This window comes from Lactuca sativa, chromosome 2, assembly GCF_002870075.4.
Source record: "Lactuca sativa cultivar Salinas chromosome 2, Lsat_Salinas_v11, whole genome shotgun sequence".
NCBI classification, from domain to species: Eukaryota; Viridiplantae; Streptophyta; class Magnoliopsida; order Asterales; family Asteraceae; genus Lactuca; species Lactuca sativa.
The window spans coordinates 54,711,909-54,856,087 of NC_056624.2; the positions used below are offsets into that span (position 1 = coordinate 54,711,909).

General features: G+C 36.7%; 5 protein-coding genes, 1 long non-coding RNA gene and 1 other non-coding gene across 8 annotated transcripts; 5 read left to right on the forward strand and 2 right to left on the reverse strand.

Moving 5' to 3' along the window:
• Nucleotides 1-25,236: 25,236 nt before the first annotated feature.
• Nucleotides 25,237-25,344, reverse strand: LOC111907193 (small nucleolar RNA R71). Its single transcript, XR_002855445.1, has one exon. It is a non-coding gene; the product is annotated as a small nucleolar RNA R71 (small nucleolar RNA).
• Nucleotides 25,345-57,515: 32,171 nt separating this feature from the next.
• LOC111907149 (uncharacterized) lies at nucleotides 57,516-68,159 on the forward strand. 2 transcript variants are annotated; one of them, XR_002855432.3, is made up of 6 exons: nucleotides 57,516-57,733; nucleotides 59,132-61,380; nucleotides 61,547-62,107; nucleotides 67,233-67,286; nucleotides 67,383-67,493; nucleotides 67,748-68,159. It is a non-coding gene; the product is annotated as an uncharacterized LOC111907149 (long non-coding RNA). The 2 variants fall into 2 exon arrangements; XR_002855431.3 differs by lacking the exons at nucleotides 67,233-67,286; nucleotides 67,383-67,493; nucleotides 67,748-68,159 and adding an exon at nucleotides 64,410-67,226 and having other exon boundaries at nucleotides 57,518-57,733.
• Nucleotides 68,160-69,440: 1,281 nt separating this feature from the next.
• Nucleotides 69,441-72,381, forward strand: LOC111907181 (uncharacterized). The gene has a single exon (XM_042899833.2). The coding sequence runs from the start codon at nucleotides 69,882-69,884 to the stop codon at nucleotides 70,596-70,598; it is 717 nt and encodes a 238-aa protein (XP_042755767.1). The 5' UTR covers nucleotides 69,441-69,881; the 3' UTR covers nucleotides 70,599-72,381.
• LOC122196581 (disease resistance protein At4g27190-like) lies at nucleotides 70,713-71,246 on the forward strand. The gene has a single exon (XM_042899677.1). It carries the CDS (start codon nucleotides 70,713-70,715, stop codon nucleotides 71,244-71,246), a length of 534 nt encoding a protein of 177 aa, XP_042755611.1.
• A 2,768-nt stretch (nucleotides 72,382-75,149) lies between the features above and the next one.
• On the reverse strand, nucleotides 75,150-87,544 carry LOC111907150 (uncharacterized). The gene is made up of 7 exons (XM_023902950.2): nucleotides 87,409-87,544; nucleotides 83,312-86,037; nucleotides 82,602-83,141; nucleotides 81,510-82,103; nucleotides 79,942-80,628; nucleotides 77,009-77,767; nucleotides 75,150-76,909 (listed from the first exon to the last, which is right to left on the reverse strand). The coding sequence occupies exons 2-7, from the start codon at nucleotides 86,006-86,008 to the stop codon at nucleotides 76,895-76,897; spliced, it is 5,292 nt and encodes a 1,763-aa protein (XP_023758718.1). The 5' UTR covers nucleotides 86,009-86,037; nucleotides 87,409-87,544; the 3' UTR covers nucleotides 75,150-76,894.
• A 2,861-nt stretch (nucleotides 87,545-90,405) lies between these two features.
• On the forward strand, nucleotides 90,406-91,851 carry LOC111907182 (replication protein A 70 kDa DNA-binding subunit A). Its single transcript, XM_052768826.1, has 6 exons — nucleotides 90,406-90,498; nucleotides 90,614-90,884; nucleotides 91,041-91,134; nucleotides 91,244-91,366; nucleotides 91,608-91,742; nucleotides 91,848-91,851. Exons 1-6 carry the CDS (start codon nucleotides 90,406-90,408, stop codon nucleotides 91,849-91,851), a joined length of 720 nt encoding a protein of 239 aa, XP_052624786.1.
• A 332-nt stretch (nucleotides 91,852-92,183) lies between these two features.
• On the forward strand, nucleotides 92,184-101,809 carry LOC111907183 (uncharacterized). Its single transcript, XM_042899678.2, has 15 exons — nucleotides 92,184-92,240; nucleotides 92,320-92,501; nucleotides 92,582-92,598; nucleotides 95,932-96,057; nucleotides 96,148-96,270; nucleotides 96,406-96,555; nucleotides 96,669-96,836; nucleotides 96,925-96,966; nucleotides 97,126-97,182; nucleotides 97,272-97,653; nucleotides 97,799-98,739; nucleotides 98,866-99,208; nucleotides 99,428-100,083; nucleotides 100,209-100,904; nucleotides 101,070-101,809. Exons 1-15 carry the CDS (start codon nucleotides 92,184-92,186, stop codon nucleotides 101,807-101,809), a joined length of 4,680 nt encoding a protein of 1,559 aa, XP_042755612.2.
• The last annotated feature ends 42,370 nt before the right edge of the window (nucleotides 101,810-144,179 follow it).

The window sequence follows — 144,179 nt, forward strand, 5'->3', positions numbered from 1 at the left end:
TGGCCAGAGCGAGCGGACCATCCAGACTCTGGAGGACATACTGTAGGCATCTGTGTTAGACTTCGGAGGTAGCTGGGATACCTACCTTCCGTTGGCGGAGTTCTCATATAATAATAGTTATCATGCGAGCATCGACCGTCCTCCCTTCGAGATGTCGTATGGGAAGAGGTGCAGGACCCCGATATGTTGGGGCGAGATTGGCAAGAGAGTCATGGAGAGCACCGATGTAGTGCTCAAGACGACAGAGAAGATTTAGCAGGTCCGGACCAGGCTTCAGACTGCTCAGAGTCGGCAGAAAAGTTACGCCGATAAGCATCGATCAGACTTGGAGTTCCAAGTCGGAGACATGGTCGTCCTGAAAGTGTCGCCTTGGAAAAGCGTCATTCGATTCAGGAAGCGGGGAAAGTTGGGCCCAAGGTATATTGGACCGTTCAGGGTTATAGCCCGGGTGGGAAAGGTGGCATATAGGCTGGATTTTCCAGCCAAACTCAGTCAGATCCATAGCACTTTCCACGTCTCTTGGCTGCAGAAGTGCCTAGTGGACGATACAGCGGTGGTACCCTTGGAGGACATTCAGGTTGATGGCAGCCTGAATTACATTGAGCGGCCTGTTGCGATCCTTGACCGAAAGTCGAAGGATCTGAGGAACAAAAGAGTAAAACTCGTGAAGGTGCGATGGCAGCACCGGAAGGGGTCGGAGTATACTTGGGAGCCGGTGGATGAGATGATGGAGCACTACCCCAAGTTGTTTCAGGATCGAGCGGCAGACTTTGAGGAAGAAGTCTAAAATAAGTGGGGGAGATTTGTAGCACCTGGTTCTTGGTACGTATTCTGTTATTAAATCCTCATTTATTTTTGCATTTTAGCCTTGGAATCGGTGAGTCGAAGGACTGACTCGCCGAGTAGAAGCGGGATGAGATGCAGAGTTTAAATGGCGGACTCGGCGAGTAGCCGCTGTTTGGATAAAAACCCTAATCCAGGGGTTCGCACCCTATTTAAAAGACCTTATGAAGCCTCTTTTCCCCCTTTATGCTCCCAAACACTTCTCATAGCAAACCCTATCCGTTTTTGAGGAAATCCAAGGCTTTTTAGTGATTCTTGTGAGTTTTGACCTCAAGGAAGAAGGATGAGCATAGGAGGATTAAGAGGAGACTGAAGGATTTGAGTTTGGTTCACCATTTGCAGTCTACAGAAGGTATAAAGTCTGAACCTTGCTCATTCATTTGTTAGATCCCTCTTTGGGGTGATTTAGGGCTTTTATAATCCAATTTTGGTGGCCAACCATGTTTGCAAACATGGTTGGGGGTTTGAGCTTCTGGGTCATGTCATTATTGGAGTCACAAGTCAGATTTTGGATGCTTTTGCACTCAAGGAAGACCCCATGCAACAAAAGAACCATTTTAGAGCCTTTTAAGCTCAAAAGTCCCAAGCATGCACATAAAGTTTGTAACTTTACATGCTAGATCGAGTTTAGGGTCCTGGATCTATCCTTTGGTTAAGTGTTGTACATCAGAAATCAAAGTTTTTAGGAGGGGATGTGACAAACTCGACGAGTCCATTCCTGGACTCAGCGAGTCTAAGGGTTTTGGTCCCATATCAATGAGGGTCATAAGGACCAGATGAGTGTGAAAGGGTTTCAGGGAGTCCCGGGGAGTGACCCAACGTTCTGGGCTAAGCAAATTGTTCTGGAAATTCATGTTACCTGGCGAGTGCATGAACGGTCTCGGCGAGTCCAAGACAATCTTCATAGAACTCGACAAGTTGTTCATCAACTCGGCGAGTCGATGACATAACGTGTTCATAGGATGAAGAGTAACTCGACGTGTTGTTCATACAACTCAGTGATTCAAGGCAGGACATGAGTATCAGTTGATGATGAACTCGACGAGTTGTTCATACAACTCGGCGAGTCGGATGAGGATTCAGTCGGTGTTCTTTTAGAAGGAAAACTCGTCGAGTCATCGCCTAACTTGACGAGTAGAGATGGGTATGAGGTCTAATGGAAGGATAGGGACTCGGCGAGTTGGCGAGCCAACTCGGCGAGTCAGGTCAACTAGAAGTTGACTTTGACTTTGACTTGACATGGTTGAGGGTAAAATGGTCATTTTACCATAGGTATAGAGATCAGTTTCTAACTGAGTGGTTGTGGGGTTTGTAGCCGGAGGATTACCGGAGCAGCAGCGGATGGAGGTTTACCACACTGATTATCAGCAGCTACTTGTATGAGGAGAGTTACCTTCCAGTAGGGGTGCGACTAAGGCCACAATACCGGCCCACCAATGAGGAGTATCTAGAAGATAATTTTATTTGTGATAATTTATCTTGGTCTGGTATGCGTTTGGTTGTGAGTTATATCTGTATGATATGTTACTTGATAGGGATAGTTTCCCTGATGGTGGTCCTTAGGACCAAGGGGTAGGTTAGTACCCGGATATGCCTGACTGTGTGCTTATATCTTGCTATTGTATGCTAGTGGTAGGGGGTGGAATAGTCCCCAGTTACCGGTTGGAAGATATCGATGATGATTACCCGTTGAAAGATACCGATGACGATTACCGGTTGAAAGATACTGATGGCGATTACCGGTTGAAAGATACCGATGGTATTGTATGGTATGTGGTATGATGGGGGAACTCACTAAGCTTTGTGGTTACGGTTTTAGTTTTGGTTTCAGGTACCTCTTCATCTAAGGGGAATGAGTCGGCGGCGTAGCATGACATCACACACACATCTGATTTTCCGCATGGTGTTTTCTGGGATTGTACTCTGACATGTTATTTGCTTATGTTGTGGGTTTGAAACATGATACTTGATTTTATGAGATGATGTGTTGATTCAACATTTTCTAGTGAATGTTTTATGAACAACTTAATTAAAAATGAAATCTTTGGACTTAAATTTTGGGATGTTATAGTGGCAGCACTAAACATGTTCATCTCAAGATCCTCAGAAGGATGCAAGCCTTTCCACAACATCTTGAAAAAGAACAAGAGATTCGAATGGACCCATGAACATGAAGATGCTTTCCAAGAGCTTAAAAAATACTTAAGGTCACCACCCCTATTAGTGAAACCACTTCTTCTTTATCACTTAGTATCCTCGAACCCGGTAAGCATCGTGCTTGCCAACGATCTTGGTGGGAAGCGACATCCCATATACTACGTAAGTAAAAGCCTCCTGGATCCTGAGACCAGGTACTCTCATCATGAAAAGATTATACTTGCATTGGCAACAACTTCTACTAAGCTAAGACATTATTTTGAAATACACCTTGTAACTGTAAAGCTAACTACCCAATTAAGAATGTTATGAGAAAACCAGAAATGTCAGGAATAATGGCGAAATGGTCTATGAAGTTAAGCACATATGACTTAAAGTATGAATCAAGATCCGCCATAAAGTCCCAAGCATTAGCAGATTTTGTGGCTGACTTCAGTGATGATATAAAAGTGAAGTTAAAATAGAAACCAAACAGCTTCGAGAAGAGCAAAGCATCGAGCCAAAGAAGAACTGGCTTGGGGATCATACTATAATTTCCACAAGCGAACATCCTACCTCAGGCAGTCAGTTGTGAATTTAATGCAACCAAAAACAAACCAGAATATTAGGTGTTAATCATGGGCCTACTGTTATCCAAGGATCTTCAAATCAAGGATCTTCAGGTATTCGTTGATTCTGTACTACTAACTATTAATTTCAATAGATCCTACACAGCGAAAGTAGAAAAGCTATCTCTATATCTCCAAGTCCTCAAAAATCTGGCCTTAGAATTCAGAACATTCAACCTAGACCAGGTTCCTAGAGAAGACAATGTTGAAGCGGATGCCTTATCCAATCTAGGATCTTCCTAAAGAATCCTGTCAGAAACCAGTATTGTAACATCCAGATTCCTAGGTATCTCATTTTAAGTATTTATATTGAATATTAGAGATGAACTCAGTGAGTAGGCGCTCAAACTTGCCGAGTGGGATCACGTATGAGTTGGTCTGATTTAATGATGGACTTGGTGAGTCCATACGTGGACTCGGCGAGTCTGCGCTGTTTAATGAAACCCTAATCTCCCGGGTTTGGGGCCTATTTAAGGACCCTTATAGCCACCATTTGCGGCTACCATACCCTTGAGAGAAACCCTAGTAGTGCTTGAGCGTTTGAAAGAGAGAAGAAGCCATTTTTAGACCTTTGTGGGTTTGTTTTGCAAGAAGAAGTTGGTTCCAGCTTAAAGGAGGCCAAGAAGGTTGCTTATTCATGGATTGCAATCAAAGGACATCATCCTTGAGGTATCACATCGATCCTTTCTTTGTTTTATTAAATTATCCATGGGTCTAGGGTTTTATATACCCTTTATTTAGATAATGTATTGAGAATATGGTCCCTTATCACGTTTGGGTATCAGATCTGGACCCATAGTGGTCCAGAGGACTTACTCCATCTTGCTTTATGTGGAGTCATGGAAGAAATGGACTTAGGATGTTGTATTTGGGGCTAAATCATCAAGTAGTGTCATTTGGACGTTGCATGAGTATCAAGTTTGAACCTTTACGTGTTTATTGAGCTTAGGAAGGTTTGATCCACGAATTAGAGGAACAGATCTGACCTCAAAAGGTCAGTTGAGTGTGTGCATGGAATGAACTCGCCGAGTTCATAAGTGGACTCGACGAGTCGAGTCAGGGTTGCCCGCGATTTGTAGCAGGTGTAACTCATTGAGTGGAGGAAAGACTCGACGAGCCAAGAGAGGCTCAAAGGATTCAGAGGACCCGCATGTACTCGCCGAGTCACCTTTGTGCACTCGACGAGTCGGGTCAAAGTTGACTGTTGACTTTCATCGACTTTTAGGGTTTGGTCAACATTTGGACTTTTGGGATAAGGAGGTGTAAGATGGTCTTTTACCCATCCGTGGACTTGTAGGAAGGAATGTAGTCTAGCCTTGAAAGTCGTTAATGATTTGAAATACTTAATTTATGTGATTAGGTGGGGCTAGGTCGTTGTTACGAGATTCAGGGATATCGAGCACGTGAGTTACTAGACATCATACGAGGTGAGTCTTCTCACTATACTTTACCTTGAGTAGGTAACTAGAGTTATGTGATAGAGTATCTTGTATGCTATCTATGTGATGTGTTGCACTGCATTATTTCTATGTGATTTATGTTGTGTGTATATCAAAGTTAGGACCGGAAGGTCCACAGAGCTAGGACCAAAGGGTCCACAGAGTTAGGGCCCAAGGGCCCACATAGTTATAGCCTCGAGTGGCTAATATGTGTTATATGTGGTATTTTGGGGAAGTCACTAAGCATTTATGCATATAGTGTTTTGTGTTATGTGTTTCAGGTACTAGTGACAATCGCGGGAAGGCGTCGGCATGATTCGTACACACATGTGGAGTTTTATATGTTCTTTTGATCTTGGGATATGTTTTTTATGAATTGAGATGTGATACATTGAGATTTTTATAATAATTATGAATGGGAATGTGTTTTGAAAATGTGAAAAATTGTTTAAATTTTTACGGTGTTACAAGTTGGTATCAGAGCCTTTGTTTGAGGGACTCGGATGCACCTTCGGACGTATCTGAACTCAAACTGAGGATTTGAGGAAAATTTTTGATAATAAAATAATTTTAAAGAGTAAAAAAATTTTGAAACAAACAAAGCAGAGTCGTGTGTACGATCAGCCAGCGCCTGAACGGTGATTTCCCAAAATACCCTTACAATAAGTGTTATGAGATATGTTATGCTATGATATATGATGAGTTATGTTGTGCATGCTAGAGTAGACTGGGTAATCTTATTAGGACTAGAGTGGCCTTATTTGTGATGCCTTAATCTAGGAGTCTTGCTGCTAGGGAAGCTTGAGAGTGATTAGATAGCAGCGAAGAGTTTATGAGAGATCTGATAGAGAATAGCCTATGATTATTAAGAATAGAGTACTTGGGATTTGGGACCCTAGGAGGAGGACTTGGGGTGAATGCTGATGTGGTGTGGTTAGTAGTATTGGGCCCGTACTACTGGAGACACCGGATCAGTGTGCAGTACAAGTAAGAATCTTCGGGGTACCAGAGGTCAAGTATGGTTGAGTTATCGAGTGTGAGTATACTCGAGCGAGTCCCTGATATTTCTTATGTTATATTTCAGAGACATCATGGTTGGGACACGCCACACACCAGAAAGCAGTGGTGCTAGTGATGAGGAGATCTGTAGGATCATTCACAAGGAAGTGGTTGCGGCCATCAGGGCAGAGATACCAGAGATGTTTGGGTCTATCAAGACCACGCTGATAGAGACTTTTGATGAACGATATTCTGCTCTTTTTGATGTTGCTATTACTGCGGCCACCGTAGCTGTAGCTGCGGCTAGATCGTAGGGTGGTGATGCATTACTGTTCCAGGAGTTCAGCAACACAAAATCGCCAGAGTTTGATGGGACGCGGGATCCGGTTGCGGCGATGAGGTGGATTTCGGACATTGAGGGGTGTTTCTTCACATGCTCGTGTCCAAAGCATTTGAGGGTTCGGTTTGCGCTGAACCAGCTTCGCTTGGGAGCAAAGGACTAGTGGAAGTTTTTGACGGAGCACTATTCGCCTGTTGAGCTTGCTGCAGTGACCTGGGAGAGGTTCACCACTATGTTCCGAGAGGAGTATGTTCCCCAGGTGGAGAGGGAGCGATTGACCCAGGAGTTTCTGACCCTCAAGCAGGGTACTGAGTCTGTTACAATGATTACCAGGATGTTCCATGAGAGGGCGATGTTTTGTCCAGAGCATGTGTCTTCCGAGCAGGCACGTATGAGCCGATATTTGAGAATTTTGAGGAGGGATATACGAGAGTTCGCGGCGAACTCGTCATACCGGACATTTTCCGAGCTTCAGGCAAATGCATGGAAAAGAGAGATAGACCTGGAGACTCAGGCTAGGGAGAAGGCGAAGTATCAGGGGTGGGATAGGTGACCGGCACAGTCTCAGCCGGCAGCCAAGCGGTCTAAGCCCGCCAATTCGAGGACAAGGAGTCAGAAGGGTCGCACTTGTGGCAAGTGCGGAAAGAGTGATGATGGGGTGTGTAGAGCAGGTTCTTGCTACAAATGTGGCAAGGAGGGGCATATGTCCAAGGATTGACCCAAAGGGTTTGCAGTCTGTTTCCACTACAACCAGAACGGACACCGAAAGGCAAAGTGTCCGCAGTTAAGAGGGTCAGCACATGGATCATCTCCTGGATCCGCCCCTGCTGCAGGGAGAGTTACTAATAGTCGGCCAGTGAAGGCCGAGGCACCGAAGGCACGAGGGAGAGCCTTCCAGTTGACTGCGGAGGAGGTCCGCGCAGCGCCCGATGTTGTGGCTGGTATGTGTTCTTTCATCTATTTATTTTGAGTATGAGATATTGTGCTTATATTATGATAAGTGTTGGTACTTTTCTTGTGATTTATGTACCTGCCTTGGTGTTGTTTGACTCGGGTGCGAGTCAGTCTTTTGTATCTTTGGCTTTTAGTCAGCACATCAGTATTAGTCGAGAGGTGTTGAGTGGACCTCTGAGGGGTTCCATAGCTAACGAGAGGGCGGTTTATGCCACAGAGGTGATCCGAGGATGTGTACTCTAGATCTTCGGTGTTGAGTTCCCGATTGATCTAATCCCTATTGCGATGGGAGATGTCTGTGTCATCGTGGGCATGGACTGGTTGAGTAGATTTGGAGCGGTTATTGACTGCGAGCGACAGCTGGTGACCATACGATACCCTAGTAGGGGAGTTCTTATGGTATATGGTGAGGGTACGCGTTCTGGGTCGGCATTTTGTCCGGCCGCTAGAGCGAGGCAGAGTCTACAACGGGGTTGCAGTTGGTTTGTGGTGTATGTGATGGATACGAGGGTTGATTCAGGGAGACCGATATCAGCTGATGAGGTTCCGATAGTGCGAGAGTTCCCAGATGTTTTTCCTCAGCAGTTGTCGGGTGTGCCTCCCGAGAGGCAAGTAGAGTTCCGTATCGATTTGGTTCCAGGGGCAACGCCTATCGCCAAGGCGACCTATCGCCTTGCACCTCCAGAGATGCAGGAGTTATCCTCGCAACTTTAGGAGCTGTTGGGGAAGGGGTTTATTCGGCCAACCAGTTCACCGTGGGGAGCGCCTATCCTTTTTTTCAAGAAAAAGGATGGTTCACGCCGAATGTGCATTGATTACCGGGAATTGAACAAGTTGACGGTCAAGAACCATTATCTGTTACCGAGGATCGACGATCTGTTTGATCAGTTGTAGGGAGCCTCTTGGTTCTCCAAGATAGACTTGAGGTCGGGGTATCATCAGACGAGGGTTTGGGATGAAGATATCCAGAAGACGACGTTCAGAACTCGGTATGGGCATTACGAGTTCGTGGTGATGCCTTTTGGGCTCACCAATGCACCGGCAGCATTCATGGATCTCATGAACAGAGTGTGCATGCCGATGTTGGATCGTTCGGTGATCATGTTCATCGATGATATATTAGTGTATTCGTGATCTAGAGAGCAACATGAGGAGCATTTGAAGGAGATCCTCGGAGTTCTGAGATCGGAGAGGCTTTATGCCAAATTCTCCAAGTGTGATTTCTGGTTACGAGAGGTCCAATTCCTGGGGCACCTCGTTAACCAGAATGGGATATTGGTCGATCCGACCAAGATTGAAGCAGTGATGAGTTGGGAGGTGCCGAGATCACCCACCGAGATCAGGAGTTTCTTAGGGTTGGCTATTATCGGAGATTTATCAGGGATTTCTCCAAGATCGTCGTGCCACTCACCAGGTTGACCCGGAAGGGTGTTGCTTTTTCATGGGGCCCAGAGCAGCAAGCCTCCTTCGAGACACCTCGCCAAAGACTATGTGAAGCCCCGGTGTTAGCCCTCCTGGAGGGGATGGAGGACTTTGTGGTGTATTGTGACGCGTCAATATCGGGGCTGGGAGCGGTGCTGATACAGAGAGGGCATGTTATAGCATACGCATCGAGGCAGCTGAAGCCTCATGAGGTGAGGTATCCCACCCACGAACTAGAGCTGGGAACAGTAGTGTTCGCCCTCAAGATATGGTGACACTATCTGTATGGAGTTCGGTGTACCATATACACGGACCACAAGAGCTTGAAGTATTTGATGGATCAGCGCAACTTAAACATGTGCCAGAGGAGATGGTTGGATGTGGTAAAGGATTACGATTGTGAGATCCTGTACCACCCGGGCAAGGCTAAAATTGTAGCTGATGCCCAGAGTCATAGGGCGGAGAGTGCCCCGATACGAGACGTTTGTATGAGATTGATAGTGATGACTCCGGTGTTGGACACCATTTGAGGGGCCCAAGCTGAGGCCGTGAGACCGGAGAACGGCAAGAGAGAGCGGGTTATCGGACAAGTATCGGAGTTCGTCACCTAGCCGAGGACTTATGACCTTCCAGGATCGGATTTACGTGTCATTTGTGGGAGGGGCACGTACCATTCTGATGGAGGAGCCACACCGATCAAGGTTTTCGATCCATCCCGGGGCCACTAAGATGTATTTAGACCTGAAGAGAGAGTATTGGTGGCCCTGTATGAAGAGGGATGTCGTATTCTTTGACCTGTGGCAGGGTTAAGGCCGAGCACCAGCGTCCGCATGGTAAGTTGCAGCCTTTGGAGATTCCCAAATGGAAGTGGGAACAGATTATCGTGGACTTTATCACCAAATTGCCAACAACTGAAAGAGGTGTCGATGCAATTTGGGTGATTGTGGACAGATTAACAAAGAGCGCTCACTTTCTTGCTATCAGTGAGAGCTCTTCTGCTGAGAGGCTGGCAGAGTTGTACGTGAGAGAGGTGGTATCACGGCATGGAGTACCGATCTCGATCGTCTCAGATCGAGATGTGCGTTTCACTTCCAGGTTTTGGAAGAAATTTCATGAGGAGTTGGGGACAAGGCTGCATTTTAGCACCGCATACCACCCACAGACTGATGGGCAGAGCGAGCGGACGATTCAGACGCTCGAGGACATGCTTCGGGCATGTATATTGGACTTCGGAGGGAGTTAGGACACGTATTTACCCCTGGCTGAGTCTTCCTATAACAACAGCCATCATTCGAGCATTTGTATGCCACCCTTTGAGTTGCTGTATGGGAGGAGGTGTCGGACTCCCATCTGCTGGGGCGAAGTAGGGCAGCGGGTGATGGCAGCACAAAGATAGTGCTCCAGACGATAGAGCAGATACAACAGGTCAGGTAGAGGTTGTTGACCGCTCAGAGTCGCCAGAAGAATTATGCGGATAGGCGACGATCCGAGCTCGAGTTTCAGGTTGGAGATTTTGTACTCCTGAAGGTATCTCCTTGGAAAGGAGTGATTCGTTTTAGGAAGAGGGGCAAGCTAGGGCCTCGGTATATTGGGCCGTTTAGGGTGGTTGCGAGGGTGGGCAGAGTAGGATATTGTTTGGAGCTACCTACGGAGTTGGACCAGATTCATGATACCTTCCACGTATCGCAGTTGAGGAAGTGTATCGCCGACGAGTCGACAGTGGTACCGTTAGAGGATATTCAGGTGGATGCGAGCCTGAATTATGCTGAGAGACCAATCGCGATCCGGGATCGGAAGATCAAGGTTCTAAGGAACAAGGAAGTGCCTCTGGTGCAGGTCCAGTGGCAACATCGGAAGGGGTCCGAGCTGACCTGGGAGCCAAAGTTGGAGATTTGGAAGCAGCATCTAGAGTTGTTTGCCGAGCAGGACTTCAGGGGCGAAGTCTGATTCTAGAGGGGGAGAATTGTAACATCCGGATTCCCAGGTATCTTATTTTAAGTATTTATATTGAATATTAGAGATGAACATGGCGAGTAGGCGCTCAAACTCGCCGAGTGGGATCGCATATGAGTTGGTCTGATTTAATGATGGACTCGGCGAGTCCATACGTGGACTCGGCAAGTCCACGCTGTTTAATGAAACCCTAATCTCCCGGGTTTAGGGCCTATTTAAGGACCCTTATAGCCACCATTTGCGGCTACCATACCCTTGAGAGAAACCCTAGCAGTGCTTGAGCGTTTGAAAGAGAGAAGAAGCCATTTTTAGACCTTTGTGGGTTTGTTTTGCAAGAAGAAGTTGGTTCCAGCTTAAAGGAGGCCAAGAAGGTTGCTTATTCGTGGATTGCAATCAGAGGACATCATCCTTGAGGTATCACATCGATCCTTTCTTTGTTTTATTAAATTATCCATGGATCTAGGGTTTTATATACCCTTTATTGAGATGATGTATTGAGAATATGGTCCCTTATCACGTTTGGGTATCAGATCTGGACCCATAGTGGTCCAGAGGACTTACTCCATCTTGCTTTATGTGGATTCATGGAAGAAATGGACTTAGGATGTTGTATTTGGGGCTAAATCGTCAAGTAGTGTCATTTGGACGTTGCATGAGTATCAAGTTCGAACCTTTACGTGTTTATTGAGCTTAGGAAGGTTAGATCCACGGATTAGAGGAACAGATCTGACCTCAAAATGTCAGTTGATTGTGAGCATGGAATGAACTCATCGAGATCATAAGTGGACTCGACGAGTCGAGTCGGGGTTGCCCGCGATTTGTAGCAGGTGTAACTCATTGAGTGGAGGAAAGACTCGACGAGCCAAAAGAGGCTCAAAGGATTCAGAGGACCCGCATGTACTCGCCAAGTCACCTTTGTGCACTCGACGAGTCGGGTCAAAGTTGACTGTTGACTTTCATCGACTTTTAGGGTTTGGTCAACATTTGGACTTTTGGGATAAGGAGGTGTAAGATGGTCTTTTACCCATCCGTGGACTTGTAGGAAGGAATGTAGTCTAGCCTTGAGAGCCGTTAATGATTTGAAAAACTTACTTTATGTGATTAGGTGGGGCTAGGTCGTTGTTACGAGATTCAGGGATATCGAGCACATGAGTTACTAGACATCATATGAGGTGAGTCTTCTCACTATACTTTACCTTGAATAGGTAAATAGAGTTATGTGATAGAGTATCTTGTATGCTATCTATGTGATGTGTTGCACTGCATTATTTCTATGTGATTTATGCTGTGTGTATATCAGAGTTAGGACCGGAAGGTCCACAGAGCTAGGACCAAAGGGTCCACGGAGTTAGGGCCCAAGGGCCCACATAGTTATAGCCTCGAGTGGCTAATATGTGTTATATGTGGTATTTTGGGGAAGTCACTAAGCATTTATGCTTATAGTATTTTGTGTTATGTGTTTCAGGTACTAGTGACGATCGCGGGAAGGCGTCGGCATGATTCGTACACACACGCGGAGTTTTATATGTTCTTTTGATCTTGGGATATGTTTTTATGAATTGAGATGTGATACATTGAGACTTTTATAATAATTATGAATGGGAATGTTTTTTGAAAATGTGAAAAATTGTTTAAATTTTTACAATGTTACAACTATCCTTATAATCCACATATTAGCCCTGGTAATCGAGGATCCCACCAAGTAACATAAATGCTTTCACGATCTTACTCAGACTACCAATGTGGTAGTAATCGAAGATCTCAACTCAATGGTCCTTTTGAATTAGGTGTCTAAGCCCATAACTATTATTGGTATGTACTTGACCCGAGAGTAGCATGGTCCATTTGGGTTGCATGACATCGGAACAATTTGGATAGACTTCTGTAAGAAAAGGATATTTATGATTTCTTAATATGTTATAAGTTCTAATATATTAATATGAAATCATATTATTTAATTTTTTTATCAAGAATTAATATGGAATTAATTTTGTGATCAAAATAAACTAATTAAATAAATGGGGATTGATTTGGTAAATCATTCATTCTTATATAGTGGGCTTATGATCCATAGTTCTTCATGTTGGGCTAAATCCATGTGGTGACCCATGGATACTTCATGAAGGTTAAAACTAATGTATCATGAGGAGTATGGAAAGTCATGAGTTACATGGTGTAACCGTAATGTGAACACTATATAAGAAGCCTCATAGCTCATGAAATTGGCACTAAGGAGTGACTTGTAACACACACATGAGGGCTAGCCGATTTTGAGTGTATATAATCTTCTCAAGTTATTTCAATTGTTGGTGGTGTTTTGTGAACCATTTGAGGTGAAAAACTTGGGGCACTAATCTCTTTAAGGTGCAAGGAATCAAGCTACAACAAAAGGTATGTCATTCAACTATATTTCATATTATATATACTCCATAATATGCTAGTTTGGATGATACCTTGGAAAATTGATATTTGCATGTATAATAGAGAAAACATAGATCCAAGGTATTTAGGGTTTCATGTACACCATAGGAGTGTTAGAATGCTCAAAACCCAACAATTGTATCAGAGCCTAGGCTTGTTTTCAATTATACTTGATGTTGCTTGCTTGAAAATGCCTTAAAAATCGATTTTCTGTTGTTCTGGATAGTGGACTCGCCGAGTCCACTGGGGGACTCACTGAGTCCAAGTACAAATTCATCCAACTTGCCGAGTTGGTTCATACACTCGACGAGTTGGTGCCCGTGACAACAGATTTTTGATATTTTTGGCTGGAATTGGACTAGAATCATTACCCTAAGCTGTTTTTGAACTTATAAACCTATTTTTGATGTGGTAATGATCACGTTTATCCAATTTAAAAGATAATTGTCAAAGCTTCATGTCTTGTATTAGTTTATATGGTTAGGCTAATTACATGAAATTTGTTTGATATGAATTGTCTTGTGCTTATGAGTTTAATTTAGATCATAGACAATTTGATTGTTTTTGTATGTTACAATTTTGGTCTAAATGTTTTTGATTAAATCCATAACTTGTCCTCAAGTTATGGAAAAGTGAAAACTATTTCTTTTAAAAGTCATTAAAACTCATAGGTTATAGAAAATGAAGATTCCTTTTCATAAAGGGTTTTATGAACTTCATAACTTGTCCTCAAGTTATGGATTTTAAAGAGTCTTTTTATTTAATCCTATATTAAACTCATAAGTTATGGATACCAAAAGTTTTTGAATAGTTCAAAACCTGCCCTCAAGTTTTGGAATTTGTAAAGACACTTTAGAATACTTTAATCCCAAGCCCTAGATATTTTAAAAGTTTAAAATTCAATCCTTATACTATTATAATACTATAGGTTTAATATATATATATATATATATATATATATATATATATATATATAAGAGTAAAGTCAGTTTTACCGTTAGTAGGCCTCATTCTCGAAGTCGGACTATAAGGGGTTATAAGGTTACTGCCTATAAAATGACAGTTTAATGGGTGTCTACTCTCACCCACCGCTTCCTTTACTAGTGGAGGGTCGTTAGTCGAATGGGTAGGATAGGATTCTAATTCTTCCTTTAATAAAAGTATAATGATAAATATAAAGTAACTAAACACTTATTAATTCCCAATCTTAGTTACTTAAGAAAATGTGAATATGGTGCTAACCCATGAAATTACACTTTGCACCTTGTTAAGTCGTTAGTGGAGCGTGTGTTGTTAACCGGCACACTAATCGGGACTGACAGTGCGTGGCAAAGGGTAGCTTGATGTCAATTATAGATCAATGGAGTGTGGGTGGTTAACTGGCACATTGAATAGGTGGTTGTAACATTGGGTGTACCACGCTAATTTGCATGGTTATTCACACCTTGTTTGTGATCCCCGGCATCCCAGTCACAAAATTGAAGGGCACAATCGAGATTTAAACAGATCATTGAATTGTTCAATGAATCTCAAAGGATCTAGGAGTTTCAATCCACCTAAGACCTAAAATCATTTTTCGTTTTTTGTGGTGGAAATTGGTAAATTGTCATTTACCTACCTTTAAATATTTTGCAGTTTGGATTACGGCATCCCTCTTCCAAATTGTAAAACATTGTGTGGGGTCCTAGCCTTAATATTTCATTTGGATGTTATATTAAGGACTAAAATCAACTAAACTTGAATTTCTCCCTTTTGTAGATGTCTAGTTTATACAACTATGGTCTTCCCAAATCTTTTAAGAACAAGCTTTCCTCTTAAAGATGATTTTCCACAAGGCGATCAAGGTGAAAAATTAATCCCTTCTTCGTCCTATAGTGGAACTTCACTTCCTTCCACCTCATCGAATAATTATCCCTAACCCACAAGTTTTAGGTCACTCAAATGCCTATTGGCAAGAAGGAAAGTTTGTATGTGCTCATGTCTTGGAGATGCAGTTACATACTGACAAGCTGAGAGAGTTGGGTGTCGTGTTCCCAAGGAAGTTGGCTGGGTTCTTCAATCACTTCCCGAGTCATAGAGTGAGTTCATTAAGGACTACTATGTGACAGACCACAACATGACCCTTATTGATCTTACTTATTTTCTTGTTGTTGTTGAATCAACAATGATTTGGCACATTAGAAAAGCAAGTTTGATTGGAAGATCTACTCCTTAAACTTCCATGGACATTGGCAATGGCAGCATTGGAAGTCCAGAAAAGCTTTCTCTTCCCAATGGAAAGGGATCGGCCATAGTCAACCCGGTTGACCAAATGGTAAAGAGAAGGGCTAAGTCTGAGATTGTCCCATGTGCTATTCCCAAAGAGTCCATATGTTTTTACTGCCAAGAGAAGGGCCGTTGGTTGCGAAACTGCCCTGACTACCTGAAAGATCTGAGAAAAGGTAGAATCGAAAGGTTTGACTCTGCTTCAGGTAAGTAAACTATCCAACTCTATTAATTTCCTAATTTTTGATTCTTAATAAATGATGTGACTAGGTCGCATCTTCATGTTTTGTAGAATCGAAGAATAGAGAGGAAACTTAAGAGTAAGAGCATGATGAGTCTGATCGCGAAGAAATGGATTTCGATCACATGATTCGAGGATCAGATTCTTGAGCTGCTTCTTAAGAGTTATGATAGATTGCTTAGGAATAGATAAGAACATTTTTCCACTTGTATTTGCATTGTAAGGATAAGTTTTCTGCAATTTTACAAATAAAGAAATTTTTTTGAGATTTATCTTATTATAAAATTTCCTTACAATGGCATTTGTGAAAAATTGTTGCTTGTATGGAATATTGGAAATATGATTTTGATTCTTTCCTTTGTGGTAGTGTCAAAATTTACCAAATAAGGAAAGATTCTCATCACCCAAGTTTCAGTTGGACAGAAACTTGGAATCATGCAAGTTGTATTATATGATGAATGAGAATTTTCATCTTTGGTAAATTAAGACTAATCCTTGTTCACATGTATATGTGAGTCAAGTGAAGGATTAGAGGATCGGGCACAATAAGTGTGCGCTGGTCAAGACCCGCCATAAAGATCAATAAGACTATTCGTCATGATGTACTAAAGTTTAGTAAACATGGTTCTGCTTACAAGTTTAAGTATGATTCTGAAACATTGGAAAAAGGTTCAATATATGACAGATGGAATGAGAAAAATCAAATTAGGTAGAAAGATACAAGTTTCTCCAATCTGAAGAGATGGGAGAGTACTTTAGTATCGTGTTTTATGACCATCCTAATGATTATGAAATAACCATGTCACAGTTGATCCTCTAAGGATATCTTACTACATTTGTATGGCTAAGAAAAGCAAAAAAGCAATCGTGAATTGTTGAAATGGTTAAATCAAGAAGATGAGTCATACTTCGTTTCCAAAACAAGTCTTAGAGTCATACTCTAAGATTGTGCCTTGAGTGACATTAAATTAAGAAGGTTTATAGCACTCATCAAATGTCGAGTAATATGTTTCTTACTCTTGTACATTTGAAATTGGTAAGTTGTGATGTTTTGGTTAAAACAAAGACCAACTAAGACCAAATTGTCTGAAGTGTTTTTCTTGATAAGAATCCGCACTAACTCTTGAATATTTGTTTGTCAAGGAATGGTTCTTGACAAGAGAGTCTTATATGTCAAGAGGTCAGTGGGAGTCTTAAAGATCTTGACAAGTTTCAAGAAGTAATCAAGAATAAACCTATTGTTTATCACTAGCACACGACTTGAGGTTTGTAACCTATCGTGTTGACATATTCTTGTCTCTGTGCCCAGTCCAGTAAGTTGACCGTGCATATGAGTTCTCAGTTGTTTGCATAACAACCTTGGAAGCAATGGCATGCCCTTGTGCTGCCAGGTGGCAATAAATTTAGATTGAACAAGTTCAGTCCATATGAGTTTGGATTTCTCACTAACATTGTCTTTTGATTATGGTTATGACAAATTCACATGTATAGGAACACATACACCATAAAATCTAAGTGTCATAAGGTTTCTCTCCGATTCATGAATATGATGGTGAGGAAACGCTTTCACTAAGTAGATATTAAGATAGAAATTGTGATATTTGCATTCTCAAATTCGATTATGATTATGGCATCCCTCTTCATAATTCGAATTGTGAGAAATCGAAAAAAGGTCTAAACATTGGAGACTTATTGCTATAAGTTCTTAAATAGTTTAGACACACATGTGAGTTATCTAAGGAAAGGTGTATAAGTTTGAGAAGCCTAGATAAAGTCTTATCAAAGCATCTCATATCAGAAATCTGAACTTTGGTAAGAAAGTCAACAAAGTGTTGATTTATAGAAGTCCAGTTGATTTTGGGTACATGTCAAAGCTAGTGGGAGCATAAGTGCTATGCTAGAAAGATAATAATTATAATGCTAGTGGGAGTATAATTATTATTGAAAGTGTTGCAAGTTAGCAAAGTTAATTATAGAAAATAAAAGTTTCAATTTGCAAAGTTGTAGGGTTTGAAAAGTTTTTTTTGCTATAATTAAGGGAGAGGAATTCATACTTCAATTCAAATCTAAAAGCTTAGATTGAGATTTTAATCAATTTTAGTCAAATATATATGAATGTTATGTTGGAATGGTTTAACATAAAAAAATTATATATATGGAAAGGTTAATTGCGTTCTCAAATTTTGTTTATGATTACGGCATACCTCTTCATAATCAACATTTTGAGAACATGGCAAATATAAATATTATAGCAAAAGGCTGATTAAGTATCATGTCTTTATGTTAGACATTATGAATCGTATCCAATATGCTTCGGGTATAGGATCGATTGCATATGCAATAGTATTCTCGTGTTCTAATTTTCCAAATGCCTTGGGCGTTAAGAGGGAAAAAGGAATAGAACCGGATTTGACTAAAGTGGTTAAACAACTGTTAAGGACAATCTAAGGTTTGCTAAAGATTGGTCGCTTAAGGACAGTTGGTAGTATAAAATGGATGGACCATATTAACATTTTCTAAAGAGAGGCAACTCTTCTTCAGAAGTGATAGTCAAAATGGGAATATGGAATGTTTCCATATTGAGAGGTGAAGAATAGATGAGAAAGTTAGAAACTTTTATGCAAGAAGGATGTTCATAGGAATGTACTTTGAATTTGAGACGTCATTTCCATGGGATTGTCTTGTAATAATCTCCAAAGGAATAGTTTTGTAATATCATTGGTCAAGTCTCTGTGACTTTTAGCACCTGGACATTACAATCGAATCATTGCATGATAGTTTAGAATCTAACACATTCTGGTAGTGACAAGAATTTGGAATTCTTACACTAGCAGTAAGGATTTGGAATTGTGAAATGAGCATCATTGAATGTTTTCAATTGATCTATTTCACAAATTAAGGACCATAGACAAACATAGTGTGCATGGTTGGTGCATGACATAACAATCGTTTAGACAAACATAGTGTGCATGCTCGGAGCATGGCATAACTATTGTTTTACTTCAAGTATTAAGTTGATTATTCGAAACATTATATAATAAATTATGAGTAATCAATATGGCTCAAAAATTTTAGGGCCATATAGGATTAGTAATATTCTTGTGTTTCACTTTGCATGTTTTGACTTCCCGAATAACTAGGTTATTCATACCATCCACACTCGATCATACTTTGGAAGTAGGTATTGAGGCAAGACTGTCATGAATGGGTCTGTAGATTGTCTAGGATAAAGTGGCTACAGTGTTCATGAGTACTCTTGGAATAGGATTCGAGTATTTGATTCAACCCACACTCATTTGAATCACTTCATGGATTTTATCACGAGTGATCATGAGACGATAATATCTTATATTCTTCAAACGGAGACGTGTGAGTTGTAGTTGCGATTCGTTTGCACATTGACATATGTAAACGCACCAGTAACTTGGTTGTTATAAAACATATTGTTGTGTGTAATTTCATGAGTTAGTACAAGTGATCATTTGGGTCGAAGTTTATCCGTTCCTTTTACCCCATGTGGATAAAAGCAATATATGTGGTCCCCTTGATGATTTAGTGATGACACTCCTAAGTGCTTGGCCAAGCCTGGACTGATTTGATTTGTTCAATTGGTCGGTCGTCATAAATCGAAAATTAGGAAACAACAGATGGACAGAGAGAATGATTATAATCCATGTCTCAGTCCGTATGATATCTTGAATGGAGGAATATATGATCCCTTATCTAATGGACACGTCATTGACTAGATTAGAGTTCGACAGCGACTTTTAAGAGCTATGATTGCTAGTCGGGTTGGAGTCATGCTTGCAATAATAGTTATTAGACTTATCCAAGTGAGAGACTGTTGGATTAGGTGTCTAAGCCCATAACTATTATTGGTATGTACTTGACCCGAGAGTAGCATGGTCCATTTGGGTTGCATGACATCAGAACAATTTGGATAGACTTCTGTGAGAAGAGGATATTTATGATTTATTAATATATTATAAGTTCTAATATATTAATATGAAATCATATTATTTAATTAGTTTTGATCAAGAATTAATATGGAATTAATTTTGTGATCAAAAGAGACTAAATAAATAAATGGGGATTGTTTTGGTAAATCATTCATTCTTATATAGTGGGTTTATGATCCATAGTTCTTCATGTTGGGCTAAATCCATGTGGTGACCCATGGATACTCCATGCTGGTTAAAACCCATGGATCATGAGGAGTATGGAAAGTCATGAGTTACATGGTGTAACCCTAATGTGAACACTATATAAGAAGCCTCATAGCTCATGAAATTAGCACTAAGGAGTGACTAGTGACAGACATATGGGGGCTAGCCGATTTTGAGTGTATGTAATCCTCTCTCAAGTTATTCCAATTGTTGGTGGTGTTGTGTGAACCATTTGAGGTGCAACACTTAGGGCAGTAAGCTCTTTAAGGTCCAAGGAATCAAGCTACAACAAAAGGTATGCCATTCAACTATATTTCATATTGTATATAATCCATAATATGCTAGTTAGGATGATACCTTGGAAATTTGATATTTGCATGTACAATAGAGAAAACATAGATCCAAGGTATCTAGGGTTGTATGTACACCATAGGAGTGTTAGAATGCTCAAAACCCAACAGCTCCAACGTCAGGATCCCAACATTCAAGATCCTTCCTTGACTTCAAGATCCTGGATCCAACCCATCATGGAGTCCCTTCAAAATGGCATGATCACTAACGAAGAGAAAAAGCAAAAGAGAATTCAAAACAAGGATCTCAAGGTTTGTTCTAATCCAAGGTTAGTTGTATAAAAATTTTGTGGAAGGACCATACCTCAGGTGTTTAGAAGATCACGAAGTTGTAGAGGTCTTAAAGGACATCCACGAAGGGGATTGCGGAAACCACACTGGGGGCAGATCCTTCTATTTTAAAGCATTAAAGACAGGATACTACTAGTGTCACACCCCAAAACCAGAACGGTGGAAACGTTCGGTGCGGAGGACGTCATGCGTAGTATCACAATAATTGTAAAATAGTAACCCAAGTAAACATAACCATTATATTATAATATGATTATTTACATCAGTTTGAAAACATAGTTTGTCCATAACAGTATATAACAAAAGCAAAAGACGTTACTCCAAAATGCTCCGTCTTCTTCTAAAGTTAGCATGAGTACCTGTCTATGGTTGACCTGAGAATACAAGCAGTTTGAAAGAATATCAACATAAAGCTTGTGAGTTCATAAGTATTTAGTTTAGTGGAAAATGTTCTTTGATTCTTTAGAAAAATGTTCCTCAAGAAAATCCCATATTTTCTTATGAAAAGTAGTGTGGAGAGAGTATCTAATAGTAGAAAACAAACCATCAGTTTTAGAAATACCAGTGTTATCCTGGGAAAATCCCATATTTTCCCTTAAAACAGGTTATCCATATAGAGGTAGAGATGCAAGTTTAGAATTCCCTGAAAACTATCGGTGTATTTATGAAAGTAATTTTATTATTCAAAATAAAACAATGAAGAGTAGAGTTCGTAATCCAAAATTGTGAGTCGTACAACCATACTTGATATGACCGAGAGACCATTATAACGTTCTTCAGGCGTTATGATAAATGGCATTTGTTCACCCCAGGCATGCCTGCCTAATTGTAGCTAGCAGTTCAGGTGTGGGATTTTCAATCTCGAATAGATCTATTCACAAATCTCACGCTCTCCCTCCAGGAGACTATGGTTATACTAAAAGGATTTATCTCTGTACACCTAAGGGTACAGTTTTGAAGTAGTGCCTCACAATTATTTATAATCTAGTTCACTAGCAAGAAACAGTAATTATCCCTGAATAAATGTACTTTATACTCCTGAGAAAATATGTAACATGAAGTAAATCTGCCATAGTTTATACATATTCATTTATGAAGTCTAATTTGGTAGAAACTGCCTAGAGTGTTATCCCAAACTATACCCATTATAGTTTATTAGAGTTGATATAGAAAATGCTTTGTAAAACCTTTCTGAAAGTTGTGTAGTTAGATTTCCAAATTTAGGTTTCCCTTGTGCTCAACATTTTACAAAAAGGGATAAGATATCTGAATATATTATTAAACATGGAAATCGTTGGACTGTATTAATAAGTTTAAAACTTAATAAAATACTTTGAATTTGACTTGTATTCCCCTGAAAACATTAAAAACACGGAAAATGTAGGGGTATGAACAAACAGTTTAACGTAGGATTTGGGTGTAAGGTTGGCGTGGATGTTGAGTGTCAATTGATGTTTCGTACGTAAGTGGATCCTATTAACATTTGATAACGCATACATGTATTAGATTAGGGTATTTCATGACTAATCATGACGTAAAACCACCCTAACGACCTGGAAATGCTTGAACTAAGTGTCGGAACCATAAATGATCAATGAGGGAAGTGTATGGCTATTCTAAGGGTGTGTACGGTCATGGGTGTACAGCCCATGAGTGTACAGCCGTACACTCATGATGCGGAGTGTTTTTGAGTTGTTTCCAATGTTCTACAAGCACCCAAGGAGAGTTCTAGGTCCCATACTAAGTGTTATTGCAAGTTTAAAGTCAAATATGAGCTTTAAAGTGAGTGTACGGACATAAGAGTGTGTGTGCGGCCAGAGTGTGCGTGTGTGTGCAGTCGTACAGAGGGTGTGTGCGGCCGTACACAGGAGTGTACAGCCGTACACTCCTTATTTATGCTCCAAAAGTTGATTTTTAAGTGCTTTAAGGCTCAAACCAAGTCCATGTAGAAGATAGGGGGTCAAACTCTCACTTTGGAGGGTCTTTAAGGTGTGTACGACCAATTTATGAAGGTGTGCGGCCGTACACCTTCAAAGGATGAAGAACATGAAAGGTTTAGGCTTTGATTTAAGGTGTCTTACCAGTATAACAAGCTAAATGATGGAGTACTTCACGTTTTTGGGGCCTTTGGAGTGTTCTTTGATGAAGATTCTAGAGAGAGAAACTAGAGAGGGAAAGTAGAGTAGCAGCCAAAATAAAGGAATGAATGAAGGGGGTCACCCTATATATGTAGGGGTGTGCGGCAGCACACCCGTGTGTACGGCCGTACACACCTCCCAAGAGGGTGTATTGCCCGGTTTTGTCCCTATACGACTTGTTGACTCATTCCTAATCTCATTCCCAGCTGTACTCAGGCTTAGAACACTTAAGCGAACCCTTAAACGGCGTTAAAAGGCAACGAAATCGAGTTAAATATTGATATAATTGATCAATCGTACAAGATGGAAGTTCTGGGGTGTTTGATATTTGCATACTTAGCCCTATAATAAGCATAGATTTTTATCATTTATTAGCTAATTTATTGCATATCATGGACAAAAGATACTTAAAAGTGTTTGAATTGTGTTTTCAGTCCAAAAGTGAAGCTCGGGAGTAAAAGGAAGTAGAAGAAGCGGTTGGGAGCTCGGGAGTTGAACAAAGAAGAAAAAAACGCCAAAAATGCAAGGTACTCGACGAGTAGGGTCGACTACTCGGCGAGTCTCATCGAAGATTCGAGAAGATAAAGACTCCATGACTTACCATGTATGGGAATTAAGGGGTGGACTCGACGAGTCGGGTCGAATCTATAAAAATAACTTCTTAGATCGACACAAGTAATTCTGGAACCCTTGGGGAGAGGCAAGCTGCGAACTAAAGTCATGAGAGATCTGGAGAACGAAGATACAACCCTAAAACCAATCCCGAAGGAGATTTGAGGCAAATTTACATCATTCTTACTTTAATCTATTGTTTGTCATCATGGTTAGACTTTTAGATTTCGTTTTTGTGTTGTTAATTACCTCAATCATAAGCTAAAACCATTAAACTTCTGTTTGGGGAGACAATATTGATACTAGGGTTTGATTTATGGTAGGATTAATTTAATATTGGTGATTTTGTTGATTCTAGCTTGTTAAAGAACCTTATGTGTGAATGATAACTATTTTTCTGTTAATAGGAAGATAATTAAGCTGCATGAACATCTCTTAGTTGTTAACCTCATATGTTTATGTGACCACTTTATCATATGTCTAGGATTAATGAACATGAAACTAGAATTAATAAGAAAAATAGGTAAATTCATGTGTGAGCTTGTGTGATGATCATCAACAAGAGGTTAACTAAAGGACCAAATTAGTTAACTATTACAAGTCTAAATTAACCCGAATAAATAACCTAGTGAATTGAATTAAATTAGACAACTGGCCACTGTTTGAGTTAGTTTGTTCTTTAAGGATTAGTGCAGCGAACGTGAATCTAATCACTTAAATCGGTAGCCAATAGAAGAATTAATCCATTGCACTATTACCATAATATCAGCCATAGGATCAATTGAGTTGAACTAAACAGAAGTTCCCTTCGTTATTGAATTTAGTTGAATCTTTACTTGTCTAGTTTTTGGTTAATTAGTTTAGTTGATAAGTTTCTAGTCTTGTAAAACTAGAGAAAACCCTTTTTTATTACTTAATTTTAGATAAAATTAGTTTTAGTTTTAATTTACCGTTCTCTGTGTTCGATACCCTACTTATTTAGCTTTACCACAATTGATAGGTCCACTGCCTTTGTGTGTTTATTTTATAATTAAAAGTAGGTTTAAAACTAGTTGGTTTTACACACATCAAGTTTTTGGCGCCGTTGCCGGGGAACGGTTCTAAATTAGCACTAATTTCTAGTTTTATCGATCCTTTGTGTGGGATTTATCTTACACAAAGTTAATTCTTAGGAAATTTAGTAGTTAGTATAGGTTTTGATAAATTTATGTTTTAATAAGTTAATTAGGAATTTTACTGTTTTTGCCTTGAACTCGCCGAGTGCACTCGAGTCAACTCGGTGAGTCCATCGCTGTTCACAGTTTTAGTTTTTATTTTATTTTTGTTCTTTTTACGCGTTTTTCTTGTTTTATTTGCAGTTGTTTCATGACCCGAGGATCTGATACACCTTTGGTCCCTCCACTAGAAGACCCGGAGTCCGCCCTAAGGAAGAACAAGGGAAAATCCGTTGGAGAATCCGTTTCTTCAAAGAACTCGCCACTAAAGAATCTAAAGTCCGTTTTCAGCAAGAAGAAGAACATCAAATCAGGAGCTTCCAGCGCCTCTATAGCAATAGAAGACCCGATCAAAGAAGACACCGAGTACGAATCCGAAGGAGAAGAAGACCCCACTTTTGGGCACGAATCCGACTTTGACGACGAGCCAACTATTCCCATGGAGAACATCGATGAAGTCCCCATGGGGGAATGGAAGAAGAAGATGCGTGACGATACCGGCCTGGGACTTGTGCAACCCGCAATTCCCGCTACTGCTACTTTCGAATTAAAGGGCCACATACTCGCTCAACTAAAGGAGATTCCCTTCCATGGAAAAGATCACGAAGATGCATATAAACATTTGGATGAAGTAAATGATGTAGCTGATTACTTCAATGTTCCAAATGTGCCTCGCGAGACCCAGCTGCTACGTATACTCCCAGTCACATTCAAGGGTGCTGCAAAAGATTGCCTCAAGTCACTCCCTCCCAGATCCATCACCACATGGGCTAAGATGAAAGAAGAATTCATTGACCATTTTTGCCCACCTTCTAAAATAGCCAAGTTGAAGAAGGCCATTGCTAACTTTGAACAACAACCCCGGAGAGTCCCTTTATGATGCGTGGGAGAGGTACAAAAGTTTGCTAAGAAATTGCCCACACCATGACCTTAATAGCCAACAAGAAGTCTCCATCTTTTACGACGGAGTCAATGTCACAACAAGGCAACTACTTGACTCGCAAGGCCCACTCACAAAAAAGCAACCCCCGGTGATAAAAGAATTGATTGGAGAGTTCTCTAAACATTCTAGAGAATACCACAACCCATGAAATGAAGTAAGTAGGGGGTGGTGAACACGGTCAACGATAGCATGGCAGCAATGATGGCTAAACTAGAAAATTTAGATAGAAGAATGACGAAGATGGATCAAACAATCCATGCTATCCGGGTGGGATGTGAAAATTGTAGGGGACCTCACCTAACTAAAGATTGTGACTTGGATGAGAATGGGAACAAAAAGGCACAAGTTTTCTATTCAAGTGAAGACAGATACGATGAAACTTGGCGGAAACCCAAGAAGGAATGGCTCTCATATGAAGAATACAAAAGGGAAAAGGAAGAGAAATACAAGCAACATCCCTCTAATGGAATCGACGAGTCCATGACCTAATGACAAATCTACTGTTTCTTTAAATCCTTACAGGCCTCCTTTTCCATTTCCAATTCGAGCCATACCTGATGAAAAGGTCAAAGCCTACAGAGCTTTCATGGAACATGTTAAAGCCCTTCAAGTCAACATCCCATTTGTTGAAATGAAGCTTCAAACACCCAAGTATTTAAACTTGATTAAGGGTCTCTTTGCTGCTAGAAAAGATATGGCTGAAGTGGCAGAGTTAGTATTAAATGAACTACCAGAAAAGAAGGGCGATTCGGGAAGCATCTCATTTCCTTGTCAATTTGGAAATATACTTGCTACTCAAGCATTGACCGATTCAGGTGCAAGTATTAACTTAATGCCTTTTTCTTTCTTCAAGAAGCTGAATTTACCGGAGCCAAGGTCTATAAATATGAAGATCGATTTGGCAGACAGGACAATCATTCGTCCAAGAGGTGTTTGTGAAGATCTTCTCATAAAGGTGGACAAATTTGTATTCCCCGTGGACTTTGTAGTGCTTGACATGAAAGAAGACCCCAAAATTCCAATTATTTTGGGGAGACCATTTTTGAATACCGCATGTGCATTGATAGATGTATGCGAGTCCACACTAACATTGAGGGTAGGAGATGAGTCAGCAGTGTTTAAAGCTATACCAAAGATTAAGCAAGAAGACACAAGAAAATAAGAAGTTTCCTCCATTGATTTGGATGATGAAATACTACAAAAAGAACTTGCACTCCTACAAGAAGAAGATCCAAGTAAATTTCTACTATCTTTTGGAGGAAATGGTGATGTTGAAAAAGACTTAGAGGAGATAGAGAAGCTGCTGAAGGGAACTGATTCAGAAAAATCGATGGAAACTGGGGAATTCGCATCGACTCACTGAGTCGATTCGACAGACTCGACGAGTCCAGTCGAAAATTTCAGCAACTTGGATTATCTTGATCTGCTTGTTACCAGTCCCTTGCCTGATTTTGACATGAAGATTTTTCCTAATTCTTTAGAGGATCGAGCAGCAGAAGGCGAAATTGTTAAGGCATATGGTGACTTCTAACACGTTCAAGTGGCTTACCTCGATACAATGGTGCAAGAAGATGAAGATATTCGACTTGACGAGGAGGCAAGTTTTGGAGAAGAGGAAAGTGAAAAGGTTAGGAAAGATGATGCTGATAACCCATTCATTGAGTCACGTGTAACCAAACCTTGAGCCCGAGTTTTTACCAATTATGAAGTAATTAAATTTAAAGAAGGAGAGGTACAAAAGAGGGTTCAAGAGAGTGGGGTGAAGAAGAAGAAGGTGGGGAAAAGGATCAAGCATGGAAGTGAAGAAGAGGCCACAAGGAAAAAGAGAGAAGAATTGAGATGGGCATATAAGAGGAAGGTACACGCTTACAAGACGAAGTATAAACTGCAAAAGATTAAGCGTGTATTCCCGATGCAGGGAAATGAAGAAACGTAGAGCGGGAGGGAGTCCAGCTAAAGACTCCTCAAAAAGAAGCGCTTGGCGGGAGGCAACCCGTTATGAGAGTTTGCTTTCTTTATCATTTCCGTTTTAGTTTTTGTTTGATTTTCGTTTTTAGGATTTTCTTTTTCTTCTAAATCATCAAACATGACTGATTGAAGTACACATGGTCCGAGTGTGGGGTGGATTGAACAATTTTTATGAATACATGACAAAATGATATAATTTTCTAAAATGTTTGCAAGTGACTCGACGAGTCTGACCCTGACTCGACGACTCTATTCAGAATCCAGATGAGTTTCAACTCGCGACTAGACTCGTCGAGTCTGACCCTGACTCGACGAGTCGGTTTTAATTACTGAAAAAAAATGAATTATATTTTTACATCTGGTAAAACTAGGGTTTTTACCCTAATGAGATCATATTCCCTTCATACTCGTCGTGCGCCTAGTCTTATTCTCTCTCAAGCATTCATCCATCTTCTTTCAATTTTCTTCAAATTTCTCAAAGTTCTTCAAGCAAGGTACTTAATTTCTTCTTTATTTTTGCTAAAGTCGTGATTTTTAGATGTTTAGAAGAGTTGATTTCATAGAACACCCGTTTTTGAAGTTTAGTGAATTTTTAGGGTTTTGATTTTGGATTAATTGTGGTGTTTTGGATGGATGTTTTTGCTCTAACACATAATAGGAACATCCCTGGACAAACCCTTGGTCAAATTTTGAGTTTTTATGGTCGAATTTCGCACGACCCGTCGACTGACTCGAGCAGTTCATCAGACTCGCCGAGTCGGTCATGGACTCGACGAGTCCGGTCGAGAACCTAGATGGATTATGTTTTAATGTTCTTCTGTGTCTTCTGGGTTGTTTGTTCTTTGTTTTGCAGGGACCATGTTTTCATGGGGACAAAGCTCTAGAGGAAGTCAAGGAGATTTTCCTTGGTTGCATTTTCCACAAATCGACTCAAATTCAACGAGGACTAAATGGAAGAAGAAGCTTGCAGAACTCCAGAAAAAAGAAATTTGTGCTCCCAATACAATTGATTGGGAATGGTTAGGGAGAGTTTGTTATGAAGAAGAGTTGGCCCCTTATATAGTCAAGACCTTTGTACACAATGGAGTGTCCATTACATGTGACAGATGGAGTCGTGTCTTCCGTATTCAAGAGCCGATTTATCGTGACTTGTGCTTGGAGTTCTTTTCCACAATACATTTCTAGGGTGTGGATGATTATTATAACCCCGTAAGTATTAGTTTTTGTCTTGGGGGCGAGGTTCGTCATTGTTCTATGGTCGAACTAGCTTGGAGATTGGGGATATATGACCAACAAGTGGTCAACACGGGTGCATTTCGTACATTTTTGGAGCATTTCCATAGAGCATTTCCGGATGGGATCACAAGTTTAAGTTGGTGGAACACCATTGCTAATAAAGTTTATATTCCAAAGTTGGCTCAAGAAGGGAGCATACGATCACCTACACACCGCCTTATTCACCGTCTTATTTCGAACACCATTAACCAAAGGAAAGATGATGACAAGGTTTCTAACCATGATGTTTTCTGTCTTTGGAGCATCATACACCTAATACTTTTTGCAACATTCCATGGTGCATCGCTTCATACTTGGCGGGGGGAGCGGTCAAAGACCGCAAAACTTCAAAAATTAATGGTGGCATGTTCGTGACACGTTTAGCCCACTCTTATGGGTTAATGACTAGTGGTGCTTGGAGCTTTCTAACGGAGATCCCGACATCTCCCTTTAATCCTATTCTTTTTCGCAGGGCACGCATTATTGAAGATTATGGGGGAGGTCATTATGCTATCCCACATGACGATCCGGTGATCGGGCCCGAGGAACCGGGATGGAGGGTTAGATCGAGACGTGCACGGGAAGCGAAAGAGGAACCGTCGGTGATTCCGGTGGACAATGATGAAGTACCAATGGATTGGTACAATGTCGAGATGAGGCGGCTACAAGATCAAATGGCGAGGGGTATTAATATTAGCAACGAATCCCATGTGCGGCTTTTTGACCATTTTCATATTCCGCATATTGATGGGGGTAATTTCCCCTGCATTCCTTCTTTTATGTTTTATTGAACAATTTTTATTTGTTTTTATTTTTTTTGGTGTGTTTAAATTCTTAATTAGGACTTAAACTCTTATGTGCTTGATGTTTTATTTGCCTTGGTTTATTTTAGAATTTGGTTTAGGAAATGCTTGCATAAGGAGTCTATAGTTTGTGAGAAAAACATGGAAACGAGTCAAGAAAGGTCGACGTATTGAGTCTAAGTGTCGAGTCCAGTCCGAAAGGGTTTATGAGTGAACGTTTATTGAAGCAATGGGAAGTTTTTGAAGTCTAATAGAAGCTGGATTCAGGATACAGTTAATTATTTTTCACTCAACGATGAATCGCCGAGTGCAGATAACCTACTCAACGAGTCGCAGTACATTTTCATGATTTCAACAATTTCGCGCTATTACTCGATGAGTCGTTTATATGAATCGACGAGTCACTCATTTATCTACCACAAAGGTTGCTAATTTGATGTTGTTAGCTACACTACTTGACCACTTATTCTTTGCAATCAATCCCTGAAGATTTTATAGTATTTTTCCTACACATTTGGAGCTACCCCGCATGCGATTAGATGCCCAAGACATGGATGAGTTGTTCCCATGTCTAAAGTCGATTGAAGTAGGAGCTTAATAGAAGAGATATCAACCTCGCCACTACTATCCCAGGGGAGTTTGTTCCAATTCTCTCCTTATTTTTATTGTTCTTTATCATGCATAACATGCAATGAGCACATTGCATAAATTAAGTGTGGGGTAGGGGCTTGATTTCATCGTAGTAAATTCAGAATCCTAATGTCCTAATTTAGGTCAACTTTAATTTTTTAAAATCTTTTGCATACCAAAAATGTTGCTTAGGACTTAATTAAGAAAATTTTGGTAAAAAGTAATTAGGATTACATGTTAGAATTATGTTGATGATTGCATGAAGACCCAAATGTTTAGTTGAGCCTATATACGTTCTAGTGCATTTGTGGCTTCCTTATTCCAGTGAAATCATGGGACAAAAACACGACCTCGCTTAGCCCGAAGGATGCAATATGTTTAGCATTGTGTACCAGAAATGTATCCAGGAAAATTATTATTTTAGCCAATAAAGGTTGAAGTTGAGTGTCCTTGCTTAAGCATGTAGGGCTTTTAGTGAGAAAAAAGTGAGGTACATGTAAAAAAAGAGAATTACAAGAAGAGTTGTAAGAATTTTTGAAGGGTCTGATAAATGGTTTGGGCTAGGATTTCTATGTGATTTGTTTGGTTATGAGTCTGTAATAGTACTTTAGACTTATTTAGAGTCGTTTACTGTTTTGTCATGTTCACGACCGTAAACACATTTACGGCCGTAAACGTGTTTACGGCCGCAAACTCCGTTTGCGGTCCAGTGGAGTATATAAGGGCTAGGAGTTGGTCATTTGTATGGTTTTTTGATGTCAATCAGTTTACGGCTAGTGTTTGAGTTGTACCAGACGGTTATTTGATATAAACGTGTGCAAGCTCAATTCTTATTCATCTTATTGTTATTCTCGACTTGTGATTGTTCGATTACTAGTAAAAGATCCAGATCCGGACCTAACAATTGGTATCAGAGCGAAAACTGGTATCAAAAAGTCATTCGATCGAGATTTTGAGTGTTTAAGCTGCCATTCTCACTGTTCGAGCATTAGTTACTACGTTCTAGGCTTTTAAGGGACGAATTTCATCTTAAAATCGTGTTTTGAAGGCTATTTGTGAGCTTACTGCCCAACCGTAAACTTAGCTTACGACCGTAAAAGGAGGAATCTCATCAACCGTAAACACTTCAACTTCAAGAACCATAATCAGGATCGAAGAATACTAAACTCAGAAACCGTGAACTTAAACTATAAACCAATTTTACGGTCGCAAATTCATAAACCGTAAACTCCGTTTACTGTCGTAATCAGCTTAATTTTTAAACCATAAACCTCTTTGGAACTGTTAAATTACTTTAATTTCAAATGGATTCTGAAAGTCAAACTCATTTTCAAGAACTTGATGTGTTATGGGCACTACTACACGTATTCCAAGGTTAATGTCTGCTGAAGGTTTTCCCGAGTGGAAGTACAGAATAGAGAAATACATTGAACCAAAAGATTTCAAGATCTGGAGAAGCATTCTTAGAGATCCTGTCAGAGTCACTATGACAGTTGGAGGTCAATTGGTTGACAAATCTATTGAAAACTACACTGATGAGGAATTTGAATTGGTTGAGGAACAAGAAAGAGCATTAGCCACTTTAACCATGGCAGTATCTCCTGATATTGCTCAAGGTTTTCGTGAGTACACTTCAGCTAAAGCTCTATGGGAAGCACTTATTGAGGTCTATGAGGGCAATGAAGATATGAAAGAGAGTCAGCAGGACATGTTGAGACAGAAATTCAACATGTTCAACTACATTCCAGGAGAGACTCTTGAAGCTCAATTGCAAAGGTTCACTGCACTCACAACTGACATGAACATTTCAAGGATTTTCTTGACCAAGTCAGAAATCAACAAGAAACTTCTGAATGCTCTTCCTAGATCATGGGATATGAATGTTGTTGTGATTAAGAAAACCAAGGATTTGAATCGCCTCACTCTTGCAGATATCATGGCGGTCATCAAAGCCTGTGACATTGATGACAAACAGAGAGAAATCAACCATGTGAATTCATACTCTACTGCAAATCTTGGAGTTTCATCCAACAGTGCTCTATCATCTTTCGTGACTTCCTCAGGTCAAGCTTTCACAGTTCAACAACCTCAGATTCAAACCTTCAATGTTGCATCATCCATCCCTCACCATCAAACTTCAAATGTGCCATTTGTCATTCCACAAACCGTCTCTACTCCCAATGTGTCAGCTAAAGCCTCTTTTTCAAAAACCAAAGAATCTGATGAAAATCTAGCTCTAGCCACTGGGCTAGTTAACTGCTACAATGCCTTTGTAGCTGGAGATCTTCCACCTCAGCTATCATTTGTTGATTTGGACCAGATACATCCTGAAGATGTGGAGGAAATGGACATCACATGGCAAATTGCCATGGATGTTTTCAGAGCCAAACAATTCGCCAAGAAGACCGGGAAAAACAATTGGGCCATGAATGCTGACAAGAAGGTGGGATTCAATAAAAGCATGCTGAGATGTTTCAACTGCCACGAGCCAGGTCATTTTGCTCATGATTGCCCGAAGCCAGATCGCAGAATCAACAACAACAGGCAGATGGTTGCAGTGGGAAACAATCATGCAGGAGCTACAGCCAATGGAGAAACAGCTATGGTTTCTCAATCATTTCACTGGGAGGACCAAATTCAAGCCTTGAATATCTCAGGGCCAGAAAATGCTCACCTAGCTTAAATTGATGATGTTGCTTCAAAGAATAATGATGCTTATCCCGAAGCAGAGATGATGGAACTACAGCTTGCCCTAATGGTATCTACCTCTTCCGAGCCTAAGAAAAGCGAGGTAAATCTACCATCTTGTTCTTTTGCTTGTAGAGAATATGCTAAACTTCTTCGTGATGAAATTCAAGTCTTACGTAGGCAAGTAGAGGACCTTAGATATGAGGTTTATCAACTTAGGAAAGGACAAAAACCACTTAAGGCCCAACTAGAAGCTAAAATAAAAGACTTTAGAAGAATTCAATCAGAATACAGTGAAAAATGTGAACTTTATGACTATACTAAGAGACAACTTGATGCTGTAACCAAAGAACTTGACGCTTTGAAAATTAAGTGGGAAAAACAGATGTTAGTTTCAAAAATTATACTATGTCAAGTAAGACAGTCGAGTCCTTATATAAAACCCAATTAAAATTCAAAGAAAATCAAAACAAGAGTCTAGGGTATGATAGTGTTCCTCCACCTTTCAATCATAACTACACATCCATCCCTATGACACATGACGAAATTGACAGGGAGGCACATCTTCGATATGGCAAACCAGTTGGTTTTGTTTCAAGAGGTTTTATTAACGTTGAAAGTACTAATGTTTCTATTTCCTCTGCAGATCAACCATTAGATCAGGCAAAGAGTGAAGCTGGAGAATCTGTTTTTGTTTTTAAATCTGATATCTCTGTTATGAACAATTTTGATTGTGTTTCTGATGTTAAGACTGAAAATGTTTCTTGTGTTGGCTCATCATCTGATACTGTTGAATTTAATTTTTTTCGATATGTTTGATGAATTGTTTGGTAATTCTGATGCTTTTGATACTCATGAAGATTCATCAACTCCACAAGTCAAAATGACTGAGGCACCTTCACTTATCTCACAATCTATTTCTCATGCATGTTCTTCTGAGAAGAGTAAGAGTGTATGTAAAGAAAATAAATCTGAAAAATGCAATACAAGTTCAAATAATAAACATATTTGTTTTAATTGTGGTGTTGGTGGTCATATAGCTAGGAATTGTCAAAATAGGATCTTTGTGAATTACTTGTCACCAAGAGGAGAGAATGAATCTCAGGGAAGGTCTTTAATTAGAAATTCCTCAAGATCTCGCTCTCAAAATGATGACTGGAAAGGTGATAGAGGCAGAAAAAGGACTGTTTTACAAAAGAATAAAAAGGTTTTTACTAACAAAACTCACAATCGTTTGCCAAAACTGAACAAGGCTGCGCCAAGATTGGTCTCATCAAAAGGCAGCTCTGGATCTTCAACCTCCTCTGGTAGAAAATCCAGAGGCTCAAGGCAAACCTTTAAGAAACCAATTTCAAAACCAACTGATAATTTTGTAAAACCTAAATATCAATGGAAGCCCAAATCCCTTTCTAATTCATCATTGAAATCCTCTGAAGAAAGTACGAATAAAGATCCAAATTTGAAAATACTGAAAAATGATTCAAAGAAACCAAAAGGGAAGCCCAAGATAGTGATGAACTGGGTTCCTAAGTCTAAATTATTCCGCTCATTTTGCAGGGACAGTTGCGGAGGAATGTCGTTCGTCCTTGGTACGTCGATAGCGGCTGTTGCCAGCATATGAATGGAGACGTCTCCCAACTGAGCGAAATTCAATCTTTTAATGGGGATTATGTTTCCTTTGCGGGCGGAGATGGTGGAAAGATCACACAACGCGGAACTGTTACGAATGGAGTGCTGAGCTTCGAAAATGTCAACTACGCTCCCGAGTTAAAGCACAGCTTGTTGAGCGTTTCCCAAATATGTAACAAAGGCTACTCTACCCATTTTACTGATAAAGAGTGTATGATTCTCAAGCCAGACATTGTCATCCCAGAACAATGGATTCTATGTAGCAACGTAAATTTTCAAAACAAATTTTTTTCTTTTCTTAAAAACATGTTTCATCTAAAACAAGTCATAAAGATCCAATGTATCATATCATAATACAAATCATATAAATCCCAAGATCATAAATCCTCCATCAGTGTGTACAGATCACGCCGACGCCTTCCCACGATCCTCGCTAGTACCTGAAACACATAACACAACAACTGTAAGCATAAATGCTTAGTGAGTTCCCCAAAATACTACTTACACACATACGCCTTTCCAGGCCATGACCTTCCAGTCCATGTATCTCAGGGGACTTTCGTCCCGACCCGGTAAACCTTCCAGTCCTACCCACGTCGACCTTCCGGTCTACATCACAATGCCTTCCGACTCATAACATAAAATGCCTTCCGGCCCATATCAAGCATAACATACATAGCACATACAAACGGTTAACTTATCATATTCAATGCATACATCTCATAACATATCCGACCTCTCGGTCACACATAAATACCCTTCCGGGTACAGTATAGTGAGAAGACTCATCTCGTAGGAAGTCTACAATCTCACGTGCTCGCTATCTCCAAATCTCGAAACGAAGACCCAACCCCGCCTAATCATAATGAAATATCATTCTAATTAATACAGACTTTCAAGACTAGGCTACACCCTTATCATTATCCCACAGAGGGGTAAAAGACCATTTTACCCTTCCTTGAATCATGTTGACCAAACCCTAAAAGTCAATGAAAGTCAACTGACCATAGTACGTGGGGCGTACCAGCTTCTGTACGTGGGGCGTACATCGATAAGTCACAATCGGGGGTCGCAACCCCTTACGATGCGCGTAGTGGGAGTTGCGCCCAGCGTAAATCCCAGATTCAGCCATACCATATTTCTTGTCTTAAATGGTTAAGACACTCCTTCAACTTCTAGATTTGGCTCTCATTAAGCTTCCTAATCCATAAAGTCGGAACCTTTAAACCTTGGCATGGCTGTAAAGGCTCCTACACTCTCTAATATCTTCCTTTTCAACTCCAAAGATCTAGATCTCATGCATGGCTAAATATATACGTCCACGATCACATTTTTATGAACATACAACTCAAATGGACCTGGAATATGGTAGATCTAAGCCAATGGAGACTACTTGCTCATAAAGTCTCCATCTTTGGGACCAAAACCCTAGAAATTGGTCCATGAAGCATACCATAAGAACTACAAGGCAAGATCTGAACTTTTTACCTTAGGAAGAAGCTCCAACCTTTGCTTTTCACGGATCTACACTTGCACACCAATTTCTAGCCTCCACAATGGACTCCTCTTTCCTTTTGCTACCTTGAAATGACACCTCAAAGCTTAGAACACTCACAAACAAGCTATGAACGAAGGAACAACTCTCTTAGGGTTTCTTTCTGAAGGATGGTGGCTGAGGAACCAAGCCATCTCATTCCTTTTATAGCCAACAACTCAAATTAGGGTTTTTGGGTCTGGACCGATTACGCCCGGCGTAAATTTGGGTACGCTTAGCGTACCCGACGATGACGTGTTTAAATGAGGCGCGCGAGTACGCGCAGCGTACTCGCCCAACACAAAGGCCCAAAATGACAAATAAATAAAGATGAAGGGCTAATCGGTTGTACCTGAATCTCGGCTGTTACATTCTAGTCAAATCTAAACGGGATGGGAATGCTTACATTATTGATATGAACAGTAACCTACCTGAACAAGTCACTTGTCTATTCTCAAAGGTCTCCGAACACAACGCAATGTTGTGGCATCGAAGACTCGGTCATGCTAATGCGAAAAACCTGAATCGTCTTGCGAAAAATGAGTTGGTCCGAGGCCTCCCTGTCAGAGACTTTATCACATTTGAAAAGTGTGTTTCCTGTGCTCAAGGCAAACATCATCGGAAACCAAATCTGCCCAAACAAATCAACTTAATTAGTCAAGTGCTCCAACTATTACATATGCACTTATTTGGTCCGGTCTACATCCTGAGCATCAACAGAATCTCGTACTGTCTTGTTGTGATTGATGATTTCTCTCGGTTTACGTGGGTCTTCTTCTTATCCAACAAAGGGGGGGGTTGCTGATCTGATAAAGAAGTTCGTTGTGATGATTGAGAAGCAAACCAATAAACAAGTGAAGGCGCTTCGTACCGACAATGGAACTGAGTTCAAGAATGCAGTTCTTGACCATTTTTGCATAGAAAAGGGAATAGTCTGTCAACATAACTCTGCTCACACGCCTCAACAAAATGGTGTTGCTGAAAGGACAAACAGAACATTGAAAGACGCCGCAAGGACAATGCTTTGTGATTCCAAACTACCTGTTTTCTTTTGGGCCGAGGCGATTAACACTGCTTGCTACGTGCAGAATCGTGTTCTAATCAACAAAGCACAGATGAAGACACCGTACGAGATTCTCTATGGACACAAGCCTTCTGTCAGCCACTTCCGTGTATTTGGATGCCCTTGCACCCTTCTTCACTTAGAATCCAACACTAAATTCAATGCTAAAGCTGATGATTGTTATTTCGTGGGGTATGCTACGCGCACTACGTATAGGGTTTGCAACAAAAGGACTAAGCAGATCGTTGAATCCAATGACGTGTGTTGGCTGAAAGAGAATGAAACAGACGCTCGAGTGGGTCCCGACTGGTTATTTGATTACACATCGCTATTCAGATCATTCAATGTGTCTTCAGATAATTCAAGTGGATCTCCTTCTAGTTTGAAGAATGTTTTTGAAGACGAAGATGAAGAGGTTGTCTACAGATCTCCAACGGTTGAGGGGGAGTCATCTGCGCAACTAACTAGTCCAGCGTCTAAGGCTCCGATTGAAACTCCTAATGTTGAAGCTACACCTCTTACACCTGTTGAGAGAGAGTTCATGTCTAGAGATGCTTCCGTTGTCAATCCAACATTTATGGAACTCCTCTTTCCTGAAGAAATTGCAAATGAGTTTGTAGCAAAATCATCTAATAGGATTCAATCAGCAGATGATGGAGGTTTCAACATTCAAACTCTTCCTGTTTCTCTCAATGATATCAGCCAAAACATACCTTCCAGAATTCAATGCAATCATCCGATCGAAAATGTCATTGGCCAGCTGGGTGATGGAGTTACAACCAGAAGTCAGAGTGGAGACGTAAATGAATGTCTTTACTCTTGCTTTATATCTCAAATAGAGCCCAAAAACGTTGAAATGGCTTTAAATAAACCCAGCTGGGTAGATGCGATGCATGAAGAGCTAAATCAGTTTGAAAAGCTCGGGGTTTGGAAACTGGTTGAGTTACCAAAGGGCAAATTGTCTCTTGACATGCGTTGGGTCTATCGTAATAAGCAAAGATGATTCTGGTGTAATCGTACGCAATAAAGCAAGGTTGTTGGTTCGTGGGTTTCGACAAGTCGAGGGTCTTGATTATACTGAGGTGTATGCTCCCGTGGCTCGTCTGGAAGCTATTCAAATCTTTCTCGCATATGCTTCTTACAAGAATTTCACGGGTCTACCAAATGGATGTCAAGACTGCCTTCCTGTATGGCAAGGTGAAGGAAGAGATTTATGTTGATCAACCCCCTGGGTTTGTTAACTCAAAGTTCCCTAATCCTGTCTACGAGTTGGACAAGGCGTTGTGTGGGTTACATCAAGCTCCTCGAGCGTGGTATGCAACTCTAACAAAGCACTTGCTTGAGCATGGCTACTCTCGCGACACTATTGATCAAACTTTATTCATCAAGCATGTGGCTGATGATTAGATATTGGTTCAGATCTATGTTGACGACATCATCTTTGGGTCCACGTGTCCAAAGCTTTGCAAAGAATTTGAAGGCGTGATGAAGAAGCGATTTGAGATGAGTTCTCTAGGTGAAATGACCATGTTTCTGGGGCTTCAGGTCAAACAGAATTCAATCGGAATCCTGCTACACCAAGCAAAGTATGTTGAAGATATTCTTGAGAAGTTTGGATTTTCAGACGCAAAGCCTGCATCGACTCCAATGGCTGAAAGACCCCTACTGACTCCAAATATTGATGGCGAATCCGTAGATCAAACTCACTATAGATCGATGATTGGTTCCTTGATGTATTTCACTGCAAGTTGTCCCGACATCATGTTTTCAGTGTGTCAATGCGCTCGCTATCAGGCTAATCCTAAACTTTCACATCTTATTGCTGTTAAAAGGATTTTTCAGTATATCAAAGACAGCCCAAAACTGAGTCTTTGGTATCCGAAAAATTCAGAATTTGATTATATGCTTTTGCTGACAGCAATTATGGAGGCTGTGAGCTTGACAGGAAATCAACATCAGGAGGGTGTCAGTTCCTTGGTGATAGACTGGTGTCATGGCAATGCAAGAAACAGCATACGGTATCTATTTCTACAGTAGAAGCGGAATATGTTGCTGCATCGGCGTGCTGCTCTCAAGTTATCTGGATTCAACATCAGCTGTTAGACTACGATTTGAACTATCTAGAAACCCCAATTCACTGTGATAATGAGGCTGCTATTCAAATCACTAAAAATCTTGTCCAACATTCCAAAACCAAGCACATTGACATCAAAATTCATTTCATCAGAGATTGTTATGAGCGTTTGCTCATCCAGCTCGAACAGGTTCCCACTGCTAATAATGTGGCGGATTTGTTCACAAAGCCGTTTAACAAAGCTCGATTCGATGTGCTTGTAGGATTTTTGAAAAGGATTCTTTTTGAGGATTAATTTTTGTTTTAGGATAGTTTAAATTTGCGCATTTACTTTCGTTTATCTTCTATGCACAAATTTAGGGGGAGAAATAAAAAAAAACAAAACAAAAATTAGAAAATTTAGAAAATCCAAAAACATTAGAAAATCAGAAAATCCAAAAATATGTTGGTTATGAACTGTGGTTGAGGGATATGTTCTGGGAAGTGATATGATCATGTGATAACGGGCAATCTAAGTCTGCGTAACATACCCAAAGTTGAAGGGTCTATGCTCTGGTTTGATGTGTCGGTAGGCACGAAAGATTCTAAATGGACTTGACTAGGCAGAGTTGAACTTAAGAAATTCTTAGTCTTAACAAATCTTGACCTAGTTAGATCCGTTCAGCCTTACAATACGACGCTCGGATAGGTTGAGTAGGGAGATATATATGGGAATCCACTCGTCACATTAAATGAACTCGTACTTGGAACCGTGGTTTAACTTTTCCTCGATGTGCGGATTCTGTCCATAATTCCGGTTGGATAGTGCGACTGGTAAATTCCGATAAATTAGGTCTGTAGAAAATTGTTTTCTTTCTTTCTTTCTGTTAGTCATATGTTGTCTCCTTTGTGTGACTTCCAATCTGACCTGGTACACAACATATGCAACTCTATTTCTCTGCATGTTATATATATGAAATTCCTCTTATTTGTTAGCAATATGTTGTCTCCTTTGCGTGACTTCCAATCCGACCTGGTACACATCATATGCAACCTTCTACTTCTCAATGCCTCTGAAACATTAAGTAATAGCAATCTGAATCTGTTCTCTCTCTGAATGATTGTCTGCTCACCCGGTGTAAGGAGTACTTTGGAAGTTCTTGATGGCTAGGGCATATCAGGAAATGGGAAACACGTTCCAGTACAATTAAAATTGAACACTCAAAGATTGTCTATAGATCTCGCTGCTCAATTTAGGTGGACAACAATATCCCTGGTCGTCGTCAGATGAATGGTCCCTAAGGTATAGTATCTAAGGAATTAGGATCAGATATAATATCTAGGATCTTAGGATCACTTTGTCTTACAATTATTAGTATGTCCTAAAATAGTCACAATTTTTCGTGTTTAAGTGGATCACAATACCGACGATCGACCAGACAAAGATGTGAATATGAAAGGTACCGACAAGTGGATAAAGATTGTCTAACAACTTTGATCCCAGTATCACAAGATGAAGTCAAAAGTTTACTTACGCGTATTATTTTGTTAAAATTTCTTTTATTTTATTTTCGAGGTTATATTTATTTTTCTTTATTTTATTTTTTAATTTTTAATTTTTTAATTATTCTTAAGTGTCAAATTTTCTTAAATTTTTGAAATTAGGATAATTTTTATTTTTTACTTTTACTTTAATAATCCTCAAAAAGTTTTATTTTTGAAATTCTATTTGGGAATTTGTAACACCGAAAATTTCAAAACAATTTTTCATTTAAAAATAATCGTTCAATTCTTAAAAACACTTTGCTTAAAATCTCATTCATAATCGAATTACAAAACATAATTCCATTTTCACTTGCATAATAAACAAGGATCCTCAAAACATGACTCTTTCTCTGGTGTGTACAATCGAGTCGGTGCCGTCCCGTGATCCTAAGAGAAACCTGAAACACATAACACAAAACACTGTAAGCACGAAGCTTAGTGAGTTCCCCAAAATACCACACATAACACATATTAGCCACTCGAGGCTATTACTATGTGGGTCAGTGGACCCGACTCTGTGAACCTTCCGGTTCTAACCCTATAAACATGCACAACATAATCACATAGAAATAATGCAGTACAACACGTAACATACACATCATACAAATACTCTGTCACATAACTCTGGTTACCTACTCAAGGTAAAGTATAGTGAGAAGACTCACCTGGAAATCAGAAAAGCAATTATCTGCACATGCGAACCTCAGAATTGCCACCGCCTAACACATAAGGCAAATATCTCTAATTAGTACTCGAAGTCCCAACTCTAATTAACCGGCGATTACTCTTTCCCTCTCTAGTCAGGTAATGGGTAAAAGACCATTTTACCCCTCCCTGACCTCTATTACCTCTGTTGACCAACACTCCCAAAGTCAACATAAGACAACTCAAGTCAACGGTCAACACTGACCAGACACGACGAGTTCCCTCTCCAATCGTCGAGTTACTCGGCAACGAAACGTGGGGCAACCCCGACTCGACTCGTCGAGTTTGCCTATGGACTCGGCGAGTTGCTCCCATGACAACCCTCATCTGACCTTCTGAGGTCAGATCTAGTTCACCAAACCATAGATCTAACTCCCTCAAAGACAATAACCACGAAAAGGTCGAACCTTGGGCACTCATGCAAGGTTCTATAAGCTCATTTGGGTGAAACCCTCCATTACATAACAACCCTAGCTCAAAACTCCAAATAGAATGCATAAAGCAGGATGGAAGGGACTCTCTGGACCTCTTTGGGTCCAGATCTATGGCTTCACACTCAATGGGACACTATACTCCACAAATCAAGCCATAAAAGAAGCTAGAAAACCCTAAAATCACCAATCTTACCCAAAACAGAAAAGGGAGAACGATTTGATACCTCAATGGTGAAGATGCAAGCTCAGAAGCTCTTAATCGACACCCCTCTGGACCTCCCTTTGCTGGAAATGACTACTCCATTGCACAACCACCTCAAGAATGCTCCAAAATGGCTCTTCTTCACTCTCTCAGCTCTCTGGTTCGATAGGAGTCTCTCAAAGGTGTAGGTGGCCGCCACTGAAGGCCATAAGGGCCTTTAAATAGGTCCCAAACCCGGACAATTAGGGTTTTCCTTGACAGCGCCGACTCGGCGAGTCCAAATACCCGACTCGTCGAGTCCCTTCATTAAACTGGTCCCCAAAACGCGATCCTACTCGACGAGTTAAGGCGTCAACTCGCCGAGTCTCCTCATTCCCCAATATAAAATACTCAAATTCCCATATCTGGATATCCGGATGTTACAATTCTCCCCCACTAGAATCAGACTTCGCCCTCAAAGTCTCACTCTGGAAACAACTCCGGATGCTGCTCACGCATCTCGCGCTCCGGCTCCCAAGTAAGCTCTGACCCCTTCCGGTGTTGCCACTGGACCTGCACCAGAGGCACCTCTTTGTTCCTCAGAACCTTGATCTTTCGATCCCGAATAGCCACCGGTCTCTCAACGTAGTTCAGGCCCACATCCACCTAAATATCCTCTAATGGCACTACTGCCGACTCCTCAGCTATACACTTTCGCAGCTGCGACACATGGAAAGTGTCATGGATCTGACCTAGCTCTGTAGGTAGCTCCAACCGGTAGGCTACCCTGCTTACCCTCGCGATCACCCAAAAAGGACCGTTATATCGGGGCCCCAGCTTGCCCCTCTTCCTGAGTCGGATCACTCCTTTCCAAGGAGAGACCTTCAGGAGTACAAAGTCACCGACCAAAAATTCGAGCTCGGACCGGCGCCTGTCCGCATAACTATTCTGGCGACTTTGAGCGGTCAACAACCTCTGCCTGACCTGTTGTATCTGCTCTGACGTCTGAAGCACGATCTTTATACTTCCCATCACACGTTGCTCTACCTCTCCCCCGCAAATGGGGTCCGATACTCCCTTCCCTACAACAGCTCAAAGGGTGGCATATTGATGCACTAATGATGGCTGTTGTTGTAGGAAAACTCTGCCAAGGGCAAATACGGGCCACAATTCCCCCTCGAAATCTAATACACATGCCCGAAACATATCCTCGAGCATCTGAATCGTTCGCTCGCTCTGAAGTGTCCGCAGACATCACCACGGTAAACTCTAGCTCATTTCTCATATTCATCTTCGATACCGAGCACCAGGTCAGCTTTTGGCCCCACAGCTGAACCCCCAAAGGTCACACATAACATGATCCAAAACATCTCACTAACTTCCTCCCCGTGACCACTATCACGACCCAGTGACACGCAAGTCACGAAATTCCCTTTTTCCTCATAAAAAAAACAATCCAATCGAAGATCGACTCAGCTCTAACCTCTGGTGTCTGCTGCGCATATTCTCTCGCGCGCCTCGCTGACCCTCCCGATAGAGACGGAGACCCCAGTCTCGCCCCGGTTTAGCCACTAGGCTCCAAAAACTCAACACTAGGGCTACTCAAGCCTAAAACTCTTCTGCATCATGCACTTATCGGAGAACACTCCATCATCACACTCTCTTGTCATCTAGTGGGTACTATGGCTTCCCACAACAATACGACAGCCTCTGACTAGTGAGTACTACGGCTCCCCGTAGTATCACAACGCTAAGTAACTAGTGAGTACTACGGCTCCCCGTAGTACCACGACTCCCTCCCTCTAACTTGTGAGTACTATGGTTCCCCGTAGCATCACAACACCCTCTGACTGGCAAATACTAAGGCTCCCCGTAGCATCATGACTCTCTCTCTCTCTGACTTGTGAGTACTATGGCTCCCTGTATCATCACAACACCCTCTGACTGGCGAATACTACAGCTCCCCGTAGCATCACGACTCTCTCTCTCTCTCTCTCTCTGACTTGTGAGTACTACGGCTCCCCGTAGCATCACAACACCCTCTGACTGGTGAATACTACGGCTCCTCGTAGCTTCACCCTATACTCTCATTCTCATTACAATGCCACATTATGTTCACTAACTCATGCACCGAAGACTATCATAGATAGTTACACACACACTTGCCCTGATATGCATTACAGACTCTGGCGGCAACCGCCATAACACATAACTTACCTCTGCGGAGATCCACTTCCTTAAATAATCCCTCTTGATGACAATACATGAAGGGCTCACACTGGAACCGTGGATACATGATACATCACTAGTCATCTTAAACCCAAGACTCTAAATAACTCTGAAATCGGGACGCTATATGCGGAAACCACGGAACACCCTAACAGAGCATCACAATGTCTTGCCTCTACCACTGATTCCCTAACTCCCAGCACCATACACATACAACAATACATTTCCTCTGAATCCCATAATAATTTCCTATTTCACTCAATGCGCAACTTCAGTGCATCCAAACACTCAATTGGAATACAAGGAAGGCGCTAACCCTTCAAAACACACTGATGATCCTCCAAAACCCTTTCCAATACTACTCAAAATCCAAGCAAGAATACACATCCCAGCCCGGGAGTTGGCTACTCGACAATCTTCTACCCATATTTCAACCCAGAAGTTCATAACTGCCCATACCATCATTACGAGTCTTCCACTTGAAACGACTCTGACCACCACCAGATTCCTGACCATTGACCACCCGTCGTGGGGACACCCATCCTTCTCTCATACATATACCACATGCATTATCTCGCCCTGCACCTTTCCTTGATCACCAATGACCCTGATCTCATGAATTCAAGCCGCAGGTTTCTGTATCCAACCCCTAACCGCTCTTGCACAAATCTCTGGTTCTCTCAATAAACCACCCGGTTCTCCCCCACTTAGGGTCCGAACCATCGCTATCTGACACATCAACAACCTCACGAACTATTTTCACTAGCAATAACGCACCTGCCCCTGGAAAGTGCTACGCAACGCCCGATAATCCCCTTTAAGGAAATCAATCGATCTCATAACTCTGAACCTCAGATGAAATCCTCAAGAACTTCTCGTCATGACTGCCTCTAGTCGTTCCAAGTCTCGTACCAATCCAATACCAAACAACTCAACTGTCCAATAACATCACTGACTCACAGACTGGACCACGAAATCATCATACTCCCCCACCTCGACTCATCAACCGACGTTCCAACACATGGATCATCCCAAGAACAGGGACCCACTCCCATATTCAATACCCAAAATAGATAGAAAAACCATTGCACTGATTAACTCGACTGGACTCCCCACTGATACCTCTACAATACGCCCTACTATACTCAAATACGTGTAACGTGGTCCTCGACTATCTTAGTCCCAACTAACTATCTGCTCATGGTAAATCACTGCCTCGTGGCATACATGCTACCTGATACTCTGATGGAAAATCATCATCAATGACAACCTGCAGGGTTTACCCCCAAACCCAAAACTTAAACATCATGCCTCTCATGTTCTACACACGAACATAAATATCACCACCCAGGTCATAGAAGGTGACATCTCCTCTATCGACTGATTGCTCAACTCAGACCGAAATTCTCCCCTCCCTCTGACTCCTTACCAAAATACTCTGAAAGGCTCTCGACCTCCCTCTCAAGGGACGCCTCTTCGAACTCAATCATGGCCCACATGCCTAAAACCCATAGCGTCCAATCTCTACCTCATCAATCGTGACCGGATAACCGGAGAACCACAATCATCATTCACTACGAACCATGGTACTCATCCCATGACATCTCTTCTCAATATGCTCCGATGTATGGTACCCGAACCATAGCATCACTCCTCCATCTGCTCCGATGTATGGTACTCGAACCATAACATCATTCCTTCATCCGCTCCGATTTATGGTACTCGAACCATAACTTCACTCCTCGATCCACTCCGATGTATGGTACTCGAACCATAACATCACTTCTCAATCCGCTCCAATGTATGGTACTCGAACCATAACATCACTCCTCAATCCGCTCCGATGTATGGTACTCGAACCATAACATCACTCCTCAATCTGCTCCGATGTATGGTACTCAAACCATAACATCACTCCTCAATCCACTCCGATGTATGGTACTCGAACCATAACATCACTCCTCAATCTGCTCTGATGTATGGTACTCGAACCATAACATCACTCCTCAATACGCTTTGATGTATGGTACTCGAACCATAACATCACTCCTCAATCTGCTCCGATGTATGGTACTCGAACCATAACATCACTCCTCAATACGCTTTGATGTATGGTACTCGAACCATAAGATCACTCCTCAATACGCTTCGATGTATGGTACTCGAACCCTAACATCACTCCTCCATCCGCTCATTAGAACCTTCAGAATACTCCCTGTATCAAGTATGGGTCCTCTGCTTTCAGTAATACGGGCCCATACTACCTGCCACATCTACCCATACTTTCCACACGGACTATCCCGGAGCTCCTAAGTAGCTGCTCGACCTTCTCATTCACCAATTCCGTCACGCGCTCGCTTCCCAGTGAAATTCTCTACTCTACCAGCGCACTCATCTGGCTAAGGTCACTCCCTAGGCTCTTCCTAGATTCCCACACTTCTCTGCCATCAGCTGCTGAAGAGCTCCTAATGATGCCAGCCATCTACCTCCTGAATATCGTCATATTCGCTTGGTAGCTGACTCCCATCATCAAGAGTTCCACAAAGCACGAAGCAAGCAGCATTCGAGCATCGAAGAATATATATGACTCACTTTGGGTGATAACTCCGCTTGCTCTGCTCATCCTCGAAAGTACCACCGAACTCTGCAACTCTTCCCCTAGTGGGTTCTAACTATTCTTTCTCTAAGTACCACGGTACTTATCTAGGTATCTCCCCTAGATTACTCCTCTACTCAAATCCCCTAAAGGATCCCAACTAAATATTCTCACTCATCACATACTCAAAAGCACATCGCATATAACAACAATTCCTAGGCTAAGGCATCACAAATCAGGCCACTCTAGTCCTAAGATATGGATAACCTAGCCTGTCTCTAGCATGCAATAATATCTCATAAAGTGCATCATAAATATCTCATAACACAAAGTAAGGGTATTTTGGGAAATCACTGTTCGGGCTCTGGCTGATTGTACACACTGCTCTTTCTCGCTTTCTCTTTGAACTATTATTCGCTTTAGAAAATTATTTCTTTGAAAACGTTTCTTACTTCCTCAGTTTGAGTCCAGATTTACCCGAAGGCGCATCCGAATCCCTCAAACCAAGGCTCTGATACCAACTTGTAACACCGAAAATTTCAAAACAATTTTTCATTTAAAAATAATCGTTTAATTCTTAAAAACACTTTGCTTAAAATCTCATTCATAATCGAATTACAAAACATAATTCCATTTTCACTTGCATAACAAACCAGGATCCTCAAAACATGACTCTTTCTCTGGTGTGTACAATCGAGCCAGTGCCGTCCCGTGATCCTGAGAGAAACCTGAAACACATAACACAAAACATTGTAAGCACGAAGCTTAGTGAGTTCCCCAAAATACCACACATTACACATATTAGCCACTTGAGGCTATAACTCTGTGGGTCCGTGGACCCTACTCTATGAACCTTCCGGTTCTAACTCTGTGAACCTTCCGGTTCTAACTCTGGGAACCTTCTGGTTCTAACTTTGTAAACATGCACAACATAAATCACATAGAAATAATGCAGTACAACACGTAACATACACAACATACAAATACTCTATCACATAACTTTGGTTACCTACTCAAGGTAAAGTATAGTGAGAAGACTCACCTGGAAATCAGAAAAGCAATTATCTGCACATGCGAACCTCTGACTTGCCACCGCCTAACACATAAGGCAAATATCTCTAACTAGTACTCGAAGTCCCAACTCTAATTAATCGGCGATTACTCTTTCCATCTCTAGTCAGGTAATGGGTAAAAGACCATTTTACCCCTCCCTGACTTCTATTACCTCTGTTGACCAAAACTCCCAAAGTCAACATAAGACAACTCAAGTCAACGGCCAACACTAACCAGACTCGGCGAGTACACTAGAGTGATTCGGCGAGTCCATGCGGGTTCTCTAAATCCTTTTTAAACCTCTTAGAAACGACGAGTTCCCTCTCCACTCGTCGAGTTACTCGGCAACGAAACGCGGGGCAACCCCGACTCGACTCGTCGAGTTTGCCTATGGACTCGGCGAGTTGCTCCCATGACAACCCTCATCTAACCTTCTGAGGTCAGATCTGCTTCACCAAACCATAGATCTAACTCCCTCAAAGACAATAACCACGAAAAGGTCGAACCTTGGGCACTCATGCAAGGTTCTATAAGCTCATTTGGGTGAAACCCTCCATTACATAACAACCCTAGCTCAAAACTCCAAATAGAATGCATAAAGCAGGATGGAAGGGACTCTCTGGACCTCTTTGGGTCCAGATCTATGGCTTCACACTCAATGGGACACTATATTCCACAAATCAAGCCATAAAAGAAGCTAGAAAACCCTAAAATCACCAATCTTACCCAAAACAGAAAAGGGAGAACGATTTGATACCTCAACGGTGAAGATGCAAGCTCAGAAGCTCTGAATCGACACCCCCTTGACCTCCCTTTGCTGGAAATGACTACTCCATTGCACAACCACCTCAAGAATGCTCCAAAATGGCTCTTCTTCACTCTTTCAACTCTCTGGTTCGATAGGAGTCTCTCAAAGGTGTAGGTGGCCGCCACTGAAGGCCATAAGGGCCTTTAAATAGGTCCCAAACCCGGACAATTAGGGTTTTCCTTGACAGCGCCGACTCGGCGAGTCCAAATACCCGACTCGTCGAGTCCCTTCATTAAACTGGTCCCCAAAACGCGATCCTACTCGACGAGTTGAGGCGTCAACTCGCCGAGTCTCCTCATTCCCCAATATAAAATACTCAAATTCCCATATCTGGATATCCGGATGTTACAGAATTGGACTGATAATCTTACTGCTTAAGGGAAGTCGAAAAGTCAAGTGGTATATAAGGAAGAGTTTACTCCTGTAAACGCTTTTACCGCCTCCTCTCTTCAGAAACCGTATACTACCTCCCCTCTCTCAAATCTTCGAAAATCGCATATTATTTTTCTTGAAATCAGTTAGTCCACGTTGAAGGTAAGTCAAATCCGACCCTGAAAATGTATTTTGTTGTTCGAATCGACTGCAAATCGAAGGAGTAATTTGAGCTTTAAAGTTCATCGGAGTTTACGGTTTCAGGATATTCATGGATCGTAAACTCCCTTTGTGTCCTTGCGACCGTAAACGGCTTTTGGCCTTACGACCGTAAACTCAGTTTGGCCTTACGGCCGTAAACCCTGTTTACGGTCGGTTGACCAAGTTTGACCGTAAACTATTTTTGACCCTGTTTTACCGTAAACTCTTGCTGATTTATTATTAGTGCTCTTATTTAGCCAATATCAATTTGCAAAATTAAGAAAACCTTGAGCTTTTTATTTTTAAATACTTTGTTTTCTTACTTGGCTCGTTTAATGCAGATAAATGGCGTATCTTAAAGTTGCTGAGATGCATAACCTTGCCATCATATTGGATGATCCACCGGTGGCCCATAGAGAATTTATGTCAATGATGTACCGACTACGAGAATGCTGCCTGGCTCACACTATCATGGTGAATCCTGTTATCTATGAGAATCTTATTCAAGAATTTTGGAGATCAGCCAAGGCGACAGAGATGAATAAAGAGCTGATTATTGAAGCAGTGGTGCAAAATTGCAAGATCAGGATTTCAGAGCAGTATATCGGAGACACCTTGTTAATCCTTGATGAACCTGATTATCCCACTGAAGCTGAAGAAATACCATGAATCCTTGACAGGATGGGATACAGGGGTTCTTATCCTCCAACTGTGAAGAAGCTTCTGCCTCCTTATTGGCGTTTCTTGGCTCATGTGATCATCAGCTGCATGTCAGGAAGGAGATCAGGAGCAGATGAGATCTCTATTAGGAATATAGGAGCAATCGTTTCCTTGGCCGCTGGCAACAAATTCAATTTCTCGAAGTATGTCTTTGATGAATTCCTGGTGAACATTGGCGCCATGACTTGGGGAAATAGAGATGCATTTTTGATGTATCCCAGATTTATTCAAGTTTTCATTGATGATCAATTCCCCGATATGGTCAAAGATGGTGATAAGATGGACACAAAATCCTTGGGCCCTCACACTGTTGGCTTCATCAAACAAAATCGAAAGGGCAAGGTCGTGTTTCAAGGTCTGCATCCTCTGGTGAAGTTCGGACCGTTTGCAGAGATTAATGAGTCTTCTGAATCTCATGGAACTTCTGAGAAAACTCTATCTGAGCCAACTTCATCTGAAAGAGTGTCTTCTGAATTCATCATCACTGTCTCAGATCACGAAGATAATGAGACTCCAGATCCAAAAGCTCAAGCCGATGGCGAACACGAATTACAATCTGTTCAAGTACAGAGTAATTACAATGAGGGAACGGGAAATGATGAAAAGGGTTTGAGGATGTTGACCTCACGGGATTTGATAAGGATGATATCCCATTGAATTTTGGTAGCAATGATGATTTTCTGACTGGAGTAAACCTCGACAACTTGCTCGACAATGTCAATGAAGTTGTTCATGTGACAATTGAGACAAGGGAAGAAGAAGACGTTTTCGTAGCTGCACCTCTTGTTTCCAATCCAGAGGCGGATATAACAACTCCAATGGAAGATGATCTCACCGCCACACAAGCCAGTCCTCCAAACAAGCGACACAGACTCGTTCTGAGACTAGCAACTCAGAGTACGACGACTCAAAGTGCTACAACTCTGCCGACAATCATGCCTATTATAGTCTCTGCTGAACCTATAAATGATGGTCCCAACTTTGTGTTTGAGACTGGTGGTTCCTCATTTCAACCAGAATCCTCTCCTCCCAGGCCAGATCACGATGATGCCTCGGCTAAGCTAGTCAGGCTATTGGCAGAAGAACAATTCTCTACGCCACCATCTCGTGGAAAAGGAATTTTCATTGGAGGCGATGACTCTAGAGAAGACACCCCTTCACTCCATGGACTCCAAAGTCATATTGACGTTCTTAATCGAAAGAATGTTGAACTTGATAAAAGGAATATAGAGCTAGTCATCAAGGTCGCAGACCTTCAATCTGAAAATATAGAGCTCAGTATCCAAGTGGCCGAGCTTCGTGAAGACAATGCTCTGAAGACTAAGCAAATTGCTTACCTTCAGACACAATATGGTCACTTGGCTGCAAACTTCCTGGAGTTACAAAAGAAACTTGAAGACAAATTCGGTGATGAATTTAAGTCAACTGTTGAAGAACCTCTCGTCGATCCTCCCATTCAAGACGCTCCTAGTGTTGATGCTCCTACTACTTCTCAACCGTTCAGATCTACCACCATTGTGGATCGCTTTGAAAAGGAGCCTAAACAAGCTCCAAGGGCAGGTGCTTCAAAGAGTTCCAAGAAGAAGAAGAAGAAGAAGAAGAAGGTTGTTACCAAGGATAACAAAGTCAAATGGCTTTTCAAAAGAAGCGTAGATCATAGGGCACCCTTGGATCAGCCATGAATTACTCTTATCGATCTTAACACTCAAACTTTCAGGGATACCTATGGAGATAGATCAGGAATTGTTTTATGGGGGTTTCATGAAATCCAGAATATGTTCTTGGTGAGAAGGAAGAGCAGGAACAAAGAATTTTACATGGATGATCATGATTTTCACTCTTTCACTAAGGTTGACCTTATTGAGCTATCCAAGGCTCCCTTCTCAAATCCATCAGAAAATCCAAAAGCTAGTCAATTCAAGTTTTTTTCTGGAAGATCAATTGGCTAAGGGTTTCCCATCTATGAAAATTGTTGAGTCTTTTGTTGCAGTCCATAAAAGTGTTTTTGATCCCAAAACCATTGAGCCTATTCAAGTAGTAATGTGGCATGCTACTGCTCAAGTCAAACATATCCTGGTTCCTCAAAACTGTCCTGATGGATCTCTACATTCTATGCAATATTGGGTGTATGATGATGCATCAGATGCTACTGTTATCAAGATCAAAGAATATTGCATCCGCTTGGATGACAAAAGGGATTTACTTCAGTTTGGCGAGCGGGACATTCATCAACTTGCAACTCATCAGATTATAGTTGCTGATGAGTTGTTTGAGCCTGCCGCAAAAGAATACACACGGATGGTGGCTACGATTGTTGACAAGAGGATATGGAATGGAGCAATGGGGATATCTGATGTGTTGGTCGTCGACAAGGATTGAGTTCATGCTAGCACCAAACCAAGGGGATATTGAAGGGTTTGATAAATGGTTTGGGCTAGGATTTCTATGTGATTTGTTTGGTTATGAGTCTGTAATAGTACTTTAGACTTATTTAGAGTCGTTTACTGTTTTGTCATGTTCACGACCGTAAACACGTTTACGGCCGTAAACGTGTTTACGGCCGCAAACTCCGTTTGCGGTCCAGTGGAGTATATAAGGGCTAGGAGTTGGTCATTTGTATGGTTTTTTGATGTCAATCAGTTTACGGCTAGTGTTTGAGTTGTACCAGACGGTTATTTGATATAAACGTGTGCAAGCTCAATTCTTATTCATCTTATTGTTATTCTCGACTTGTGATTGTTTGATTACTAGTAAAAGATCCAGATCCGGACCTAACAATTTTAAAGCAATTAAAGTGAAGATCAAAAGATCAAAATTCCAAAAGTTCAAGAGTTGAAGATACCAAAAATCAAACAACAAGGTGGTGAATTCAAAGAAATCAAAGATCAAATTATCAAGAAAGTGAAGAATTCAAAAGAGCTCCATAGTGGTATCATAAATTGTAATTCTATATTATGTATGCTTGGGTTGCTCAACCAAAAATACCTTGAGGATAGGAGGTTTTTTGCAGATGGATTCGGAGGGATGCATAAAATGAGCATTGTTCGGGATAAGTGGGTGAATGTTTATGAGGATTGTAAGTATTTGGAATATTGGGGGGGGGGGGTTAGGAAAAATTTAGACACAAATGCACGCGTTTCGGTTTTGGCGTAATGGTTGGGTTAGATTGGAGTTGTCATTTTGATATTTGCATACTTAGCCTTATAATAAGCATAGATTTTTATCATTTATTAGCTAATTTATTGCATATCATGGACAAAAGATACTTAAAAGTGTTTGAATTGTGTTTTCAGTTCAAAAGTGAAGCTCGGGAGTAAAAGGAAGCAGAAGAAGTGGTTGGGAGCTCGGGAGTTGAACAAAGAAGAAAAAACGCCAAAAATGCAAGGTACTCGGCGAGTAGGGTCGACTACTCGGTGAGTCTCATTGAAGATTCGAGAAGATAAAGACTCCATGACTTACCGTGTACGAGAATTAAGGGGTGGACTCGGCAAATCGGTCATGGACTCAGCGAGTCGGGTCGAATCTATAAAAATAATTTCTCAGATCGACACAAGTAATTCTATAACCCTTGGGGAGAGGCAAGCTGCGAATTAAAGTTAAGAGAGATCTGGAGAACGAAGATACAACCCTAAAACCAATCCCGAAGGAGATTTGAGGCAAATTTACATCATTCTTACTTTAATCTATTGTTTTTCATCATGCTTAGACTTTTAGATTTCGTTTTTGTGTTGTTAATTACCTCAATCATGAGCTAAAACCTTTAAACTTCTGTTTGGGGAGACAATATTGATATTATGGTTTGATTTATGGTAGGATTAATTTAATATTGGTGATTTTGTTGATTCTAGCTTGTTAAAGAACCTTATGTGTGAATGATAACTATTTTTCTGTTAATAGGAAGATAATTAAGTTGCATGAACATCTCTTAGTTGTTAACCTCATATGTTTATGTGACCACTTTATCATATGTCTAGGATTAATGAACATGAAACTAGAATTAATAAGAAAAATAGGTAAATTCATGTGTGAGCTTGTGTGATGATCATCAACAAGAGGTTAACTAAAGGACCAAATTAGTTAACTATTACAAGTCTAAATTAACCCGAATAAATAACCTAGTGAATTGAATTAAATTAGACAACTTGCCACTGTTTGAGTTAGTTTGTTCTCTAAGGATTAGTGCAGCGAACGCAAATCTAATCACTTGAATCGGTAGCCAATAGAAGAATTAATCCATTGCACTATTACCATAATATCAACCATATGATCAATTGAGTTGAACTAAATAGAAGTTCCCTTCGTTATTGAATTTAGTTGAATCTTTGCTTGTCTAGTTTTTGGTTAATTAGTTTAGTTGATAAGTTTCTAGTCTTGTAAAACTAGAGAAAACCCCTTTTTATTACTTAATTTTAGATAAAATTAGTTTTAGTTTTAATTTACCCTTCCCTGTGTTCGATACCTTACTTATTTAGCTTTATCACAATTGATAGGTCCACTGCCTTTGTGTGTTTATTTTATAATTAAAAGTAGGTTTAAAACTAGTTGGTTTTACACACATCAGTGTCACAACTAGCCAACGATGAAGAAGGACTCGTTTCTCCATGCACATAAATGTGACGCTTGTCAAAGACATAACAACATCCTACACCAACCTACAGAACCTCTACATCCTATAGTTTCCCCTTGGCCATTCATGAAATGGGGGAATGGATATAGTAGGGAAACTGCCAGTAGCCCCTGGAGGAAAAGTCTTTATGCTAGTGATGATTAACTACTTCTCAAACGGGATTGAAGCTGAAGCCTACGTACAAGTAAGAGACAAAGAGGTAGTATCATTCATCAAACGTAACATCCTGACCAGGTTCGGGATCCCTACTGAAATTATATGCAACAATGGATCCCAATTCATAATAAAAAAAACAAGAGACTTTTGCACAAGTTGGGGAATCAAAACGGTGATGTCTACTCTTGTCCATCCTCAAGCCAATGGCCAAGCAGAATCCAGTAACAAAATTATAATGAACAACTTGAAAAAGAGGTTGAATGATGTGAATGGAAGATGGGCAGAGGAGCTTCTTTTCGTATTATGGGCAAATAAAACCACTTCCAAGATAGCTACGGGCCAAATTCCTTACTCATTACTGTTTGGAACAGAAGGAATTATCCCCACCAAGTTGGTGATCCCCACAACAAGATATCTACTCCAAAACCAAGAGAACAACAACATGATCTTAGACCAAGATCTCGACACCATAAATGAACTTAAGGATCTTGCCAAGATCCGTATTGCTGCTCATCAACAAAGGATCACCAAGGCATATAATAAAAACATAAGGATCAGGAGATTCCAAGTAGGAGACTTGGTACTAAGAGAAACTTTCCAAAATGACAAGGATCCTAGTGCATGTAAACTAGCTCCCAAATGGGAAGGATCATACCTTATAGACGCTAAAGCAAGTAAAGGGGCATATTGGTTATCTACCTTAGATGGAGATGTCTTACGAAGATCCTGAAATGCGATACATCTCAAAGCTTATTTTATGTAGGTAAGGTTAGTCATTTCTTGATACACTCAATGTACGCATGCTATTTATCCTTTATCCTTTGCTTTTCATTATTCATTTTCTTCAAATATCATTACTAACTTAAGCATCGGAGGGGCGTTAGCCAGGCTAACACCCACCCCTAGCTAACATTGTTGTAGGCAGAGAATCGAAGATCCTAACACTCAAGGATCCAAATCTGTAAGAATCCTGATGTTTAAGGATCCTGACTCCCTAGGATCCTAAATAGACGAGCATTCAAGGATTCTTGTACTTAAGGGACCACAGAGGGTCCCACAACTAAAAACATCCGACAATTAGTCATAGGGAGTAAGACAAACCACTCATTGTTCCTAATCCAATTAAACATAAGCAGTAAGACAATTAATCAGAATAACATACTATTTTCCCATCGTTATTTATTGCTTGTTAATTGACATTGATTATGTTCTCATAATTAAATTAGAATTTAAAGGAAAATAAACAAGTCATCCCACACTGAACCATAAATAATCTTGTTTTTCTCATTGGTAATCATTTACAATATAAAGTTTCTACATTTTTTTATGTAATTCACAGGTTAAATATATTCGTGGCCGTTTAAAGTATTAATTATTTTTCATTGACTACTATAACAAAAAGTTTGACCACAAACTTCTCGTGGATTTAACCATCACTTACCCTAGCTATCTAGCGGTTTTTGAGATTATTTTTTTATCGAGACAATGACCTCAATTAAACATACAAGTATAAAGTTAGTTAAGAATTGATGTCATACAAAAACAATCTAGGAACTTAAGATAATACCTCAAAGTTTATATTTTATAGATTTGAAGATGAAAATATTATAAAAAATTAAAATATAAAATGCAACTACAACTTATCATATAAATCAATAAATATAAATAACTTTTTAAATTTTTTTTCTTTTTTCCAATGACTTACTAATTTCTTTTGTTTTAAAAACCAAAATTATTTATATATATTTTTTTGTGTTTTCCACCTACTTTGTTTGTTGTTTAGGAAATAAATTTATATTGATTAAAAAATACATTTTTATGCAAAAAAAACCTTATAACCTAAATATAGGTTAGATTATATTTTTAGCAATATTATTAATAATAGCATATATTTACATATTTTTGATGATTTCAATTTATAAATCAAATTAATATGGTTTTTGATAATAATGCTATAAATCTAAATAAAAGTTATTATTTAAATAATAGCTAGAACTGAAAAATATCATATTGTTAAAGATATAAAATGAAAGTTAAGGAAAGATAGAAATAGATCTTTTTTTAATATAAATGAAAAAAAGTTATTATACACGTGTACTGTGTAAGTATATGGACGCGTCATTAGGCTATCCGGAGTGGGCGTCCTTGAAGACGCGCGATGCTGAGGTGACGTGACCGAAGATGTGTGAACACCGCCCCAAGGGCCGGTGTTCTGGGTGATGTGAATCGGAAGACGGACGAAGATGGAGCCTCCTATTTCGCCTATTTTTTTGACCGTTTGGACCCCATAGAAACAATTAAAAAAAAAGAAAAAAAACATTTCTTGATGCGAAATAACAGCTCTTCAAGTGATGAAGATGAAAGTCGTCCGCAGAACTAGTAACTCGTGAAGAAGACAACACATTTCTCAACAATTGTCAAACTATGGCCCCATAAATTTGGGTTAAAAGCAGAGCAAACCCCGTCTCTAATTTCTTTCTCAAATAGGTTTTTAAAAGAGTAAATTACATGAATGGTCCCTATGGTTTAGGGTAATTTGCGTATTTGGGGTTATGTTTATTTAAATAAATTAAAAAATCAAGGGCAAAATAGTTTTTTTGGATAATATAGGGACCAAGCGCGTAACAAATACAAATAGTAGGGACCTTTCAAGTTTAAAAAATAAATCAGGGACCAAACATGCAAATTACCCTAAACCATAGGAACAATTCGTGTAATTTACTCTTTTTAAAATTTACAACTTCCATCCTTGATTTTATTATTATTATTATTATTATTGTTATTATTATTATTGTCTGTGTTTTTTAAATAATTTAGGTTTAAACTTTTATGTTTTTTTTTTATTAATATAGGTTTAAAATTGAAGTAATTTAAAATATTTTATTATGTTTTAAATTTTGGTTTTTATTTAATTTAATCATGAAAAATAAAGAATAAAGAAAAGAATATTATGTTGTGGTAATTATTTTTAATGTCTAGTGGATTGGGGTGCCGCACTCCTCGTTATTTCCAATATGCAGTGGATCGGCGGTGACCGCTTCTTCACTTCTCTGTGGCACCACTTCAATGACTAAAACTGAATCCTTTGAGCTATAGAGCAACGCCTGGTACGTTTTTCTTAACTTTTTTTTTCTCTGTGTATACGAATCCATCAAAAGTTTTTAAATCTATGGATCTGGAAATCACGTTTGCTTTGCTGTTGATTGTGGGATTGTTGGTGTATATTTTTTAGTTAAAATCAACTGAAATGTTGTAAGGAATCGACAATACATTTTGATTTTAATTGCTTTGAATAGATAACAACGTTACGGAGTAATGATTATCTAATCCAAATGGAAATCAATTCAAGCCCTAATAGATCAGCTACCGATCGATGTTAAAGTCGACCATCACAAATGTTGTTTCACTTTCCTATTTATGTTTTTCCTAGATGCAGCGTAGTCGTATGTTTAGAAAAAGTAAATATTTTGAATCAACTACTCTCACTTGAACACACACACACACACTTAAAAACAAAGGCATCAGATCACTTGGTTCAAGAAGTTTTGTGGTAGGTCTCAACCAAGATAAATGGGTGTTTTTGGGGACTCTAAACTATATTGAAGATACTTATATAGATCTGGTTAATTCAGTAAAATTAGAAAGAGGGGTATTTTCGGAACATTTTTTAAACATCAGTTTTGTTTCTGGTATTTGTGTTTGGGTCAAACCCTTTTTTGTTTTAGTATAAATAAGGCTTGTAATTCATTAAGAACTCAGTTTTCTTCCAACAGTATACTTAGGTTCCAAGTAATTGTCAATTCCCCTGTTCGTGTTCTTTCTTATTCCTCTGTTTATACTCTTTTTGTTAAGTTGGTGCACAAAGATCAAGGCGTGAAGCAGATCCTTTTGATTACATATATTAATATATTACACGTATAGTAATAAAAAATTACATAGTCAAAAGATAGAAAACTTAAGGTATGGATTCATATATGATGTATAAGTATTGAGGGTATATTGGTCATTTTGCTGTTTTATGCTCTGGGATTTGGGAATTGTGTCATGGCTTGTGTTTTTACATGGAAATGTTTTTTCTTTTTGTTTGTTTTTATAACTTTATAAATGATTGATGTTTTGAATATGATTACAAAATCTCTTTATTATAGAAATGTTATCTATATACAAAGTAATTTTTGCTGCTAGAAATATAATTGGGTAGAGTTTTTAACTTCTTATTACAACATTCTACTTTGAAAAACCGACCCAATTATAGCAATGCTATAACGTGCCAATATAATTGGGTAGAATCCATGGTTATTAGAACTATCTTCGTCTTTTCATACAAGGTATCTACATCTTGCAGGAAAAACTTTGAGTACTATTTACTTATGGCTTGTAGATGATATTTAAAACAAGATAGTACTGCAAATTATTAATGAAAATATGAACGGACAAAAAAGTAAGCTAATTGACAACTTTTAACAATTTCATCCCCTTTCTAATTTGTTACACATGCTTTGTAGGTGTCACTAAAAAGCTAGAATATTGAAAAATGGAGGTTGTATCTGCAACTTTCCGATTGTGGATGGTAACTTTTTGATGCCACAATGAGCAAAACCGAGCACTTTCAGATTCAAGAGTTCACCAATAGCAGAACAATCAAACATCAATAGGCACCGATGGAGAATGATTGTTTGTAGCTTGGTGGAGCATTCAAGTGATCTGGGAAGCAATGAATACTGAATTTTTTCATATGCTACAACTTCAAGATTTTCCATTTTTTCATAAAAACCTTGAGAAAACTTAGACGACTTATCTCCATCCATAAGTCTCAAAAGTGACAAGTTTAGGTACTTAGAGTCACCAGGAAACTCACATTCCTGTGCAAGTAATAGAAACTCTTTTGCAAGAATCTTAGACATTCCTGTGCAAGTAATAGAAACTCTTTTGCAAGAATCTTACAACTGGGATATATCTTTTCCTTCACAAAATATGCAAGGAACATGAATACTATAATGAAGCAACTGGATGGTACAATCCTTGATGTCAAAAAGCAAATGGAAAGAAAAAAATTAGTAATTTGGAGATACCTGCTCGTATACGTGGTTGGTTGGAAGAAGTCGAAAAGACCAAAGAAAAAGCTAAAAGCATTTCAAGTATTGGGAATGGATGTTTTAACTTGAAAATGAGGCATCAAGCAGGAAGGAATGCATTCAAAATCACAAAGGAGATGAAAAGTTTTATTGATGAAAACACAATAAGATAACTTGGAGTGATGCTCAAAGACCTCGTGGGAAAGTAAACTCGAAAGATAAAAGGTATTTGATGATGTATGGGAGACGATTGAACTCAAAGATATTGAACCGAGTCGTTTGCCCAACGGCTTCAAGTTGTTGCTGACATCACGAAATGAAAATATTTGCAAACAAATTGCAATAGAAGCTAATTCGGATTCGACACTAGTTCGAGTGGATGTGATGGAGGAGTTTAAAGCACACAATTTCTTTTGGCAAATCACAGGAGTTTCAAAACAACATGATATGGAGCTCAATCAAATAGGAAGTGAAATTGTGAGAAGATGTGTTTTTTTGCCCCTTTTCATTAAACTCATCGCCAAAACCCTTCAATTTCAATAAGTTTTTGCATGGAAATATACTTTTCAACGGTTGAAGAAGAAGAATCTTGATGAGAATGTGCAAGAAGTTATTAAGATAAGCTATAACTATATAAAACTAGAGGAGGAAAAGGTGATTTTTCTTCTGTGTGGCTTGTTTCCTGATGACTTTAATATTTCAATCAAGGAACTCACAAGATATGCATGGGGCCTACAGTTATTAAGTAAAGTATCTACTTTGGGAGAGCCTAGAGACACGACAAAAACATGTGTGTAGAATCTTAGAAATGCAAATTTATTGACGAATAGCGATTACATTGGGTGTGTCAAAATGCATGATCTTGTGCTTGCTTTTGTGTTGAGTAGAGTTTCTAATGGTGACCAGGCATGGATAATCAACCATGGTGATATTTCAAAGTGGAGTAGAGCTGAAGTGGAAGATTCTTGGCTTCTTGGAAAAGAGTTTCTATAACTTGCACAGGAATGTCTGAGTTTCCTGAGTACCCAAACTTGTCACTTTTGAGACTTATGGATGGAGATAAGTTGCTTAAGTTTTCTCAAGGTTTTTATGAAAGAATGGAAAATCTTGAAGTTGTAGCATATGAAAAAAATTCAGTATCCATTGTTTCCCAGATTACTTGAATGCTCCACCAAGCTACGAACACTCATTCTCCATCAGTGCCTATTGATGTTTGATTGCTCTGCTATTGGTGAATTCTTGAATTTGGAAGTGCTCAGTTTTCCTCATTGTGGCGTCAGAAAGTTACCATCCACAATTGGAAAGTTGAAGAACCTAAAGCTACTGGATTTTACAGGGTGTCTTAATCTTCGTATTGATGATGGTGTCTTGATAAATTTGTTCGAGCTTGAAGAGCTTTATATGAGAGTTGCTTATGGAAAGGATATTTGCTTCAGAGACAACAATCATGATATTGTAATTGAGCAAGCTATTGCAGAATAAATGTGTAATCAAATTTCAGGGGCTAAAGTTTCTATCTTTGAAGAAGCTATCAGAGTTGATAGGTTTTAGCAACAATGATAGTGTAATTGAGCTACCACAGCTGTTGGAGTTGAGACTTAAAGGCCTTCCTAATTTCACAAGTAACATCTTCTATGTCCAGTAATGTCTCTGCAGTTCAACCTTTCTTTTACAAACAGGTACCTTTATATTAGGATTTATGTTGACAGTTTCATAGATAGATAGTTTTGTAATGAAAGTCTGTATTGATTGGATTGTGATTTGTGAATTTGTGATCCCCCAAACAAACTATTTTAAATTTGATTTCACTACTGATTATCAACATGTGTCTTAATTTTTGTGCAGATGCTGATTCCTAAGTTAGTGATATTGCACTCTTTCAAAAAAAAGTTAGGGATATTGCAAATTCATAGTATGGATATGTTGAAAGAGATATGACCTTATCAATTTAGTAGTAGTGACGAAGTTAATGCCTACATGTTGCAAATTCATAGTATGGATATCTTGTGAATTTGTTTTTAACCAATCCCATGTCTTTGCTTGGTCGTCTGGAAGAGCTTCATGTTTCTGAATGTGGAAGCATTGAAGTCTTATCTGACATGGACGTGAGTTGTATTGATGAAATTGAAGAATTCAGTAGCAAGTTGAAGCACATTAAAGTATATAAGGTTAGATAAGCTAAGAGAGTTGTGGAGTATGAAAGGGGAAAGTAGCTCTGATAACCTCATTCGTAGCTTTCAAAATGTTGAAAGTATAGAAATAAAAAGGTGTGAGAGGTTTGTAAACGTATTCACACCTACTGTCTCCAAATATGATGTGAGAACCCTTATGAATGTGAGTATAGATGGTAGGAGACCTTGTGAAGCAAGCAGGAGAAACATTGAATTTGCTCCGGAAAGCCAGGAGGTATGTGATTTCATTGAGCTTTCTATTTCTATTTTTATTTTGATGTTAAATCACTTATGTATATGTGTCTTTATACACATATACATATCACACTACAACAATAAATTCTACACAATTCTTTGGATGTGCTCACACTTTAAAGTGCAATAAGAATAAGATTATTAACTTGCGTGAAGAAATGTGTCATGACAAATTATTTCTAAATCTTCACACTCTAACCTTTGTATTATTAATTACATATTTATAAGCAAGTTAATTGGGACCAACATTTCTAAACAATTTAATGGACCTCAACCAAAAAAAAAAACAGATAAACACAGGGTCTAATTTAATGGACCACTACTACTTCCCTGCCTCAAGGTTTTAGATTTACAATATATGGAGACGATGAGTGATGTGTGGAAGTGCAATTGGAAGAAACTTGTAATTCCTCAAAACCAATCACAATCCTACTCATTCCACAACCTCACAACCATACAAATATGGAATTGCAATAGCATAAAGTACTTATATTCACCTCTCATGGGCAAACTTCTTCCCAACTTAAAGAAGGTGGAGATATATAGTTGTGATGGTATTGAGGAAGTTGTTTCAAATAGAGATATTAATGATGAAAATGAAGAAATAATATCTAATCACACAAACACCATCTCCTCCTTCCCTCTTCTTGAGATACTCGCCCTTGGGGCTCTGCCACGCCTCAAGAGTATCAATCAGTTCCAGTTCAAGGTATATATGATTTCTTTTAAGCGGATCCTTTACATATTCAGTTATTTGTTTTATTTCTTTTTTTTAATATTCTCTTCTCCATTAGTTGTGTGATGTAACTCCATAAGCTAATACTTCTCAAGCTTGAAAGACAAAAATAAATAACTACATGCATAATATTTAATGGGTTTTTCATTTAAATTGATTTATGATAAGACAAGATTGTGAGGGAGTGAAAAAAATTGATTGATGGATGTATATAAGTCACTTTTTTCTCTTAAGAAGCCAACCCAATTATAGCAGTGTCATCTAAATACAAAGGATTTCCGTTGCTGTAGTAGAAAGAAATGAAAGTAGGATGCTATATAATAAACGAATAATTGGAAATGCGTTGCTATTTCTTGCATTTAGCCCTTCTTCATTACAGACAAGTAAAGTTCATAGTCACAATATTTGTATATTTTATGGTTTATATCATGTTTGTATGTGTTCATACATTACACGTGTTCCTGTAGACATGCATGAATATATATATATATATATATATATATATATATATATATATATATATATATATATATATATATGTTGATTAATTGCTGGTCAAAGTACATCCAAGTTTGTTCATTTTCAAGTTTTAATTTTAATAAATGCTAATTAGTTGTATTAATTAGCACCCTGGCAGTTTTGTTTTTTATTGTTTCTATTTCCTTTTTTTAGATGTTCATAATCACCTATAAGCCTATATAAGGCCACTTTTATGATTGATTTAGTGTGCTTTTTCTTTCATCCACAATCTACTTGTTCTTTCTTTCATCCATAATTGGAAATATTCTATGCTGACCACTTTGACCTGCTATAGCAGGTTAAAGAAAATTTTGTCAAAGTTGAATGGCTTTAGTGAAATGAAGTGGACTAAACTTTGACAACCTTTTCAATTATGACCCACTTTAACCTGCTATAGTAGGTCAAATTTGTTGGTATAGAAAGAAATTTCAAACCTTGGTAGGTTTGATGAGCTAAAACTGAAATAGAATTGTTAAACAGCAAAAATAAATGGCCGAAATATTGTGATTTTTCTTTATATTGCCCTTTTGTAGTCCAACTTACATTTCACCAATGAGGTATGTTGTTACTTCAACATTTAACCACATGTCAACATGTAGTTTTATTATGTTTTAAGATATTATTTGCATACAAATTTAGGAAACACAAAGCAAAACCAAGTGAAGATACATAACCACTTCCCAATTTTTGTATGTATAAAAAGTTACCAAAGTATGCAACATTACTAAGATATTAACTTGTCTCTTATGTTATGAAAGATGTTATATTCGATCATTCGTTAGTTAACCACTTAATATACAAATCAAGTTAGATGAACTAAAGACAAGCCCAATTGACCCACTAACTGTGAGTGGTTTTTGACCATGTCGAAAGATGAAAAATACCATAACTCAATTATCTATTTTCCTAATAAAATCGGATGTAAATATTCAAAAGATGATAAGATGAACACCCTGAACTAAACAATAACATGGAGAATTACTTTTTTTTGAAGTTTCCAAAACACTTAGGGTGCATTTAATTGCAGAAAAATGGGTCGTTTTCCCAAAAGAAAAGAAAAGGGGTGAACCTAATAGAGGATGAAGGTGCATTGAATAATAATCCATTGATGAAACTTTCTTTAGCTCATACTGGGCAAGAAACAAAAGAAAAGGGGTGAACCTAAAGACAAAATGGAGAAAACATTAAAGACAAAAGCAAAAATAGGAGATAGAGATGAGGGTTTGCATGCCACCAATGGCAAGATAACGACAAAGAATGGAGGATATTTGGTGTCTCTGAGAAGAAGATTAGAAGAAAAGAAAATAGGGGATCAATTGGAGACCCCAATGAATGTTTTTGATACGCTTCCTAGTGATTTTTGTTTCCATGGAGATTGTTGGTGGTATGTCCTACCTTTTTGAATCATTTATCAGATTCATACTTGCTTGTGTTTGATACTTCTATGAAGATTGGTGAGAATATTGTGCTCATTGATGCTTCTTCTCGGTATCATAAGAGATCAGATACATGGCATGTGGTTATGGAAATATATGGTATATATATATATATATATATATATATATATATATATATATATATATAGTGCAAGTTAGGGTAATAGCCACAAAAAAAATGATGGTAACATGTTTGATTTTGCTTTGAACTAAGAATGTTGCAAAAACTCGTTACTCGTGTGACTTCATCCACCTGAAAATAGATCAGATTTGAGCATCTTGATAATTCTTATAAGGAACAATGATGAGAAGGCAACTGATCAGCTTAGAAGATACCCTGATTATTGAAAATTTTCTTCATCATCTTGATTATGAAATAGGAATAAGACAAAACAACCATGTGAAAAATAGAACTAATCTCTTCTTCTTTCTGAATCAAAAGCGGGATGATGAGTTGGGTTCATTGCAAGACACACACATCAGAGGTGTTTGGGTATTGGGCAACAAGGGACCAATGAAAGTATCAGGCTAGTTTAGGGTTTTTAGAAACCTGCAAAAATAGTGGTAAAGATATGTAAATACCCCATAACAGTTTTGTATGGCCCACTTAGCATTGGTCCAGTGAAGGAATTCCGTATGTACCAGGTTGAACTCCTCACATTTCGGTTCCATAGGCATATTGATTGCAAGTGAAGAATTGAGCAAAGAAAATGAGAGAAATGCTTTGATCTTCATTTCTGTATTGGATCGGTTAACTACAACTATGGAACTGTTACAAAATATATACAGAAGAAAGAAGAAAGAGAAGCCTCTAACTAATATAACCGACTAACAACAATTACATGAGAGACATGCGATCTAACTAACAAGCAACTAACTCAAGCTAACTAACTAAATATAACTAACACCCCGCTCTCAAGTGGAGGGTGAGTAAATCCCAATTTGTTTAATAAAGTGTATTGTTGCTTGCTTGGAAGGTTCTTTGTGAACAAATCAGGTATATGGTCTTGTGTAGGAACATGTTGCAGAGATATAAGCCCATCTTGTAATTTTTGGCAATGTATATTGCAACATGTGGTCTAACTCCACATGTTTGGTTCTTTCATGAATTATGGGGTTTTTGGCAATATATATTACTTGACTGTCGATCACAACGAACTCGAACAAGAGTGACATTAGGAACTCCAATTTCATGAAGTAATCGAGTTAATCAAGCAAGTTCAGCTGTGAGTCTTTGCATACTTCTATATTCTGCTTCAGCGGATGATAAAGAAACAATTATTTGGTTCTTTGACTTCCATGCAGTTGGGCTGTTTCCAAGAAGAACAACAAAACCACTAACACTTCTTCTAGATTGAGGACAAGAAATTGTTTGAGATTTGATATTTCTTCTTCTTTGTTTCCTGTGATCATTAAATCATCAACATAGACTGCCGTAAATTTTTTAAATGAACCAATTGTTTTGTGAAAAAGAGAGTAATCATTTTTGGAGTGTTGATAACCTCTTTCATTCAAGGCAAAATATAATTTTACATACCATTGTCAAGATGCTTGTTTCAATCCATACAATGATTTTTGAAGTTTGCACACTTGATGTGGGTTGGATAATTGAAGTCCTAGAGGTGGCTTCATGTAAATTTCTTCGTCCAAGTCACCATTTAGAAAAATCATTGTGGACATCTAGTTGAAACATTGGCCATGATTTCTTGACAGCTATACCAAAAAGAGCTCGAATTGTTGTCATTTTGGCAACAGGAGAAAAAGTTTCAGTATAATCAATGCCTTCCTTTTGAGTAAACCCTTTAATAACAAATATTCCTTTGCATCTTTCTACATCCCCATTGGCTTTATATTTTACTTTATAAAACCATTTACAACTAATGGGTTTATTGCCTTTGGGAAGATCCATAATTTTCCAAGTGTTATTAGCCTCTATCAGCTCTGTTTTCTTTCGGCTTCAACGATCAACCCTTCATGTAGCACCCTCTTTAATCCCCTTGTTACTGTTATAGATATATCAGCTTTGATCGATTCACGTTTCATTACTAGTTATTGAATAAGTCTTTCGGAAAGGGAGGAATAGCATTATATTTTACTGGTACGTGTTTTTTTAGCTTTTGTTCAGCTCAATACATATAGGAATATCTTTCAATAAAGTGTCACGACTATTTTTGATCAGTAAATTAGGGTACATGTTTGTCTAGTAGTACTAATTTCAACAGTTACATCCTCTACCTTCAATCTCTTGATTACATGCTAAAAGAGAAACACCAGCGATCGAACCTTTTTAGGGGCATGCCATTCTTAGCAAAATTGAATCCGAAAAAAACAATTGACATAGCACCTGCCGCCTTCGCTTATTGCAATACAAATAAAACAACCCCTAATCGTCTGATTGGGAATGTGGCTATTAGGTGTTGAAATGGATGCTTGAATTTGTTATGTATCGGCAATATGCATTCCCAAATGTAAGTAACTTTTGTAATATTGTTTTTTTCATTTTGTCTATTACACTAAACCGTCTCTTTTGTTCAATAACATTTTTTGTTTTATTCTGCATATAGAACTTTTGGAATGATAGAAACCCAATTCTAGAAAAGTTGTTGGACGATGTGGTCAACGCGTTGATGACTATTTTTCAAAGTAAATATATGAAATGAAGCCTGTGTTCAATGGTTAGTTCTGTTTTCTATACTTGTTATTAATGGGTTTATTTTTATTATAATATTTTTATAATAACTTTTATTGGTGTCTAAACTTTGCATAGCAGACGAATAAGTTTGTTTATGTTTTTTACATTATGTTCTTATTTATTTTGTTTGATTTTTAACCTTTTACGGTTTAAATAAAGTCATGTATCATATGTTTTTTGTTTTTACACATAAAAATATAAAATCTTGACTCATCTTTGCTTTTGGTTCTTGATTAGCTTCTCATTGCGATGGTTGGTTCGAGTCCACTTTGAATATTACAGCCATAGTAATCGGAAAGCCGCAAAAAGACAGGAGTTTCTTTGTTTTTTACTTTTTTTTAGGTGTCATAGGTTTACAATGAAAACAATGGTACTTTCTCATTTGATTTTTGAGTCTAACATGATTGTGTTTTAGTACTTTATTTTTAACTATTATTTATTGTAGTTGTCAATTTTATGATTTCACATGACTAAATTTCTGAACTTATAAACACATATATCCATGTATCAAGCGGAAGACCGGTATAATCGGTTTCGAAAATATTTGATATTTGTTTTTTTATTAATAGATATATACATTACGGTTCTACAATCGTATTCTATCACTACCAGAAAACAAAACAGAGCAATAGCGACAGAATTTTAGTGATGGCAAAATCCGTCGGAAAAATGACGGGTTTTCGACGGATTTCCGACAGAATATTTATTAGGATATTAGCAACGCATTTTGCGACAGTTTGGCAACACAATAAAATCGGTTTGTAATCCGTTACAACTTCCGACGGTTTACCGACGGAAATCAACAAATCTGAAATTCCGTCGGTAATCGGTTGGTAAATTAATATTTTATTTTTTAATTGTAAGGGTAATTCGGTAAAATCAAATAAGGGGTATTTCAAATGCTATGATGTGCTGCATATCGACTTGACCTAGATCAAGGGACAAGAAGTTTTGTGGTAGGTCTCAACCAAGATAAATGGGTGTTTTTGGGGACACTAAACTATATTGAAGATACTTAGATAGATCTTGCTGGTTAATTCAGTAAAATTAGGAAGAGGGGTATTTTCGGAATATTTTTTAAACATCAGTTTTCTTTCAGGTATTTGTGTTTGAGTCAAACCCCTTTTGGTCTTAGTATAAATAAGGCTTGTAATTCATTAAGAACTAAGTTTTCTTCTCTTCCAACAGTATACTTAGGCTCCAAGTAATTGTCAATTCCCCTGTTCGTGTTCTTTCTTATTCCTTTGTTTATACTCTTTTTGTTAAGTTGGTGCACAAAGATCAAGGCGTGAAGCAGATCCTTTTGATTACATATATTAATATATTACATGTACAGTAATAAAAAATTACATAATCAAAAGAGAGAAAACTTACGGTATGGATTCATATATATATGATGTATAAGTATTGAGGGTATATTGGTCATTTTGCTGTTTTATGCTCTAGGAGTTGGGAATTGTGTCATGGCTTGTGTTTTTACTTGGAAATGTTTTTTCTTTTTGTTTGTTTTTATAACTTTATAAATGATTGATGTGTTGAATATGATGACAAAATCTCGTTATTATAGAAATGTCATCTATATACAAAGCAATTTTTGCTGCTATAAATATAATAGGGTAGAGTTTTTAACTTCTTATTACAACATTCTAATTTGAAAAACCGACTCGATTATAGCAATGCTATAATGTGCCAATATAATTGGGTAGAATCCATGGTTATTAGAACTATTTTTGTCTTCTCATACAAGGTATCTACATCTTGCAGGAAAAACTTTGATTACTATTTACTTATGGCTTGTAAATGACATTTAAAACAAGATAGTTCTGCAAATTATTAATGAAAATATGAGCAGACAAAAAACTAAGCTAATTGACAACTTTTAACAATTTCATCCCCTTTCTAATTTGTTACACATGCTTTGCAGGTGTCACTAAAAATCTAGAATATTGAAAAATGGAGGTTGTATCTTCAATTTTTCGATTGTGGATGGTAACTTTCTGATGCCACAATGAGCAAAACTAAGCACTTCTAGATTCAATAGTTCACCAATAACAGAGCAATCAAACATCAATAGACACCGATGGAGAATGAGTGTTTGTAGCTTGGTGGAGCATTCAAGTGATTTGGGAAGCAATGGATACTGAATTTTTTCAAATGCTACAACTTCAAGATTTTCCATTCTTTCATAACAACCTTGAGAAAACTTAAACGACTTATCTCCATCCATAAGTCTCATAAGTGACAAGTTTGGGTACTCAGAGTCACCAGAGTCACCAGGAAACTCAGGCATTCCTGTGCAAGTAATAGAAACTCTTTTGCAAGAATCTTACAACTAGGATATATCTTTTCCTTCACAAAATATGTAAGGAACATGAATACTATAATGAAGCAACTGGATGGTACAATCCTTGATGTCAAAAAGCACATGGAAAGAAACAACATTAGTAATCTGGAGATACCTTCTCGTATACCTGGTTGGTTGGAAGAAGTCGAAAAGACCAAAGAAAAAGCTCAAAACATTTCAAGTACTAGGAATGGATGTTTTAACTTGAAAATGAGGCAACAAGTAGGAAGGAATGCATTCAAGATCACAGAGGAGATGGAAAGTTTTATTGATGAAAACAATAAGATAACTTGGAGTGATGCTCAAAGATGTCTTGGGAAAGTGAACTCGAAAATCGCATCCAGTTTTGCACCTTTGGATGGTGATGCCCAAAATCACTTCAAATCAAGAGAGAGGACTTTCAAGGATGTGCTCGGGTTTCTTCAACAAGATCACCAAGAGCCAAGTGATAGTCCTATGTGGAATGGGAGGTGTGGGGAAAACCACTATGTTCAAGTGGAAAAGACTGCAAAAGATAAGAAAATGTTTGATTATGTTGTGAAGGTGGTTATTGGGCAACAAATTAACATGTTTTCTATTCAGCAAGCTGTAGCAGAATATATGGGTCAATCCCTTACTGAAACGAGTCAAACAGCAAGAATAGATCGTCTTCGTATAACATTTGGGAACCTTCCAGAAGGTAAAAGAAAGGTTTTAGTGATATTTGATGATGTATGGGAGACTATTGAACTCAAAGATATTTGACTGAGTCCTTTGCCCAATGGCTTCAAGTTGTTGCTGACATCACGAAATGAAAATATTTGCAAACAAATTGCAGTAGAAGCTAATTCGGATTCGACACTAGTTCGAGTGGATGTGATGGTGGAGCTTGAAGCACATAATTTCTTTTGGCAAATCACAGGAGTTTCAAAACAACATGATATGGAGCTGAATCAAATAGGAAGTGAAATTGTGAGAAGATGTGTTTTTTTGCCCCTTGCCATTAAACTCATCGCCAAAACCCTTCAATTTCATGAAGTTTTTGCATGGAGAGATACTTTTCAACGGTTGAAGAAGAAGAATCTTGATGAGAATGTGCAAGAAGTTATTAAGATAAGCTATAATTATATAAAAACAGAGGAGGAAAAGGTGATTTTTCTTCTATGTGGCTTGTTTCCTGATAACTTTAATATTCCAATCCAGGAACTCACAAGATATGCATGGGGCCTACGGGTATTAAGTGAAGTATCTACTTTGGGAGAGGCTAGAGACAAGACAAAAACATGTGTGCAGAATCTTAAAAATGCAAATTTATTGATGGATAGAGATTACATTGGGTGTGTCAAAATGCATGATCTTGTGCTTGCTTTTGTGTTAAGTAGAGTTTCGAAAGGTGACCATGAACCATGGTGATATTTCAAAGTGGAGTATAGTTGAAGTGGAAGATTCTTGCAAAAGAGTTTCTATTACCTGCGCAGGAATGTTGGTGACTCTAAGTGCCCAAACTTATCACTTTTGAGACTTATGGATGAAGATAAGTCGCTTAAGTTTTCTCAAGGTTTTGATGGAAGAATGGAAAATCTTGAAGTTGTAGCATATGAAAAAATTCAGTATCTATTGCTTCTCAGATCACTTGGATGCTCCACCAAGCTACGAACACTCATTCTCCATCAGTGCCTATTGATGTTTGATTGCTCTGCTATTGGTGAACTCTTGAATCTGGAAGTGCTCAGTTTTGCTCATTGTGGCATCGCAAAGTTACCATCCACAATCGGAAAGATTGAAGTGAAGGAATGTGATAATCTTGTGAATTTGTTTCCAACCAATCCCATGTCTTTGTTGGGTCGTCTGGAGGAGCTTCATGTTTCTGAATGAGGAAGCATTGAAGTCTTATCTGACATGGACGTGAGTTGTATTGGTGAAATTGAAGAATTCAGTAGCAAGTTGAAACACATTAAGGCATATAGGTTGGATAAGCTAAGAGAGTTGTGGAGGATGAAAGGGGAAAGTAGCTCTAATATCCTTATTCGTAGCTTTCAAGTTGTTGGAAGTATAGAAATAAGGTGTGAGAGGTTTGTAAACATATTCACACTTAGTGTCTCCAAATATGATATGAGAACTAAAGATGAAAGTGGTTCAAAAACCGGACTGGTTTACTCGGACCCAGAGAAAACCCAGAACCCGGAATTGATGAATTATGAGAACCCGGAACCGGACCGGTATACGGTAATCGGTTCCGGTTATCAAACCGGGTAAAGTGGGTATGAAACCGAAAATTGATAATTGGAACCGGATTTGTGTATTAGACCCGGAAATAATCGGAAACCAGAAATGGAACCAAAAACCTGGAATTTTGGAACAACAGAAAAAAAATATTGTAACATGATTAAAGGTTGTAATGAAAAAAGAAATATTTAGAATAATTAATCAAAAAATTGAATATATAACGATTTGTAAAAGATCCACCGTAAATAGGCTAAAAGCTTATAGAACTTTAACCCATTAAGCCAACAAAACAAATTGATACTAAAAATAATAAAACTTCGGATTTCACCATTTTTGATCAACTACGCTATTATGTAGTTAAATTCATTCAAATCAAACAATATAACTTGTTACAAAAGTTATTACAATATAACGTATCTAAGCAGTTACATAAGACCAAATTTTCAAAATTTCCTACAAATGACGAAATCACCCTTTTTAATTAAACCATTCTTTAACATATAAAACCAAACTTATAACCATTTATCTAATATTTATATCACAATATAATTTATGGTTCTCACAAATAAAGTTCTTAGAGAGAGGAGAATGGGAGGTAGGCCGGGGTTTGGTTAGGTGAATGCCATACTTCATATCGTGAGTTTTCCATTACTTCAATGTTTTCTCTCTTTTTATTATGAGAGCTGATATGTAAATTGAGATTATTATAAACATACATATATTTAGAACTATGGGATTTTCAAATATGTGCCCTAAGGCACATATAAGAAGTATTAATTAATCACAATTATTACCATAATTAAAATGTTAAACACATTAATTATAAGAAATATTACCATAATTAAATATAAAATTTCATTAATAATTTCCATAATTAATGCATTTCATATTTAATTATGGTAATAATTATGATTAATTAATACTTTTTATATGTGCCCTTAAGGCACATATTAGAAAATCCCTTTGTAAAAAGAGCTAATAAGTTGATGGGTATTTTATCATAATCTATATAATTTTTAAAAAATAAATATACTAAGGAATATATTTTTGGTATAGAAAATGATGTAGGATTAAAGATAGTCTAAGAGAAATTTATTTATATTTCCTATGTAAAAACTTTATAAAACGTATAAAAACCGGTTCTGGTCCATTAAACCAGGTTCCGGTTTTTTTACTTATCCGGTTCCAAAAACCAGTTCCGGTTTTTTTACCCGGGTTACCCGGATAAGACTAATTTTGGAACCCAATACCCGGACCGTTTAAGCATTTTCCGGTTATACCGGTTCCGGTCCTGTTTTCCAGTTTTACAACTCATCCCTAGGACTAAATCCACAACGAAATGCAATAAAGACGACATCAGGAAGATTTCAAAAATTAAACTGAAATTGAAACTTTGATTAAATAACAGGGACTAGAGATGTAATTTACTTTTTAACTTGCTATTTTACATTGACCAGTGACAAATCTGAAACAAAAAACAATGTTAGGGGCTGATTTGAAAAAAAAAAGTTGTACTGAATATGCAACTTTGGGTGTAACACAGGGACCATTATTGTAACTAACTCTTTATTTCAAAGAATTAAAAAACACGACGCCTAGATAAAATAAAGAGTTTAAAATACCTATTTTGTGTCTCCGAATCACCTTTGGAGTTGATGTAAATTCAATTCCACCAGTATTGTTGTCACTATTTTTCACTGCCCCTTTCTTCCTGAGTTCTAGATTCTGTTTGGGGAGATGGGCAAAATGAAACTTTTAGCTTTAACTTGAAACCTTTTTATTTTATTTGTTATTATTTCACAAAAGAAGCAACAACTTTGTTAGTGATGAAAATCCTAGCTAGCATGAAGACAAGTTGTTGGATACATTGTAGGGCTAAATATAGCAACGTACTTTCATTTATTTGCTTATTATCGCATCCTTGTTTCTTTTCTTTGTATTACAACATTGTACTTTCAAGGAATTTTATTGTCAAATCTTTTTCTTATTAAGACATTGTATTTTGAAAAAACTACTTATTATAGCAGTGAAAATTGTTTCGTATCTTGAATTGCTACAATTTTGTGGAGCACTCAAAGTACAATGTTGTAATGGGAATAATTGAAAGTAAAATGCTATAATAAATAAATAAAATTATTTTACTATTTCTTGCATTCGACCCAAAATGTGAATGTGAAAAGGTAAACGTCAGAGAAAGAACCTTTATGTCATTGAAAAACGACTTTAATCCATCCAATGACATGTCAAAGTTTTCATATTGTCTATTGGATTTCCTTATCCACTTTGGAATATTTGTTAAAAAAAAAAAAAAAAAAAAAAAAAAAAATCTTGACGACATCGCTCATCTGCTTGCAAAATTAACCATGATAAGGAGTCCAATATGTTGAGATATCACCCATTTTAGGAATAAATTTTATAATAATGCCCTGTTATAGAAAACAGCTAAAAATATTTATTAATATAAAGAGTAGTAACTTCATTTCACTTAAGGGCTGATAAATCTCTACTTCACCAGCTTGTATAACTCGATCACTTAGACACAGATTATCCAGCTTCTATACTACCAGCCTCAAGAGCTATGTCATCTATATTACTGAAAACAGGTAAAAAAAAAACTTTTCCAGTTTTGGTTGTTATTTTAAGGTTTCATATCAATTTTGGTCCCAAATAGCTTTGTAATTTCTACTTTCTTTTCTCCTGATTTCAGGAATGTCATCAAAACCAAAAACAATTTTCACTGCTACAACTGGGGAGGATTTCCAAAGTATAATTTCCAAATAGGAAAAAAAAAAAATTGGAAGTTTTGAAAGCATGATGAATGAAACAGTGCAATGAGCCTTACACACTATGACTGAAAGTGAAACTCTCCCTACGTCAGCTAACGTCTGATTCCCCTTTTATTCTCCATTCTCTCTCCTCTAACCGAATATCCTTTGGTCCCCCACCTTTTGAACTTCTAGAATATACCAATAATGCCCTTGGAGTAGGTGCGTGTTGAATTAACAGTTCTCAATTCTCATCACCAGCAAAAGACCAATATATCCTCAATAGTCAATACATCAAATGTGCGACAAGATGTTATATACTTAGTTTTCAATTGATAATATCTTGTTTTTAAACTTTATATTGGACGAATCAGTCATTAGCCTGGAGGGAGTGGTGCCACAGAAACCGCACTCCCTTCATTGCCACGTAAGCACCATGTCAGCTTTTACCACAAAAGTATGGTTCCTTGTCACACCTAAGGAGTGGTGCCATATTTTTTTAAGGATTTAAATTAGATATGACTTCATTTTTAATTAAAAAAAACATAAAATTTAATTACTTCAAAATAAAAAAACATTGCATTGCATTGCTTAAAATAAAATTTAAAAAAAAAATGAAATTTAAAAAAAAAATACTGCAAACTTAAAAAAAACACACACACATGAAACGATTAAAATAACTTATAAAATAAACTCAAATAAAATAACTTACAAAGGAAAAAAAAAAACTTTATTAATTAAAGTGCCAGTGGGAACAATGGCAAACATATATTTTTTTAATTTTATAAAACAATTTATTTTTAATAAAAAGCATAACCTCAATACTTGTCATGTTCAATATACTAGAATAATTTAAATTAACAAAAAAAATAAATAAAAAACAAAGCACAAGAAAATAGAAATACTCCCTGGATTTGTTTCAATTGTATGTGTGTGTTTTTGTAGCCCATGCATAGTCCATTTAGGAATTTTAAAACAACCCAAACTAAAAATAAGAAGAGAGAGAGAGAGAAAAGAATGTGGTAATAAACAGCCGTGGGGGAAGGGAGTGCGGTTTAAACCGCATGCTAGGGGCGGTGTTCTCCATTGACACGGTCACAAACCACAGTGGAAACTGCACCCACTCCGCATAGTCTTACAGAAATGGCAGAAAGTCGTACTAAATACGCAAATAGCTTTTGTACTCCATATTTCTTGATCTCCACTTCTTTCCCATATGTGCAACAAGATGTCATATACTAGTTTTCAAGGGGAAGAAAAGGAATTAGTGTGAAGCTTCGAGTTGATTATGGATGATTCAGAGAGGGATTCAAGAGTAGCATCATTGTAATTTAGATTGATTGAATAGGGCGATGAAAACCTGCATCGAACAAAAGATCTGTAACCAAATTTTATTGTTTTTATTTCAGAGTTTAGATAATGTTATGATGATGTTATACATTGCCTATGATCTTTGCAAAGAAAACATCCTTGGGTGACACACTCAACTTACAAGAGAGAAATGGACTCGCTTCTTCAAGAATGAAGTGCTCATATACAAAACAAACATTAATAGTTTAATACACTCAACTTAAAAGAGGAGCCAAAACTTTAGGGATCTTTTTTCATTGAAGAATTTTATCAAACACTTGGTGTTAATAAAAATTAAGAGCACAGATGTGTTGAATTACAGGAAGTTTTATGTTATAGCAAATTAGGTTCGCTCCTTTTCTTTTGTTTCTTGCCCAGTACGAGCTAAGAAAGTTTCATCAATGGATTATTATTCAATGCACCTTCATCCCCCAAAATTTTATGCACTATTTAAAATAGTGGAATATGTACAAACCAATCAAGAAAAACTTGCATAAATATAGCTATGTTGGTCACAGATTAATCAAATACATGAGATTACATGATACTAGAAGTTCGATAATTTGAATTGAAATATTAAGCATAAGAAACTCTGACAAGAAGTCGATTCAATCAGATAATAAGGTAGAGAAGCATGTACATGATTAGGACAAAGGAAACTAAGTGTTATATAGCAAACTTGAAAATACACCAAACTGCACGTGTGAATTTGATGTTTCTCTAGAACTGCCATCCCTGTAGGAGATTACAACTTGTAAATTGGAGAGTAATGTAAAGTTTTTTGTTGGAGAAAACATTAATCTATCAATAATAACCAAAGGAGACACCACATACCTCTTGTTGATAGGTCTTTATAAAGGAGTTTGGGTCTTCCGTTGTATGACACAATCCAAAAGTTGTATCTATTAACTTCAGCTCCGGAGTAGTTGATTGACCATTTGTGAAAACTATTATTTCCGGACAATCTTTGATTTTCAAAGTATCTAACGATGGCCATTGAAAAGCCTCCTTCCCCAAGCAAAATCCCTTGAGATTTGGAAGCTCATGAAGTGTGATGGTTTTTAGACAAGGGAACACAACCTCGGTCGGTCTAGTTTCAGAATCTTCAACTTGCTTGACAATCACATCCATACTCTTGCACTCACTTATAATTAGCTCTTGGAGCTGCAATAGACTGCCAATCATGCAACTACTGAAAACATGTCCAAGAAGCTTACAACTTACAATCGACACCTTTGTAAGGTTTGGAAAGTTCAACACTATCCACCTATGGCTCTTCCACATATGCTTCAAATTACTTATTCCACCCAAAGTCACCTCTTTTAGCTTTTGAAATGCCACAACAGATTGTGTTCCAATATTCACATCATCGTTTGTTACTTCAAATACCTCCTCTACTACAGATTGATAGGCATTGGTAATAGAAAGCTTTTCAAGATTCTTCAAATTAAGCAACTCCTTACATGGAAAAACTATGCTGCTTTTCAACAATATGTCACTCTTTTGTGCATCTACTTCAACTAAATTTGAAAAGGACCAAGGGAACTGAACTAGCTTTATCATAGCTGGAGTAGAGCACATTGAGAGTTGAGTCTGATAAGAAATTAGAAACATAGATCATCACAAACACTGACAATTATAAACAAAAAAATACATTTAGTATACAAACATATTAAAGGGTTGCAAGTTCTATTATTATTCAATGTGTCGAGTCATTTTAAATAGAAAAGAAATAAAATGTAAAAGATAGGTTGCGTTTAGTTACGAAAAAACAGTTTTCCTTTTCTTTTTTTCGTTTTCCCTTTTCAGTTTTCGTTTTCCGTTTTCGGTTTTCATTGGAAAATTTAGAAAACGCGGTTAGTTAAAACTTATTCATTTTTCATTTTCCGTTTTAGAAAATTAGAAAACGTGTTTAGATTTGTATTTTTCTATCCGTTTTCATTTTTAGAGAACGGTAGTGGTGGTAGGGTGGGGGTGGGGCGGCAGCACTGGTGGGGACGACGGTGAGGGGCAGTGGTGCAGTCGATGATGACGACGGTGATGGTGGTGGTGGTGGCAGCAGTGGTGGTGGTGGCGGTGGCAATTGTGGCAGTGGTGGTGATGGTGGCGGCGGTGGTAGTGCTGCTGGTGATGGGGTAGTGGTGGTGGTGATGGTAGGTTGGTGATTGTGGTAGTGGTGTTGGGTGTGTATGTCTGTTTTGTGGGTGGGTGTATTTGTGGGGGTGTGTGTATATGTGTGTTTGTGGGTGGGGGTGGGTGTGTGTGTATATGTGTGTTTGTGGGGGATGGGAGTGGGGATGAGTGTGTGTTTGTGGGGGTTGGTGTGTGTGCGCGTTTGTTTGTGGGGGTGAGTGTGTGTGTGTGTGTATGGGGGTGGGGGTCGGGGTCGAGGTGGAGATGGATGTGTGTTTGTGTGTGTATGTGTGTTTGTATGGATGGGGGTGAGGATGTGTGTGTGTGTGTGTGTGTGTTTGTGGGGTGGGCTTGGGAGTAGGTGGGTAGGGGTGTGGTCGGTTGGGGGTGTTAATGTAGGGGTAGGTGGGTGGGGTAGGAGTGAGTGCGTTTAGTTAAAACTTATTCATTTTCATTTTTAGTTTTAGAAAATTAGAAAACGTGTTTAGATGTGTATTTTTCTTACGGTTTTGATTTTTAGAAAATGGTAGCGGTGGTGGGTGGGGGTGGTGGCGGTAGCAGGTCGACGGTGGTGGTGGTGGCGACAACAATTATGGCAGTGGTGATGGCGAAAGCAATTGTGATAGTGGTGGTGCTGGTGATGGGGTAGTGGTGCTAATGATGGTGATTATAGGTTGATGATTGTGGTAGTGGTATTGGATGGGTGGGTGTGTCTGTGTGTGTTTGAGGGGGTGGGGTGGGGTGTGTGTGGGTGTGTGTGTGTGAGTGTGTTTGTGGGTGTGGGTGTATGTGTGTTTGTAGGGGTGGGTGTATGTTTATGGGTGTGTGTGTTTGTGGGGGTTTGAGCATAGGTGGGTGGGGTTTGTGGGTGTATGGGGTGTTTGTGTGTGTGTGTGTGTGGGGGGGGGGGGGGGGGGGGGCTTGGGGGTGGGTAGGTAGAGGTGGATGGAGTGATGGTGGGTATATGTTTATATTTTAGAAAAAAAATTGAATTAAAAAAATATGAAAAACAATGGTTATTGGTTTTCTAAAAATGTCCAACTTGTTTGTAATTTTAAAAAACAGAAAATTTTCATTTTCCATGAAAGATTTAGAAAAATAGACGAACTAAACGCGTTTTCAAAATTCTCATTTTTCTTGGAAAAATTTTCCTGAAAACGGCCAAAATTTCCACAACAACACGCACCCTAAGTATTTTGGAAACTTCAAAAAAGTAATTATCCATGTACTTGTTTATTTCTAGTTGTGTTCATCTACTGAATGTTTACATCCGATTTTATTAGGAAAAAAGATAATTAAGTTATTGTATTTTTCATCTTTCGACATGGTCAAAAACCACTCACAGTTAGTGGGTCAATTGGGCCTGTCTTTAGTTCATCTAACTTGATTTGTATATTAAGTGGTTAACTAACGAATGATCGAATATAACATCTTTCATAACATAAGAGACAGGTTAATATCTTAGGAATGTTGCATACTTTGGTAACTTTTTATAGATACAAAAATCGGGAAGTGGTTATGTATCTTCACTTGGTTTTGCTTTGTGTTTCCTAAATTTGTATGCAAATATCTTAAAACATAATAAAACTACATGTTGACATGTGGTTAAATGTTGAAGTAAAGTAACAACATACCTCATTGGTCAAATGGAAGTTGAGGCCACATTGATCAAGACTATGCTTGCCTAATCCTGTATGTATGTAGTTGAGCTTCGAAGCCTTTGAGTGACCAGATGTGAAACTCATCATTTGCGGGCAGCCATAAATCTTAACCTTTTCCAATACTGGCCACCTGAACTCATTCATCCCCAAGAAGAAACCCTTGAGATCTGGTAAATCTGTTAGTTTAAGGGACTTGAGACGTGGGAAGACTATTATAGACTTAGATTTTTCTATGTGCTCTCCATCTTCCTTCACAATCACTTGCATTGCCTTGCATTTTATTACAGTCAATTCTTTGAGTTGCTTAAAGCTTTCAAGTGTCGAACTTGTGAATATATATTCTAAAACTTCACATTTATGTATATACAATATTGTTAGGTTGGGCAATTGAAGAAAAGTCATATTTGCCGACCTGGGGATGGTGATTGCATCACTTCCATCACCAACATTAGTAATACTATCAACACCATTGCTGTTGGCCCCTTCAATTTCAAATATCTCCACAATTGACCCACATTCTGATATTCTCAACTCTTCAAGTTTATTCAATTGTCCCACTACATAAGATGGAAACACTCTTGACAAGGCATAGCAATAACTTATAGAAATCTTTTTGGAGTATTGGCATAAGAACCAAGAAGCAACATCGACTTGAGAACACTACAACAACACATGCAAAAATCAATGGAACTGATTCAATTAACAAAGCTTAGCTGTTTGCTACACACATACACACTACAATTTAACACAATATTTGTTTCTAGAAATGTTCAGTAACGTCAACAATGTAAGTTGAACTACAAAAGGGCAATATACAGAAAAATCACAATATTTCGGCCAATTTGTTTTTTGCAGTTTAACAACTCCATTTCAGTTTTAGCACATCAAACGTACCAACGTTTGAAATTTCTTTCTATTTCGACAAATTTGACCTAATATAGCAGGTTAAAGTGGGTCATAATTGAAAAGGTTGTCAAAGTTTAGTCCACTTCATTTCACTAAAGCCACTCAACTTTGACAAAATTTCTTTAACCTGCTATATCAGGTCAAAGTGGTCAGCATAGAATATTTCCAATTATGGATGAAAGAAAGAACAAGTAGATTGTGGATGAAAGAAAAAGCACACTAAATCAATCATAAAAGTGGCCTTATATAGGCTTATAGGAGATTATGAACATCTAAAAAAAAAGGAAATAGAAACAAGAAAAAGCAGAACTGCCAGGGTGCTAATTAATACAACTAATTAGCATTTATTCAAATTAAAACTTGAAAATGAACAGACTTGGACTTATTTGTTTATTATACATGCATCAACAATTTTTTTCACTCCCTCACAATCTGGTCTTATCATAAATCGATTTAAATAAAAAAAAAAACCATTAAATATTATGCATGTCGTTATTTATTTTTGTCTTTCAACCTTCAGAAGTATTAGCTTATGGAGTTACATCACGCAACTAATGGAGAAGAGAATATTAAAAAAAGAAATAAAACAAATAACTGAATATGTAAAGGAACCACTTAAAAGAAATCATATATACCTGGAACTGATCGATACTCTTGAGGCGTGGCAGAGCCCCAAGGGCGAGCATCTCAAGAAGAGGGAAGGAGGAGATGGTGTTTGTGTGAGTAGAAGATATTATTTCTTCATTTTCATCATTAATATCTCTACTTGAAACAACTTCTTCAATACCATCACAAAAAATTATGCGGACCTCCTTTAAGTTGGGAAGAAGTTTGCCCATGAGAGGTGAAAATAAGTACTTTATGCTATTGCAGAAACCCATGTTTATTCGTGTGAGGTTGTGGAATGAGTAGGATTGTGATTGGTTTTGAGGAATTACAAGTTTCTTCCAATTGCACTTCCACACATCACTCATACTCTCCATATATTGTAAATCTAAAACCTTGAGAGAGGGAAGTAGTAGTGGTGGTTGATGATTATATTTATGCGGAGTTGTTGTGAAATCTGTGCTGCTGCTGATACTGGAACTCTCTATCTCAAACACCACTTCAACATCTTCACAGTCTTCTACATTAAGTCTTTCAAGGTGATTAAGAAAAGGTATGGGATGAATTGAGGATTCAACGTCACGAATATTATTATTCACCTCTGCCTTGGATATAACATTAAGCTGCAGATATCTCAACAACAAATATAATTACAAATCTCCTATACGTAAAAATGATATTTTTCACACTGAATTACAAAATTGGTCCCTGTGTTTTTTTTTTTTTTTGGGTTGAGGTCCATTAAATTGTTTAGAAATTTTGGTCCGCATTAACTTGCTTATAAATATGTAATTAATAATACAAAGGTTAAAACAGATCCACACTTAGCAATGTGGGAAATATAGCCTACTTTTCCAATCTTAAAAGTGTTGTAGTGATATAGGTAATTTGTCCATGTTTCTAAATTCGGAGTTTTCACTTTTTTTTTTTTATCACATGTTGAAGTGTAAAGATTTAGAAATAATCTTATTGCACTTTAAAGTGTGAACACATCCAAAGAATTGTGTAGAATGGATTGATTTGTTGTAGTGTGATATGTATATGTATATAAAGACACATATACATAAGTGCTCTAACATGAAAATAAAAATAGAAATAGAAAGCTCAATTAAATCACATACCTCCTGGCTTTTCTGAGCAAATTGAATGTTTCTCCTGCTTGATTCACAAGGTCTCCTACCATCTATACTCACATTCATAAGTGTTCTCACATCATATTTGGAGACAGCAGGTGTGAATACATTTACAAACCTCTCACACCTTCTTATTTCTATATTTTCAACAGCTTGAAAGGTATGAATGAGGATATCAAAGCTACTTTCCCCTTTCATCCTCCACAACTCTCTTAGCTTATCCAACCTATATACTTTAATGTGTTTCAACTTGCTACCGAATTCTTCAATTTCACCAATACAACTCACGTCCATGTCAAATAAGACTTCAATGCTTCCACATTCAGAAACATGAAGCTCTTCCAGACGACCAAGCAAAGACATGGGATTGGTTGGAAACAAATTCACAAGATTATCACATTCCTTCACTTCAATCTTTGTCAACATGCAGGCATTAACTTCGTCACTAATACTAAATTGATAAGCCCATATCTCTTTCAGCTCATCCATACCATGAATTTGCAATATCTCTAACTTAGGAATCAGCATCTGCACAAAAATTAAGACACATGTTGATAATCAGTAGTGAAATCAAATTTAAAATAGTTTGTTTCGGGGATCACAAATTCACAAATCACAATCCAATCAATACAGACTTCGATTACAAGACTATCTATCTATGAAACTGTCAACATAAATCCTAAATAATATAGAGGTACCTGTTTGTTAAAGAAAGGTTGAATTGCAGAGACATTACTGGACATAGAAGATGTTGCAGATGTTTTCTGAGGATAAATACTTGTGAAATTAGGAAGGCCTTCAAGTCTCAACTCCAGCAGCTGTGGTAGCTCAATAACAATATCAATGTTGCTAAAACCTATCAGCTCTGGTAGCTTCTTCAAAGATAGAAACTTTAGCCCCTGAAACTTGATTACCCCATCTCCACCATTCTCACTATGTGCAAGTACTTCCAGAACAGAGCATTGTGAAACCGTGAGGCGCTCAAGCTTCATCAAACCATTTGCAATAGGGACTGTGAAGAGGTATCTTAAGTTTGCACACTTGATAACATCAAGGGCTCTTAGATTATTAAATGCCTGTCGAGGAAGATGAACTGATTGCACTAAAACTTCTTCAAGATCATTCATACCATCCACCTCCAAATAAAGCACCTCAGTTTTCTCAAACAACTCATTCATTCCAGATTCCAATAGCTCATTTTTGTTAGTCACCAACCTCAGCGTGTTTTCAAATGAATGCATATTTTTGCGAGTATTGTATTCTAAACCACATCCCATACAGATCCTGAACCTTTTAAGTTTAGTAAACACCATATTCTCGGGCGTATCCTTGTTGTCAAAGAACTCAACTTCTAATGCCGAAAGGTGCTTTGAAAGCTCTGCTAATTCAGCACGATTGTTGTCTGTGAAGCAAATAGCCTTTCCACACGCAACTCTCATATAAAGCTCTTCAAGCTCGACTAAATTCTTCAAGACACCGTCATCAATACGAAGATTAAGACACCCTGTCAAATCCAGAAGCTTTAGCTTCTTCAACTTTGCGATTGTGGATGGTAACTTTTTGATGCCACAATGAGCAAAACTAAGCACTTCCAGATTCAAGAGTTCACCAATAGCAGAGCAATCAAACATCAATAAGCACTGATGGAGAATGAGTGTTCGTAGCTTGGTGGAGCATTCAAGTGATCTGGGAAGCAATGGATACTGAATTTTTTCATATGCTACAACTTCAAGATTTTCCATTCTTTCATAAAAACCTTGAGAAAACTTAAGCGACTTATCTCCATTCATAAGTCTCAAAAGTGACAAGTTTGGGTACTCAGAGTCACCAGGAAACTCAGACATTCCTGTGCAAGTAATAGAAACTCTTTTGCAAGAATCTTCCACTTCAGCTCTACTCCGCTTTAAAATATCACCATGGTTGATTATCCATGCATGGTCACCTTTAGAAACTCTACTTAACACAAAAGCAAGCACAAGATCATGCATTTTGACACACCCAATGTAATCACTATCCATCAATAAATTTGCATTTCTAAGATTCTGCACACATGTTTTTGTCCTGTCTCTAGCCTCTCCCAAAGTAGATACTTCACTTAATAACTGTAGGCCCCATGCATATCTTGTGAGTTCCTCGATTGGAATATTAAAGTCATCAGGAAACAAGCCACACAGAAGAAAAATCACCTTTTCCTCCTCTGTTTTTATATAATTATAGCTTATCTTAATAACTTCTTGCACATTCTCATCAAGATTCTTCTTCTTCAACCGTTGAAAAGTATCTCTCCATGCAGAAACTTCATGAAATTGAAGGGTTTTGGCGATGAGTTTAATGGCAAGGGGCAAAAAACCACATCTTCTCACAATTTCACTTCCTATTTGATTCAGCTCCATATCATGTTGTTTTGAAACTCCTGTGATTTGCCAAAAGAAATTATGTGCTTCAAGCTCCTCCATCACATCCACTCGAACTAGTGTCGAATCCGAATTAGCTTCTACTGCAATTTGTTTGCAAATATTTTCATTTCGTGATGTCAGCAACAACTTGAAGCCATTGGGCAAAGGACTCAGTCCAATATCTTTGAGTTCAATAGTCTCCCATACATCATCAAATATCACTAAAACCTTTCTTTTACCTTCTGGAAGGTTCCCAAATGTTATACGAAGACGATCTACTCTTGCTGTTTTACTCGTTTCAGTGAGGGATTGACCCATATATTCTGCTATAGCTTGCTGAATAGAAAACATGTTAATTTGTTGCCCAATAACCACCTTCACAACATAATCAAACATTTTCTTATCTTCTGCAGTCTTTTTCACTTGTTCCATCATAGTGGTTTTCCCCACACCTCCCATTCCACATAGGGCTATCACTTGGCTCTTGTGATCTTGTTGAAGAAACCCGAGCGCATCCTTGAAGGTCCTCTCTCTTGATTTGAAGTGATTTTGGGCATCACCATCCAAAGGTGCAGAACTAGATGCGATTTTCGAGTTCACTTTCCCAAGTGGTCTTTGAGCATCACTCCAAGTTATCTTATTGTTTTCATCAATAAAACTTTTCATCTCCTCTATGATCTTGAATGCATTCCTTCCTACTTGATGCCTCATTTTCAAGTTAAAACATCCATTCCCAGTACTTGAAATGGTTTGAGCTTTTTCTTTGGTCTTTTCGACTTCTTCCAACCAACCAGGTATACGAGCAGGTATCTCCAGATTACTAATGTTGTTTCTTTCTATGTGCTTTTTGACATCAAGTATTGTACCATCCAGTTGCTTCATTATAGTATTCATGTTCCTTACATGTTTTGTGAAGGAAAAGATATATCCCAGCTGTTTTTTTACAGGACCCATTAATGATTCAACAATAGGACTAATTATTGCAGATACAACCTCCATTTTCCAATATTCTAGCTTTTTAGTGACACCTGCAAAGCATGTGTAACAAATTAGAAAGGGGATGAAATTGTTACAGGTTGTCAATTAGCTTACTTTTTTGTCCGTTCATATTTTCATTAATAATTTGCAGAACTATCTTGTTTTAAATATCATCTACCAGCCATAAGTAAATAGTACTCAAAGTTTTTCCTGCAAGATGTGGATACCTTGTATGAGAAGACGAAGATAGTTCTCATAACCATGGATTCTACCCAATTATATTGGCACATTATAGCATTGCTATAATTGGGTCGGTTTTTCAAATTAGAATGTTGTAATAAGAAGTTAAAAACTCTACCCAATTATATTTATAGCAGCAAAAAATTTTTTGTATATAGATGACATTTCTATAATAAAGAGATTTTGTAATCATATTCAACACATCAATCATTTATAAAGTTAGAAAAACGAACAAAAAAAACATTTCCACGTAAAAACACAAGCCATGACACAATTCCTAACTCCCAGAACATAAAACAGCAAAACGACCAATATACCCTCAATAATTATACATCATATATGATTCCATACCGTAAGTTTTCTATCTTTTGACTATGTAATTTTTTATTACTGGTACTGTGGTACATGTAATATATTAATATATGTAATCAAAAGGAACTGCTTCACGCCTTGATCTTTGTGCACCAACTTAACAAAAAGAGTATAAACAAAGGAATAAGAAAGAACACGAACAGGGGAATTGACAATTACTTGGAACCTAAGTATACTGTTGGAAGAGAAGAAAACTGAGTTCTTAATGAATTACAAGCCTTATTTATACTAAAACAAAAAAAGGTTTGACCCAAACACAAATACCAGAAACAAAACTGATGTTTAAAAAATGTTCCAAAAATACCCCTCTTCCTAATTTTACTGAATTAACCAGATCTATATAAGTATCTTCAACATAGTTTAGAGTCCCCAAAAACACCCATTTATCTTGGTTAAGACCTACCACAAAACTTCTTGAACCAAGTGATCTGATGCCTTTGTTTTTAAGTGTGTGTGTGTGTGTTCAAGTGAGAGTAGTTGATTCAAAATATTTACTTTTTCTAAACATACGACTACCCTGCATCTAGGAAAAACATAAATAGGAAAGTGAAACAACATTGTTGATGGTCGACTTTAACATCGATCTCTAGCTGATAATCATTCCTCCGTAACGTCGTTATATATTCAAACTAGTGAAAATGAAAATGTATTGTCGATTCATTACAACATTTCAGTTGATTTTAACTAAACAACATGCACCAACAATCCCACAATCAGCAGCAAAGCAAACGTGATTTCCAGATCCATAGATTTAAAAACTTTTGATAGATTCGTATACACAGAGAAAAAAAAAGTTAAGAAAAACGTACCAGGCTTTGATCTATAGCTGCTGCTGCTGCTGCTTTGTTTTGACTTTTAGTGAAAGGATTCAGTGTGAACTGTCAAAGACCATAATGAAGCGTCTATATAGTTACACAGTACACGTTAATAATAACCTCGTTTCATGGGAGATTCTAAACACACCCGATAAAAATCAAAACCACCTGCACAAAACCATTAACGGTAAATTCAATTAAAATAATATTAAAAATATAATGATCCCATATACTGACACCGTGTCTCCTTTGAAAACCATTTTTATGTTCTTTTTTAAGTCCATTACAGAAATGGTCCTTCTGTTTTGATTTGTGTTTTGATCTGATTCATAGTTTTGATTTCTAAATTTACAAATTAATATGTAATATCCCTGTAGTTTATAAATATTACGGTTTTAGTAATTGTTTCAGATAAAAAAATAATTTATTATTTCCTTTTTTTTTAATAATTTATTATTATTATTATATAACAATTTTATTTGTTCTTTATTTTAATAGAATTTTTATGGATTTTTTATAAAATTATTTTTATTTTTTTAAATTAATTATATAAATTACATATATCATATTGTTATTTATTCTTACATTTATTTATTCATATTTGTTTTTGTAGTTTAAAAATCTTTTAATATTTTTAACATCTTAATCAAATATATGATTTAATATTTTTTTTTACGTCTTGTTCGGTCACAATATACAATGTCTTTATTTATTTATTTTTTGCTCGAATAAACAAATTAAAATAGAACCCCGGATAACTATTCAACATCAAATATAATTATTTAATGTTATTTTATGTGTTTTTCATTTACATCATTCGTTTATATACTTTATTTTTTTTATTCAGCTTCAAAAGATTTTATTGTTATTTTTTAAACGAATAATCTTAAATATAAGAAAAAAACAACTATTATACCGTCATAACAACTACTATTAATACTGTCTATTAAAATAAAGAACAAATAAAATTGTTATATAATAATAATAATAATAATAATAATAATAATAATAATAATAATAATAAATAAAAGAAAACGAAAAAGAGAAAAGAAGGGTAAGTTAGTCTTTTTATCGTATTAATATTTTATTTTAATTATTATGTCAATTAAGTTCATATTAATCTACAATTTTCATTACAACTTTCATTTGTCATCACTTCCAAACAGTTAGACACACATATAGTTGTAATTGAGCTTTTATGATATGTTTTTTCTTGACGTTAATAATAATAAAAGAAAAAAGACTAGGCACTGTCGACATATGACAAATATCATAACTTTATGAATTGTCTATGTAGAGATTAATCAATTAGGTGTGGCCAAGACATCGACTAATCCCCTAAAGTGTTATCAGATATAAATACGAGCTTAATCAATATAAAAAATAAAAGCAAAATATTGAGATGAAACTAATCAAGATAAATAAAAATACAATGATGGTATTGAAGAAGATCCGTTCTAAAAAAGATTTAAAATTATTTAATAAATTATTTTTTATATACTTATTTAAAACTAATTACAAAAAATATCATATTTCATTTCTTTATACTCAAAAGATAAAAAATTAAATTATATATATATATATATATATATATATATATATATATATATATATATATATATATATATCTTTCTTTCTAATAAATAAATAACTTCAATATAATGTTGCCATGTGTCAACCTAATCAAATGTCACGTGTCAGTCTATGAATATTGCATGCGAAATAAAAAATAAAAAAAATTATATATATATATATATATATATATATATATATATATATATATATATATATATATATATATTCCTACAAATCAGTATATCAGTTACAATTGATTGATACTCTAAATTACCGGCATTTCAATTTTAAATATACAGGATACAAAAGACTATACATATAAAATCCCTAAAAAACAGCAATTGATTTTCCAAATTCTCCCTCTTAAACCTCTTTAATTCTATGATTCATTGCCATAAATACCTCCTACATTCTATGTCAAATAGTTCAAGATTTACCTTTCAAAAAGAAAAAACTTGTTAGCTGCAACTAAATTTTAAATTTTAAATTATATTATACAGATGTTATAGAGATTATAGAGAAATTATAGAGAAATCGAGATATGATATCCCTGAAAATCAGTTATTCAATTTACAATCACTTTATCATTATACCTATAAATACATATAATGACCGATCCATAAAATTGTTTTCTTCACTTCTCTCTTCAAGGTTTTCAGAGTATAATTCTTTCGTATCTCTGCATCTACATTCACAGATTTCGATCCATCAGGTAAGTATACAAAACTCTTCAATTCAATCGTCCTTTATATGTACATTACTGTCATCTATATAAATATTTTGCAGTATATTGTTGTTTTTAATGCTTTTATACAAATGGTTAACTTCAAGTGATATACATAAAACGACCAATTCATGGCTTTTGTTCGCAGGTATTTCTGTATTTATGAAAATCCCCATTTTACCCTTTTACTCTATATTTATATTTTAATATAATAAAGCTCTAGATGTGTAGTGTGCTTACCTTATTCAATCCTCTCTCGCTGCTAAATATAAGAATGACATATGAATCCTTCGTATTTGAATTTGTGTTGTCACGTTTTAAAGTTTCATCATATTAATGAAAAAAACATCTAAAATTTATAAATCACATCTAAATATGCATGTCATCTAAATAAAAACAGAAATATAATAATAATAATAATAATAATAATAATAATAATAATAATAATAATAATAATAAGACAATCTATGTATGTTACATGTTTATTTAGGACTTTGATGTCATTGTAAACCATAATACTTACTCACCATTAACTTTCATTTCATGAATTTTTAAATTTAAAAAACAGGGAATATTTTTGTTCACTTTTATTTTTGGCATGTATTTATACTATCACCCTATTTTACAGATTCATGCATGTTTGTGATTTTACTCTCATAAGTGATCTAGATGTCTTGAAGGACATGTTTACTATGAAGCTTCGTATTATCAGATTATGGACACTGGAAGATTACTATAACAAAGACGAAATTTTCTCCATTCAACTTATTTTAATGGACGAACAGGTACACTATATATATGGTTCTAATTATTTACATGTTTATATTTATATTTATGTTTTTAACTTTTTAATTTGATAACCAAACTTGAATATTGATGTTAATATACATCATAATTTAGGGTAACAAGATCCAAGGTCATGTCCCCAATACTTACATTTACAAGTTTAGAAATGTTCTAAAAGAAGGGGAAGCTTATTTTATCAAAAATCCAAATTTGGCAAAGATGGATGAAGGAAAATTTCAACTAACTGATCAAATGCAAAGGCTCACCTTCAATCGCGAGACTACTGTCACTCCATGTCTCCATTTTTTTGGATCAGTTGTTGGGTTTGCTTTTATTGACTATCATCCCATTATCGTCAGCATTGTTCCACAAAACATTTCATTGGGTTAGTATTATTTGTTTACCTATATATATATATATATATATATATATATATATATATATATATATATATATATATTATATTAAATGACTTATTTTTTTCTACCCTTCAAATAAAAACTAATTTCATCTGTTTGGTTGTATTTATGCTGATATATAGATGTTATCGGTTTGGTGGTCGCAATTGGTAAAATTGATGCTCGAAATGAAGATAGAAAGAGGCATAAGATGAGACTACAGATCCAAGATGTCAAGTTTGTTTTTAATATCTATAAATTAATTATTGTGTATATTAACTATTTTGATTGCAATATCAAAAAAAATATATTATTTGTAATTTGTAATTCCCATCCTTTTTGTTAGGGGTTCTCAATTGGATGTTAACCTATGGGGAGATTATTGTTACACATTGTCGGATTACATCCAAAAGAATCCAAACATTCTCCAGATTGTCATAATCCTTCAGTTTGCAAAGATTAATGTCTGGTAAGGTATAACGTTTTTTTTTAATTATGTTTTATATTGCAATGATTATTTACTTTTTTTTGTTTTTTTATAGATCGGCAATATGTTAATACATATTATGATGTATCAAAGTTCATCATCAATAGTGACATTGATGAGATAAAAGTTTTCAAAAAAAGGTTTCTCACATTATGTTATTTTTTTGTTAATAATAAATGGCAATGTATGTTATAAATGATGTAACTGTGTGGTTAATTAACAGTTTGAATCAAGACGGTCTCAATGAAAACTCATCCAGTACTTTCTCCTATATGAAATTTAATCGAAGTTCTGAAAAGGATGATTTTGTGCTTAAAATGAGCCGAAAACAATCGTTGATATTTTCGAACCGACTGAGGTAAGAAAATTCTGAAATTTCTATCAATCTTTCTAATTTTTGTTTTTAACACATTTCGTTATTTAATATTCAATACTTATAATATTATTGTCTTTTTTAAATCAGATAAAAAAGTATGTTATTGTTGCGACCATAAAAGGAATTCTTAATAACACACCTTGGCATTACCTGGCATGTACAAATTGCAATACAAAGGCGGTTCCAAAAAATCCTTCCGATGAACCCAATGTCACATATGAATGTCGAAATCCAAAATGCACAAAAACTGAAACGTTGACAGTTCCGAGGTTAATACATTTTGAAAAACTCAATTTTCATATAATAGTAATTTCCAAATTATGTTGAATAATTTTGAGAATTTTACATTTCTTGAAAGGTTCATGATTCCGGTAAGAGTTCAAGATCATACCGGAAGTATTACTTTAACAATGTTTGAACAAGATGCGAAAAAAGCTTCTAAAAATTTCTGCAAAAGATTTAGTCGCAAAAACAGCTAAGGTGAACGTTTTTCATATTATTTTTAAAAACTAATTATTGTTATTATATTTAATTACATTTTTTATGTTTTTACTTGCAGCTTGGTTTTTCTACTAACGTATACCCGTCCGATATTAATGTATTGAAAGATATGAAATTGGCTTTCATAGTTTCTGTTTCGAAATACAATGTGCAAAGGAACACTAATCAATATACTATTTCCAAGATTAGTGATGATGAGATTATCATTGAGGAGTTGGAAAAAAAATTAGAGTTGCAGAGGTTATTATAATTGATTTTTTTTCCAAAATATAATATACTTAAAAAAAGGCTTATTAATTTTTCTTTTGTGTTTTGAACAGGGAGCTAATTCACAATCGTTTGAACATGGTACCACTGATTGTGAATCTCAAGATAACATATTTATAAAGGTGTACTCTAAGTTATCTAAATATCTCATGTTAGTATTATCTTTAACTTTAATAACCTCTAATAATACTAATTTTCTTTTATAATTTTAGGATGCCATATCTTAGACCGATGATAGTGTAACACCAATGAATGTTTTCAAATCGACAGCCACAAGCCCAAAAAAAAAAATTTGGATGCAACAAAAGGTTTGAAGCGAGCTCTTGAGGATGATTTTGTTTTGGATGTCAATGACAACATGTCATCATTAAAGACTATAAAAGTTCTAGGAGGAGAAGCTGGACAACATAAACTTGTCAAAGTTAAGTTGGAAAAGTGATTGGTCACCTACCTTTTAAGAACAATAATCACTTTTTAAATTTTTTCCTAAGGGTTTTAAGACATTTTCATTTTTTTGGTTAGAGATTTGATGGATTTGGTTGTTTTTTGGTTTAATTTGACTGTTTCTTAATAAATTTCAGGATGACTTTATATTATGTGTTTCTTTCTTAATAATTTGTTTCTAATTTTCATAAAGTACAATTAGTATATCACTATCATTTTCAATAAAATATATTGCTATTTTCTACAATTTTAACGATAAAATAAAAGGTTATTGATTTAATTTATAAAATCATCCATGTAATTTCATAAGTAAAGAAGTTTATAGATTTTTTAGATCTTCATTGTTGAGTTTGAAGGATTTACCGGATTTGAAGTTTTAGAAGCTACGATAGACCACATGGAACTTTATAAATGAGTTGATCCATCAAAAAAATTTTGAAATATGAAAAATTAACATCAAGCAATTATTAGAGACATATGAGCAACAAAAACTTATAAAGGAGAAGGGATGGGATGATAAAAGGTAAAACCTTTAGCATTCAAATTTTCGAGAAAGCTTTGTCAGTTCCTGAAGATCAATTCACAGATAATGACAAAATAGTTAGGGAACTTAATAAAAGCAAACATAATTTGATTTACACTTGAACACGATCCAACAAAACAAATATAAGTTCCTATATGATAACGGATCAAACCTGTTGAATTTTGTTAAATTCTTCTCTCTTAGAATCTTCAAGGGAGACAACACTAAGAACAACCTCCTTTACTGATGTTGCATGTGTACACAAATTGAGACATGTCAGACCACATCCATAGATGCTTGATATTGCATGATTAAACAGAGAACTTGGAGATAGTTACTTTACATCATAATCATACAAATACTTATCAGTTCAACACAATAAACTTGAAGTGATAACTGATAAGCACAATAAAATAACAACTATTCTCTGACACTCAAAAGAGCTTCAAGATTTTTGTTGCAAATTTGGCTATATGCTTTTATCTTATTGCTGTTTTGTTCTTTGAAAAGTGTAAAATGACTATTGTGCCCTTAAGTAAAAAAGACAACCATGAAAGTACTAGATCAATTACTTTTCCCCTCTGTTTCTTTATCTGTCAATAATGAGCCAACATGGAAACAATAAACAATAAAAAAATTCCTTTTATGGCAATTTTTAATATTAATTGAATAAGAAGTGAGGTGAAAGTATCAGAGCATTTCCTTCATTCGAAGATCTGAAATTCATCATTTATCTACATTATGTCTTCCTTCTGAGACAAACTCAGAGCCTTGGCTACAAGAACATGAGATAGCAGAATGTGAATATCTATAAGACAGAAGCAAGCTGTTTCAGCACAAGGTAATGTCAGTTGTTATGGTCGGTTCATGCCTTGCAGGGTTGTAAGTTTCCAAAAATACCCTTTATCCATAATGTGTCGTTAGGAAAGAACAAGTGGAAAAACTAGGTGTTTTGATCAACCTTCAATTCAGAATAAAAAAGCCATTCTTTCATATTCCAATTTAAGTTGAACTATTATTTCAAATCAATTAGTTTCAATCAATCCACAATTTCAGGCTTCAATTTAGCAAACCATATATAGAGAGAAATTAGAAACCTATCTTTTTTACTTTAAAATCAATGACATCTGACCTGGAAATCTTCACTTTGCATTCAATTTTACGAAAAATCCATCCTGTCAAGAGTGAAAAAAAATTTAAATTGACAAGTATTGAAATAAAGTTAAAACCCTAGATCCAAAAAAATCTAAAAACATTTTGCTGATATACATTGATTACGCTCTAATCCCTCTCCGTTCTCAGTCCCAACTCTCTGTTTTCACCATCTTCTTCAGCCGTCGGCCTCTGTTTTCACCCTCTTCTTTAGTCCCGAGTGAAATACGTCTTACAATCCCCTTCGATTTTTGCCTCCGACAGTCAGCCTACGATCAAGGTCCGTCGGTACACTCATACAGTGTCACTACCCTGTAGGACTCTCCAAATATCACCTGCCACTGCTGCACGACTCTTCGTTGGTACATGTCTTCATTTGCTTTTGAAAATCCTTTGATCACTTGACTGTATTCTGCATTCTTGAAGATAAGTTGTAGTCGTACATTTTATGTGATACAAAACAATCAACTTTAATATTATACGGCTCTTTAAAAAATTTAACTTTAATATTAAAGGGTTATATGATATATAACTATTATTGTTTGTTTTCTATTTGTTTTAATAAACTTTTATAATTTATAATATAATTGGTTTGTTTTTTAATTAAGATTAAGATTATTAGTTTATTTATTAAACCGTTAATACTTTGATTTTCATTAGTTAAAAAGTAATTAATTTATCAATTTCTTTATTTATTATTTGAAAATAAGTTATATAATTTTTTTGGGTTCCTGGTTGATGTTGATTAAATCTCAAAGTTGGCAACAACTATTGAAGGCCATTGCAATGACCTTACATTTTCAAATCCATTTTTCATTTATTCAAATACATGAGGGTAAAATACGATCATTACCATTTTTTCCAAATACTTTTAAACTACTCATCATATTTTATATTTGTTTTATAATATGATTTATAATTGTAACATTATACATAACTTTTATTTAACGTACCATTTGTATTTTAAATACTAATTAAATTTATTTTCATATGCAAATGATAGAATATACAATGGATTCCATTTCGGCTAAACAATGACGAAAATTAAGGAAACTATATTTGGATAATAGAATATTTAAAAAAATACCTACCAGATCAGACGGTCATACTTCATCTACCTCACCACCTTTTAACAATACCCATAATGGTAATTTTTTCGTATGTTAATAATTTTTGTATAATTACTATGTTATTTGTTAAATAATATAAAAAATTGAAATCTATATAATCAATTAATATTAATGAATCATTTTCCTTATTAACTATATTTCAAATTATATGTAGCTAATGTCTTCGATCATTGTCAACATTTAAAAAGTAGTTCTAATAAAATTTCTCAATATCATTGCTCAAGCTTTCAATCTCCTTCAGACATCAATTATACAACTCCCCTATCCAATATATCAAATGGTATGTATAATTTTTATTATTGTTATTATATATGGAGTATTCTTTTACATTACAATAACTATATAATTAAAAAGTAACATATTTTTTCAGCTTTATCTAACATTCCTTATAAAGGTCAGACATCCTCATCCAAACAGTTTTCTCCAGGAGTGCACAACTTAAAACGAAAGTCTTCACATATATCTCCTATACATATATTCGACCTAACAACAGGTGATCATATTAATGGTCCACATATTCTCTATCCATACATGCAGTTATATCAAAAACCAATCCTAACAAATACAAAAATAAGTTACAAACTTAGGGTATATATTATGTTTTAATTAAACTTTGTTTCTATTATAGATTCCGAGAGAAAAAATGATTCTACTTCAGCTAAAGACCAACGAAAACTAAGGAAGTTATATTTGGATAATAGAAAACTCAAAAATAAATCAACCATATCAAACGGTCAAACTTCGTCTGCAACGCCAGCTGTTAACACGAGCCCGAATGGTAATTATTTTGTGTGATTTACTTATTTTTATTATCCTAACTATATGTTTTATGAAATTACCCAATTGTATATAACTTTCATTATTATTAAACAAAGTTATAATTATATGTAGGTGATGTCTTCAATCATCGTCAACATTTAAACTCTTCAAAAAAGCTCACACATATTTCGTCTCAAAAGGAAAATATCAGCTCTGACAAGACTCGTCAATATCATTTTACAACCTTGCCATCTCTTTCAAATCTAAATTTTAGGAGTCCACTTTCCAATATCTCAAATGGTATGCATATTTTTTTTTATTATATATACAATACAATATTATTTTATATTACAATAACTACATGATTACAATACTGTTTTTCTTTCAGTTATTTGTAGCAGTCGATATAATGCTCCAACACACTTATCAAGTAACCGACGATTTTGATCACCTTCCAATTCCAAGAAATCAAGCAATTTTTCCACGGTCACACACAATTATTCATCCAAACAAAATTCTTCACGACCACACAACTCAAAAAGAAAGTCTGCACATATATCACCTATACCTATATTTGGCTTAACGACAGATGATGAAAGAAATGGTGGAGATATTATCCAACCCACACATGTTGGTATATCAAAAGGTAATAATCATAAACAACATTTTACATATTTGATGTTGCTAATTATAACTTTTTTATACTTACATTATTTATAATGTTCTATTTAATAGGTTATTTAGATCATGGTGATCAGAATGTTTGTGAACTATATCACGCTAAATTATGGAAAGACGAATCTTCAAGAGGCAATAAAACAGGGAATAAAATCTTTTCTCTCTGTTGTGGTTATGGGAAGGTAGAACTACCTCCTTTAAAAGAGCCACCGCAAAGTTTCAAACAACTTTATCTTCAGACAGATTCCAAAAGCAAATACTTCATAAAAAACATTCGTCGTTACAATTCAATGTTTTCATTTACGTCGATGGGTGGGAAAGTTGATTCATCCATTAATAAAGGAAACACACCATACATATTCATGCTTAGCGGTCAAAATTATCATAGTATCGGAAGCCTTCTCCCTACGAATGGATGTCAACCAAGATTTTCACAGTTGTACATATATGATACTGAAAATGAAACATCAAATAAATAGAAATGTTTCTGGTATATATTCTAATTTACTATTACTTTCTATTATCACTTTAACAATATTACTTTTATATTACTCATTTTTATATTAAAATAATTTTATTTACAGGGGAAGCAAGAATGCCTCTACATCAACTGATGATTCAACTAATCTTCAAATTATAAAATATTTGAATCTTATGTTGGATTCAAATAACGGGTTGGTCAAGTGTTATAGGATGGTTAGAGATATTTTTAATTCAAATCCTCGTGATGACCTAAAGTTACGAATTATTGGAAAAAGACAACATGATGGAAGGACATATAACCTACTAACTGCTTCTGAGGTTGCCACTTTAATTGTAGGAGACATTGGTGATTTTATAGATAACAAAGACATTGTAGTGCAAACTTCGTTTGGAGCTCTACGTCGTATCAGTGAATTACATCCTTCTTACCTTGCTCTACAATATCCTCTACTATTTCCATATGGTGATGATGGTTATAGAGTTGACATCCCCCATAAAGGTGTTACGTTTATGAGCGATAGCAAGCGTCCAAACACTACAATGAGGGAATTTTTCGCTTACATAATTCAAGACAAGGTTAATTCTTTCTCACTGATTTTTAATTCAAGAAGGCTTTTTCAACAGTTTTTGGTAGATGGTTATACAATGATTGAAAGCGAGAGATTATATTACGTAGGAAAGAAACAAAAAGTTCTTCGATGTGAATCTTATGAGAATTTGCGTAAGTTTCAAGATCAGGGGAATAAGAATATTTCGGAATTTGGCCGACGTGTTATATTACCTTCTTCTTTTACTGGTGGTGCACGTTACATGATGCAAAACTACTTAGATGCCATGTCGCTTTGTAAGTGGTTTGGATATCCTGATTTTTTCATAACCTTTACATGCAATCCAAAATGGCCAAAAGTTCGAAAATTTCTTAAAGACACTACTCTTAATCCAGAGGATAGACCTGATATCCTATGTAGGTTATTTAAGATCAAACTTGATGCATTGATTAAAGACCTACGCGAGAATGCAGTATTTGGCATGGTTCAAGCAAGTATTTAAAATTTTTTATTCATACTAACCATATTATATTTTAATGTCGTGTTTTATTTAAAATATTGTTATCTTTTCTACATTATTAAATTTATTAATACAAAGTTGTTTATTTCTATATATGCAGTTGTGTATGCAATTGAGTTTCAAAAGCGTAGTTTGCCTCACAGCCATATTTGTCTATTCATGCAACAGGAATACAAGCTTCCTACCGTGGAACACATTCATCAATTTATTTCAGCTGAGATTCCAAACATTCACCAAGATCCTGCTTTGTTTTCACTTGTGAAGGAGTTCATGATACATGGTCCATGTGGTGCTCAAAATGTTAATTGCCCTTGCATGGTGGATAACAAATGCTCTAAAAACTTCCCAAAAAATTTCTTTGAACATACCTCGATTGATCAGAATGGTTTTCTTGTATATAGGACAAAAAATGATGGATCGTTTGTCGAAAAATCTGGTGTCCAGTTAGATAAACAAAAATGTTGTTCCATACAACAAATACCTGTTGAAACGATGCCAAGCACACATAAATGTTGAATGGTGCAATCAAGGATCTTCCATCAAGTATTTATTCAAATATATTAATAAAGGTCCAGATAGAGCAACTATTGGTTTTCAACAAAACAACAACGACTGTGATAAACATGATATAGTCGATGAGATAAAAAATGCTATGATTGTAGATATCTTTCTGCATGTGAAGCATCCTGGCGAATTTATGGATATGATGTTCATTACAGGCATCCTTCAGTGATGAGACTTCCTTTTCATCTTCCTAATCAACAACAAGTTGTCTACGGTGAAGATGACGACATCGACAATGTACTCAACAAGCCTTCAGTTGCTTCTTCGATGTTCACATCTTGGATGGAGTGCAATAAAGTTTACAAACAAGAAAAAAAACTAACTTATGTTGAATTTCCTACAAAGTTTGTTTGGAAGCTTGATTTAAAAACTTGGAAGCCAAGGGAGGTTGGATATTCGATTGACAGAATTCATTCAGTGTCACCTAATCTTGGCGAAGCATATTTTTTAAGAATTTTTTTAAACAAAGTGAAAGGACCAACATTATTTGAAGAAATCCGCATGGTTAATGGTGAAATATGTCCTTCATTTAGAGATGCATGTTATGCTCTTGGCCTCTTAGATGATGATAAAGAATACATCGAAGCTATTAAGGAAGCAAGTCAATTTGGATCCGGTTATTACTTACGTTTCTTATTCACTATCATGTTATTATCTCACAGCTTGACTAGCCCGGATGTTGTGTGGGAAAATACATGGGAATACTTATCGGATGAAATTTTTTACACTCAACAACAAAAATTAAAATCACCAGGTATTATAATATTCTTTACTTATTTATTTTAAAATACATATTTAAATCAATATACAATACTAATTTAGGTCAAGAACAATTTTGTTAATATTTTTTTTCTAATTATTATACCAATTTTCTTTTAGGTTTATCACTTAATGAAGATCCAATTAAGAACCTGACTTTGTTTGAGAGTGAACAAATTTTACTTCGTAACAATTCAAGTCTCAAAAAATTTACAAGGATGCCTTTGCCCGATGTTGATTATGTATCCTCTTCAAACAATCGTCTTATTAGTGAGGAACTGGATTATGACATACCAAATTTAAAGAAGAAGTTTGATCGGCTATCTATTGCATTAACATCTAAGCAACGAAACATTTTTTATGATATCATGACTGCAATAAAGAATAATGAAGGAGGTGTTATCTTTGTCTATGGTTATGGTGGAGCAGGTAAAACCTATCTTTGGAAGAAATTATATGCCGTAGTTAGATCTAATTCTCAAATTGTTTTAAATGTTGCGTCAAGTGGGATTGCTTCTTTATTATTAACCGGTGGCAGGACGGCACATTCACGGTTTATAATTCCTTTGGTTCTTACTAAGGTTTCTATTTGTTCGATACCACCAGATTGTGAACTCGCCAGTTTATTACGAAAAGCCTCATTAATCATTTGGGATGAAGCACCCATGATTCACAAGCATGCATTTGAAGCTTTAGATCGAACTTTGAAAGATATATTCAAGTATCATAATCCTAGAAACTCAAATTTGCCATTTGGAGGGAAAGTGATTGTTTTTAGAGGAGATTTTAGACAAATTTTGCCTGTTATCCCAAGTGGTAGTAGACAAGACATTGTCAATGCTTCCTGAAGTTCATCATATTTATGGCAACAATGCAAAGTCTATCAACTAACCAAGAATATGAGGTTAACTGTCGGAAGTGATACATCTGTTATTCAAAAGACAACAGATTTTGCAAAATGGCTTTTGGATATATGAGAAGGGAAACTTGGTGGTTCTAACAATCGCGAAGCAATTATTGATATTCCAGATGATCTTCTAATTAATGATCCTTATGATCCTATAGGTTCATTAATCAATTTTGTATATCCTTCAATTCTTGAAGCTTCTACCATTCCAGAATATTTTCAAGAAAGAGCAATACTCGCTCCAAAAAATGATGTTGTCGAAAATATAAATGATCATCTGCTAGCTTTATTTCCAGGAGAAAAGGTCGAATATCTAAGTTCAGATAAACTATGTGAATCTGAGTTTGTCCATGATAACTTTGATGCCAATTTATACTCACCTGATGTTTTAAATGGTCTTAAAGTCTCAGGACTACCTAATCATAAGTTAGTTTTGAAAGTCGGGGTTCCAGTTATGTTACTGAGAAACATTGATCAAAAAAATAGCTTATGTAATGGCACTAGACTACAGGTGATATCTTTGGGCAAACGTGTTATTGAGGCAGTTATCATAACTGGAAGTAATATTGGAAATCAGACTTTTATTCCAAGAATGACCTTAACACCATCTGGAAAAAAAATCCCATTCATATTCCAAAGAAGACAATTTCCATTAGCTGTCTGTTTTGCAATGACAATTAACAAGATCCAAGGACAGTCCCTATCTAAGGTTGGTTTATTTTTGAAAGATCCGGTTTTTACACATGGTCAGTTATATGTTGCCCTATCTAGAGTTCAAAGTAGAGAAGTATTAAAATTGTTAATTTTAGATTAGGATGGTAGACTTGCAAATAAAACTTCTAATGTTGTTTATAAAGAAGATTTTAGAAATTTGTAAGCTGTATGTAATATATTATTCCTCATAACATGTATTCTTATTATTATTAATCAGTGTTCTAAAATGTCACACCCCAAAACCGAAGGCGGAAACGTTCCGGGGTGGAGGACATCATGTATATCGCAACCAATGTACATAGTAAGCATAGTAAACACAAAACTTTACATTACATAGATTCATTTACAGTTGTTTGAAAGTAAAGTTATACAAGTGTTATACATAGGCATATATAAACAAAAGTAAAGACGTGTCTTCTATGTACTCCGTCTTCTCCAAAAGATCGCGGTGTACCTATCTAATGTGGACCTGAGAATACAAGCAGTTTGAAAATCAGCATAAAGCTGGTGAGTTCATAAGCGGTTTAGTTTTTGTAAAAGAACAGGTTTCCTTTGGTTTTCTGAAAAGTTGTAATCCAAGAAAATCCCATATTTTCTTATAAAAAACAGTTTAGTTATCATTTGTTACACAATTCGGTTACGAGTTGTTATGTTATCCCAGGAAAAACCCTTATTTTCCTATGTGTGAATTAGTTATTCGTTTAAAATGCTATGCCCTAGTATCTATCATACTTGTTGTATTAGTTAGATATTCTGATATCCTAGTTGTCCTACACTCGAATGTATCGAAAGGCGTACTTTCGTATTTGTATTTGTACTTGTATTCGTATTCGTATTCGTATTTTATTAGTATTCGTTTTATTTCTAGACTTACTTTCATATTCGCTCTGTTTCTAACTGTACTTTTGTATTCGCTTTGTTCCTAACTGTACTTTCATATTCGCTCTGTTCCTAACTGTACTTTCGTATTCGCTCTGTTATTTTCGTATTCGTATCCTAATTTATGATTAGCATGAATTATTCGTAAAGTGTGAAATATAACATAGATTATAATACTTTATCAAGAAATCTATGATTAGTCTGAAAGCTAACTCTGCAATTCGAACCATTTGTTAATACGGTTTTCTATATTAAAAGCATACATAATATGAAACATTTGAACTGAAAATAATAAGTTTAAGTACAAGATTTCCTTGTACTTTTGCTTGTATTCTCCCCCTGAAAACATTTGAAAAACAAGAAAAAAGGGTAGGGGTGTGAACTCACCGGACGGGAAACGTGTTGGTTCGGATGCTAAACGTCAGTTCGGGGCTTGAACGTGTGCGAGTTTCCTATGTAATATGAAAAGATACAAATTTGTATCTAATTAGGCTTTGAACTACTAATTAGTTGAGGATATACACTTCTAGTTGCGAAGACACTTCATTTCAAGTGTTTGGAGTGACCCGGGTGACATCTATGGACATATATGGCTTGGATATGGAGTTTACTCTTAAAGAGTAAAATCTTAAGAGAGTTTTCGGCCATAATGACCCACTCCCCATGAGTTTACGACCGTAAACTCATGGTGGTGTGTTCTAGGGTGCTAAATGGCCTTGTATCATTTGAGGGTTAATTCTAGGTTTGGTTTTAAGGCATTGGAAAGTGGTTTGGGCATTTTAAGGACCATTTGAGGAGTTTATGGAAGTAAACTATGAGTTTACGGCTATAAAATCTTATGTACCCATACACAAAGTGTTTTGGGGATCCTAGATTAATCACATGTGATTCAACTCATTTTTACAAGCCAAGGGGTGAATTTAGGGCACCATTTAACCCATTTATAGGAGTTTATGGCGCAGGAACCTATTCTTGGGGGGTTTACGGCTGTGAACTCCTAATAGAAGGGTTTTCATTAAGTTTAAGGCTTCTAATTCGTTTGTGGTTGCTTCTAGATTTTAGTTCAAGGCTTAGGAGGTGTGTAAGTGGCAATTTAACACCTTAGAAGGAGTTTACTACCCATGAATGGGTGTTTACGGCCCAATCATGTTCTTGGGAAGTAAACTCATGTTTAATCCTCTAATAATGAGTTTAAGGTGTTCTAAGTCCATTCCATTAAGTCTATAAGCCATATCTAAGCTCCAAAGGTGGTTTGGAAGGGTTTTAAGGCTCAAAAACCCCACTTATATGTGTTCACAGCCCAAGAATGTTCCAGGGCTGTAAACACATGTTTATGGTCCTAAATCACGATTTGAACACGAAATTGAAGGCTAAGGATGCTAATCTATGAGTTAGGGTAGTTACCTTGATGATTTGGAGCCTTAATTTGATGATTTTGGACCCTTAGATTGGATTTGAGGAGAGAGGTTAGAGAGAGAGTGAAAAAGCTTCAAATGAGGCTTAATCAACTTTATATATAGTTCGGTTTTGGGACACGGTGGAATTCTACCCGATACGGACGTTAAACGGGGCTTTTGGTCGCACCCGATTAAGTTGTCGTAACCCGGCGGGACCGATTCTAAAAATTTCCAAATTAATAATTTGGGCCGTTTACATGAGTTTCTAAGGAGTTTGGACACTCATGAGATTATAATAAACATATAAATTTAAATAACTTAGCCCAAAAACGAAATCGGAACGAATCGCTAAAGACGGGTTTTACGGACGGAACGAGTTACGGCGACGGAATAACTTCGGGTTGTCACATAAAAGGCGCGCCATGGCGTGAGGTGTGGCTTCGTCGTTACGAAAAGCTTCATAACGTTGCTGTTAGGCGTGACATGTGGCAAGACGTGATATGGCGCGCCATGGCGCGTTATGACATGTGTTTTTTTGTTTGAGACACGGTTTTTTGCTCTTTGTTATGTCTTTTCTATTCAGAGATACATGTATTGTGGTTTTTGTTAACTTTTTGTTATTAGTTATTGATCTAACACCTCTAAAAGGTAGTTATATTTAATATATATTTATATTTATGTGGTAATATAAATTTTAAATTAATATAAAATCGCCGCCTTACATCACGCCTTGAAAAACGCCATGGCTCGCCATGGCTCGTTAAGCTTGAGGTTTAGTCTTGCCGCCCCGCCACGCCTCACGCCATTTAGAACCTTGTTATTAATAAGACTTTGTTAAATTTTCTTTTATAATTTCTTATTTTTTTATAATATACGTTTATTTTAACAACTTCATTTTTTTTTATTTAACAATTTTAATTTATTTCACTTATTGGTGATGTTTTATCTTTACAATTAATTTAATACTTAATTATATTATAATGTAACTTTTTTTTTTATTTTATTCATAAATAAAAACTATACAATATATATTGAAAATTAATTTAACATACTAATTTGAATCCATGATTTTAATTTTACATAACTATATAAAATACCTATTCATTAATAATTTAAATATATTATTTGATTAATAATTAACACATTTTAGTATGAAAATGTAATTAATTTCGCAACCGTGATTCCCACGGGTTATAAACCAATATATATATATATATATATATATATATATATATATATATATATATATATATATATATATATATATATATATATATATATAATAAAGTTTAGTATTATAATATTGTTTAGATGTCATTTCAATTTGGGTTTTAAGTAGAATGATAATATTGACTTTTTAGAAAAGTGGTTTTGATCCAATTTTTATGTGCCAATAACAACACCAATTATGATATTTTTCGGTTATATTTATTATTTAAATAATAATTTTTACTTAGATTTATAGGTTTGTAATTTTATACCATATTAATTTAATTTATAAATTGAAGTCATCTAAAATCTCCTCTCCTACTCTAAGATCGGAAGGAGTGGGAGGGAAGGTTCCCTCACTTTTGGTGGGTCATACCTTTCTTTCCTTCATTCTCCTTTCCCTCACCTAAAAGCCAAGGAGTGGGAGGGAAGCCCTTCCTTCATTTTTTTTTAATTTTAAATAAAATTAATTTTTTTGTTATGAATTATAATTTTTAAATTAATACTAAACATAAAACTTAATTAAAAATAAAAAGCATTTCATTAATTTAAATAAAACTTACATTAAACCTAAATTATAAAAAAAGTAGAAAAAAAACACACATAAACTAAAAATCAAACAATCCACTAACGACCTACGGAAAATATTTTTTCAGATTTTTTTCCCTTTTCTTCATTACGAGCTCGAGAGCCGGTCCCGAGAGATGATCGACGTTTTCCATCAAAAACTTCATGTCTTCCATTTCTTGTCTCTCCGCCCGCTCCTTTTTCCTTGTTTCTTCTTTTTCTTTGTTGAAAGCCAAACATTCGGAGAAATTTAGATTATATCGATCAAATGACGATGTTATCTTCCGCGTTTCGTCAATGTCCACGCTGAAATCTAATGCACTCGAAGTAGTCCCTTTTCCCTTTCTCTTCGCTTTGTCCCTACCCATTGGGCGTTCAATTTCTTCTAGCTCGAGTTCGGCGTCCTGATTTAAATCTTAACCGACCCGAGCATCGGAGGAGGTTGTGTAACCACTAGAGCGCGTTTTCGTGCGCTTTGATTGTTGGACTCCAAAAATAAAATCTCGCTCGTATTTTTTCCACCCAGGACTTCGGACCAATAATTTCCAACAATCGTGCCACTTGAATGGTTTTCCGACTTCCTCAAGGTAAAATTGCAACGCTTCGTGAAGTATTTCTTCGTCGCCTTGGCCGCTTTTTCGTTGGGTTTTTAGGTTGTTGTACAACCCGTTAATTTTTGAAACCCCCCTTGCTATTTCTCGAAACTTTGAGTTAAGTTGATGTTTCGTATGGTAGTCGTCACATTTTCCTAGCTCCTCTCGAAATCGTTCTAAAATGCGAAACCAACAATGTTCTCCCAGTTGTGCGTTTCCCTGAATCGAATCTTCAGAAATATCAACCCAAGCTTTGACCAAAACTAGCTCTTCGTGTGGAACCCATAATGTCGGCTTTTGTCTTCTCGGTTGTGTGACACCCTCGCGCACTTGTTTTTTCCCTTTACGTCTTTGTGGTGGTGGTGTTGGTTGAATTTCGGGAACCATGTCTTCTTCTTCCTCGTCATCCGATTCATCGACAAGTTGGTGGTGGTGTTAGGTTTGGGTTTGAGTTTCAGTTTGAGTTTGGGATTGATGTTGATTTGGCGATTGTTGATCCGGAAACACAACAAAGTTTGAAAACATTTGCGACGGAACATTTGGAACTTGCATCGGGTAATATTGGCCAACATTTTGGTATTGAAATTGTAGTGGTGATTAATGTGAGCATCGAGTTGGGGATGGTAAACTCCTTGCTGGGATGAATCGATAGCAAAAATGTTGCGAGGAGGGATGTTTATACTCGAACCATGGCTTTTTTTCCGTCGATCGGAACTTGGGGTTTGTTTGTCGGGATTCTTTTTTTTTGGTTGATATAAAATAGAGAGTATAGAAAATAGTTTGATATGTTTAAAAGTTATGTGTATATATTTATAGTAGTTGTAAAAGAATAAAAAAAACAATAATAATAAATAAATACAAAGTAGCCATTACAGCCATAGGAAAAAAATTTAAAAAAAAATCATTTTTTTACCGTTAACCAACGGTATTTTTTCAAAAATTTTTTTTTAATCAAATGGGCCAATCATAGCAGGAGAGAGAGCGGGACACGCTCCCTCTCCGTTTACCGCACACACCTTACCCGCGCCGACGGTGCGGTGTTCCGCCGGGCGGGAAGGCTCCCGCCTCCTTTCCTCGCACCCGCTCCATCCGGCCTAATAAAAGAGTACCCAAATGCCAAATGACATTTTCTTAGCCCATTATTTTACAAAGTGGAATACCTATTTTACCTTTCTACTCAATAAACTTTCATCGCATTAAATCCGGCATTAATTTTTTTCCCATCCCTTTTTAAATGGGGAATAACTGATATGCGAAATCTCATTTGAATCAATGTTGCAGCAAGAAATTAGTAGCAAAATCTTCATTACGCTTGATCGTCCACCTCGACACCAAATCGTCTCTTATATAAACTTGCAATCGGTCTATATTAATCGAGGCATATATATTACTTTCATTCGATTAGTCTAATAATTTACCTTCGATCAATGTTCAATCAACAATACTCAAGGTTAGTCTTTATGCCATGCTTTCGATTTCTTTCGCTATTTGATATGCGATTGTTGTAGATATTATTGGATATTGAAGCAAATTTCTAATCCAATTAAGGTATGAATTGTAAAAGTGGTCGATTAAATATCTTTCAGCCGTTAATTTTTTTCTTGTATTTTATGCCCTATGAGAACATGATATTGGATAGTTCTGTGAATAGGTTTTGAAATCAATTTTTCATAACTATTATTATTCAGGCGCGACTTTCTAATTTGCAGAAGGACTTGATATTGCATGGTGTAAGGCTCTTGAGATGGGACTACTTGCACATCGGGTTATGTCCTTTACATACCTCCAAAAGTAAATCTCTTGAATTTTCCTACCGATTATTGCATTTCTATTGGTTCTAATTTATTATATTCAAGTTACACTAAATATGCATATGTAATATCATAATCAAATTGAGCTTCAATATTAAGAGGTAGTAAGTAATACATCAAACAAGGGTATATAAGCAATTTAGTAGTATCAAATTAGTCGCTAAAGAATCAAATAATCATAAGCAATTTTACTCTACTTATCAATCTAATAATTAGGTTAATAAAAAAATTCATTGTATTTATGTATAATAATGAGTTTTTATTTATTTATTTATTTATTTATTTATTTATTTATTTATTTATTTATTTATTTATTTATTTTTTTTTATTTTTTTAATTGTGGGGTTACATATATTGGTGGATTTGGGCAAGATATTGCATTTGTTTGAAGGTTGTGTTTGGAATACCAAAATACCTACAAAAGCAGTTAAACAAGCTCCTTATGCATATTATGCAAGCCCCCTCCTGAATGCCATTGGTATAAGTATGGTTCTAGCCTCCATCAGGTGAGAGTCTTGAATCATGTTGATAATTTGAAATTTTAGGTCGTAATTCTTTTATGTTTCGGTGATCTAAATAAATTGATGGGTTTGTGATAGGTCCTAGAACATGGCGTTTTATTCCCACTTTGAGGAGTGAAATCTTGATCCTAAATGAACATTTTTTTTAATCAATTAGAGGTTAATATAATGTGTGTGCTACTCCAACACAAATTGAAAAGGTATTGTTCTACTTAACCAACTATAGTGTTTAGAAAGCTTAATTTTTAACTTCTAAATTTAATATTTTCTAAGCTTTTGAAATTTCTAAACAAATTTAAATGCTATAAATTGGATAGGTTTTCAAAGAATAATGTTACAAGGTTATAATTGGTAAAAAATTTAATTCTTAGCATTTATACAACATGATACTAAAGAACTTTCATTTCCTTTCAGATTGGAGAAACTTTAATCTTTTTGTCCAATTTGATTCTTCTTATTCGTTCTGTCATACTTTGAATCTTTCAAGGTATCAGAATTATACTTAATCTTGTAAGCATAATCATGTTTACTGAACTTTCAGTAAATCATGACGAATAGACTTTATCATCCTTTGTGGTGGATCTGATAAGTTCACATTAATGTGTACTAGATCGTTTCATCTTTCACTTGACTTACATACATATGTAAACAAGGAATTAGTTCCAATTTCCAAAGTACCAAGATTTTCATACATCACATAATTCAAATAATATGTTTCCAAGTTTCTGTCTAATTGAACCTTGGACGATGAGAATCTTTCATTACTTAGAAAATAATGAAACTACCATAATCGATATAACCAAGAATCAAACCATTTTCAACATTTCTATTAATAAAAACATAAAAACAACAATTTTCATAAATGTCATTGCAAGGAAACTTAAAATAAGATAAAAATCAAAATTTACTTTATTTATAAAATGCGGAAAAACTTGTCCTTACAACACAAATACATATGAAAACTATGTTTCTTAAATATTCTTAAGCAATCTATCATAACTTGTCACACCCCCGAACCGGAACGGCGGAAACGTTCGGAGGTTGGGGGACTTTATCTTGGAATATCGTTACAGTGTATATAAATGAAACATAACAAACACCATCATCATACATTCAAAATTACAACCACCATTTCTTACATCGAGTAGTGGGTTATAAGTTACATGCCAACACTGAATGTATATAATAGCAAAACAAGTACAAGAAGTTGTCCAATTCTTGAAGTCCACCTGTTTAACGGTTTCCTGAGAATACAAGTTAATTTTAAAATGTCAACATATATAATATTGGTGATTTCATAAGCATGTTTAAGTAAACAGTTTTGTATAGTTTTGTAACACCAGAAAATCCGATATTTTCTAAAAAAAATGAGTTATGAAGATTGTGTTTGATCTTGTATTAATGCATGTGTGTTAAGGTATAAAAAGTACATTCCAGAAAATCCTATATTTTATGATATAAGTAGAAGATATTGATTAGTTAAATGTTTTCTCCAAAAAATCCGATATTTTCTGGTTATAAAGAATGAAACAGTCTTAATCGCCAAAGACCGTGTTACATTGATGAAGTGTTCCATAAACTTATAATGGAGTTATTCTCTAAGTGAGTCACTATAACCATACATAATAATGACAATTTCACCTGTCGTGACGTTTAATAAACGCCCAAGAATCATAAGATAAAGTTTGTCACCCTAGACTGACCTAGTCTAACTGTAGTGAACAGCTCAGGTGTGGGGTGTCACCCCCTTATAGATCTATACACAAACTCCCGCTCTCCCTCCAAGAGACTCTGGCTATAACTACGGCTATAACTACAGGCTACGATCATACACTCAATAAGTGTCAACCGATATTTCTCACTAGAGTCTTTACCAAAATTTACGCGGATATGGAACTACATAATAAATAAACTTTTGGAATCATTGACATGTAAATAGACATCAAGGGTCCAAATGACATGTAATGTAAATTCCAGGACCAATACACATGTAAAAGGACACTAAGGCCCACTAAACACGCAAAAGGACACTAAGGCTCGATAAGCATGTAAAAGGATTAAAGGACACTAAAGCCCACTAAATATGTGTATTATATTTCAGGCCTAATACAAAAGTGAATGAGTATTTCAAGACCTAATATACGTGTAAAGGGACAACTAAGGTCTGCTAAACTTGTATATTATTTCCAGGTCCAATTCAAAAGTAAATACTGTGTTTAACCCGTTTACTTATTGTTCTGTTTGTTTTATATCAAGTATTTGCCAAATTGTGTTACAAGGACCACTTTTTGTAAAAATGACACTCTTGGCCCAATAAGTCAAAAAATACTTAAGGCCCAAACTTAGTAAAAATAACACTTTAGTCTCCATTATGTTCAAAACATGATTTTATGGCTAGTTTTTGGTAAAAACAACATTTTTAACCCATTTTTGTCAAAAATATCATTTTTGGGTTGATTGTTGTGAAAATACACATTTTTCTGATTTTTGAATTTTCTTACCCGGTTGTTGGAAAATTTGTAGAAAAATCATAGTAAGTCGAAATTTGGATCCGTAAACTCTGAAAGTTTGGAAATTTTGTCTACTTTGTTCAAAATTTTTATCATGATTTTTAATGGCCTCAAACTAGTGTGAAATGTCTCACCTTCACAGGTTGGTCCGAAAGTATTTCAAATGTGATAGGCAGTTTTGTAAAATTCACCAAAAATTATAGAAAAATCTTATGAAATCGTGAGAGTAGTCATTTTAAAGGTATAAATCTGAAATTTTTGCATGTAAAATAGTTTTGAAAAATATTATCATTAAGGGGGTCAAAACAGGCTGAGATTGGACCAAAATGTTTTTGTCAAGGGCTGTTTTATGAGTTTAGTTTATAGGTCTTAGAACACAACACTCATTTTTGGCTATTTTAAGTGTATAAATGTCAGATCTACTAGTTTACATGTATTATATGTGATAAAACATATTTTTCTCAAGGTTTTTATGAAGATCCAAGGGACAAACTTCATGTTCTTAGCATATTTTTAGTTTTATGAAGTAAAAACAACACAAAATCACCAAATGGTTCAAGAAAACACACATAATCATGCATATACACATAGATCTACACATAAGACTTGTATTCTCCCCCAAAAACCAAGTAAAAACCGAAAATTGGGGGTATGAACTCACCTTGGGGTTAATGGTTCAATTTTTGGATGAAGAAAGAGAGAGATTTCGGCCTAGCTTACTTCTTGAGAGGATCCTCAAAAATATGATGTTTCTAGTAGTATAAACAAGAGATTTGTGATGTTTTTAGGATGATCTAATCATAAGATGAATTTATCCAACTTGAGAGTGAAGTAACTTACCTAGTATGTGACTTTGAAGAACTTTCTTGTGCGTACGCACCCACTCACGGGTTTATGAAGAAAATGGGAGAGTTCTTGAGGTTTTTGGAAGTGAAAGGAAACTTGAATGATTTTGGTGAGGTAGAATGGCCTTAGGTCGAGATTAAGAAGAGAGAAGGAGGGAAGAGAGAGTAGTGTGATGGGATGGTGGTATGGATATTTGTGATTGCATGGGTATTTGAGGGATAATTTGCATGGATATCCTAATGCAAATATGAGGTGTCATGCTTAGAATTTATTCAACATTTCCTTTTTTTGTTTTAATTACGCCGAGAATGGGCTAAGAGAAAAAGGAAGTGAGATGGTTTGGGCCATTCCTTAACTTAGTTCGAAACCATGAGGCCCAAAATAATATTTTTCGGCCCATTGGGCCTTTAGGGAGGTTCACGGCCCAATGAAACCCAATGGAGTAGTTTACGGCCCATTAGGGCTAATGAAATCATTTATGGCCCAACATTGCCCATTATAGATAAAACGAACTATTCTAGGCTCAAAGTAGTCAAATTGAATGTTTATTGGTCCATTAGGCCCAATAAGAGGATCCTAGTCCAAATTAACTTGAACTGAGATTTCTAGGGTTTTCAATCCATATGAGATGTATTGTAATAGGTTTTAAACTTAAATCAAGAGTTTGGATTCAAATGGACGGTTTTGATTAAGCATAGAGTATGATTTTCACTTAGAGCACATGCCTTATAATAGATGACGTTTACATGAGAATAGAATTTCTTAGCTAACGGACACGTTGAAGCTCATTAAGCATACGATGAATCTCTCCGGGCAAAATTAACATGCGAATGGGCCACTAAGGCCCAATAACATGTAAAAATTATTTTAGACCCATTGAGCATGTCATTGGGTCACTAAGGCCCAATACACATGAATTGAATATATTGGGCCCAATAAACATGCAAATGGATCACGAAGACCCAATAAGCATGTATTACAAGTACCAGGCCCAATATTGGTACCATTGTTCTATTTTTGTATATTTGGTGTAGTATAATGTTTTTATATGAATCATTTACTTATGATGTTAAGATACCCAACGTTTGATCTATAACGATATTATTAGTTTATAAAAATATACCATTTTTAAATCCTTATAAAAATTTATATCCTTGGCCCAATGGTTGAATAATTGTTACATTCGACTCAAAATATTTATTTGACCATTTCAGCCCCTTTTTCACATGAAATTACATTTTCAGCCCCTTCTTAGTATAAAATGACATTGTTGGTCCTTTCTGATGAAAATGACATTTTTAGTCCTTTAAGTCATTTTACTAGGCATTTTCGGCCCAATTATAATTTAAATTACCAATATGTAGTTATTGACATTTCCAGCCCTTATTTGGCAAAAGTTTACATTTTTGGCCCATTTTCCATGAATTTTACATTTTCGGCCCAAATTCTAAAAACTTTGCATTTTTAACCCATTTTAGAAATAATGTCATTTTTAAACCTGATTTTGGTTTATTTACATTTTTAGCTCAAACTTTTGATCAAATAACATTTTTAATCCTAAAAGTCCCATTTTTTTCGCAAATTGGGACCAAAACCGTAAGGCCCAAACTTCTAAGCCCAATGTAACATCCCAAAATTCAAGGCCAAAAATTTCATTTTTAAATAAGTTATTACGTAAAACCATCAGTATAAAAACATTCATAATAATATCTCGTGTCAAACCAAAGTGTCAGTAATCAAAACATACGATCATAAAACAATATCAGAGTGTAATCCCAAAGATCTCATGTGCAGAAAACCATAGTATGATGCGCTGCGATCGAGCCGACTCCTTTCATTTGAAAACGAGTACCTGAATCCAAAACTATAAACCATAAGCACGAAGCTTAGTGAGTTCCCCCATCATACCACATAGCATACATACTGCCGGGCAATTCTGGGGTGCCGACCTACCCGTGTCAAGCCATTCTGGGGTGCTGACCTACCCATGTCAAGCCGTTCTGCGGTGCTGACCTACCCTTTGGTCCTAACAACCGAACCTTGGGGGCTATTCCAACCCCATCTTAGCCCAATAGGCCCAATTGATGTGTCTTTTGATTAATTAAGGTTCATTAGATTCATTAAGGTTTCACTAGGCCCATTAGTCATCTATTTGGGCTTTTAGGTCCATTAAGCTTTATTGGGCTCATTAGGGTTTATTAAGCCCATTAAGCCTCATTGGGCCCATTAGGGTTTCTTAGTCCCATTGTCCAACCATCCAAACGAGTCAAAAAACAATCAAAGCACACCGCCACCCGACACGGCGGCCAGTGGTGGCAACCACCACCTCACGGTGGTGGTTTTCAGTTTTCCTTTCATTATTCAATTTGTAATTTACACTTTAGAATGCTGAAACTCAAAATAAACACACACATAGCCACCCTATGGTGGCCAGTGATGGTAGAAGGTGGCAGCCACCACCTCACGGTGGTGGTGGTGGCCTTTTTCATAATTTTTGGCCAAACAACCCATACAACACCCTCTCACAGCAGCAATACACACTCACACCCACCAAAACATGCACACATAACTTTAGACTGCATACAACACTCCAGCCACCCACCTGGTGGCTCAAGGCCGCGGAGACGCTAATGGTGGCGGCAGGCAGCAACACCTAGCGAAGGGCGGTCCTCACAAGTCCATTTCTGGTGACAGCAAGTTAACACACACACACACAAACGTCGCTTGAGATCCTGAAGCACATCAACGGGAGTGACAACAGTCATGGCTAGCAGCGGCAGTTATCTGTCATCTGAACAGTGGCCAAACCATCACAACTCTCCACTCCCCACGGTTGGGTATCAGCTTCATGGCTGGTGGTTTCGCCGACAACAAAACAACGACAATGATCCACGTCTCGTGCGTGATACCGGCGGCCACTAGTCTTTAACGAAAACAGGCAGCGGCGCTGAACGATGCACTACAGAAGAAAAGTAGCGGCAATCGAACAAGGATAAGTTGTCCGATGGTGTCGCATAACCCAACAGCAACAACCACAATGGCATGGTGGCTGTGACTCGGCCCTCTCCACGACCGACTGCACAAACCTCCGCTGGTCTTCATCTTCATTCGCAACGGAAAAAAAAGAAACAACTGCTCTTGGCTCGACGGCTATCGTCCTCGATACGGTGGTGGCGATGCCGGAACACAGGAGGAGGGAAGGCAGCGGTTGGGAAAGGGAAGTGAAGGTGGCACCGGTGAGGGAAGTATAAGGTTGAAGAGAAGTTGCGGTTGTAGATCCCTTCTAGGGTTAGGGTTATGATACCTTAAATACCTGACTCCATTATAAAAGTTTTCCATAATGACCAAAATGGTCCCTCCAGCTCCAATTTAATTTGAAATAGATCAATATTTTAACTTTTTAACCCATGTCATCTAAAATCTTTACAATTCAGCTCTATATGATACAATTTAGTCCCTAAGCCTCTAAAATCTCTTCAAATTAAGTCCTGATAGATTACTAAGTAATCCCTGACCTCATAATTATTTACAGAACCAATCCAAAACTTACACGTTTAGCCCCGACTTCTAATATTGTAACAGTTAACTCCTTGAGACCAACTCTTATTATATAATTATTGGTTTCAGGGCTACTATTCATTCATCAACTTTATCCATTTATTTATTTAATAAATGGGGTGTTACAACTCTCCCCCACTTAAATTAGATTTCGTCCTCGAAATCATTCCTTACCATTCCTTACACGCCAAACCACTCAAATAGCATGTCCACAATCCTGTGCACACCCTAGTCTTCCCCAAGGTAACCGTGACCATGCTTCGCAAGGCCCTAAATCCGCAGGCGAACTAATTCCTCGCAATAAGATCACATCTACTCATCTGAATTCTGCTGTCTCGAGATGGCCTGGATCCCTAACAGACCACTCTTACTGAATCATTATTGCTGAATCCAGTCCACTTATCTCTTAGCTGCCTACTCATCTCCTGATAACTCAGGGCTCCCACTAGAAAAACAGAATCGTAGATCCACTTATCCCTATGATTCACTTATACTTGTCCAAAACTCAGATAACCCCGTTGTAAGTTGTTACACCCCCAAACCAAGGATGGCGGAAATGTCCGGGGGTGGCGGACTTCATGTATAGTATCACAACAACGAGTATAATAGCGCTCAAAGTAAATACAACCATCATAAATATAATTGAAAAGGTTACACCAAAGTATATGTTTACATGATTCAAATCAATTACATTATGATGACAAAATGAACTGTTTGACGATTTATCGTCCCATCCTCAAAACGCTGTTGATTTCCTGTTTCACGGAATTCCTGAGAATACAAGTAGTTTTGAAAAAGTGTCAACAATTAAGTTGGTGAGTTCATAAGCTTTTGAGATAAAGAGTTTGGAAACCGTTCTTTGTAATGTGTTGTGTGTCACCAAGGAAAATCCAATATTTTCCTTTTAAAAGTTAGGTGGTCCTAAATCCTAGGACCAAGAATAAACAAGTATTTTCCATACTTAATGATATAACCGTGGTTTTAAATCAGCATAAAACCCTTTTTGATTTGAGAGAAAATCCCGTAATGAATGACGTGTAGTCTTAAATACCAAGACCGAAATTGTATAGTAATATCCGTACTTATTGATATAGAAAGTGATTTTAAATTGACATAAAACCCCTTTTGATTATAAAAATTCCCGTAAACTTTATGAGTTGTTAACTTCCTATGTTAGTCGCTATAACCATACTACGACTGAATGAACCTGCCACGACGTTTCTCAGGCGTCGCGAAACTGATATGACACTTGTCACCACAGACCTGCCGGTCTAGCTGTTGCATGCAGCTCAGGTGTGGGGTGTCTAACCCAATATAGATCTATACACAACTATCACATTCTCCCTACAAGAGACTCTGGTTATAACTACCAGGATTTTTAACCCGTACTCTAGGAGTACTTGAGAAGAATGTCTCACAATTTAAGTTAACAAGTTTATGTGTGGCGTGCGTGAGTGTAAAACCTTTTTCTGTGGAAATAAAACCTTCCGAAATGTGTTTGTTGTGTTAATGGAAACATAAACCATACCTATTATATTTTATCAAAACGTTTAAATGTAATAGTTATAACTTTGTTTATTATGGTTAACTACTGTATTTGTGAAGGTAAAAACCCTTTTGTTTACCGATATTTATATATACCTTTTACTAAAGTGAAGCAACATGCAATATAACAACTTAATTAATTACCATACTTTTATAGGTAAAAATCCATTTGTTTTCTGATGTATGACTATATACTAAGACAAAATGTCATCTATTTGCAAAAACATATATTCACATAAAGATATACACCTTGCTCAACATGTTACAAGGTGAAATGAAGTTGATAGCATTTTTCTGTTGTTAACATTTTCTTTTACTGGTCTTAGAAAATTTATAGAAAAATCATCAAAGGTCCAAATCAGAATCTGTAAATTCTGAGAGTTTGGAAATGAGTCTAGTTTGTTCATAATTTTTATTATAAATTTTAATGACCTCCAACTTGTGTGAAACAGTCCATAATCACAGACTGGTCCGGATTTGCTCTTGAAATGATAGGCAGTTTTGTAAAAATCATCATAAATTGTAGAAAAATCGTGTGGAGATGTGCAAGTAGTCATAAGCTAAGAACTGGACTACTTGCACCAAAAACAGTTTTGAAAAAATGAAATGTTTAAGTTGCCCAAAACAGTCCGTGAATTGAGTTGAACTTTTCTGATGAAGGCTGTTAAATGAGTTTAGTTGTGTTCTTGATGTTTTAACTTGTATTCCCCCCCTTAAAACTTAAGAAAAACATGAAAAGATAGGGGTATGAACTCACCTTGAGTGGTTTCAGTAGATGAGTGTTGGAGGTGAGAAGTGTTCAACTCACGAACACTTGAAGATGCCTAGAGATTTATGAGAATCTAACACCAAATTGATGGAATTTGTATAAGCATTCTATAATATGAGTAAAGGGAAGTGTAATTAACACAAGGGGAATGAATTATACTTACCAAGAGTGTAAGAAAACTTGATGATCAGCCTTGAATCTCGAATTTGAGGGAGAAAGTTTGAGAGAAAAGGTGTTTGTTCCTTGGGTGGAAATGAGAGAAATGAAGAGTGAGAGGAGATTTTCCCAACTCTTTGGATATGGATTTGCTGGGGAAAAGAGTAGGAAAATACCATGAGGTGACTAGGAGTGGTGGGGAGTACAATAGATGGTAAAAGGAATGGGCATGGGGTGGTTGTTTGTGTCAAATATTATAGCAAGATCCACACTCCACCTTAAGATCTCACTTAATAGATTTTTTTCTTAAATATATATTTCCATAAAAATGTGTCTAAATTATGAATATTTAGGGTCTTATATGTTAAAATATGATTTTTGGAGAAAATCCCGCGTTAAAATGATGAAAAACGGGCTTAAAACGGAGTTGGGGTCGAAAACCGGGTGAAAAAGGGTGAAATCCGAAGTTCTGGGCAAGGGTGCGGTCATTAGCAGCCTTGGAATCGGAGTGGCTCAGCTGCTGAGGAGGATCCGAAGTGAAGCTCTGTCGCGGATGCAGAAGGAAGGCGTTGCGGTCCGAAGTCAGGAGAAGGGGAGGCTGCGGATCCGAGCTACCACCGCAGGAGGCTCGCTGGCTGCGGTCGGCTTGCTGCGGCTCGCTGGCTGCGGTCGGTCCAAGAGGGTCCGGTCTCTAAGAGGCTTCGAACTTAGGGGAGGTTCCGGATCCTTTGGGGTATTTTACCCGTTCTAACCTCGATTTAAGCGATTTTTGACCCAGTCAAGGGTCGGGATGACCCGAATGATTCCAAAAAGTTACTGGAACTTTTGAGAGAGATTTGGGAGAAATTTCACATTCTTGGAGAGATTTCTCATTCAAAGAGAGATTTGGGAGAGATTTCACATACAAGAAGAGATTTGGGAGAGATTTCTCATACAAAGAGAGATTTGGGAGAGATTTCACATACAAAGAGAGATTTGGGAGAGATTTCACATTCTTGGAGAGATTTCTCATACAAAGAGAGATTTTGGAGATATTTCACATACAAAGAGAGATTTGGGAGAGATTTCACATTCTTGGAGAGATTTCTCATACAAAGAGAGATTTAGGAGAGATTTCACATACAAAGAGAGATTTGGGAGAGATTTCAAATTCTTGGAGAGATTTCTCATACAAAGAGAGATTTGGGAGAGATTTCTTTTGTGACCTTTTTGAGTGTTTGGCTTCGCAATGCAAGGTCCGTAAACCCCGTTAAGCCATGTTTTAAGGTCGTACACACTCCCGATGAGTGTGCAATAGTGTTTTATCGCTTTGGTTCGATGTTTAGCATATTCACTGCTATGGAAATTCAAACATACGAATTTTCCAATTGATGTTTTCTCATTAAAATAGCGAGTTGTTTAGTAATTACATAACGTAAACCCTAGTATACAAGGGTTAACTGAGTTGACTGGTTTGACTTGTTGACTTTATTTGACTTTGACTTGACTAGAATTTGACGGTTGTCACATAAGTAACTTACCACTTCCCAATGAACCAACTATTCCGTCCGTATTTGCAACCTGAAATGCAAATACTAACGCTGCCCAAACGCTAAAACTGTCTAAACTCTGAACTGCTTAAAATAGTATTTTGCCACACGGCTGCTTTCCAGAATCTACCGAGACCTGCCTGGTCTCGATTCATTCACCAATCATCTGAAATATCGGGTTTCGTCCCGGATGCGGAGCCAAAGGACTCCCACTTAGTCGCCTCACACGACTTCTGAACGAAATCCTTCTCTGGAACTAGTTGCAACTAGTTATCATGCCACTGTGACTCTAAAAACCTCTGATATAACCGATCGGTTCCATGCATCGAATCCTGATGTCACCAAACCTAAGGCTAAAAGTGATGGCTCCATGACCAACAATAGCCTTATATCATACACGAACCTAAGCAATCCATTGCTTCCCTGATCTCATAACTGCAGTGACGTTCCAACTATCGTATCACTGGCTCAATCTGATCTAATCCTTTTGGTTAAATCTGAATTCCAATCTGTGGATTTCCATATCCTCACTACTGCACCAGAACTGGTGGGTACTACTGTTCTTTCCGCGTCCTAACAACGCACTCATGCTATTTACCAACCTAGTGAATGCTACAGCTACACCCGCAGACTTACAACACTCTATCACTATCTGGCTGCTAGTGAATGCTATGGCTACACCCGCAGACTTACAACATTCTAACATTGTCTGGCTGCTAGTGAATGCTACGACTACACTCACAGACTTACATCACTCTAATACTATCTGACTGCTAGTGAATGTTACAGCTACACCCCCAGACTTACAACACTTCCCATGCTAACTGACCACTAGTGAATGTTACGGCTACCCCCATAGTCTTACAACACTTTCCATACTAACTGACCACTAGTGAATGCTATGGATACCCCCGTAGTCTTACAACACTTTCCAAGTCGGGTCGAACACGCACTCGACCTAACACACCACTGAACTTGAGTCCTAACCGGAACTCTAACCTAGCTCCCGCAACTTGCTATCACGTGACCCCACTGTATCAGTATCGTACCCATGCCCGTGATCAAAGCGTTAAAGTAACCCACGAAATCATCTACACCTTCTGGCAAGTTGATAATTGGTGCCTCGCACAACCACTGTCTGAGAGTCTCGAAGGCAGCCTACTGCTCAGGCCTCCAGCGAAAGGCCATCGACTTTTTGGTCAGTCGGGTCAAAGGAACCACAATCTCGGAGAAGTCCTGTATAAATCTTCGGTAATAACCTACTAGACCCGGTAAACTCCGAATCTCAGATGGAGACCTCAGAATCTCCCACTGCATCACGACCTCTATCTTGGCCGGATCGCCAAAAATACCTCTTCTGGTTGACTAGGTGCCCAAGAGGTTGCACCCCGCACAACCAGAACTTACATTTGGAGAACTTTTTAAAAACTCTCTCCCCCACTTAGATTCAACTAAGTCTTTACGACATGCAAGAATTAAAGGATTCCCAATCCTTCTTACTTTCTAGTATCCCACTGATGACAATCTGTGCTTACCAATACTAGCGATTAATCACCGGTTAAACCTTAAGATCGCCTATACTCGGAAATCTTGATGAGTACTCTGAAATTTGGTCCAGTCTGACACCTCAATCCACCTCCCGTGCTGACACTAGAGGCCTTAATCTTCACTCTGGCTGGCAAGTCCTTGTTCCCACTTCCAATCTCATAGTACCACTGAACACTAACTTCATTAGAGAACTATCACTCTAACCCTGAATGAGTATCCTCTACATATTACTCCTGCATCGATCTCGACAAAGATCCGGAATGATAATGGTGCACGCGGAACCTACTTCACAAGTTGTACCCCCCTGTGGGTTCATCAAGGACTTTTCGGCATGCAGGATGGCATATATAATCCTTGATACCCCCCTGTGGGTTCATCAAGGACTTTTCGACATGCGGGATGGCATATATAATCCTTGATTTGGATTATCTTTTCGGTCGTTTATCGGATGATTTCGGGTCCTGTGAGAGCACTGGATGGTGATTGCCCTTTTGTTAGTTGGGTGTTACCCACCTCAGCCCAGCATAGAGGCAATCTGCATTTACGACCATAAAAGGGCCTCGAAAGGGGAAACCTTGATGCTTGTGTGATAAATGTTATTGTATGAGAATCAAAGGCAAGTGGGTACCCATGACTTGCCGAAATCAATCACACATGCTCGGAGCATATATTCGAGCGTTTGGATGGTTCGCTCACTTTGACCATCCGTCTGTAGGTGGTATGTAGTGCTCATATCTAACTGTGTTCCCATTGCCTTCTGAAGAGATTGCCATAATCTTGAAGTGAATCTACTATCTCGGTCAGAGATAATAGATACAGGTACTCCATGGAGTCTTACAATTTCCTTGATGTAGATTCTAGTCAATCTTTCCATCTTGTAAGATTCTTTTATTGGCAGGAAATGAGCGGATTTTGTTATTCTATTGACAATTTCATGACCAAAAAAATTTCATGAAAAACATTTCAAAGAAAAGATTTATCAGAGTTCATTCCCAGAAATCACATATTGCGGAAAACATAGGTGTTTGCGCTGCGATCGTCCCGATCTCCCTTATTTTAAAACTAGATGTACATGAAACCAAAACTGAAAACTGTAAGCACGAAACTTAGTAGGTTCCCCTAATACCACATACCATAAATATCAAATGAACCATACATGCCATACATAACCATGAGCCATATATATATATATATATATATATATATATATATATATATCATAATGAATAAAGGTGTTATGTGCCACACATAGTCTTGCCATTATGCCATGGGCCGCCTCATGGTCTTTCTTGCCAAGCAAGGGGCCACCTCCTAGGCCTTACAGACAAGTGCCAAGAGCCACCTCCTGGTCTTCCATGAACGCATCACAAAGACAACTAGCATATATACTACTCTACTTAGCCAATTAGCATATAGTATGTCAGGAGCCACCTCCTGGTCTTTCATACGTAATGCCTAAGCTAAACCCTCAGGTCTTCGTACAATACATAAACCAAATGGGCCGACATTGGTGCCCTCGACCCATACAAATAGTCAGGAGACTCACTTAGTATTTTAAAAGTGTAAAATACACCCTTATGGTTTTATTAATTAATTAAAGAGTATAATTAAAAGAGATTTAATAAATCCATAGTAATTTGGTTTACATTTAATTAAATTAAAAGTATAATTTATTAAATTAGACCACCTAGTATTTTAAAAGTGTAAAATACACCCTATACTATATATAACATTAAAAGTTTGATATTATATATATATATATATGTGTGTGTGTGTGTGTGTGTGTATGAGTAAAGAATCAATCTTACCGTTAGTAGGCCTCATTCACGAAGCTGGTCTATAAGGGGTGTTTAAGGAAATTGCCTATAAAATGACGATTGAATGGGTATCCACTCTTACCCACCGCACTCTTGACTAGTGGAGGGTCGTTAGCTGAACGGGTAGGATAGGACGAAACCTTCCATTATAAGTTTAATGAAGTACAAAGTAACTAAATCCTTTTACAAATTCCCAAATCATAGTTACTTTAGGCAAAATGTGAAATTGTATGCTAATCCATGGAATTACACTTCATACCCTTGTCAAACGTTAGTGGAGCGTGTGTGGTTAACCGGCACACTAATTTGGGGTTGACATTGGTAGTGAAAGGTGGCTCGATATTTATCATAGATCAATGGAGCGTGTGTGGCTAACTGACACATTGATTAGGTGATAGTAGCATTGGGTGCACCACGTGTTTCGCATGGTTATCCACACCTTGTTTGTGATCCTCGACATCCCAGTCACAAACCTGAAGGGCATAATCGAGATTTAAACATGCCATTGAAAAGTTCAATGAATCTCAAAAAGATCTAGGAGTTTCAATTCATTTAAAACTTAAACTTCATTTTTGTTTTTCATGGTGGAAATTGGTAAATCGTCATTTACCTACCTTCAAATATTCTGCAACTAGATTACGACATCCCTCTTCTAGGTTGTAGAGTATTATGTTGGATCCTAGCCTTGATGTTTCATTTGGGTGTTACATCAAGGATTCTTATCAACTGACTTGAATTTTCTCCCGTTTTGTAGATGTCAAAAAACTATGGTCTTCCTGAATATTTTGAAGATGATGTTCCACGATACGATCAAGGAACAAGAGATCATGCTTCACTTCCTCCACCTCCTCCAATTGTTCTCCCTGACCCACAAGTTCAAAGGCTTGAAAAGTTCAAGCTCACTCAAGCCCTATTGGCAAGAAAACACGAAGATGGAAAGTCTGTGTGTGCACACGTCTTAGAGATGAAGTCACACATTGACATGTTGGGTATGCTGGGTGTTGTCATCCCCAAGGAGCTGGCTGTAGACTGGATTCTTAAGTCACTTCCTGAATCATATAATGAGTTCGTTAGAGAGTACTATATGATGGACCATGACGTAACCCTCTTCTATCTCACCTATTTGCTTATTGTTGCTGAATCAGCAATGAAGCAAAGCTGATTGGTAGATCTGCCTTCCAAACCTCCATGGAAATAGGCAATGGCAACGAAAGGCATCCCATGGTCAAAAGGTTTGACCATAAGAGAAAGGCAAGGTCTGAAGTAGTGTCCTGTTTACCTAAGAGATCTAAGAGATGGGAGAGTCAAGACGTGTGGCTCTACTTCAGGTAAAATCCATTAACTAACTCTATAAGTTCCTATTTTTTGATTCTTAATACATGATGTGATAAGATTACATTTTGATGTTTTCAGGATCGAAGAAAAGAAAGGAAGCTTAAGGAAGAAGCGTGCTGAATCTGATCACGAAGAAATGGATTTCGATCGCATGGATTCAAAGATCGGATTTTTGAGCTGCTACTTTAGAGTAAGGATAGATTGCTAAGAAATATGTAATAGCATAGTTTTCAGTTGAATAGCATTGTAAGGACAAATTTTTCCGCAATAAATAAATTTTGATTTTGTCTTATTTATTTATCCTTGCGATGGCATGTATGAAAAATTGATGTTTGAATGTTTCTAATATTAGCAATGATGGATTTGATTCTTAATTAGGTTGTTTGTGGAAATATCAAGAGTTTACCAAATAGGGAGAGTTTCTCATCGCCTAAGTTTCAATTGGACATAAACTTGGAATCATGCACCCTGCATTGTGTGATGAATGGAAAACTTTCATATTTAGAAATTAGACTAATTCCTTGACAAAGAGTCAGGTGAAGGACTAGGATCAGGTACACTTGGTTGTGCGCTGGTCAAGTCCATCACAAAAATAGAAAATATTCGCATGATTTACTAAAGTGTAGTAAATATGATTATACTTAAAAGATTAAGTGTAATTCTAAGTTGATTGAAAGGTTTCAATAAATGGAAGAACGAATAAGAAGAATCAAGAAGGCAGAAAGATAAAAGTTTCTCCATTCTAAGAAGAAGAGAGAGTACCTTTTATTGTGTTTTATGATAAGTCTTAATGATTAAGAAACATTCCTCAATTGATCATCTAAGTGAGTCTTAGTGCATTTGTATGTCTAAGAAGAGGAATCGAGAATTGTGGAAATGGTTAAATCAAGAAGACCAACTATCGAGTCTTGGAGTTATACTCCAAGATTGTGAATTGAGTGACATGTTTTTAGTAGCTTTATAACACTTATCAAATGTGGAGTTTGAAAGTTTCTTATTCTTGTACATTTGAAATTTGTAAGTTGTGATGTCTTGGATAAGACAAAGACCAACTAGAACCAATTATGTAAAGTGTTTTTTCTTGATAAGAACTACACTAACTCTTGAATATTAGTTTCATCAAGGAATGTTTCTTGACAAGAGAATCTTATATGTCAAGAAGTCAGTGGGAGTTTTTAATGATCTTGAAAAGGTTTCAAGAACAAATCAAGAATAAACCTTATCAATCATCACTAGCACGTGACTTGAGGTTTACAGCCTATCGTGTTGACATAATTTTGTTTCTGTGCCACTCCAGTTGAGTTAATTATTCATGTGAGTTCTATGAGTTCTAAATTAATTGCATAAAGGCAAGATACCCTGATCAATGGAAAGTACATTGATAGGTAAGGGTGAGCTGCTTAACAACCTGGAAGCAATGGTGGGCACTCGTGCTGCCATGAGGCAGGAAATTAAGATTGAACAAGCTCAGTCCATATGAGTTGGATTTGTCACAAACATTGTCTTATGATTGTTGTTATGACAAATTTACATGGATAGGAACACATACGCTATAAAATCTAAGTGTCATAAGGTTTCTCTCCTTCATGAAAATGATTGTGAGGAAATGCTTTCACTAAGAGAGATTTTAAGAAGATATCAATTGTGAAAATTATATTCTCAAATTCGATTATGATTACGGCATCCCTTTTCATAGTTCGAATTGTGAGATTTGGCAATTAGTCTGAACATTTTGAGACTTAGTAACATGAGTTCTAAAATTGTTTAGACATACATATAAGTTATCTAAGAAAAAGGTGTATGAGTTTAAGAAGCTTAGATAAAGGATTATCAAAGCATTTAGTATTAGAAATATGAAATTAAGGAATTCAATAAGCATTGTTTTCTGGAAGTTCAACTGTTTTGTGAATACATGTCAAAGCTAGTGGGAGCATAAGTGTTATGCCAATAAGGAAATAATCATCATGTTAGTGGGAGCATGATTGTTTTGGTAAGTATTACAAGTAAGCAATATTAATTATAGAAAACAAGAGTTATACTTTGCAAAGTCGCAAGGGTTGAAAAGTTGTTTTACTATAATTAAGGGAGAGAATATTATACTTCGTTTCAAAAATCTAAAGCTTAGATTGAGAAATTTTAATAAATTTAGTCAAGGATACATAGTGCATTCTCAAAATTTGATTATGATTACGACATCCCTCTTCATAGTTCGAATGGTGAGAACGTGGCACATAAAATGTTATGGCAGAAGATTGATAAAGTATCGTATCTTTATGTAAGACATTATGCATCGTGTCCCATACGCTTCGAGTATAGAATCGATTGCATATGCTATAATATTGACCATTCTAAAATTTTCCAAATGCCCAGTGCATTAAGAGGGAAAAGTGACTAGAATCGGTTTTGACAAAAAAATAATTAAACAACTATCAAAGGACAATCCAAAGTTCGTTGATGATTAGTCGCTTGTGTGTAGTTGGAAGTATAATACTGGATGGACCATGTCGACATTATTATGAATAGATAAGATTCTATTTAGAATGAGCTGTCATATGACAAATATGGAAATGTTTCCATAATGGGAGTTGGATATTAAGAATCTATGTCTAGATTAGAAACTTTTATGCAAGAATGATGTTCAAAGAAATGTACTTTAAGTGAGAAACATCACATCTATAGAATTGTTTTGTAACAATGTCTGAGAGAGTACTTTGTGATTTCATTGGCCGAGTCTTTGTGATTTTTGTGTTGTGACTTCACGAAAAGGATCGTTGCATAAAATGTTAGAATCTAACATATTCTAATACTGGCAAGAATTTGTATTCTTACACTAACAATGAGGATAAGGAATTGTGAAATGAGCATCATTGGAAAGGTATTCAATTGATCTATTTCACAAAGTATGGACCATAGGTAAACAAAGTGTGCATGGTTGGGGCATGGGACAACTATTGTTATAATTCAAATGTCAAGTTGATTATTCGAAACATTATACAATGAATAATGAGTAATCAATATGGTCATTAAATAAAATGTGTTTTATTTATACTCAAAAGTTTGGGCCATATAGGATTAAGTATTATTATTGTGTTTCACTTTGCATGTTTTGACTTCCAGAATAACTTTGTTATTCAAACATCCACAGTCGGTCATACGTTGGAAGTAGGTATGAAGCAAGACTGTCATGAATTCGTCTGTAGATTGTCTAAAGTGTTTAGACATAACAAAAGTTTGCTACAAAGTTCATTAGTGCTTTAATAAGATTAGAGTATTGGATTAAACCCATTCTCACTTGAATCACTTCATTGATTTATCACGAGTGATTGTGAGACGATAATATTGTATATTCTTGAAACCGAGACGTGTGAGTTGTAATTACGATTCGGTTGTACATTGATAATATGTAAACGCACCAGTAACTTGGTGTTATAAAACATATTGTTGTGTGTGATTTGATGAGTAAGAGCAAGCGAGCATTTGAGTCGATGTTTATCCATTCCTTTTACCTAAACGGGATAAAACCAATATTTGTGGGGCCCTCGATGATTTAGTGATTACACCCTAAGCGCTTGGCCAAGCCGGGACTAAGTTGATATGTTCAATTGTAGTCTGTTGTCAGTCGTCATAAATCGGATGTCGGGAAACAATACATAGACAGAGAGAATGATTTAAATCCACAATATCTTGTAGAATGGAGGAATATATGATCCCTTATCTAAAGGACACGCGTATTTGATAAGATTAGAGTTGACATCGGCTTTTGAAAGCTACGATTGTTGATCATGTTCTGAAGTTATGCATAATAGTTATTAGACTTATCCAAGTGGGAGACTGTTGGATTAGTGTCTAAGTCCATAAGTATTTTGGTATGTACTTGACCCGATTACGAGCATGGTCCTTTTGGGTTACCTTCACCATAGCAACTTGTAGGATGAATTATGGAAAGAGAAAGGTTTAATTATGATTTATTAATATATTATAAGAATAATATATTAAAGGAGAAATCATATTGTTTAATTAGTATTACTCAAAGAATTAATTAAGAATTAGTTTTGTGGCTAAAAGAGATTAATTAAATAAAGGGGACTAGAATTGTCAATTGTGTGATAGTTGAATATTGGGCTAATGGACTCCATAGAGGATGGAGTGGACGAATTCTATGGGGAAACCCATAAGAAATCGTCCAAAGCATCTAAGGAGGGAGTCCATGGGCTGCTTAGGGCCTAAGCAGTCAAATTAGGGTTTCCTAGTTGCAAACCCTAATAGCCTCACATATTTAAGGACCCCTAGGGCACCAAAAACATGCTAATTGATTCCTTAAGGTTTTTGGACGTTTTTGGCGCCTCCTCTCTTCTCCTTCTTCATCCTTATTACTCATGGTGTTTGTGACTCCATTAGAGGTGCAACACTTGAGGCACTAAGCTTTCTGAAGCCAATCAAAGGAAGGAATTGATTGTTATTGCTACATAACAAATGAAGGTAATTTCTAAACCCTAATTTGGTTCATATTATGATAGATCTAGGGTTTGAGAGACTTCGATGAATTACATGTACATTAGAGAAACCTAGATCCAAGCATTAGGGTTTGTATGAGCACATAGGAAAGTTCTTATGCACAAAACCCATCAAGGGTTTCGTGAAAGGGGTGTTGGAGGGGTGGAGGCTGAGAATAGAGTGGGTTTGGGGGAGTTAAGGAGCTTAAATAGGGATTAAAACACGAAAATAGGGTTTGAGCACTGATTATGTACACCCAACGTACTCCCGGTACGCCTAGTGTACCCAGGATTCCATTAGTACGCCCAACGTACACCTTTTTGTACGCCCAACGTACTCAACTTGGCCCAAAACCAACCAAACTTCAAACGGTCATAATTTTTTCGTTCTAACTCCATTTTCGACGTTCTTTATATCCACGAAAAGGTATTGAGGAGCTCTACAACCCTATCTAATTACTTTTGACTTAAAACACAACGAACTAAAATCCATAATTCATAAAAGAAGTTTAAAACACTACATTCCCGTTTTACCCTTTGACTCCAAAGTGCAAACCGAACTATTGGGTCACATATCTACATTACCCACATCCAAATGGGCCTAAATCTTACCTTTCAAAGGACCTAATCCTTATGATGACCACTCTTTGGGCCACAGCCTCGAATTAGAAATTGATTCAGAACAAGGTGTTACAACTCTCCCCTACTTAAATTAGATTTCATTCTTGAAATCATTCACTACCATCCCCGTCATATTAGGAAACTTGAGCAACATGGACACAATCCCATGTATACCACAACCTTCCTAAGGCAATTGAAACCAACCAAGCCAGACTCTCTCTCATCCTGGAGAAGGCTAAATCCTTCGTCTCATGCAGGAAACTACTCCTGCCTCCCCAGATCCTTAGTCCTCACATTAGTCTGACTCATTGACAGACCTCCCACACTGGAACCATACTGTACAATTTTCCTTCATGGATAACTGATCGAACAACCACTTTTGGTCCCGGTTATCTCGGTGTTACCAACCGAATGAATTCACTTACCTTGTCTAGATGTTGAACCCTTGTCTTAACAGATAGTCCAAATAATCCTTCGAGTAGAGGATCAATCTCTACAAGGGTTAGCCTCAGATAAAAGCTACGTAGGAGAGTCAAATCGATTACTCTGAGATTTTTTAATCCCACTGCAAGTGGCTTAGTATCTCTCGGTCAACAACTATTCCAGATAAGGATCCCAATCATTGCTGCTACTCAGAACACCATATTATCGTCTAAATGCTTTCCATAGCAACCATGACATCCCTGGATCCCAATCTTGTATGCCACTATTCGAAATATTGGATTCCTGCCCGGTTGCTGAGCCAACAAGCAACCTTGCATTAGACCCATGTGACCTCCAAAGGATACCTCTTCTGATAATAACTGCCATATCTATATTGCCACTCATGGCTCCTTCAATCCTTTTAATCCATTCAATCATGATAGGCTGATAGCCTGTCGCCACTGAATCCGATGTAAAAAGTTGAATGCTACTAAACCACTGTAGTCTTACATCACGCCTGGTCTCCAACGACCTACCGTTTCCCGAATCCGATCGTACTGTGGCCTACTCACATTTTCGTGCAGCTGACCCGACCTAGCCTAAATCATCTGAAGGAATCCGTGAGTGAATCATAAATCTGTCACATTCTTACTGTTGAGTAGGGACCGGTGAATGCTGCGGGCCACCCTATAGTCTTACAACACTCCCATACTAACTAACCACTGGTGAATGCTACGGGTCACCCCTGTAGTCTTACAATGTTTCTACTCTATCTGCCAACTAGTGAATGCTATGGGCCACTCCACAGTCTTACAACACCTCTACTCTATCTGCCAACTAGTAAATGCTACGGGTCACACCGCAGTCTTACAACACTTCCACACTACCTACTAGCTAGTGAATGCTACGGGCCACCCCACAATCTTACAACACTTCTACACTATCTGCTGACTAATGCTACGAGCCACCCCGCAGTCTTACCATATTCCCCATGCTATCTGGCCGCTGGTGAATGCTACGACTATTTGGAAGTGTTACAACACCTTCCATGTTATCTGGCTACTGGTGAATGCTACAACTATCCCACGGTCTTACATCACTTCCCATACTAACTCAACCGCTAACCATGGTCTTACCGCTGATTACGAATCTGGACACACTCAAAGTCGAGCACACACACGGTCTAACATCCCACACTGAGCTCATGTCCTAACTGGGATCCTCAACTTGGTTTCTCATAGTCTGTTACACATCAATCAGATGTGGTCCCAAAGTCGGGAGGTTTCCCGAATTTCAATCTTTCAGTTTAAAAAAAATAAAAGGAGGTGACATCCAAAAGGCAACAAACCATAACAAATAGAGAAGAGAACAGGGGCATTAAGAGTGATAAAAAGATAGGGCTCTCAGTGAGTATAGACCACAGAGGGTATCAAAACAACACTATTAATCGGAAATTACTCCTATGAACCAGTGTAACAATAAAATTTATATCCAATAAAGATGGTACCTGAATTTTAGACTAAAATTGGCTATTTTTAACCACTATCCATCGTTCAATCAGATTATTGATGTCAAGCATTTTGACGTAGAGAGGGAGACCGATGAGGTTTCTCGGTGATGGTTGTTGAGTGGTAGAACATGGTGGGTGACTGTGTCGCATATGGGAGGAGTTTTCGAGCTAGATTGAAGAGGATTTTAGGGAGGCTTTGCACTCTTATTGTTCTAAGAAAATCATTTTTAAGAGAAAATGTCGTATACAGGACTGGACCGAGATATATGGGAAAAGGGTGTGATCTGATCAGTTCCCATTTGAGCAGTATAAATTTGAATTAAGGATTATTAGTATCACGAATGTAGGCTCAACTCAAAGGGTTTTAATATTTTAATACTATTTTATAAGTAATTATTTGTACTTTAAGCTTAAATACTTGTACGTCTTAAAAATAATCTTATTATATTCAATTTATTTTTAAAAATAATTAGATTTCTTTTTTTATTATATATATATATCCTTACTAATAAAAGAATAATTCAATAAATCCACGTGTCGCTACAAAATTCATCTACGCCAGCTTTTGCCATGTGTCCTTCTAAAATGCAGTTGGTTCAATTTTAACTTCATAATAATAAACCAAAAGTACCAAAAATTTTGATTTCTATTTACTTAATAAAAATTGAATACATTTAGTGTGTTCTACACCTAACATTATGCACATTTTAAAGAAAGATAACACTTGTTTTCCATAGTTTTCCATAAAATCAGGAATCCATAATTACGTCCTACATAATATCATATGTAAATAAGGTGATATCGTAACATACCACCCTTTAAATAAGGTGTTTCAAAAAAACCATGAACAACTAAACATCTGGTATCGCTTCCTTAGTTAACGTGATAAAATAATATCTCTCATTATAATTCGATTATCTCTTGATATTTGTAACATTCTTAACGATTTGCATGACATAATTATACAGATATATACTTGCATTCGTTGTGATACTTAAACTCTTCACACTTTTGTCATTCGTCTAACTACTCTTTCTTCTTCAAGTTTCTATGGACTCTGCTAAAAAACATGTTCAAGACATCAAATATTTCATCTTTTTCTTTCTCTTTCTTACTGTTTCTTTCTTCCTGTTTCTATTTTTATTTTCTATTCCATGTGTTTCTATCATCTGTTTATTGTAATTTTATCCACAACTATTCAAAATAAAAAATTGTTTTTTTTTTATCAATTTTATCTTAATTTCAAAATAAAAGAAAAAGAAACATAAATTCCTAACATGCAAGAAAAATAAAAAAAATTACTTGAATTCATATCTATTTCTTCCTAAAAGGGAAAAAAAATACCAACTCTAACTCTTCAAGCTTTCAATCTCCTTCAAATATAAATTTTAAGACTCTACTATACAATATATCAAATGATATGTACAATAACAGTCCAAATATTATTCAACCAACACATGGATGTATATATCAAAAACTAGTATATATATATATATATATATATATATATATATATATATATATATATATATATATATATATATATATATATATATATATATATAGGAAAATCTTCAGAAAAGTCCCAATATTTACGGAAAAGTTACACTTTAGTCCCAAGATTGTTTTTTGAACGAAAAAGTCCGGAAAACCGGCAAAAATTTGCAGTTTGACCCTTTTTGACCGGTTGAAACCGGTACCAAATTAATTTGGGACTATTTCATAAACTAATCCAAAATATTGAGACTTTTCTGTAAACAAAAAATATTAGGACTTTTCTGTAAACAAAAATATTAGGACTATTCTACAAACAGAACCATTATTATTATTATTATTATTATTATTAAAAAATATAAATAAGAATATTATTTTTTGAACTTGTTATTATTAATATTGTTACTAATACATATAAATGCATTTAAGTGAAAAAAATAATAATATTAATGACATTGTTTAAGGGTGAATGTGGATGAGATGTTGATGCTTTTAGCATTGAAATCATAAATGTTTGCCTGTATATTTTTACTTTGTTATGGTCATTTCACATTTGTTGTTATTGTTTTCAATTCAGAATAATAATACGTAACAATTTAAAAAAAGTTACATATTTGTAAAATTATTTATAAATAGTTTAAGCTAGAAGGATTTCTCACTTTGTATATAAAAATGTTTAAGGTGGAAGGATTATTTTTCAAATTCAACACATCTACTACAAACATCTACATAGGTAGCCCATATCAAAATTCAAAAATATTAATTACAATATCTTGTTTAATAAAAAGTAATAGGACATCTTTTTTGGATCAATACTTTTGAATTTTGATTAATACTTTTGAATTATTCCTATTACTTTTTATTAAACAAAATATTGTAATTAATACTTTTGAATTTTGATATGGGTTACATATGCAGATGTTTATAGTGGATTTGTTGGATTTGGAAAGTAATTCTTCTACCTTAAACAATTTTATATACAAAGTGAGATTAAACTATTAATATGCAACTTCTTTCAAATTGTTAAGTATTAATATTCTGAATTGAAAACAATAATAACAAATATGAAATAACCATATACAAAGTAAAAATATACAAGCAGACATTCACGATTTCAATGCTAAAAGCATCACCATCTCCTCCACCTCAACCCTTAAACAATGTCATTAATATTAGTTTTTCATTTAATGCATTTATATGTATTACTAACAATATTAATAATAACAAGTTCAAAAAATAATATTCTTATTTATATAATAATAATAATAATAATAATAATAATAATAATAATAATAATAATAATAATAAAGGTTCTGTTTGTAGAAAAGTCCTAATATTTTTGTTTACAGAAAAGTCCTAATATTTTTTGTTTACAGAAAAATCCCAATATTTTGGATTAGTTTATGAAATAGTCCCAAATTAATTTGGTACCGGTTTTAACCGGTCAAAAAGGGTCAAACTCCAAATTTTTACCGGTTTTCGAGACTTTTTCGTTCAAAAATAAAATCTTGTGACTAAAGTGTAACTTTTCCGTAAATATTGGGACTTTTCTGAAGATTTCCCATATATATATATATATATATATATATATATATATATATATATATATATATATATATATATATATATATACTTTTGTTTATTAATTATTATTTTATTTTAAATGTTTAATTAACAATTATGACTTTTTACATGTTCTTGCCAATTTTATGTTCATATATATTTTTTATGTTGTCAAACATGAGTGAGATAAGCTTGCAAATATGTTGAAAAAAAATTCTTCAAGTGTCATGTGAACTAGTTCTACATTTGAATGGTATTGGATTACTACGAGATTGAAAATAAGACCCTGTTTCGAATGCATCATTATTTTAAATGATTAGATTCATGTGCACATCCATTTTTTAATATAAAACTTGTGTATGCAGAAATATAATGGCGGAGGACCATTTTTTTCCAAATTTAGGCAATCAATGGTCTATTAGATTATTTTAATAGGTAAATAAATTTGATTTATTTGGAACTAGTTTATAATCCATGGAAACCACGGTTACAAAATTAATTAAGTTTTCTTAGTGAGAATTCAAAAATTATTAATTAATTATTTTAAATAAATTATTAATTAAAAGATTTTGTTAGTTATATAAAATTATAATCGTTAATTTAAATAAATATATGAAATATTATATCATGTATAATTTGTATTAATTTTATTTAAATTTTATTATAATGTTATTAATTTAATTTAATTTAATTTAATTAGAGTGAAAAATTTAAAATTTAAAATTTGAAATGTAGAATTAATAAATTAACAAGTGGTATCAATTAATTAGGAAGCCTAATATGATGACAAATGACAAAAGATGACAAATGACAAAAGATGACACATGTCAAAAGAAGATTAAAACTATTCTTTTATTAGAATAGAAATATATAAATGTTTTAGATCCAATCTATTTTCTTACTTTGATGAAGCCCAAACCATATTCAAAATTCACTGTTTATCCAGACTTTTAATTGAATCCAAAAGAAATTCGAAGCACCGTTCATTTACTATGCATTTGATTGCGAAGCCTAAAATGTTCACTGTTATTTTGATCCAAAAGTCCATTTCACTTGATTCATTTATTTGAGCCCAAACCTTATTATTCGTCACTATTCATCAATCTGTAAACATTTGAACCCAATTTCATTACAAACTGGTTTGTTCAATATATTATACAATTCGCATATATATCATGTTGCGTTCATCTGTGAATCGATGTTCTTTTGTGAATCGATTACTCATCGGTATTTCTCATATTTTGGAAATTGTTTATCAATTTTTTATCTAATCTGGATTAGTCGATTAGTTCATCAAAATTACTATCCCGATTTCTTTGAAATTAAATCTCATCAGCAGGTCAAATTTGGTGTTAATATTATTGATATGACTTGGATAATTTCTTGTTTACTTCCACCGATTGTTCATTCTGATTCAATTGGGTTCGATGTTTACTTAGATTTATTGGTTGTCTACAAATGAACGAAAAGTCAAACAAAAAGTCAAAGTTGTTGTTCTTGGTTCAACTTGTACGCACGCTTCAATAAGTTGCACCATTGGATCATCATCGTGTGGTTCTTGAGTTCGATTTTGGAATGTTCATATGAAATTGACTTCGAATGATGATGGCTGGTTGAATGAAAAGTGAATCGTTGGGTTTCACAGTTGATTTTACGTGTCAATTTAAGTTATCTATCAGTTAAATGGTCGAATGGAAATCGATGTTTGTATATTGTGATTCGATTTTGAAATTCGACTTAAGAAGTCTGGAAATCAATGGTTGGAAGTTTGCTTTTGTGATTGATGTCAAGAATCAATGAATGGATGTCGATTGATCTTAGTCAAAAGCGAAGGCTGTCAATCGATCGAAATTTGATGAAAGTCAAAGGGTTAATTTCAGCTTGTGTCGATGTCTAAATTGGAGTCGACTGTGGAATGTTTGGAGTCAAACATCGATTATTGATCTTTGAGTAACGACCATTCGAACGATTGGACACTTGAAAATTTTGATTTGTGTCTGGATGAATGAAAGCGAAGGTTTCTAATTGACTTGTTGATGTTGATTTGGTTGAAGGTCGTAAGCATCGTGGTCAACGGTTGATATCGAGTACTGGAGTCAATTTGGGTTTGCTTTCGAAGGACTGTACATGATTGTGTGTTGATAACGAAGGTTTTGGTGTTAAAAATGAAGGCTTGCCAGTTGATGTCGATGGTTTTGGAAGAGCTGTAATAGCGAAATTATGGTTAAGCAATTGAATGGTTCAGACGAGATACATCGATTCGATATGCTTCGTTTTCGCAAGTAATAGTCGAAAATTTTGGGTACGGTTGTCGATTGTCGAACATTTTTATCAAGTGTCGAAGATTTGTGATTCGCGACTGGCTAACGAATTGGAGAAGGAAACACAAAAGTTTTGACATTGGTCCTTAATGTTTCGACAACTTTACAATTTAAACCCATATTCGAAATTTGGACCAAATTTTCGACAGTTTGAAGAAGTGTGCAGAAGTTTCGAAAGTAGCACCTGCAGTTTCGAAAGTTTGGCATTTTATACCCAACTTCGAAAATGGTGTAATAAAAGCTGAGAAATTGAAAAAGTTTCATTTCTCGTCCCTACAGTTAATGAGAATTGATGCTTTCTACCCAGTTTCGCAAATAGGGGAGTGTTTCGCATTTTTGACTGTTTTGGGCACACCAAGTCACAACAAAGTTTTGAAATTGACAATTTCTATCAAATTTTGAGAAACTTTGTCAAAGGCGGTCCGTGATCGAAACTAAAAATTGAAGATTTTTTGGATTTTCCGGATTGAAGCAAAATGTTTATCCCATGTGTTAAAGGGGAGTTTTGAATAGAAAAATTCCGAATTGAGAGCTTTTTCATTCCCTTTTTGGTTTTATAATCATTTTTTGATTATAAAAAGGGGGAGAGATTTAGATATGCAAATTCGAAAGATGAATTTTTCATATTATGCGGACTTAAAGACCGAAGTGACCTCGAGTATTTGAAGTTAATGAGATGATTTGATTGGGGATTCAGAAGTAGTTTCGGTTCATGATGGGTTTGGCCTTATTGAAGATTTTTGGAGTGTGCATTTATGCTCAAACTTGGGTAATCTTTTGGAGATTGAGAAACTCCTAATTACCTTTTGATGCTCGGTTTCTATGGTCTCACATTCTAGAACCCAAATTGAAGAATCATGGAAGAATTGAAGATTTGATATTCATCTCTACATGTGTCACGTTTGAGGCTCGGTTCATGAAGTTGCTCGAGTTTGGAAGATTTGAAGTGAGTCATCCATTCCTAACTTTGAGGGGGAGAATGATGGGTACAAAGTTATCCATGTATGACTTTGTAACTGGTTTGACTTTTGTAGACCCACTTGTATGTAGTAAATTAGCCTTGTGACATGATATATATATATATATATATATATATATATATATATATATATATGGGAGAGTTCAATTGAAAAAAAAAAGTTGAGAATGGGGGAATCATTCTCAGTCAATTCTTTATTTTTGCCGCAAAAGCCTCCAACGTACCGGCGGAAATGGGAAAGGAATGCACATGTGTTTTCCAACAAAGCATGATTCCTTAAACTATGCTAAGCATTACCTTAGTATATACAAAAACATAGTTTTTTCGTTTTTTTTATTAAATTTTAAGAAGCTATTTTTATCGAAAAATGATTTTAAATGTACCAAAATTCATGATTTTTTATTCTCTACAAATAGACATCCATATTGATATAGTTTTAAGATACAATATAATTTTTCTTTTATATTTTCAGCTATCGTTATTCGTAAGTGAATAAAAATAAATCGGGTTTTTACTACAGTACAATTGTTATTCACTTATGAATAAAAACTATGATTAATTTTTTTTTTTTACAATTTAATTATCATTCATATATGAATATAGCATATACTAAACATAGTATATTCATATTTAAATATTAGACGATTCATTCACTTGTGAATATTACATAGTATATTTACTTATGAATGTTAGATGGTATATTCACTTATGAATATTAGATGATATTTTCATATATGAATATTATATAGTATTACATGGTATATCACATGAGAATAGTACATTGTATATTCACTTGTGAATATTAGATCGTATATTCACTTATGAATAATAGTTGGTATATTCATATGTGAATATTGCACAGTATATTCATATATGAATATTACAAGGTGTTTTCAGAAATATATATAATTTTTATATGTTATTCACATATGAGTAACATACAGACTTGTATATTTGTTTTGTGTTTTAATAATCAAATATTGATTCAGGTGAGAAAACATATCCATATATGAATATAACGTGGTAATTTAGTTTATGCATTTCATCAAACAGTTGGAGTGCATACAAGTTAACTTTTTTAAAAATGTGATAAATATGATACTTTGACTATTTAAATCTTAAAAAATAGTATATTGGTAGAGAAATATATGAAAATTTTCAAACAAAACATGATTTGATCTTTTTCTAACCTTAATTTTGATGTTTTATTTGATGAACGATGTTGAATGAATGATACGAATTGAATTTTTTGTTGATTATCGATGATGTTGTTCTAATGATGCTGGGAGTATAATTAATCGTAGATGTTGAAGATATGTTCGTATTCAAGCAGAATTGAAGGTTGGATTGAAAGAGCAAAAAACGAATGAATTTCTACTGTAATCTAATTCTCTACACTTACGTATTTGTAATTGAAGGCTATTATATCATAGTTACAAGTTTGCCACCGTGTCCTTTATGTTTAGAGGCTAATTAAAAGATATATATATATATATATATATATATATATATATATATATATATAGAGAGAGAGAGAGAGAGAGAAAGAGAGAGAGAGAGAGGTAGGTTCAAATGTTTCTCATATCTATTGTGTGCTAGAATGCACCAATAGGAATTTAGTATTAATTATATATATTAAATACTATCCATACTTATAACTCATTTTATGGAAACTAATTAAATTCATCATTAATGTTAACAATAATATTTTTTCAGAATGAATTTTTATCTAGAAGAATGAGCGTGTATTCCAGCAGAATGAGAGTGTATTCTAGTAGAATACACTATCGTTCTTCATATTCCATGTAAATTTATTGTATTTTAAGTGAGTGGGTCCTGAAACAAAATACGAACTCATATTGTAACGATCGTTTCCGAGGTATAAAAGTTATTTAATTCTTCAGTTTATGTTGGGCCATAATTGAATTAATATTGTGAGTGGACCTTTATTTTGGGCCGAAGTGTAAGCAACCTATAAGCCGTACGCGGGGCGTACTGCTTAAATGAATCGCGGGGAGGCTGAGCGTATGCGTAGCATACCTTATGGTATGCCCAGCGTACGCGGTCAGCTGGCGAACCCTAATTTTAGGGGTTGAGGCGTATTTAAACCCCATTATAGCCTCCCATTTGGACTCCTCACTTATCATTCACTCCAGAGAAACCCAAGTTCGTCCCCTTTCCTCCTTGTTTGTGTGTGTTTGATCTTTGAGCTTATTTGTGTGAAGAAGGAGAAGAAGAGAAGAGGAAGAAGAAGAGCTTAAGCACCTTGAGCTCATAGATCTGGGATCATCCTTTCTTTTGGCATTCAAAAGAGGTATAAAGCTTCCAACTTTCCTCTTGTAAGTTTAGATCTAGGAGTTTTTGGATGTTTGGACCTTTATCTTGCAACTTCGTTTTTAGAGCTTGGGATTGCTATCCTTGAAGCTCAAGTGTCCCCACAGCAGTAAATTTTCGATCTTTGTGGTTTATATGGAACCATGCATGAGATCTAGTTGGTTTTATGGAAGTAGAATGTTATTTGTGGAAGTTTGAGCCTTTATGAGACTTGTAAGCCATCAAGTAAGCAACTTTATGGCGTTAGTCATGGAATAAGCTTAGGATCTGGATTTGTAGCTTCTGGATCGAACTATTAAGCACTTAATGAGATGTTGGCTTAACAGAGCTATACATTGGGCGTACAAGGAAGTACGCGACGCGTACAAGCCAGCAGCCAGTACGCTCAACGTACCTTGGTGTACGCCCCGCATACGTTACCAGTTTTGGGCTTCGAGTGTTGGGTCTCGGTGTGGGCTGGGTTTCAGGCTTAGGGTCCTTGGGCCTTTATGGCCCATTAGAATTCAGTTGCTAAGGACCAAGGATTTAGTATTAGCTTGGGTAAGGCCCAATAAAAGGGTTCTAGGCCCAATATAGCAAATTGGGCCACTAGTGGGCCTATAGTGGGGCCATAGATGGATTTAGAAGGAATTGAGGTTTTGGGCCATGTTGTGTCCAACACCATAGTTGGGGTAAAATGGTCATTTTACCCATAGAGGAATCCTTATTCTGATTTAGTATTTATTTCCCATTATAATTGGGAAGCAGCCGGAGCAACAATCAGGGATTTCTCATTCAGGAGTTCAGCAGTCAGCATCACGAGGTGAGTTTCCTTCCAGTAGGAACGGGTCTACGGCCACAATGACGACCCGTTTAGTTAGCAGTAATTTTGGACTTCGGTCCGACGCAGTAGTTTAATGTTCTTGGTGTCTCTGTCATTCAAGCCTGTTTATGTGTTATATGTTCCGGACTTCAGTCCGAAGCAATATGCGGTATATGTGTTTATATTAGTTTATATGTGTTTATGTTGTGCTATGATCAGTCAAATCCGGACCTCGGTCCGATGCAGGGGACATGGTCCCAGTTAGTTCGGGCTTCGGCCTGATGCAGTTTTCGGACTTTGGTCCGATGCAGGGGACATGGTCCCAGTTAGTCCGGGCTTCGGCCCAATGCAGTTTCCGGACTTCGGTCCGATGCAGGGGGCAAGGCCCCAGTGAGTCCGGGCTTCGGCCCGATGCAGTTTCCGGACTTCGGTCTGATGTAGGAGGCAAGGCCCCAGTTAGTCCGGGCTTCGGCCCGATGCAGTTTCCGGACTTTGGTCCGATGAAGTGGGCAAGGCCCAGTATGTGTTTACATGTTATTGTATGGTATGTGGTAGTTTGGGGGAGCTCACTAAGCTTCGCGCTTACAGTTTCAGTTTTGGTTTCAGGGACTTCCACAAGTAAAGGGAAGAGCTCGGGATGATGGCATCGCACACACCACAACTTCAGTCTTTTCCTGGGAGTTTGTTTTGATTCATAGTTTGATTTGGCTCAAATGTTCTTGACATTTTATTATGGGTTGAGATAATTGACACATGGTTTTATGATGTGACGATCGGAATATGATCTTTATTATTATTTAAAAAAAATTTGGGTCGTATTTTGGGACGTTACAAGTTGGTATCAGAGCCTTGGTTTGAGGGATCCAGGCACACTCTCGGGTGTGTCTGAACTCAAACTAAGGAAGTGGTAAAATGTTTTCAAAAGAAAAGAGTTTTAGAAAAGTGAAAAGAAATTTTTTTAGAAAGAAAAGAACTTTGAAAAGAGAAAAGGGGTGTGGTGCATGCGATCAGCCGAGCTCAAGTAAGTACTCCCAAATTACCCTTACGAGTTTATGTTATGAGTTATCAGATTCAGTAAGAACAGCATGCTAGAATAGGCCTAAGGATCTAGGAGGATGCCTTATATGCCTGCTATATGTGATTCAACTTTATGAGAGTTGCATGCTAGTAGTGAGTAGAAAACAGTAGGATAACCTGTTTATGTTATGCCTAATAGTATGAGCTTACAAATTGCATGCTAGTACAGTTTCTCGTTATGAGAATAGATTTGCTTGAGTAGTTCCTTGTGTCCGAATGCTGCTTGCTTTGTGCTTTGTAGGACTCTAAGTGATGGGAGTTAGACGTTAGGTCACGTCACATGTGATCAGGGTTGAATAATATCAGAGTGCTGGATTTGGCCCTATTACGCAGCTCTTGTTTGAGTCTAACCGTTGTAGGGACGAGTCTTTTACTCGAAGGATTATCTAAGCCTCGTCACATGTGATGATATTCAGGTGATGGCTAATTAGCATTACAGGGAGGCCTTCAGCACTTGAGGACTAGATTGGGTGGAGTCAGAGATTTCCCTAGGGCAAGCCTAGGATGAGAGTAGCAGAGATCAGTAGTAGTAAAAGTGACTTGGTGGAGTCGAGGCAGTACTCGAGGAAAGTACGGATAGATGTGGAAGGTAGTATGGGCGCGTACTACTGAAAGCAGAGGATCCGTACTCGAATCGAGGAAAGCTGAGATGAGACCAGGAAGCTTGTGGTAGTAGTGATTCCTCGAGATATATCAGTGTTCCTGATGTTTTTTTATGTGTTCAGAATGGTGGTATTACGCCCTAGACCAGCAGTCGGCAGTTCAGATGCCGGAGGGGGATCAGGACCAGGCCCGGAGGCCGGGCAGATGGATGAGCAGACTAAGGGGTTTCTCTCTTCAGAGATTACTCGCACCATACTTGAGCAGACTCCTGTGATCTTCGGTTCAATCAAGGAGGGTATCTTAGAGTTGATGGATGAGAGGTTGAGAACCTTCCGTGTTGAGGTGGCGGCCATGATGGGGTCGCGCACGCTTACTTTTAGGGAGTTCCGGGCATGCGGAGCTCCGGATTATCACGGGGCATGGGACCCCATAGCGAGTACTAGATGGTTGGCAGATGTTGCCAATGCTTTCCGCACTAGCAGATGTCCCGAGGGGGACAAGGTCAGATTGGCGTCCTATCTTCTGAAGGATAGGGCGCGGGATTGGTGGGAGGAGGTTGGTCATGCCATTCGGGATAACGTAGCTTTGGATGCTATGACCTGGACTGATTTCACTACCAGTTTCAGAGCTGAGTTCGCACCGGTCATTGAGGTGCAACTGTTAGCCAGAGAGTTTTAGGATCTTACCCAGACTACAGAGACAGTGGCGGAGCTTACCGCCAAGTTCAGGGAGAGGGCTCTTCTTGTTCCTCAGTACGCAGCTGATGAGGAAATGAAGAAAGCCCGTTATCATGAGATGTTGCGGAGTGATATCCGCTAGTTCGTGAGCCGGTCCAGCTGTAAGACGTTGGATGACATGATTGCTAGGGCTCGAGAGAGAGAGAGAGAGAGAGAGAGAGAGAGAGAGAGAGAGATTGACCTTGAGATGGAGAGAAAGAGGAAGCTGGAGGCGGCTCCAGGTTCAGGGAGTTCGGGCAAAAAGCCCAAGGGTTCAGATCACAGAGCTAGGAGTCAGCAAAGCCATGCTAGGTGTGGCAAGTGTGGGAGATTGCATGATGGGGCGTGCAAAGCAGGGAGTGCCGGTTGCTATAATTGCGGTCGGGCTGGGCATATGAGCAGAGATTGTATAGCCACTACTACCGCTGTTGCGGCATCAGATCTGATTTGCTTCCATTGCAAATAGAGGGGACATAAAAAGTCACAGTGTCCGAGTTTAGCTGCTGCAGGGAAGGTGTCAGCACCTGCCCCTGCTACTTTGAGGATTACAGATGGCTGTCAGGGCCGAGATGAGACTCCAGTGGCAAAGAGTAGGGCTTTTCAGTTGACAGCAGAGGAGGCGCAAGCGACTCTTGACGTGGTGACGGGTATGTATTTTTCTCCGTACCTCAACATTTATTATTGATTGTTTCTTATGGTTATATGTTTTGTATAGGGTCGTTCTCAGTGAACGGCATATCAGCTATCGTATTGTTCGATTCGGGGGCTACCCGATCATTCGTCTCTCTTGCACTTAGCAAGAGGTTTAGCAGAGCTCCAGGGAAGCTAGATTGTCCACTTGAGGTTGAGATAGCAGCTGATAGGACAGTTAGGGTTGCAAGGGTGCATAGAGGGTGTTCCCTACAGTTATTCGATGAGCAGTTCCCGGTGGACTTGGTCCCTAT

Coding starts and splice junctions, on each gene's coding strand:
- LOC111907182 (XM_052768826.1), top strand. CDS start 90,406: ATGAAGCTTCGTATTATCAGATTATGGACACTGGAAGATTACTATAAC. Junction 90,499..90,613: donor TTATTTTAATGGACGAACAG/GTACACTATATA, acceptor ATCATAATTTAG/GGTAACAAGATCCAAGGTCA. Junction 91,135..91,243: donor CTACAGATCCAAGATGTCAA/GTTTGTTTTTAA, acceptor CCTTTTTGTTAG/GGGTTCTCAATTGGATGTTA.
- LOC111907183 (XM_042899678.2), top strand. CDS start 92,184: ATGCGAAAAAAGCTTCTAAAAATTTCTGCAAAAGATTTAGTCGCAAAA. Junction 96,556..96,668: donor TGTTAACACGAGCCCGAATG/GTAATTATTTTG, acceptor AATTATATGTAG/GTGATGTCTTCAATCATCGT. Junction 96,967..97,125: donor TGCTCCAACACACTTATCAA/GTAACCGACGAT, acceptor GCTTAACGACAG/ATGATGAAAGAAATGGTGGA.
- LOC111907181 (XM_042899833.2), top strand. CDS start 69,882: ATGAATACTATAATGAAGCAACTGGATGGTACAATCCTTGATGTCAAA.
- LOC122196581 (XM_042899677.1), top strand. CDS start 70,713: ATGGTGGAGCTTGAAGCACATAATTTCTTTTGGCAAATCACAGGAGTT.
- LOC111907150 (XM_023902950.2), bottom strand. CDS start 86,008: ATGGAGGTTGTATCTGCAATAATTAGTCCTATTGTTGAATCATTAATG. Junction 82,104..82,601: donor TTGCTCAGAAAAGCCAGGAG/GTATGTGATTTA, acceptor AGATATCTGCAG/CTTAATGTTATATCCAAGGC. Junction 77,768..79,941: donor ACTTCCATTTGACCAATGAG/GTATGTTGTTAC, acceptor ATTTCTTATCAG/ACTCAACTCTCAATGTGCTC.